This window comes from Lytechinus pictus, chromosome 2, assembly GCF_037042905.1.
Source record: "Lytechinus pictus isolate F3 Inbred chromosome 2, Lp3.0, whole genome shotgun sequence".
In the NCBI taxonomy this organism is placed as follows: Eukaryota; Metazoa; Echinodermata; class Echinoidea; order Temnopleuroida; family Toxopneustidae; genus Lytechinus; species Lytechinus pictus.
In genome coordinates, this window is record NC_087246.1 from 51,990,149 (window position 1) to 52,134,327 (window position 144,179).

Here is a 144,179-nt window from a genome sequence, read left to right on the forward strand (position 1 = left end):
TCATCTTTTTGTACATTTTAAGCATATTTTGCTTTTTCTTGAGTAATCTGATATCAATCAAACCAGCTAATCAGTCAATCAATCAATCAATCAATTTGTCTAATGCATTTATTGAAAGTGATTAAAGACATATAAAAAATACAAGACTTTGTGGGAATTTAAGTGTGGTATGTTGGTGCCCTCATAACCCAGTCCTTCTGATAGGATTTAAAGCTGTTAGTCAAATACATTGTTTTAACATCTATTGCTTTTTAGTTGTCTGATATGAATCAAATCAATCAATCAATCAATCAAATTAAATCCAATCCATAATTCAAGTGTTTAGAGAAATAATTGAAAATACAGGTTATGTGTACGAACTCATGTTAAGTGTTTTTTACCACCAGAACTCAGTCCTTAGGGTACTCAATGCTGTCAGTCATCTGTTGAAGAATTCATTGTTTTCTTCGCAAACCAATTGAAAACCAGTCAGTTCATGAATTATCTACTCATGATTTAAACATTGTAATAGCTGGTAAATGAATCAATGAAAATAGAAGTTATTTGTGTGAATTCAAGTCAGTATGTTTACCCATTGACTATTAAGCATCATACAAGGGGGAATTCAAGACATTTTGCACTGTAATACACACCAACATCGTGATTCAAGTTATTGATGTTTACCTAGTATGTGAGTGGGTAAAATGCATAAAAGCCAGCATGAATGTCATCAGGGCCAGTGATCCACTAATAAGAGTATTGGAGAGAGTGATAATACTGACAATGTATAGGTTTTCTCTGGTCAGCAAATGCATGTGCGTTTGAGAGTATAAGTAAGTGAAAGAGACAGAGACAAGAGAGAGAGAGACAGAGACAGAGAGAGATAGAGAGAGTGAGAGAGGGTTTATTTATGTCTGTGAATTAACAACTGCGCACGATTGAAAGAGAGAGAGAAAGAGAAAATTAGGAGAAGAAGCAAAACAGATGAACACGTGATGGTGTGGGTTTTCAGTTGAATAAACAAATGACTCTGAATATTGGTTTGTGGATTGAGAAGTATTAGGGGCTCAGAAGGTCTTATTTTGGGCATCATCCTCTGGCGAGGGAACCCATCGTGTAAATTGATATATCTCGTGGCTCTTAAATGGGGGCAATTCATTCTTATTTCCATTCTGCCGTTGTATGATAAGAAAATATATTCTCTTATGGCCTCCATAAGGGGATTGTAAGTGGAGAGGATCTCCAGACAGGATAATTATTGAGCGATTTGAGTAGATGGAATCATAATTGCTAACTACCCCCCCCCCCCACACACACACCTAAAATATGAGAATGAACTCCATTTCCTGAATAAATCCCTACTGCTTTTGTATGGCTAGAAATGACGGTGATCTATTTACATATCTCATGCTTTTTAATGGTTTATATCCTAATCTTTTACTTTTTATGGTTTAATTTTGTTAAATTTGGTTTTATTCATATAAAGTAACTTCTATAAATTCAACGCTATTTACCATTTGCAGCTGTTTTACTTTTTCTGAAGTTAGGACTTGATCTTTGCAAACAAATTCAACTTAAAGTAGTTTAGTCCATTTGTCTGTTTCTTCCAGTGATAATTTATTTCCTTTGATGAATCTTTCAGGGTATTGAGCAGCTGAAGAAACAGAAGGCCACGTGGCAGAAGAAGACCCGCTGCATTGCATTCCAGATGGTCTGTGGCAGTAGGCTATCTTTAGGTTGGCTCAACCCTTTCGTCACACCCAACCATAATGTAGGCAAGGAACTCACCTACTTGTACCATGTATAGCCTCCACCGATGACATCGCAGTCATCGCTTTCTCTCAGGGTGCGTGCTTCAGTGGGACAGACCCATTGCCATTATGTTGTGAATTGCAGCCTTGCCCAGCTGATCATTGTGACGGATGTCCAAGGATACCCTGATATGGCGACATTTTACTCCTACACCGATTGAAGTGCCTGTGGTTGTCATGGATGATGAATGAATGAATGACCTACGACATTGAACTTTGACCTCGGTTGGCCCTGTAATGGTCGTTTGAGAATATTGGATAGTGTTTCATATACATGTTTGTAAGTTACTTTCAACTTTGCGCATGACTGGTGACCGTTTCCTCTTATTCCCATCAGCTAAAGTTGAAATCTGGGCCCGTCTTACAAAGAGTTATGATTGATCCTATCAATCTCAACTATGGAAATCCATGGATGTCACAATTTTTCATACATGAAATGAGCACAATGTCCTTTTGTAAACAAAGAGGAACACCCTGTATTGTCAAGCTCTGATGTATGCATGCGTATACATGATATTTAGAAAACATTGTGGACAATTACATGTATTTTAGGTGTTGATGTTGCTGGCTTTCCATAGTTGCGGTTGATAGGAGCAATGGCAACTCTTTGTAGGACAGGGCCCTGGGGCCGTATTCTGAAAATTGTCTTAAGAGAAATATTCTTGTACCTTTAGAGTTACAATAAAATCCGTATTCTGAAAACTCTTGTATCCTTTCTTGTAAATTTTCTTGTAACTTTCACTAAGCGCTTATGACGTCAGAGTTACAATGATCCGTAAAGTTAAAAACGGGGCATATTTCTCTGTGCGCAAGATAACAGATCGAGATAAAAGGTATTCTGAAAATTCTCTTATCTTTGCATTCTGTTAACTTCCTTGCAAAATACAAGAAAATTGAAAAGTTGTAGGGGGCTATTGTAACTTCATGTTGAATGCGATATTTCTCGGTCAACAATAATAATTTCTTGCTGCATCCCGCAAGAAGATCATGTTTTACAAAAGGAGACATTCCAAAGATGTTCTAACGACAGATTGGTAGACTTTTCAGCAATTGAAAATTGGCATTCGAGATGATGAATCTTTTCAGAGAAAATATGACTCTGAGAAAAGCCACATGTATTTTAGCACAGTAGCGTACAAGCATAAGCGTTGGTGGCGCAAAGGAAATCACGCCAAATGTCAACAATGTGCTTAATTATTTTATAGAAGGGACGCTTCTATTGGCTGACCGAAACATATGAAAAGTTTAATGATTGGTTGATGATAAAATATTAGGCATGTCAGAGATAAAATAGGGGACGTCCTTACAGAGATAAGACAATTTTTAAGAATACCGATTGAAGAGAATTTTTGCGAGCTGTATCTTGCTGAGTTACAAGAAAAGTTACAAGAATAGTTAAGACAATTTTCAGAATACCACCCCTGGTCTTTCGAAAATATACTTGTAATCAAGCATATGTATGGACAATTTAAATACTTTCAAAATTTGATGAGGGTTACTGGAAATGCACTTCCTTTATTTTGAAACTAAGAAAGGGTCACTCACCTGTCATTTGTAAAAAAATCCTTTGTAATTTACATAGAGCTTTATGAAACAGCACATGGTTTCATTAAGATGAGATGCACTGCCATGCTTCATAAAATTACCAGTGGCTAGTTAAACGCTTATGTTTCAAGCTACTAAATGATGTTCTAAGTAGTTTGATTGGTCAAGAGATAATTGTAATAGAATTCTAGCATATATTATTGATTACAAGTTTTATGGACTATGGCCCAAGATATACCGTCTTCAAATTGTATCTTACGATTCTCCTGCATCGTAAATGAGTGGTTGACTATTGGAAACAATAACAATTTACAGGTAGAGATGCTCGTTGTTTGAACTCTCAAACGTGATGCAAATTTGTGTGCTTGATATGTAGGATGAGAGAGAAAACCACGATCATATTTTCCACTAATTTTTTGGATGTTATCTAGAACTGAATGATGAAAGATGAGTATAGCCCTCCTCATGTTATGGGAAGTATTGGACGTTGGCAAGTCAATGTTATATTTGCCTGTGAATAGGAATATGAGCAATAATAGATAAATGGTTCTCTCCTCCAGTAAAACAAATCAGAGGCTAGAAATTTGTATGCATGGCCCAAAACTGAAATGCTAAAATTAACTTATATTATTATTATGCGTCGGAGCATTAGTCTCTGGACTTTGAAACGGGGTCGTGGGTTCAAATCCCAGCCATGGCGTAATTTCCTTCAGTAAGGAATTTATCCACTGTGTGCTGCACTCGACCCAGGCGACATAAATGGGTACCGGCAGGAAGAAATTCCTCAAAAAGCTGTGTGCGCTTAATCGGTTGCCTAGCTTAGCCGGGGTAATATTATAGCAGGGCCTTTTTTAAAGCGCCATGAGCACCGAAAGGTGGACCTGTGCGCTATATATAAGTAGCCACCATTATTATTATTATTAATACCAAGGAGGGTTATTTCAGTAATACCTTTGGCTTAAACATAAAATTATGATGGTAATTACCTTGGTAACATGGCTCGGTAACCAATTGAAGTAGGGGATTTAATGGCAATTGCAATTAATGACTTAAGTTATCATGAGGTCAGTTTGTGCAAAGGGCCCTTATCTTTTTTCTATGTAGCAGTGATATGATTGTGCAGTGATGGCAGGGTTATGTACAGTGTGTATGTCATGACTTAACATTCCCTTCCCCTCTTTAGGGGGGAATGATTCCATGGTTGAGATCAGCATGGGGGCATATTTGGAACTTTTTTAATTCTACTGGATTATGCAGGCCATCCACTTTGTTAGAATAATTCATATTAGCAAAGAAGGATAACCTAACTAGTTTAAAAGTTAATCCCATCCCTGACAATACTCTACAAGAATAAAATAAAAGAAAATTTTGATATTTTAAAGTTAAAGTGAAACATGTACCATTTTGATGATACACAAATGAAAGATTTCATAACTCACTATTTCTTTCGGATTAGGCCATTCATTACAGTTTTGAGTTTCATGTAAATTAGGCAACTCATGACATCCCTAGTTTGTGGAATCAGTATCCATTTACATCAAATTTACTAGAAATAAGGATATCAGAAGATTGTATTTTTGTTGTGAAGAGAGTAATTCAAGATTATCTGTTTGTCATGTTTTATGGAAGTTTCTTTTTTATAAACCAAACTTTGAGCTTTGAAACTTTGCATTTTGGTAGAGGGGGAAAAAAGCATGTAGTTTGTGTGTATTTGATTTTGATTAGTGCTTCATGCACAAACTCCTGGTCATGCCCATAACACAAAGCTTAGCAATTGATCATAACGTTGATTTGTACGATTGATTGCACACAATAATGAATGTGATCATTCATAAAATCAGCCCTATGATCGATCACTAAGTTTTGTGTCATGTTGCTATACAATGTATGTAAGTATATGACAAGCTTGAGGTGCAATGGTGATATAGAAATGAAAAAAATGACCAAACATTTTAGAATTTTATAAGGAGAAACTTATTTGAAATAGACCTGATGTCGTCTGTCATTTCAGCTACATGTACATATTTTGTACTAGACATTGAAATAGTAGGCTTTATTATTCATATTGTTATTGAGAGTTATATGGACATCTTCAAAGGGGGTGGAGATACTAGATGAGACTCATTGTACATGTATCTAATAGAACTTGATTGAGAATATATTTTTCTCTATCAAAATTATGCAGTGAAATAATGTGCATTATTTGATTACACGAACAAATAATGTGCCAACAAGAATTTGGAAACTAAATCTATTTTGTGAATAATCCCTTTTGTGGGAATATATAGATATGAATAATGAATCAGCGGTATTTTATATTTGAATACAAATCACCGCATAGATGATTAACAGATCTATGCAGGATTATAATGTGTTTCATCTCAAAATTTACTGAATTATTGGCTGAAGAATGTATTTTCTCTGAATTTTGGTTTCATAGTAATATTTTGGATGGTGATGGGTTTGAAGCATATGTCGGTGTAGTAATTTTCTCTTTCTTTTCTTTTTCTCTCCCCATTTTGCATGTAATATATCTTATGAATTTGTGGTGTGTACATACCTTGTAGCTAATAAGCCAGTTTGGAGTTCCATTCTGCGCATGATCAGAAGATTCTATGCATGATCAGACGAAGGTCATTTGTACTAAAGTGACGTGGTTTAATATTTAATGACATAAGCACCAACTTTGATGTCTTGATTATTCATATATTCCTTTGAATTGTGTATTTTTCTCCACAAAAAACAACAATGTCAACTATCGACTGGTATTTGACAGTTGGCGAAATACATTATTATAACAACATGCTAATGCATTCGAATTAGAAGTGCAACAAATACCTTCATTGGTGTGCTATTCTAGTCACCTGGTCTGAGCAATATCTGCATCCTGCTATGTAAGGCATGCTTACATAATATCTTGCTTTGAAATCTGCCTATCATAATGAAAGAAATAAAAGGTTGTTTGACCAAAATTGCCCATTATGTAACTCCGAACTGGTCTATTATGAAAACATGCAGAGGGTGCGACGCAAAACTTGCAAGTCAATTTTACATTCCCAATTCAACTTCACAATCTTTCATTTCATCTATTTGCAATTACACAGCCTTGGATACTATAAACTAAATACAAGCTAAAAACTTAACGCTTTATTGTAAATTTCCATGATTTTTTTTGTTTATATATTTATTTTTAACAGAAGCCCCTTAAGGAACAGTATTTCACTGATGGGGCAAACCAAAATGTGTCTTGCACATATTCAAACCAATACCAATCAATGCTCAAGAGTAGTTATCATGCAATTGCACTGTCAGTTTTTATAAGGGATTTGGTTACCAGGGGCCCATAACGCAGAGGTTAGCGATTAATCATATGCTTGATTTCTACAATCGATAGTAGATTGTAGCCAATGGAATCAATCGTAGAAAAATGTTATACGATCATTGTTAAGCTTTGTGTTACGGGCCCCTGGACTGAATTGGTTTGAGAAAACCCTTTATTATAGGTATCACTTGAATAGGAAATTTATGGAAGTATACTTCTTTTATGAAAATGGTTGTTTTAAGCATTTGCTCACATTAAAGCAATCACTCAACTTTATTGATATATTAAGCCTTAGTAAAGCATTCGTTAGTATTATCAATATGAGCCATTCATCCTCATGTGCTCTGGCTTGCAAGTTGATTATCTCAAGTTGGTGTAATGATAGAGTTGGCATTGTACAGTAAATATCAGATAGAGCTGTTGCAAACAATTAATGACAATTGGCATGTTAGAAAGACATTAAAGGACAAGTCCACCCCAAAAAGTTGATTTGAATAAAAAGAGAAAATTCAACAAGCATAACACTGAAAATTTCATCAAAATCTGATGGAAAATAAGAAATTTATGACATTTTAAAGTTTTGCTTAATTTCACAAAACAGTTATATACACATCCTGGTCGGTAATAAATGAGGAGACTGATGACATCATCCACTCACTATTTCTTTTGTATTCTATTATATGAAATATGAAATATTCAAATTTTCTCCACATTGTCAAGTGAAACAGCTGTGGTTCAGTCAGGTTAGTCCTTATGGTCAAATCTGTAAAAAATGAAATATCGTATAATTCAAACAATAAAAAACAAAAGAAATAGTGAGTGATGGACATCATCGACTGACTCATTTGCATGTCACTGAGTTGTGCATATAACTGTTTTGTGAAAAATAAGCGAAACTTCAAAGTGTCATAACTTTCCTATTTTACATCCGATTTTGATGAAATTTTCAGCATTATGACAGTTTGATTTTTCTCTATTTATTAAAATCAACATTTTCCTGGGGTGGACTTGACTTTAATGCTGGATAAAGTACCTTGTGAACACATGTCTCAAGTTTTACAATTGGCAACTAAAGAATTCTGTGTTATGACGTACATGTACTTAGACTCTGTATCAAAAATATAGGAAGGATGGGGGGAGGCATTATACAGCATTTATGGAAATGCTTATACCATGAATAGATGTGTTATTATTCTTGCTTTTATTATGATATTATTGTGATAGGTTACCTATCGCCATCAGTCTTTCACGCAAGAGGCATATATATATATATCTGTATATTAATGTGTAGAATGAACTGACTGTACATGTATAACTAAATTGGGAGGAACCCACAATTTGCCTTATCACAAAGTTGACTATATAGAACAATTTAAATATCAGAGTGGTTTGAAAGATGAATTGATAATTGATTCAGAAATTTTCAGATAGTTATATTCTTCACTTCATTTTCATCATGTACAGGTTATGAACCCGTCTAAAGAATTGAAATTATAATGAAACTGGATAATAAATTCAGTTCATATTCTATTATAGTTTTTCTTCCCTTGCAAAGCTATTTCATCATATCCTTGAATCGATCTATTTAAAGGAGAATGAAACCCTTGAAACCAGCTGAATCCATATCAAAGAGAAAAATCAAAGAAACACATTGATGAAAGTTTGAGGAAGATTGAATGAATAATAAGAAAGTTATGAGCATTTGAATATTGAGATCACTAATGCCATGTAGATCCTCCCATTGGCAATGCGTCACTGATGAACAACTCTCCCCTTTTGGACACTGAAAATATACCCCAAAACATCTCTTTTTGCTCATTCTAATCATATGACAAACGATTCATCAATGATATAATGTTGTGAAACCTCTGTACTTGTCCTCTCATAAAGAGAACACCTCACCTTGTGATAGACTCTATAAAAGTGAGAATATAAGTGAAATAAGTACTAAAGTAATGAGGGAGTTGTACGTGTGTGACGTCACAGATCTTGGTCGCATTGCCAATGGGAGGATCTACATGGCATTAGTGATCTCAATATTCAAATGCTCATAACTTTCTTATTATTCATTCAATCTTCCTCAAACTTTCAACAATGTGTTTCTTTGATTTTTCTCTTTGATATGGATTCAGCTGGTTTCAAGGGTTTCATTCTCCTTTAACTATAAAATGTTTTGTTCCCCTGAAACCTTTTATTATTACAATTGGTAAATCTAGTTTTACATGCGGACATTTTATTGTGAGATCTAGCTTTATGGTATATGTTATCATTGTTATGTTTTTAAAAATTCAGGATATGTTTGCATGAAAACGAAAACAGCCAAATACTAATATTTTCATAACACTGACAAAGTAGAAATCATGCCTCAAATTAGAGTAATACATTTGACCTATTTAAGGTGTGAAAATGTGGACTTTTGTCTCTAGGATAGTACTACAATTTGTAAAGGTTATTCAGTGTAGCATAAAAAAACATAATTTTGTAATGAATTCACTACTTTGAAATTTGATTTTTTTTATTCATACTTTTGTGTTCAATATTGATGTGTTTATTTGGCTACTGCCAAGAAAATATTTCCTGTAGGAGGATTCTTGAAATATTTCAGAATCATATATTGAGTTTGTGACATTTCAATAGCTCTAAAGCCATGCTACCAATCTTTGAAAACTACTTATTTTCTTAATTGGGACTCCAAAGAATTGCTACTGCATGCATAGAGAGTGATTGGTAGAAAGTTGACAATGACAATCTGAATAAATTTTTGTTGTTATCTATTTATTTTTGTTAATGCTTTTAAACACAACTTCTTGTGAAATAGGCCTTGAAGAAAAAAAAAAGTATTTTGACAAATTTAATATTTATATGAATCTTTGTTCTATTAGAATTGACTCTATCAACTTTCAAAGGCTTTGTTATTTTCTTAAATGAGGCATAAGCAATATTGTGTCTCACCCACTTGTGAAAATAACTAGAAACATTGCAATTGTACCCAAACCTCATATTTGGTATAGAATGTATAATACCAAATAAAATTTGGGCCATTCTTGGTCAGGTGTGTGACTGAAATTATGGACAAATCATGACTTTAATTAGTTATAAATCTAAAAAATTTAGGGATTTAGTAATTTAAAGGTTATATGACATTAACATCTTTAGTCAGCTATCATTTACTGTCTCCAATATGCAGGTTCTATATGCAGATTTATTATCTAATTAAAGTCCAGATTTGTCATGATTTCGGTCACGCACGTGACCAAGAATGGCCCATTTGAGAAGGGCTATTTCATGAAATGCCTTTCCCTTTCACCTTCCCCTGGGATATGAATAACATATGTGTGAAGGTTTATGTGATTTCACGGTGACACAATTGCTCCTGCGACATTTGCTCCGGTCTTATCTAGGAGGGTATAGGGTTAGAGCTAAGATTGTAATACAGTTTTTGGTTCAGAATAATGTAAAGATTAAGATTAATTTAGTTTTGGAGGTTAGGTCTTATGTTTGGCTTAATGTGCAGATTTTACATCAGAGCAATTGTCGCCGGAGCAAATGTCACGGAACAGATTTCACTTTTAGTCAATCTCAAAAACCATATTTCAAATTTCATATACTAAGTATTCACTCTATATGTTACACGGTTGATTCCAGTAGTAGTATACAGTATGTCACATTTTATTTCAACATTGAAGTAAATACAGTAAATATATGATTTGTATATATTTGATCTTCATATTTACAAGTTCATAACTATGATTGCATCAATACTATTGTAATAAAACAGATTTCTAAGAAATATCAACAACTAGTCTTAGTATTTTTATATGGACTCGTGTTGCACAATGATATACAAAAATGAAAGAATGCAAAATAATGAAATGATCTGCTGCTGCAAAAACGAAACCTTCTGGTTTTAAAGAGGTAAATGCTTTGCGAGGAATAAAAATTTCCCATGGCACTGCATCCAATGAGAATGTCTGCTCTTTGGCGTGGTGTAGGGGCTTCGTTTGTTAAGGTTGAGGGCCAGAATAAAATATGGTGAATCGCCCCAAAACATGAGATCCCAGGTCTTGTTGCCCGAGTGATGATATATAGTATGGGAATTCAGGCATGCAAAAGCATTATGGTATTTCATTCAATTCAGTTCAATTCTGGTTTTATTGTGACGAATGACTAAATGAAAAAAAGTCAGAAGACTCATATCATATTAACAAAGTAAAAAACATACATGTATATCATTATGACCTATGTTTTAAACGCAATACAATGAATAGAAATGACAGTGATAGACTGTTATTACACATGAATTGTATATTCAGTTGCACATAATGATAATCTACTGGGGCCCAAAGCATAAAAGTTTCTGTACATTGGTAACTTTTCCATCTGATAGTAACAACCATGGTTAACAATGCCAATCAAACGCAAGGATTCCAACCGTCTTGCATTGATTTTATGTCACAGTAACTTATAATGCAAAAAGACCATTTAAATGCATACATGGTTGTTCAGAAATGACACAACAAATTACATTATCTACATGTCCTTCGCTCTCAGAAAAATGTCAGAATTCAATGTCCCAAACATCTTTCGACATGTTGCCTTGCAATCTGGCACGATTTCTGTAAGATTTTTTTTTTCAGTGGTAACATGAATGGATGGCCAATGCACCACAGATGTTCTTGGCGGCCAGTGATACTTAAACATGAAATATAAAACAAGTAACGTTTAATATAAATAACATTACTTAGCATCCCTTGTAATTTGTTTCTTGGAGGGAGTTGCTGCTCCCTGAAAGTGGATCCATGTTCCTTCTTGAGTGGGTGTGGGCCAAAAGATGGTCATATAGTGATTTGAATGAAATGTGACATTTTATCGAGAACAAACCATATTGATATATGCAGATAAAAAGACCTATTTAATTGCCAGGCTACAAACACTGGACCAATCAATTTCTTAAGATAGCACAGAATATGTGTACACAAATTGGGATAAAAAAGGTTATGCCTAGCATTTATTGCTCACTATGACATACTGAAATAGATCTTTTACCGTAATCATGCAACATGAAGGTTGACATTCTATACAAGGTATATCTCCTACTCATGCAATTAAACTAATGTGAAAAAAAATGTTTACTTAAGGAAAAAAAAAATCTTCAAAAGGAAAACAGTACTTCAAAAGGTTAAGAAATATTTTTTTTCAAAAGAAGAAATGAATTCTGGATGTGCCTAGCACAGACCTTAGAGAAACTAGCTTTTATAAATTTTATGATTTTTACCACTTTTGGGAATGGGGTTCGAAGAGGTATACACATGCCATGAAAAGGACAAACGACAAACAGATGGAAATTTCTTAATAATAAAACATCCAACCTAGGCCCTGTAACACGAAAGGTTTATTAGCGATTAATCTCTATATAATTTGAAAGAGCAATTCTGATTGGTTCCTCGTCAGTCTACTGAGCAAACTGCGCATGCAACGACAATCTTCATATGCAGTTTCATTTAGTGATCAATTGCAAACATTTGTGAAATGGGACCCAGATATACATGTACTTGGGATGAATGAAAACATTTTATACCTAAAGATGTCTGATGTATGTTTTGATTCATCCAGGAAGAAAAACAAGTTACGAAGAGAAATTAAAATTTGGTCTTAAAAATTGGGCTTGTTATAAAGGGCCTGTGAAATGCTACAGTCACACGGCCATGTTATGGACCTGCGGATGCCTACGTATATTTGGATAGTAAAAATGCATTATTTTACCCCCAATAATAGGAACTTTGGGCAAAACTATATTTGCGGACGATACGGATAAGTTGAGGATGTTACGGGTAAAACCTGCGGATGAGCCCATCCGCTGACACACGTCACGGACGACTTACGGACTATACGGATAAGTTACGCTCCTTTTTGGAGGGAGGAGGGGGGAGCAAGGCTCCTCTGCCCCCTGGATCTATGCCAGGTTTATAAACCAACTGGACAATGGACAAATTTATGCTTTGTTCTTTGAAGGACACCATAGGAAAACTAGCTTCCACTCCACTTTCACGGCTGTTTAATTTTTGCCCACATGGCTCCCTATAGAAATTTACCTGAAATTTATGCGCCACTTACACGGCCTTTTATAACAAGCCCACAAATTGTGCAAGAAAACAAATTATGAAATGTCACAGTGAGCGCTTTTTGAAATGCAAATTAACTTATGTGAAATGTTGAGGGGTGTACACGAAAACATTTGTGCGTTAAAATAAAATTGTAAAGTGTTTTTTAATTCATTCTCAATAAAAAAAAATAGCTTCAATTTGGTTCCATAACTTGGGAAGTGACCACTCATAAGTCCATTTCCTTTCTTACAAAGTGTTATTTCATTTATAGAACATAGTATGAACGCATGAAGAAACTCATAACTACATTCATGAGCGTACCTGCTCAGTGGGGGCTACTGTCCCATACATACTTTTTGTAATAAAATTTACATCACCAAAATATGCCTTATTCTTTTTAATTAAAACTTTTCTGAAATAATGTTCGGTATTCTACCTTACTTTACAGCTAGACAAAAGTTCATCAATAAAATACTTTCAGAAAAATCTTAACTTGAACTTTATTTTTGAAAATCTCATTTTTTTGTGGTCCCATATGTAAGTTGGTACATTTTTGTTCATAAAATATTTAACCCAAGGTCAAATGTCATCTCACTTCAAAACAGTATTCTTTCAATAGGTATCCATCATACTATATTACCAGAGAAAAATCCAAATGCTTTTTGAAAATATTTTTAGAGGTTGAAAATCTCTGGATGTCCCATACGTAAGGTGCACGATACCATGGACTGTTAGATCTACTCACGTCTCTGAGTCCGAGTCTGAGATTGTTCCGCTGCACTGAACTAACAAACGATAGATCTGAACTTACGTAAATCTAGATTAACTTTGGGGACATCATGGACAGGCACAGGGAAGACTTAAGCAGCTCAACATGGCTTAATCATAAAAAACAAAACAACCAAAGCCTGGTGACAAGGTACACATACAAATATCAAGGACAGGAAAGATTTCCCATTCAGCAGAAGAGCCAAACAAACGGCAACGTAGTGGAAAGGAACAGAGGGTTGCTGCCAAGGCTGCACAGAAGGAGAGGTCAGTAAACGCCTATTATGATAACATCGGAGAGACCCCAGAAGATCAAATTCAGCAGGGCAATTTTACAACCTGTCCATCGAAAGAGGTGCTACACAAAGCAGTGGCTGAAGTTGTCGCAACTGAGCTACGACACCGGGACCCAGTGCATGAAATGACCATTCTAAAAAAGTCAAACTTATCCCAAGATAATTTTGGTTTCATGCAGTACATATCAGCTGACCCATTTCAGCATTCACCTTTACTGTAGGGAACAGCTTGAGACATTGTGCTAAAGGTCATCTATATTCATATTTTGATGATACAGGCAGCATTCCGATGGTCATTGAAGATCAGCACATATCTTTAGTATTCGGTGGTAGTCAGAAACGAGGATGACCTGCCGTCCTTTTCTCTCGCGGATTTAGTCACCACAGACCACACCGTTCCAACAATTTACTTCTTTCTGCAGAGAATTGTCAGAACAGGGAATATCATTAGCAGATAGAAATCTAACCAAGGAAAATTGAGACCGATTGGAGCTGGTCGATCGTGCAAGGTGCCCATCATGTCTTCAACAGCTTGGAGTGAAGATGAAGACACCTGATTTGAGCATCTTGTCATCTTGGTTATAGCCTGGCTGCTGGGAATTACATAATCATAACCCAGTTCACCAGGAAAAAGGCAAAGGAATCACTGATGAAAAGTAGTCTGTATAGGGAGTTGCATGATTTTATTTTTTACTTCATTCTTCCTGAAGTGTTGATCCCCACTCAAGCTTATTCATGAATGTATGTCCATTTTTTGTAGGGTGCAAGTATGCAGAAAGAAAACACCAAAGAGAAAAAGGCCTCTAAAAAACTGTCCTCTATGTAAAACTGTAGTACAGCGATTAGACAACCATCTGCACATGCAGCATAGGATTGAGAGGCAGTCAGCGTAAATGACCAAGTACCTACCTGCCAGCAAGCCAGGTAATATTGATCAAAACTTAAGAGAATATCAACATATGAAGATAAGCCTATCATATCTCAATGGTAGCATAATTTAAAAAATCAAGCAGAATGTTCAGGAAAACCAATTGGAATAGGAGAGGCTGAAGCAGTATAAATGAAAGGAAAATGTCAAGATCTGTGGTGTGATAGATGTGGTGAAAGAGAACACAGGTGACGTATTATGAGTGGCAAAAGATGCAGGAGTGAAGATGAAGACACCTGATTTAAGCATCTTGTCATCTTGGTTATGGGGGCTGCAGGAAAATACATAATCATAGCCCAGTTCACCAGGAAAAAGGCCAAGGAATCATTGATGAAAAGTAGTCCATATAGGGAGTTGCATGATAATTGATGTTATGTTTTACTTCATTCCTCCTGAAGTGTTGATCCCCACTCAATCTTATTCATGAATGTATGTCCATTTTTGTAGGGTGCAAGTATGCAGAAAGAAAACACCAAAGAGAAAAAGGCCTCTAAAAAACTGTCCTCTATGTCAAACTGTAGTACAGCGATTAGACAACCATCTGCACATGCAGCATAGGATTGAGAGGCAGTCAGCGTAAATGACCAAGTACCTAACTGCCAGCAAGCCAGATAATATTGATCAAAACTTAAGAGAATATCAACATATGAAGATAAGCCTATCATATCTCAATGGTAGCATAATTTTAAAAATCAAGCAGAATGTTCAGGAAAACCAATTGGAATAGGAGAGGCTGAAGCAGTATAAATGAAAGGAAAATGTCAAGATCTGTGGTGTGATAGATGTGGTGAAAGAGAACACAGGTGACGTATTATGAGTGGAAAAAGATGCAGGAGTGAAGATGAAGACACCTGATTTAAGCATCTTGTCATCTTGGTTATGGGGGCTGCAGGAAAATACATAATCATAGCCCAGTTCACCAGGAAAAAGGCCAAGGAATCATTGATGATAAGTAGTCCATATAGGGAGTTGCATGATAATTGATGTTATGTTTTACTTCATTCCTCCTGAAGTGTTGATCCCCACTCCAGCTTATTCATGATTGCATGTCCATTTTTTGTAGGGTGCCAGTATGCAGAAAGAAAACACCAAACTGTTGTTCAGCGATTAGACAATGATCTGAACATGCAGCATAGGATTGAGAGGCAGTCGGCGGAAATGACCAAGTACCTAAATGCCAACAAGCCAGGTAATATTGAAACTATGGATTTTAACTGTATAGACCTACAATACCATCTGTCAAAACTTAGAATCCTATATAAAGAAGAGACATCAACATATGAAGATAAGCCTATCATATCTTAATGGTAGCATTATCAAATAAGTGGAACTTACTACTTGGATCACAGCTAAGACTATTGGCGAATCTTCTTAAAATCACATTACATATACATGGTGAGTAATAATTAAACCTTATAATCACTTTGGCAGACATTAATTTTTTGTGATTCCTCACCCTATTTAACGTTAACTTCAGTGGGGTTTTCCCCCCCGATTATTTAACCTTAATACTCCGGAACTCCTGTGTTAAGCCTGGTAACACGGTACGCATACAAATATCAAGGACGGGAAAGATTTCCCATTCAGCAGAGGAGCCAAATAGACGGCAACTTAGTGGAAAGGAGCGGAGAGTTGCTGTTGAGGCCGCACAGAAGGAGAGGACAGTAAACGCCTATTATGATAACATTGGAGAGACCCCAGAAGATCAAATTCAGCAAGGCAATTTTACAACCTGTCCATCGAAAGAGGTGCTACACAAAGCGGTGGCTGAACTTGTCGGAACTGAGCTACGACACACGGACCCAGTGCAGGAAATGACCATTCTAAAAAAAGTCAAACTTATCCCAAGATAATTTTGGTTTCGTGCAGTACATACGGTATATCAGCTGACCCATTTCAGCATTCACCTTTACTGTAGGGAACAGCTTGAGACAATGTGCTAAAGGTCAGCTCTATTTATATTTTGATGCTACGGGCAGCATTCTGATGGCCATTGAAGATCAGCACAGATCTCTTTATTATTCGGTGGTAGTCAGAAACGAGGATGACCTGCCATCCTTTTCTCTAGCGGATTTAGTCACCACAGACCACACCGTGCCAACAATTTGCTTCTTTCTGCAGAGAATTGTCAGAACAGGGAATATCATTAGCAGATAGAAATCCAACCAAGGAAAATTGATACCGATTGGAGCTGGTTGATTGTGTAAGGTGCCCATCATGTCTTCAGGAGCTTGATAGAATTGAAGATGAAGACACATGATTTAAGCATCTGTCATCTTGGTTATGGGGGCTGCAGGGAAATACATAATCAATTGGCTCAAGTTTTATTTTATCCTTCTTGAAGTGTTGATCCCAACTCAAGCTTATTCATGAATGCATGTCCATTTTTTGTAGGGTGCCAGTATGCAGAAAGAAAACACAAAAAAAAAGGCCTCTAAAAACTTGTCCTTTATGTCAAACTGTAGTACAGCGATTAGACAATTATCTGCACCTGCATCATAGGATTGAGAGGCAGTCAGCAGAAATTGCCAGCAAGCCAAAAATTGCCAGCTAAAATGTTCTCACACAACTCTTTTTTTTTTGCTAAAACAACCATCACACGCGATGTGGTGTGATGGATGTGGCGAAAGAGAACATGGGTGATGTATTATGAGTGGCAAAAGATACAGGAGTGAAGATGTAGACACCCGATTTAAGCATCTTGTCATCTTGGATATGGCCTGGCTGCTGGGAAATACATATTCATAGCCCAGTTCACTTGGAAAAAGGCCAAGGAATCATTGATGAAACAACCAAAGCCTGGTGACACGGTACACATACAAATATCAAGGACAGGAAAGATTTCCCATTCAGCAGAAGAGCCAAACAGACGGCAACTTAGTTGAAAGGAGCGCAGCGTTGATGCCGAGGCCGCATAGAAGGAGGGGATAGTAAACGCCTATTATGATAACATCGGAGAGACCCCAGAAGATCAAATTCAGCAAGGCAATTTTACAACCTGTCCATCGAAAGAGGTGCTACACAAAGCGGTGGCTGAACTTGTCGGAACTGAGCTACGACACACGGACCCAGTGCAGGAAATGACCATTCTAAAAAAAGTCAAACTTATCCCAAGATAATTTTGGTTTCGTGCAGTACATACGGTATATCAGCTGACCCATTTCAGCATTCACCTTTACTGTAGGGAACAGCTTGAGACAATGTGCTAAAGGTCAGCTCTATTTATATTTTGATGCTACGGGCAGCATTCTGATGGCCATTGAAGATCAGCACAGATCTCTTTATTATTCGGTGGTAGTCAGAAACGAGGATGACCTGCCATCCTTTTCTCTAGCGGATTTAGTCACCACAGACCACACCGTGCCAACAATTTGCTTCTTTCTGCAGAGAATTGTCAGAACAGGGAATATCATTAGCAGATAGAAATCCAACCAAGGAAAATTGATACCGATTGGAGCTGGTTGATTGTGTAAGGTGCCCATCATGTCTTCAGGAGCTTGATAGAATTGAAGATGAAGACACATGATTTAAGCATCTGTCATCTTGGTTATGGGGGCTGCAGGGAAATACATAATCAATTGGCTCAAGTTTTATTTTATCCTTCTTGAAGTGTTGATCCCAACTCAAGCTTATTCATGAATGCATGTCCATTTTTTGTAGGGTGCCAGTATGCAGAAAGAAAACACAAAAAAAAGGCCTCTAAAAACTTGTCCTTTATGTCAAACTGTAGTACAGCGATTAGACAATTATCTGCACCTGCATCATAGGATTGAGAGGCAGTCAGCAGAAATTGCCAGCAAGCCAAAAATTGCCAGCTAAAATGTTCTCACACAACTCTTTTTTTTTTGCTAAAACAACCATCACACGCGATGTGGTGTGATGGATGTGGCGAAAGAGAACATGGGTGATGTATTATGAGTGGCAAAAGATACAGGAGTGAAGATGTAGACACCCGATTTAAGCATCTTGTCATCTTGGATATGGCCTGGCTGCTGGGAAATACATATTCATAGCCCAGTTCACTTGGAAAAAGGCCAAGGAATCATTGATGAAACAACCAAAGCCTGGTGACACGGTACACATACAAATATCAAGGACAGGAAAGATTTCCCATTCAGCAGAAGAGCCAAACAGACGGCAACTTAGTTGAAAGGAGCGCAGCGTTGATGCCGAGGCCGCATAGAAGGAGGGGATAGTAAACGCCTATTATGATAACATCGGAGAGACCCCAGAAGATCAAATTCAGCAAGGCAATTTTACAACCTGTCCATCGAAAGAGGTGCTACACAAAGCGGTGGCTGAACTTGTCGGAACTGAGCTACGACACACGGACCCAGTGCAGGAAATGACCAATTTAAAAAAAGTCAAACTTATCCCAAGATAATTTTGGTTTCGTGCAGTACATACGGTATATCAGCTGACCCATTTCAGCATTCACCTTTACTGTAGGGAACAGCTTGAGACAATGTGCTAAAGGTCAGCTCTATTTATATTTTGATGCTACGGGCAGCATTCTGATGGCCATTGAAGATCAGCACAGATCTCTTTATTATTCGGTGGTAGTCAGAAACGAGGATGACCTGCCATCCTTTTCTCTAGCGGATTTAGTCACCACAGACCACACCGTGCCAACAATTTGCTTCTTTCTGCAGAGAATTGTCAGAACAGGGAATATCATTAGCAGATAGAAATCCAACCAAGGAAAATTGATACCGATTGGAGCTGGTTGATTGTGTAAGGTGCCCATCATGTCTTCAGGAGCTTGATAGAATTGAAGATGAAGACACATGATTTAAGCATCTGTCATCTTGGTTATGGGGGCTGCAGGGAAATACATAATCAATTGGCTCAAGTTTTATTTTATCCTTCTTGAAGTGTTGATCCCAACTCAAGCTTATTCATGAATGCATGTCCATTTTTTGTAGGGTGCCAGTATGCAGAAAGAAAACACAAAAAAAAAGGCCTCTAAAAACTTGTCCTTTATGTCAAACTGTAGTACAGCGATTAGACAATTATCTGCACCTGCATCATAGGATTGAGAGGCAGTCAGCAGAAATTGCCAGCAAGCCAAAAATTGCCAGCTAAAATGTTCTCACACAACTCTTTTTTTTTTGCTAAAACAACCATCACACGCGATGTGGTGTGATGGATGTGGCGAAAGAGAACATGGGTGATGTATTATGAGTGGCAAAAGATACAGGAGTGAAGATGTAGACACCCGATTTAAGCATCTTGTCATCTTGGATATGGCCTGGCTGCTGGGAAATACATATTCATAGCCCAGTTCACTTGGAAAAAGGCCAAGGAATCATTGATGAAACAACCAAAGCCTGGTGACACGGTACACATACAAATATCAAGGACAGGAAAGATTTCCCATTCAGCAGAAGAGCCAAACAGACGGCAACTTAGTTGAAAGGAGCGCAGCGTTGATGCCGAGGCCGCATAGAAGGAGGGGATAGTAAACGCCTATTATGATAACATCGGAGAGACCCCAGAAGATCAAATTCAGCAAGGCAATTTTACAACCTGTCCATCGAAAGAGGTGCTACACAAAGCGGTGGCTGAACTTGTCGGAACTGAGCTACGACACACGGACCCAGTGCAGGAAATGACCATTCTAAAAAAAGTCAAACTTATCCCAAGATAATTTTGGTTTCGTGCAGTACATACGGTATATCAGCTGACCCATTTCAGCATTCACCTTTACTGTAGGGAACAGCTTGAGACAATGTGCTAAAGGTCAGCTCTATTTATATTTTGATGCTACGGGCAGCATTCTGATGGCCATTGAAGATCAGCACAGATCTCTTTATTATTCGGTGGTAGTCAGAAACGAGGATGACCTGCCATCCTTTTCTCTAGCGGATTTAGTCACCACAGACCACACCGTGCCAACAATTTGCTTCTTTCTGCAGAGAATTGTCAGAACAGGGAATATCATTAGCAGATAGAAATATCAAATTCAGCAAGGCAATTTTACAACCTGTCCATCGAAAGAGGTGCTACACAAAGCGGTGGCTGAAGTTGTCGGAACTGAGCTACGACACACGGACCCAGTTCAGGAAATGACCATTCTAAAAAAAGTCAAACTTATCCCAAGATAATTTTGGTTTCGTGCAGTACATACGGTGTGATATTTGTGGGTTCTTGTATACAGGCAGATTACAAAGGAAGCGAGAGACAAGAGGTTTATATTTTAGATGCTGAATCATCAACCCACTTGCTACTGAGAGTTGAGTGAATAAACATCTAAAATATAAACCTCTTGTCTCTCGCTTCCTTTGTAATCTGCCTGTATACAAGAACCCACAAATATCACATGGTGTCAGAATAACTTCATGCAGGCAAGATGCAAGCTTTAAAACCACCAGGAGAGTTGGTCACAGCAAGAAATCCGGCAGAAAACTGGAAAAGTTGGAAGCAACAATTTAAAATATACAAAGTTGCAAGTGGACTTGGTAGCAAGGCTAAGGCAGTGCAAGCGAACACATTTCTGCATGTTGGAGGAACGGAAGGAATTCTCGTTCATAATACTTTCAACTTCGGAGAAAATGAAGACAAAGAGGACATTAAAGTGCTGATAGAAAAATTTGACAAGCATTTCTTGCCCCAAAAGAACATAACATACGAGCGGCATTGTTTCACACGCGTGTGCAGTCAGCAGATGAACGATTTGATGACTTTGTTACAGATCTACAACGATTGGCGGCTACGTGTGAGTTTGAAAATCTGGAAGAAAGTTTGATTCAAGATAGGATCATCATCGGAATAAGAGACATAGCGTTGCGATAAAAACTTTTGGAGAAAAGAGACTTAGACTTATGGGGGCGGCCAGACATACATAATCACAGCCCAGTCCACCAGAAAAAGGCAAAGGAATCATTGATGAAAAGTAGTGTCCATATAGGACGTTGCATAATTTTATATTCAATTGGCTCAAGTTTTACTTCATTCCTCCTGAAGTGTTGATACCGACTTAAGCTTATTTATGCATGCATGTCCATTTTTGTAGGGTGCCAGTATGCAGAAAGAAAAAACCATAGAAAAAAAGACCTCTAAAAACCTGTCCTTTATGTCAAACTGGTTGTCCAGCGATTAGACAATCATCTGCACATGCAGCATAGGATTGAGAAGCAGTCAGCGGAAATGACCAAGTACCTAAATGCCAGCAAGCCAGGTAATATTGATCTTGTCAGATTTTTTTCCCACTGAAATGATTTTTTTTTGGCCCTGGACAAAATCAACCTTTCCTACTTCAAAAATTGCCAGCTAAAACGTTCTCACAACTGTCTTTTTTTGCTATAACAACCATCACAAGTGAAAAAAAACCAATGCTTAAGTAAGGCCGACCTTGGTCTGACCTACAACATTCTTATTGATAGAAAATAAACATTTAGAAAAAGTTGTCAAATAAATTGTTTTGTGATATGAAGATTTCGATAGATGCATGCTCAAATTAAATTTTTTCTTTTAGATGACACCAAGAATACAAATTTTTGCTCCATTTTTCTAAGATTGCTAAGCCCCTGTACAAACTGCTACTAAGGGGAAAGGAGGGTACAGGTCGACCGGACCAAATCTACAGAGGAAACAGCATTAGAAAATACGTTAGGAGTCATATTTTCTAAAAGTATGTCAATTATTTGAAAACTACAGATTTTAACTGTATAGACCTACAATACCATCTGTCAAAAGTTAGAATCCTATATAAAGAAGACAACATATGAAGATAAGCCTATCATATCTTAATGGTAGCATAATTAAATAAGTGGTGTGATGGATGTGGCAAAAGAGAACACAGGTGATGTATTATGAGAGGCAAAAGATATGGGAGCATGCTCAGCAGATCAGATGCTCTCTGCTACATCCAAAATGGAGGAGGCTTGGTGTGTTATAGCTGGAAGGGAAAGAGCCAAGGGAAATTGGCAAACAGCCGAGAGAAACCTCCTCCTTGAGCTAATAACAGAAAGGAAATTCTTCTTTGTAGGAAGACAGATTACCTAAGCAATGTGAAAAAAAAAAAACAGCTGCATGGGATGAGTTGGCAACAAGATTCCACTCAAAATATGGTGCAAAATGGAGCACTCATCAGATCAAGGATCAGTGGAAGAGGATGAGGCTCCATGCCAAGAAAGAACATTCAAATTACATTAAAGAATCTAGAAAGACTGGCGGAGGTCCACCTCCACCTGAGCCCAGTCATTTTAGCATGGTTGTAAAGGAGCTCTGCCCACTGGATTTTGTGCAATATAGAAACCCATTCGACAACGACAAAGACATCGCAGCCGAAAACATCGCATTTAGATTGCTCAGTGCCATGGCAACAGGTCGTGCCACTGACAACCTTCATGAATAAGTCAATTCATGGTTAAAATCAACATTTTCTAGAACTACATGTATAATCAGCTCAAGCAATATGAATGTTTAATAAACATGAAATGCTGTCTGAAATTTTCAAACTACAAGATTGGGTAAATTTAAACTTCAAACTTTGGGCAAATCATGATCGTCTGCTCATCGTCACTCGTCCGAGTTAAGTCCCATCCATTGCAATCCATGTTATGAATGTTAACACCACCGCTAGCGAACGAGCTGGCCGCCCAAAACTTCGGGATGCACTGACTCAGCTTGTCAGACGTTGACGATCACTGCCAAATTAGGGTTTAGTCCCAGGTTCAGTAATCTAATCAATTGGCAAATTTCCTTACAATAATCATAAAATTTCATTTTAGTTGCTAGTACGAAGAATATTCTCAATGAACTACTTACATTAGCAGTGTAGAATCTCGCTCTTTTAAAATATGAAGCCTACAACAAAGTAAGTTAGCAGCCCACCGGCTGCCCAAAGTTGTCAAAGTGAGTCAAGTTTAACAATTAATTTGCATATATATCCATTGCGTAGAATCAAAACGTTGTGTTCGATTCAGAGCGTCATGTTTGTTATAAGCTTGAAGTAAAATTATAAAATCAAAAGTAGATATGAACTTTTCACGAAAGCCTATAATAATGTCCACCAAAATTAAAGAGAGAGATAGTAAAAATAACCAAAAAGGAAAAACACTTTCTCTGTCATAATGAAAGTTATCAACAAACGTCAATTCAACTCCAAAGCATTACTGGAAATAAATCAGGAGGAACGTCTGCACATTACCCATTCCACATTATGATAAGCTGAAGGGATGAATGGTAATATGAATCATCAATAATTCCCTTGGGGGGGGGGGGGGGGGTTATCGACGTTGGTGGAATACGGATGGTGACCGAGTAAAAGTGATTTCATATTCTTAGCTAATTAGTAAATTTGATTTAAGTGTGTACACTGTACTTTTAAAATGAATTTATTATAAGTTTTTAAATGCTCACTCTTTTTAATTCCCCCTGAAACAGCTTCATGACTTTTATTCCATTGAAGAATAAAAAAAGAGATCAATTATTTGAATTCATTCCCTTGGAGAAGAATTAGGGGGGAAAATACAGCTACTCAATCAATAACATACTTTTCCGTAGAGACAGTACATCCCCGTAACTGTCAACTGTGAATATCTACCACATTATACATGTATATATATATATTTTAAATGTTAATCATATTCTAACCACATATGTAAAACTCCTAAGTGTAATTCTGAAGTACTATAAACACATGCAATATTATACCTAATATTATACCTAATTTATATATATGTAAATACTATGTTCGTTCCATCTGATTTCTTTTTTGTAGGCCTGACGAAGGCCGATGATGGCCAAAAGCTTGCAATAAAAAAGGAAACCTGAGAGCTACGTCTCACTCGTCGTTATTTCTGTCTTCCAAGTATAAAATATATGTATATATATATATATATATTATATATATATATATGTATATATATAAACTCCTCAAAAAAAGTTTGGAAATCTGACTTTGATCAATAATCCCTCATTGGTTTTAGAAAATATCAATGTGTAATTAATATCAATGAATAGATCATTTAATTATCTTTAAAATGATACCCTACATGTTATGATTATGGTTCACATGGAGGTGCAGTGCCTTGAAATGTGGGGCAAGGTCAGCTGGACTTGTGAGGAGTGCCGATTTCTACGAACTTCAGGAACTTGGAAAGGAAATGAATGAAAGTAAAAATTCACAGAAGAATGAAATCTGCCTATCCCAAGTGCAAAAGCTGTGATCCTGGTGTGGACATTGACGAGTAGCTTAAGGCTACACGATTTTCATTTTTTTTAATCTGATATTTTAGTTGTACTTTGCATATAGTCTGATCACAATACATCAAATCAATTAGTTGGATCTAATGACATGTCTTTGTGTCTCATAAATTCTTGCAAGATCATGTAGAACACTGGTACGGGGACACAAGCTTGAGAAGTCAGGTAGTTTACATCATGCAGGATAGAAAAGAAAACCCAAATATATCTCTACAGGAAAACAGACATGATGACCAAATAAGCAAAGAGTAATTTAAAAGAAACAAGCCCGTTTTTCCCTACCTTCCTACACTAGATTTGCAAGCTATGCTTTTTACTTTCACTTTGTTGAAATCTATGATCATCCAAATCAATGACATTTATGCATAGAGTCAATATTTTAAATGGGACAACATATACCCTCAAAGAATTTGTTGAATTTTGACAAAGAGCAAATTGAAGATGACTGTAAAGTAAATCATCACTTCACACACTTTTTGGCAAGAAATGACTTTAACTAAAACACACACTGATGATAATCATATTACAAGAATGATATGACACTGATTCCACTAGGGTAATGAACTAGCAGCCTCTAATGTTGATTTGTCAGCCATTCCTGAGGAAATCACCCCCTCTTTCTCCTCAATATTGTTCTTTCCAGACACTAAGATGGGTAACTCCTGTGCATCTTTTAACTTTTGATATGCATCAACATTGTCCTGTCTTACACACAGTGTTATACCAGACTTGTATGCAGCAGGGATGGTCACGTGACTGGTGAAGAGAGAGTCCCTCAGGAGATCATAGGCAGCGGTCTTTGGTAGTGGAATGGCCATGTCTTCATCAATGATCCTGTAAACTTGTTCTGGAAGTAAATAAGTTTGAGAAGATAAGAAGAAACTGCTATGACTCCCACTTTAATATGACCGAGACTCTTTCTTCTCCATTTTAATGGTCTTTTCTGACGGTGAGTAGTAAAAGAATGATCATCAAATGAACTATGAACACTAATTTGCAAACAGGTAGATATAGCTAAAAGATGCAGCATTTATTAATATTTTTACTGGCACTAAACAGCAAACACAGCAAAACCAAACTATCTGATTATAGTAATAAGTGAAAGCAACTCTGTTCCTTATCATATGAATTAATTATCAGGACAATTTCCTGATTACATCAATGAACAACTGCAGTTTGGATTGAGATGAAAAGTTTTAACTGTTATATTGTCACATAAAAAGCATTGCATTTCTTAAACAATTGCTTAAAACAATAACATCCTAAGTATAAAGAAAACTTTGTCAACTTACATGTACATTAGCATAACAAGATAGATGCTTGACTTCAAGCAGTCATTGTCATATCTAAAATACATGTATTTTGCACTCTGAACTCCTAAGATTTTCCAAACTATATGCACTCATGAACCGAGTTCAATTCTAATGTACTTATTGGATTTACACATTAATATGCATACTTGACTTTGCAACCCATAAATAACATTGGATCACTGTCACCCTCAAATAAATGCATGAAGAACAATTTCATATTTGGTCCAACAAACATTTATTTCTTTATCGCAATAAATCAGGGATCCCAGTCTCTTTACTCACTGGGCCTGTAACGAAGCCAGAACATGTTACAGCCCTATTTGTGATGTACATTATATAGAATGAAATGGAAAGTTGTCAGGGTCAGAAATCGGGCAAAAGCCTGGAATCTCTGATAATAACCACTGTGACCCTTGTCCTTGATACTCTAGAGCTAATCAGATCATTGACACTCTTCTATGCATACTGTGACCATGTTTGAAGGTGATTTGGTAAACAATGCTTTACTTATTTTGAGAATAAAAGGTGGATAGAGGAATGGGCAGGCGACCTGGAAAAAAAAAATGCTTCTGGCAACCATTTACATAATTAAGTTAAATACTACTTTCCTGATGACATCACCTTGGGATTCTTACCTGATACTTTCATCTCTCTCCACCTTGTATCAGGATTAACATCAACCTTACGCATGTCTTCATCTGCTGAGAATCTCTTCATGATATCTGAACGACGTATCTGTATAGTATTAAATCAAATAATTCATTTTTAAAATTTCTTTCAATATTTGCTCTCAGATTACACTTCAGAATCCTATGGAGTACCGGCACTGAAAGAATGAAACTCAAATGATCTTTGATAAAATAAATCAAAACTATCATCACTATAATACAAAAAGATTTTTAAAATTCTATATCAAGTGCCCTGCCCCCCCCCCCCCCGACAAAAAAAAGAATGATATCTGAACCAAAGATTTCTTATTTGGATGATCTTTGTGCCACTCAGCAAAACATGAAACTTGGAGAAACCATATAGTCCAGTAGATATGTGAAAAAGATGCTCGAATCTGGCAGAAAGTGTAAAATTTGGCATACAGGGGTATTTTTGGGCGCTGATTTCAAAAATTGCCGGCCCCAAGCGATTTGACCATCGGGTCGGCCGCCATTTTGAAATCCAAGATGGCCGCCATTAAAAATCATTAAATGTCATTTTCTTGAGTTTTTAATGTCATGTGACACTGAAATTTGGCATATAGGGGTATTTTGAGGCACTGATTTCAAATATTGCCGGTCCCCAGCAAATTGACCATTTGGCCGGCAGCAAAATGGCCGCCATCTTGAAATCCAAGATGGCCGCCATGATATATTATTGCAATAGTTTTCTCGAGTTTTAAAACTGCGGTATTGAAATTTGGCATATAGGCTTATTTTGGGGTGCTGATTTCAAAAATTGCCGGCCCCAAGCGATTTGACCATCGGGTCGGCCGCCATTTTGAAATCCAAGATGGCCGCCATTAAAAATCATTAAATGTCATTTTCTTGAGTTTTTAATGTCATGTGACACTGAAATTTGGCATATAGGGGTATTTTGAGGCACTGATTTCAAATATTGCCGGTCCCCAGCAAATTGACCATTTGGCCGGCAGCAAAATGGCCGCCATCTTGAAATCCAAGATGGCCGCCATGATATATTATTGCAATAGTTTTCTCGAGTTTTATATAAACTGCGGTATTGAAATTTGGCATATAGGCTTATTTTGGGGTGCTGATTTCAAAAATTGCCGGCCCCAAGCGATTTGACCATCGGTTCGGCCGCCATTTTGAAATCCAAGATGGCCGCCATTAAAAATCATTAAATGTCATTTTCTTGAGTTTTTAATGTCATGTGACACTGAAATTTGGCATATAGGGGTATTTTGAGGCACTGATTTCAAATATTGCCGGTCCCCAGCAAATTGACCATTTGGCCGGCAGCAAAATGGCCGCCATCTTGAAATCCAAGATGGCCGCCATGATATATTATTGCAATCATTTTCTCGAGTTTTATATAAACTGCGGTATTGAAATTTGGCATATAGGCTTATTTTGGGGTGCTGATTTCAAAAATTGCCGGCCCCAAGCGATTCGACCATCGGGTCGGCCGCCATTTTGAAATCCAAGATGGCCGCCATGGAAAATCATTAAATGTTATTTTCTTGAGTTTTACATGACGTGTGACACTGAAATTTGGCATATAGGGGTATTTTGAGGCACTGATTTCAAATATTGCCGACCCCCAGCAATTTGACAATTTGGTCGGAGGCAAAATGGCCGCCATTTTGAAATCCAAGATGGCCGCCATGGAAAATCATTAAATGTTATTTTCTTGAGTTTTACATGATATGTGACACTGAAATTTGGCATATAGGGGTATTTTGTGGCACTGATGTCAAATATTGCCGGCCCCAGCAATTTGACCATTTGGTCAGAGGCAAAACAATAACAGAATAAATAATGAAAAAAATATTGAAGGTTTGAGGAAATTCCATCTAATATTTCAAAAACTATTGGAATTTCATTTGGTGTATTGGTGACGTCAGATGCAAGCAGTTCCCACATGTTTCTTATAGTACAAAATCAATGAAATGTAGCCTCCTAAAGAAAATGATGTTTTTTATTGAAGCCTCGGTATATCAAACAAATGATTTCACACCTGCTCCAGAAAGAAAAAAAAAATACCCATGATGAACCATTTATGCATTTTATATCACACAACATAATGGGGCAGCTGCTCATTCAGTAGCCTATAATGACGTCACAAATAAAAAAAAAACTTTTCTCTGGGCTGAACTCCCCTTTTTAAGGGATAGATCGAGCAACGTCCGATGTGGCGCTGCTAAGTTGCTGCCGGGCTCACGATCTACAGAGTATGGGCAAAATAAATTTTCGGAGCATTTCTGTTACTGAATTCTATTTTGAACAATATTATGTGTATTATTATCCTCCATCATTAATATTAATTTCATCATCATCATCATACCACTATAACCATCAGTACTTCAAGTCTGGAGCAGTTTTCTTCATGTTGATTTGTAATAAAATATTGCAATTAGTGCAGCAATATTCTGAAAGCAGCAGGCCAAAAACCTGCCTGTATGTCTAAAATGCAGTGCCTCAAATTATTTAAAACCAAGAAAATGATTTTGATGAATTTTCATGACAGTCGATCCTCTCTAGATTTCAAGATGGTGGCCATTTTGCAGCATATCTATTGGACAGATTACTGGGGGCATTTTCAATATCCCTAGATGCCAAACTTTAAAATAATACGTTACGTGATACTAGATAAAGTGATTTTTTCAATGATCTTTTTTCATGGCAGCCATCTTGGATTTCAAGATGGCTGACATTTTGCTTCTGACTCGGGATCAGATCACTGAGGGCCAGCAATATTTGAAATAAGCACCCCACACTCCGTCGATATGTCAAAGTGCAATACTGCAGATCATATGAAGAAATAATTTACAGCCTCTCAACAGAAAAACATTGTTCCGGATGGTTATTATTCAACCAAAGCCACTTCAAATGTGTAACTGCAGAAGAAGCTAGCTGGTTTGTGTATGTATGGTGTTTCATACTTACGTAACATCTATATCAGCAATTAAGGGTGCCAATGTATTGTAACCCTTGCAACGGACTAAGGTGTGGTTGTGTTGGATTTGTTTTTTTAGTGCCTATACAATGGGTTTTACTCACCATTATAATGTTGAACATCATTCAAACTTGGTAACCATATTGGAATTCAAAATAGCATCTATTTATTATGTTCTTTTCATTGATCAAGGATGCAAAGATCAAGTTTTTCTCCAAATCTAAAGTGTTACAGGCCATACGTAAGACTTGAGCAAATTATCTTTCATGGCGGCCATCTTGGATTTTAAGATGGCGGCCGTTTTGCCGCTGACCTGGAGGTCAAATTGCTGGGGGCCGGCAATATTTGACATCAGTGCCACAAAATACCCCTATATGCCAAATTTCAGTGTCACATATCATGTAAAACTCAAGAAAATGATATTTAATGATTTTTCATGGCGGCCATCTTGGATTTTAAAATGGCGGCCATTTTGCCGCCGACCAAATTGTCAAATTGCTGGGGGCCGGCAATATTTGAAATCAGTGCCTCAAAATACCCCTATATGCCAAATTTCAGTGTCACAGGTCATGTAAAACTCAAGAAAATGACATTTAATGATTTTTCATGGCGGCCATCTTGGATTTCAAAATGGCGGCCGACCCGATGGTCGAATCGCTTGGGGCCGGCAATTTTTGAAATCAGCACCCCAAAATAAGCCTATATGCCAAATTTCAATACCGCAGTTCATATAAAACTCGAGAAAATGATTGCAATAATATATCATGGCGGCCATCTTGGATTTCAAGATGGCGGCCATTTTGCCGCCGGCACAATGGTCAAATTGCTGGGGGTCGGCAATATTTGAAATCAGTGCCTCAAAATACCCCTATATGCCAAATTTCAGTGTCACATGACATGAAAAACTCAAGAAAATAACATTTAACGATTTTTCATGGCGGCCATCTTGGATTTCAAAATGGCGGCCGACCCGATGGTCAAATCGCTTGGGGCCGGCAATTTTTGAAATCAGCGCCCAAAAATACCCCTGTATGCCAAATTTCACACTTTCTGCCGGATTCGAGCATCTTGGCCATTTTTTGTCACATAACCGCTCCACTAATAGGTAGGTTTAGACATGCAAACAATTGTTTATTGCTCCTGGGAGGGGGGTGCAGCATAATCCCCCAAAACAAACTTACCAAGAGTACCGATTCACTACAGAGCTGTTCCATGATATCATCAGGAGACTCCGCTACTACAGGATTGCACATATAAATCTTGTTGTCTTCTACACCATAGATCATCTGATGGTGCCATGCATCAGGTATTTGGTACCCCTGTGGCACCGCTCGTTGAAGGTTAAGGGTAGCCAAACCAACAACTCCTGTTCAAATTAAAAACTACACAAATCAGTTTACGGGATCACTAGACGGATGCATAGTTATGTAACTCTTGTCATATTCAACACCATAGATCACCTCATGGTGCCATGCATCGGGTGTCTGGTCCGGTACTGGTACCTTTGTGGTACCGCTCGTTAAAAGTTGTGGGTAGCCAAACCAACATCTTCTGTGCAAACACAGAAAGCATACACATTGTTTTCTTCTGTGCAAACAAAGAAAGCATACACATTGTTTATTTATGCCTGTAGGAACATCATCATTACAGTCATCTTAAAACCATAGATCTGATGGTGCCATGCGTCAGGTACCTGGTACTGCCTGTGGTACCTCTCATTAAAAGTTGAGGGTAGCCGAACCAACTACATGTACTCCAGTGCACATGAAAGAGGACACATTGCACTTTACTTCTTTATATATATGAACATTATTACTCCAGGGTTATTACTCCAGGGTCCAATCAACCACAACAATGGACAGCCAGAAATGTCAACATCTAAAATGCATGTTTGTTAAAAAAACTTTATAGATATGATGTATACTCATAAATCTATTGTTGTCTTGATAATTCAGTGTGCTTTCTCTGTTTACATAGGACATTGCGCTTATTTCTGGTAGGAGAAATTATGACAATGATGGATTTCCATATAGTTGAGGTTGATTGGATAAATTTTGTAAGACAGGACCCTACATTGCCATAAGTCTATGACAAATTTTCTCTTTGCAAGTCAATAACTTATGCCAGTAACGTGGAACTTGGAATTGATACAATTTCAAGTGTTACTCTATGAAAGAGATTCACTTTGTGAATTAGGGAAAATGGAGAAATTACTCTTCCCTATCATATTACCAATTTCCCAAGTATTGCAACTTTAATTTTACATTTTTGTTTATACTTTCATTTCTTTTCTCTTATTTTCATTTCACTTTTCAAGTGGCTTTGATTCCCCTAGACATGTTTGATTAAAATCATTAAACATTTTCCCAACAGAATGTTACAGTAATGATACTTGCTTATATAGTGCTTAACACTTACTTCATCAGAAGTCTCTAAGCGCTCTACAGTAATGCAGCATAATAACCCTGGATTCAGCAGAATGTGAGTAAATTTCTTGCTGAAGGAAAATACACCATGGCTTGGAACTAAACCCACGTCCCTTAGATTGAAAGAAAAGTCATCACCACTAGACTACAATGCCCTCATCTCGAAGATTCCACGAGAGCTTTTCATGAAGTGTCTCGTCAGTAAGTTTCACTGACAATTTCTTTTCTCTCAGCAATCCAATGCTACGATTTCAGTGGCTTATAACCATTGACAGTGAAAATTATGGAAAAGACACTTGCTCCCCAGAACTCCTCACCTTGCCTCATCCAGCCTTTGAGCCAATCAGAAAGATGCACATCTCTCCTGGGATAAAACGAGAAGAATCTGGCAAAGACTTTGGATTGTGAACTCTTCTCCAAACCTTCAATCAAGTCTTCATGGGTGGTCCCCGCAACGCTCCGGGAGTGGAGGTACTGGGTGACAGGGGCATCCTCAGCTCGTAGTCGCGTGTTGATGTGCGGCGCCACCTCCTCTACTGAGCTTGGAAGTTCCAATACTCTCTGGAGATAGAAAATTAGGCATTTGATGACTGACTTTATCACTGAAGATGGCGACTTTACAGGAAGGAATATTACAGTAATATTTGCCCCAGTTCTTCAGTCAAGTGTATCTTTCAATGGACACTACATGAATTTATTATTTGAAAAAATTTGATCATGATTATCAGATGCTTATATTCCACTGAAGCAAATGAATGATTGGAGAATTGTCCTAGAAGCTGTGGCACTGGTGTTTCTACTGGGTAATTAGTCCATCTTTTACCTTAACATCAAATGAATTGGAATAAAAGACTGAAAGAAGAATAAGTAACATCATTTTAATTTGTTGAGGTAGGGTAAAAAATGGTGTTGTTTTGTTTATCAAAAGATGCAGCCAACAATGATTTCATGAGAAAGCTGTTAAAATACGCCTTTTCCTATGGACTTTCCTTTTTTTTTAAAGAACAATGAACTTAATATGACTTTCTTCTAACTGCATATGTGATATGGATTTATAAGCTAAAATCTATATTTTGAATTCGTTTGAATTCATCTCGTAACCACGTTTTCGTTTTTTTTTCATTCATCACCTTAACACCAATCCAACAATTTTAAAATTGATTGTTTTAAGCTGGAGTATTTTTCTTGGTGCTCATAATTATTTCAATGCTTTTGGAGGGAAAGCCTGTTCTCATGGCATGGAAATAAGGATGAGCAAACACAATGGAAATAAGCCGTTTTCCAAATAGGCCTAGTACTTTTTTATAATATTTTTATACTTATTATAAATTATTATAATATAGCTTTCCTATGGACCTAGCGAGTCACTCCCCCCGGGTTCAAGTGAGGAATGGCCAATCTGGCTGTGTCTTAATCGCCTACAGTCTGGGACAGGACGGTGCAAAGTCCTTATGCAGAAATGGGGCTACAACATCGATGGGGACACTGCTTGCGAGTGTGGGGAGGATCAGACGATGCAACACCTTCTGGTCTGCCCCCTCCTACCAGTGCCATGCACTGCCGAAGATCTGGAGTTCTTTAACCCCAAAGCCAGATACTGTACCCTCCACTGGACAGGTCTTGTGTAGTGACCCGACAAGAAGATAAATTATTATTATATACCTTTTCGTTTGAACTGTTTTAACCAGTTTTATAATATCTCCCAAACCTTCACAAGAAAGCGAAGAACATCCTGTGCTACCCCCCTTTATCATACAACCACTCGCTTCTCAAGCTCATAGAGCTTATGATGCTCCACTCATGTATATATATATATATATATATATACACATCATTTCAACATTACATAACATTTATCTTAGTATAATCATTCATATTATATATATATACATGTATATATATGCATACATCCTACGTAAGGGCGAAGTACAGTGCGTCCCACAAAAAACGAAACCGAGATTTATCATAACTTCATCACAAATACAATAGACAAATGACCTACCATTGTAAAGCTTAGAATCTCCTCTTTCATCTGAAATTACTTAGATTATTTCTCATTCACGCATGAGTGAGCCAAAACAATTTGAAGAGGGGATACCAAAAAGTCACTTGGCAGGCTGTATCTGGGTTTCAAAAAGAAAACCACATTTTTTAAAAGTTCAATATCTGCTCTTTAATTTGATACCCCAATTACAGAAAATGGTCAAGAAATAACAAAGTTCTGGTTATTTGAAATAAGGCTTGAATTTCAATAATTTCATAAAATGAAGAGGTTTTACAGGCTAGCGTCCAAACTCACTCGACACTCAGTTTTGTTGACGATCGGCAATGCATTAAGACTTTTGTTAACCGTGCGATAGCTTCTGTGGGAAACCGGTGAAAACACGTTAATTGAATGAAATTATGGAAATACAAGCATTGTTTGAGAAAACATAACTTTTTTACTTCTTGACCATTTTCTGTGATTAAGGTATCAAATAAAAGAGAAGATATTGAACCTTTTATGCATGTGATTCTCTTTTTGAAATTCAGATACCCCCCGCCAAATGAGTTTTTGGTAACCTTTCTTCAAATTGTTTTTGCTCACTCATGCGTGAATGAGGAATAATCTAAGTAATATCAGATGATACAGGAGATTCTAAGCTTTACATTGGTAGATCATTTGTCTATTGTATTTATGATTATGATATCTCATCACTAAATCTCGGTTTCGTTTTTTGTGAGACGCACTGTATATGAATGAGTTTATTCCGTCATAATACACATTTAGACGTTAAGTCAAAGGTAGAGGGCGTTAAGGCGCATTACGAACATTGAAAGAAGACACAAAAATTTGCCTTAAATGCAGATGTAGAAAGACATATATATATATATATACAGGGGCCGCGGAAGCAGGGGGGCTTCAGCCCCCCCCCCCCACTTTTTTCCAAAACCGTGTACAAAAACATAAAAATGACCATAGGATTGTGATTTTTTGCATGGAAAGCCCCCTCCCCCCCACTTTGAAAACCATTCCGCGGCCCCTAATATATATAATCAAAATCAAATAAATAAAAATAAACTAAGAATAAATAAATGATTTAGCATGTTTAGTAACATCTTAATTTTGTATCGCATTTTTTTGTTTTTGTTTGTTGCTAAATGTTATATAAACATGTTTTATTTACCATACATAATTTCTTTTTGAAAAAATTGTTTTTATGTTGTTTATCTAATGAAAAATCATGAGGGGTCAGAGAAATTGCCGCCCATTTCAATATTTCAAGTTTGGTTGAAAAAAAAAATGGAGAAGGGGTAGGGAAAAGAGGGAGAAAATAGAAGAAAACATATACATTTTTTTAATTATATGGGGCCCCTTATTGGCCTAGATTACCCCGGAGAAGTTAAAATGACATCCGTTTTGCCGTGAAATTATTGACAGCCCCCATATAAAAATAGCGCCATCCCAGATAAAATGCATCAGAGTGCAATCGAATGACCCCCAAATATGTTTAATAAAGGTGATATGTCAGTGTGGCTTGCCTTAAACGCATTTTCTCTCAATGCCGACGGTGTGCAAAGAAGATCATGCCTACGTAGGCCATGTCTGGCAGTAGAGGCGCACGGCCAATATTGGAGACTGTCTCCAATGTGGGAGATTATCTCCAATATCAGAGACTTTTGTAAAGAATTTGGGTATCCAATTTCAGAGAGAGTCTCCAGTTTTGGAGACCAATTTCCTTTGTTTACATTTGCTGCAAAAGGATTACCTTGGCGGCAAATAAAAATGTGATAAGGAGATTCCTCATGAAAAATTACCCCTTTTCACAGTCTACTTTAAAAATTCACCGTCTACTTTTGTTTTGAATTTGATAAGGATTTTTGTTGTCAATCACACACTAAACAAATGGGCTTCTGACCTCAGTGAGACAAAATTTTGGGTGGAAAAAATCATGCTTTTGTCCTTTTGCAAAGCAATTAAGTCTCCAATGTGGGAGATTGTCTCCCCTATTGGAGAGAGTCTCCCATATTGGCCGTGCGCCTCTACTGTCTGGAGTGGAGGTGTCTTTCTAAGGACCATTCTTCGTATCGCCCAACTTTGTGAAACAGTTGAGCGATATCTCGTTCTCACGTAGAATGGTTCTACGAAAGACCCTTTCATGCAACAGGCCCCTGGCTACCCCCCGGGAATTTAGCTCGACATTACTCATGTTCAATTCAAATTAAAGAATCAGAGAATCGTGATAAACCCCATTCAAAATGCGTGCATTACGAATCGCATGCGCGAAAGATATAGATGGTCTCCTAAACTGAACATAATCAATGCGGAGTGGGTCATAAATTCACTCATAAATCCAGTCTCCCTATGTCTAAACCTAAACAAACCTTACCAAAACATTTATTACACCGGTGGCACCACATGCTGAGGCACCAATCTGTAATACTTGTTTTTCAGCTGCCTCTTCTGGACTCCAATAGAAAAATTTCGACATTCTTCTCGTTCCAATCCGCCTCGCTCGAATAATTCTTCATTACCGTATTAAGATTGATTCACTTCTGTATGTAGGGATGTACGTTTTTATGTGATAACACAGCTGTCATAATTCAAGAATATTATATCGATAAAATATTTATAAGATTCATCTAATATTTGGTATTTTTCACATATATATTAAATTTAGCTGATAGTTTCAGAAATTTTCTCCAGATTACCTTAGGTGTCAAAAATAGATCTTTCCTTTCCCCCTAAATAGAAATGAAGTAGCCCAAACGGGCCAGCGGTAATTATGATTTTGTCACTTCACGTATTTACTGCCGAATCTTATTCTTACCCATCTTAAGTCAGAATAAAGCCTAACATTCTTCACATTACTCTTATTCATCGAGTATGTTGCAACAATGGTTTCATCGGATATCAAAGGCATACTCAGAAAAGTTTTAGGTGTATTGAAACGCGAGGAGCTTGGAGATGTTGTTCAGAAATGGGGGGTTTTCGGCGAGGAACGCGTTCGAGAGGTTACCCAGCTGGCAAACTCCACCAGGCCGATGGTCCCCCGTAAATCCGTCACTGAAAAGATCGTACAGGAGTGCTTGGTGAGTTGAACCGGCCTGAGGCTCAACAGTGCAGAGCTGAGCCAAAGACTCAGTCTCATCTCTCTCCAATATGGGAGATAATCTCCCGGGGGGGGGGGGGGGGCAGTCAAATATATTGCTGTACACATGCGTAACAAAAAAAAATGCGTTTAAAGGGGCGTTTTTTCAGTTTTGGACGCGGGCCGCGCGCCCGGGGGGGCCACTTCCATTCACGAGTGGATACCATGCGCGACCATGGGGTCTCGAAAAGCACCCTAAACACGTAATTTCCATATTCTGAAAATGCACCCCTTAACAAGTATTGGCGCGTGAAACCCTACCCTTAACAAGTATTGGAAACAAAACGATACTCTTGACTTGGCAAATATTCCCTGAAATGAACCCCTAAACAAGTACAGGAATGTTTTATTGTTACGGGTCCTTCGGTCGTCGGCTTTACCTTATTTGGTTTAGTACGACCCCACTTTCTACACCTCGCGCAAATCGGACTCTAAACACGAATGAAGTGTTGGGGCAAAATGGACATCCTTTATAAAACTTTTTAATTTTGTTTTATCATTCCCGCAAATTCGACCCTAAACATGTAATTTTCCTAGCGAAATAGACACCCTTTTTTCATTATTTTTGTGTTTTTGACACCCTTATCACGTTACGTGCCCTATCGTGAAAAGGACATCCTTTTTACGTGTTTTTTTGGTCGCGCATGGTATCCACTCGTCAATGTAAGTGGCCCCCCCGGGGCCGCGCGTGCACCCATTAATTCGTTAATCAAATTCAAATTTCAAAAACACAGATTTTCAAAGAAAAGGGTGGTTTTGAAAGACTGGTCAATGGTCAATCGCGGGGTCAAACGTATTTGGAGTATGTTCATTTTCCAAAGCTTTTTTTTAAAGACTAGCCAAACGTGTTTAGGCAGTAGAGCTAGAGGGGCACGGCCAATATGGGAGACTCTCTCCAATACGGGGAGACTTATCTCCCATACTGGAGACTTGCTTTGCAAAAGAATTTAGAAACACCAACAAAAGCATATTTTTTCCACCCAAAATTTTGCCTCACTGAGGTCAGAAGGTGAGAAGCCCAGGCATTTGTTTTGTGTGTGGATGACAAGAAAAATCCTTATTAAAACAAAAATAGACAGTGATTTTTTAAAGTGGACGGTGAAAAGGGGTAATTTTTCACGAGGAATCTGCTTAAGCTTATCACATTTTCATTTGCCCCCAAGGTAACCCTTTTCCAGCAAATGTAAACAAAGGAAATTGGTTTCCCAAACTGTAGACTGTCTCTGAAATTCGATACCCAAATTCTTTACAAAAGTCTCTGATATTGGAGATAATCTCCCACAAGGGAGATGGTCTCCTATATTGGCCGTGCGCCTCTACTGTTAGGGTATGTTTTTCCCCCAAGCTTTTTCCCCGGGGCCATTTTCTGGTGACAACTTGTTTAGGGGCCAAAGTGTGTAAATAAAGCCTGCGAAAAACTTGTTAAGAGGGTTGTTTTGCACACAGAAAAACTTGTTTAGGGGATGTTTGGAAATAATTTGGTCACGCATGTATTCAGCAATACATTTGACTATGATAATCTCCCATATTAGAGACTTGCTTTGCAAAAGAACAAAAGAAACTACACCAACAAATGTCTCAAAATTGGTGATTTAAAGCCGGTTCACAGTTCCCCACACATATTAATATGAGGTATTGCCTTTTTTACCAAAAAGTGACACAGTTTGTCTCTGGTGTTTGAGAACGAGTATTTATCGCCGGATGGTTCGGGTAGGTGTAGCGGTAGTGAAGTGTAGTGGAGCCTACACGAACCATCGCCTGAGGTATATTATAATCTACCAAGCAGCCAGGACTCTAACAAAAATGATTTTGTGTAGCCTGTATGGCAGTGAGTCCAAACTTTGCGTGTGTCCATACTTTGCGGACGGTCATTATCTAAAAAACTAGCCAATATCCTTAAAATCTGACATCAACGTGAAAAGCGACCTAAGATTACCCATTGGCATAAGTTTCTTTAGGATGAGTTCAGTATTCATGAAGATATTGATGCATAATGGACATTGACACTTGGTTGAAGTCAAACTCGTTACTTTTGAACCATAGTAAATGTGAGTTTTTAGTTTTTGGCTCAAAGTTTCAACTTAACAAATTCAACATTGATTCCATTTCTATCTCCGGCAATGACATCCCCTTGTCAAAATCATGTCGCAATCCTGGAGTTATTTTTTCTCACATGTCCAACCAGATTACAAGCATTTGCAGATCAGTTTGTTATCAATTGCGCAATTTTGGCTTCATACGAAAATATCTCACTTGCTCAGCAACAGAGAAACTGCTACATTCACTCATTTCTTCACAATTCAATTTTGGTAATAGCCTCCTTTACAACTTACCAGATTCTTAACTTGGGAAATTGCAAAGGTTGAAACAGTTACAACACCCCTATATTGAAAACTCTTCACTGGTTGCCCCTGAAGGAACGCGTAGTCTTTAAAATCCTTCTTTTGATTTTTCATATAATCGATGGAACCTCCCCCAGTTACAATACTGTAGGTCTTTGAAGCGTGGTAATTACCAACCCTCAAGAAATTTATGATCCTCACCACGTTGCTAAGAAATCATGCGGGGATCGGGCTTTTGCTCATGCAGGGCCTAGGCTAGCCTGTGGAATTCTCTCCCACTGAGTTTGAAAACCCAGACTTCAGTGACGACCTTCAAGGGCAACCTGAAAACATACCTGTATAAGAGTGCTTTTTGATAGACATTGACTTTATTGTTCAGACATGTATTATATGTAAATATTTTTGTTGTTCTGCTCTGAAGCGCCCTGAGCATCTAATCAAGATAGAAAGTGCGCTATACAGATCTCATGTATTATTAAAAGATCGGCAAATTTGTCACATTAAGGGCCCACTCCGAAGAAATCTGATATTCTCAACAAGCATCACGATATCAGCTTTTGCAATCAGATATCATAAAAAATGCGAGTTAAAATGTGGTACTGACTGATTCTATAGCATTTTGTCATCAATCTGATATAAATATCTCACCTTTTGAGCTTGAGTTTTTCTTTAAATCTCCACAAAAAATTTTGGTCCGCGAATTTAGGCCACACTTTTTCAGAACAGTTTTCCAGCACAGCGTGCATTCGTCGATCGGAATAGAATTTTGAGATCGCGATACCAGCGAAGCCCCTTGCCCTACTTCACATTTTCGTCAATGATTTTGTACTTTACGTTCTTGCCGTCAATGGGGTAACTATTTCTTGAATTGGTTTTGTACAAATTTTGAATATTTTGTGAACAAATTTAAGCCTGATGAATATTTTTGAAAAGTCCGCGAAGTTTGCACACCCCATCGTACTAGTGTAGGGGCTGCTGTCATCATTCATGGCCATATTGTCAAACTGACTTAAAGACTATGAATGATGATGTAGACTTGTAGTACAGCCATGCGCGTGTGGTTGTACCCAATTCACTTCGGAGTTGATACAGTCACATGTGCACACGCCGCTGTTGAGAACACCCAACTTGTACAATTCGGCGCTTAAAATTCAATAAGAGGACTACGTTTGCAAACTTTTCATGCCTTGCCTACATGTAGGCCCAAGCCGTTCTCAAAATGGCATGCTGATCAGAATTGCACTCATCTCATTCAGGCTCAATTATTTCTCTAAATTGTTTTGGTTTCATTCTCACCATCCTCTCTCCTTCCCTTTTTATTCTTGTTTCAAATGCTATAGAAATATATGCTAGAACTTCTTCAATTTCAGCTTGTAGAGTCTGACTTCCTTCACGACGACTGGTACTTATCTGTGCAAATCAATCACACTTCCGGGAATTGTGTTTGCTTGCGCTTATATATGCATAAGTCCTAGTCGCAAAAGAAGTCAGACTTCGACCAGCTGAAGTTGAAGAATTCAGAATTCAAGTCGATACAGTATTTGAAGATTTAACTTCTTGTCTCTTTCAGAAACAAAAGATCAGCAAGAAGCAGATTACTGAGCTTGATCTCTTATGTAAGTATGAAAATATAGATCTACCCTAGGACAAGGTTGACATCTTTATCTCTTTTTCTTATTTCTGATTTAAAGGTCAAGTCCACCCCAGAAAATGTTAATTTGAATAAATAGAGAACAATCTAACAAGCATAACACTGAAAATTTCATCCAAATCGGATGTAAAATAAGAAAGTTATGACATTTTAAAGTTTCATTTATTTTTCACAAAACTGTTATATACACAACTTGGTGACATGCAAATTCGAGTCGATGTTGTCCCTGAGTCCCTACTCACTATTTCTTTTGTTTTTTTATTGTTCGAATTATACAATTTTTAATTTGTTACAGATTTGACAATAGGGACCAACTTTACTGCACCATAAAATGCTAAAGCAATGGTAATACCGCATGTTCAGGGAGTAATAAAACTTTGCTTCACCTGACAGTGAGGAGAAAGTTAGAATATTTCAATATAATAAATACAAAAGAAATAGTGAGTGGGTGATGTCATCAGTCCCCTCATTTGCATACTGACCAGGATGTGCATATAAAAGTTTTGTGAAATTAAGCGAAACTTTTAAATGTATTAGCTTTCATACTTTACACCTGATTTTGATGAAATTTTAAGTATTATTCTTTTTGGATTTTTCTCTTTTTATTCAAATCAACTTTTTGTTGGGGTGGACTTGTCCTTTAATGATTTATAGGTTTTTGATGAATTATTTTCTTAATTTCAAGAATCAGCATGTACAATAAGCTTAACCAGGTGGTCTCTTTCAAAGTCTGTGAGAATTATGATTTACAGGGAAATCAACAGGCCATGTAGTGTAGAGTGTTATAAACATTGAGCAGTATGTTGGTATGAATACACCATTGAAGGTTCAGTGAAACTAAACAGAGAGTTCGTTATGACATCACATGCAAGGTGCCATATTTCTTCAAGCTATTTACATGTACTAGAGATGTTAGAATGTGCAGATATATATTAATCATATTGTAATGAACTTCAAAAAAAAAAAGTTTTGAAATAGAGCTATTTGAAAAAAATAGGTAATAGGAGCTGACCCATACCCCACTCCAATATGTTGTGAATTTGTCCAAATATGCAAAGGGTGTTTGATTCAGAAGAAAAATAGAAGGAAATATTGAAAAGGGTTTCAAATATCCTGTACTGCAATTGATATTCAGTGTCATCAAAATGAGCAACTTGATTTGAAAAAAAAAGTAAGAGTAAAGTACTTAATATCTGACATCCACTGGAAGGACAGGAGGATATTTATTTTAGAGGATCAGGTAACATTGTGATCTTACTGAATATATTTCCTTTCTTGAAATTACTTGGAAGCTTCTGTTCCATTTCCAACCTTTAAGAAGAAAAATTTATCAAGTGCAATGAGTTTTTCTTTTTCAATTCCAGGTAACATGCGGCATCCTGAAAAGAAAAAATGGTCTGTTTATGAACTCAAGGGACTCGGTGAAGGTAGCTACATTGAATAATAATATCTGTCCATTGACAACAGTGGTTTCTTTTGTAGTGGGCCCTAGGAGTAGAAAGAGATTCATGCATTTAAACACAACTTAAAAATGAAGTGCAACTACAAAATATGCACATCTGATTTGTTTGAAATCAAGTTGCGTTTGATTCTTAGAGTTATGTTTGACTGGAACTCTTTCAGCAATAAGACGGGGGAGGGGGGGGGGGGTGGGTGTAGAAAGAGTTGCATTGTGCATTTTAAGTTGAGGGCCCATTCCTGAAAAAACCCAAATTGATCAATGTTACCAATCGACTATTGTCAATGATGTCCTCAATAATTAGAGCGGTGTAACATGTTTTTTAAATGCGCGAATGTAAAATATGTTTATAATTGGCTATTGACATATAATGTATTTTTACATCACTGTTGATACAAATTAACATTGCCTGTTGTAGATTGGAGGTGTACATGTACATATGTAACCCACAACTTATATCAGATTTCATCATGTTTACTATATTTTGTAATGTTAATACTGTCTTTGTCAACTTTCATCCAATTCATTTTCTTCTTCAGATCATAGCAAGAAGGCTTTTGACCCTCAAGTATACTTTGACAAATTGACAAAACACCTTTCTGTTTACTTTAAACATGTAAGTATGGCTCTGTTTCTGGAAAATGTACAAAAGAGATAAGACTAGAAATGTAAAAAACAGATTACAAATCATCTTACTTTTTTATTGTTAGAAAGGGAAAATATATTCATTATTTTCTTTTATAAATCATGTTCCTTTCTATTCCTTTCCCTATTTACTTTGCATGTTTTATTTTTTTCTATTTCTCTTTCTACCTTACAATAAACCAAAAAAAACTATTGATAGTTTCCTGTGAGGTAAAATCTGTAATTTTGTGTTTGAGTCATTGGATTGTGCCATTTGTACACATAGATTTCTAGGATTCTTATACATTTTTCGTCATGCATAGGCCTAATAGACATAGAATTTTTTGTAATGGGAGTTTTACAAAAGATGTAAACTTGTAAAATGTAAACTTGTAAAGTATTTTAAAGGAAACTCCAGATTCCTTTGGATTATTGGTAAATCCTTTTGTAATTTTCCTGATTCAGGATGCATTCATTGTAGGTACTTGCCAGTCACAGATCTGTATAATATCAATGTTCCAATGATATGATTGTTATATCTTTCTTTCTTTCTCATTCTACTACTTTGGAGCACTAAGACTAAGAGACTCCATTGTGATTTAACTGAGTATTAGTATTATTTATTGGGAACACCATATACATGTATGTTTGAATTATATTTCACACTAGGATTTATGTATGGACAAACGAGGAGAGGCTATTTGGCTTCGCATCGGAGTCTATGATAGCGGGAAAGATACTGCAAACACTTTCAGCTCTAATGCCATCTATGTAGTCTACCATCCACATTCTCGTCATCTTATCTTGTCTGTCGTGAAAAAAAGTCTTGTGCAGTTTGTTATGCAGGTACATGTAAATAAAGCTTAAAGATCATAGACTATTGTAAGATGGTGTCATAAACATAAGCCTCATTTCATGAAGGTTGCCGTCATTAATGCATCATCATTCACTGACAGTCACTATATTACCAGTGCCTATCAAGGAATTAAAATGAATGATTTCACTGAAATTGTTGTTGAAGAGATTACAAATGTTCATGAAATTGACAAAGACATAGACAATTCATTTAGGGTCAACGAACTTTGTTGTGGTATTTGTGGAATTATCATAACTTTAAAAGTTTATGGATCTAGTTCATGAAACTTGGACATAGAGCGACCATGTATCCCTGAATATCATGTGTGCGTTGCAGGTCACATGACCAAGATCAAAGGTAATTTCAGGTCAATGAACTATGGCTGTGTTGGCCTGTTGGGGGTATTTGTTGAATTGGCATCAGAACTTAAAAAGTTTATGAATCTAGTTCAAGAAACATAGACATAACGGTAATCAAGTATGAATGATTGTTTTGCACACGTCTTAGGTCACATGATCATGGTCAAAGGTCATTTTGGGTCAATGGACATAGTATTTTATTATAATATGAATGTTTTCTTTTGTGAATAATTATTCAATTATAGTAGCTGTTTTCAAAGTCAGCACTGCTGCTATATCAAATCGCGTGATGCAGGCTAGACTGCCAGAGGTGCTCCACTTTTTTATTATATCAATAGTGTTTTTTTATTAATAATTATTCTATAGCATTTTCAAAGTCAGATCTGCTGCTATATTGAATAGCGTAATGCAGGCGAGACTGCCAGAGGCGCTCCACTTGTTATGTGAAGTTGTTTAGATAAAAGAACTCCAGGCAGAAAAGGCAAAGTGCAAAAATGTATCTAAATTTGGATTAGATCCTTTCGATTGTCCTTTCTATGTCGACAAGTAGTCATGTACCGATCAGTCAATTTTAACATTTTTACAGAAGGAGGCCTCTCCTGGTCCTAGTAACTTCAGACATGTTCAACGACTTAATATAATATGTACATTTATTTTCTTCCAATCCTTAACAGGCTTTAATCTTATCGCTTGGCTGTACCAGTTGTAAAGAAACTAAGCTCACTGGATATCATCTAGATTCCCTGGCGGACCTTACCCTGAACTCTGCCTCCCAGGGCTGGTTCTCAAAGTTCAGACACAACCAAGTTGACACCAATCCTTTGGTCAAGACACAGACAAGGAAGAGAAGAGGTATGGTTGTACATCATGTTAGTTTCAAGAATGTGAACTTGCATATAGCATATAAGTTCATTATTAAACATAACGTAAAGTCTGCAAAATATTTTTAGATAGTTTATATAGTATATACATGTATATTAAAAATGCAAGTCCCAAGTTTTAAAAACATGCCATATTGATAAAATGAGACCAATTTAATTACTTGATCCAATGTAGAAGATGATATGTGAATATTGTGCAAGATCTACATGTATTCAAACTCTCTTCATTCCCGAAAAAGGGATTCTTAAAGAGTATGGTAGATTTCATGACTTCAGGGGGGGGGGGGGGCATAATGGCCCCCCTCGACATTACACAACATTATGTAAGTGCATGTCAGACCCAAAATTACTCTTAAACGTGATTTCATGTACAAATCCAATGCAAATTGTGTATTTAGCCAAAATTCATAAATGTATCATTATTTCTACTTTTACTGATTAAACTTAATTAATTTTGCCTTGTTTATGATCAGAATTAAGTCTGGAACGATTTCCATCGAAAAAACAATAACAAAAATAAAAGTAAAAAAACAAGGAAATACATAAGAAATTAAAAAACAATAAAATACATAAGAAATCGGTCTTGGTACCAGAATTTTTTTCATTCACAATTGTTAGGAATGCTATAAAGAATATTTTCACCAAAAAATAGCATTCTAGGAGCTTTATTTAGTGAATCAGAGCAAAAAGAATGATTTTATGAATAAATTAGCATAATTAATTCATATAAAATAAAAATATATGAATTCAGTGATATTTACCAATGCAACTGCGTAGATTACGTCATTCTCTACCATCATGCAAATTTTCGTTGTGATCGCGCAATTTGCGGCCGAGATCTTGAGGGAATGACAAGAATCAAAATACCCCGGGAGATTTAGAGTTAAGTGCACATTGTTGAATAACATAACACAGTGCACGTGATTTGAAAATAAAGAATTACATGTGCATCATTCAAGTCTTATACCATGGTGGGAATGTAGTCCTCATATGTACTGTTGTGAAAAATTTTATCTTGATTATATAAAATGTTGATTATTTTTCTAAGAATTTGTCTTATAATCGATATGAAACAGGTGTTGCCAGTAATAATCGATATACAGATACTGAGAAAAATGCAATTTAATGTAGAGATGAAAAATATCAAAGTTACTAGTAAATGAATTTTCTCAATTGGTGATGGGTACATACAGTATCACAGTCTGTCATTTCTGCTATACACAGTTTTATATAACCTGTGTAGTTTCATCTTTTTATGTACACAGGAGATTCTCTCGACTTGGAAGACAAATCCCTCATCTCTGAGAATGTGGAAGATGAGGAAAACCGAACAAAAGACCTGGACAGTTCGTTTGGACCAAACAAACAGCCTAAATTGGAAAGGATTTGCTACGAGGTAGTTATGCAAAGCTGTGCAATCTAGTGACAAATTAGTCAATAGGTGTACAATAAGATTGAATTAACTAGAGACCTTGTTACACATTCACACACAATTAAAAAAATGCCTTTGCTCAAGGTCTGTATCTTAATGTAGCTAGATGTCTGTTTGAAGATTGATATCAGATCGCAATAATACAATATGATCACACTGGGACTTGTATGCCCAACTTTATGCAATTATAGAAATGGGTTTTCTATCTAACTGCTGAGCGAAACGTTGGGGGCGGGGTAATCTACATTACCTGTAATGACTGTCATCCTCCAGGGGCTTGTTTCTAGAAGCCAACATAAGTCATACCTTATCCACCAATCTTCCTGAACCTGTCTCCTGACAGGCTTCTTAGCGAGACATCTCTTGATATTGATGCTAATGACAGAAAGAGTATACGAGATGTAGCCATAGTCCCCCCCCCCCCAAAAAAAAGAGGAACACTGAGATAAACTGGTTGAAAGTTTTGTGTAAAGTGGATTTTATAGGTTAGTGAACTGACTCAGACCATTGATCCTCAACTCCTTCACATCTGTACTTCCTACAATCAGATTGTTGGCTCAGCAAAACTGCATAATTCACATGTGAAAATCCAACTTGTATTCTTTCCAAAGTGACATCATTGTGCATTCTTTTTCTCTCTTTTCCCAGATGGAGAACAAGTTCAGGGGTATGCGCGCTGCTCCAAGGATGGCAACCCGTCAGGAGCCATTCCGCTGCACTGTCAAGTTTGAAGGTCCCGATGTCCTGGAAGGCCTTAGACAGCTCCATCCATCAGGGATCAGTTCTTCTGCCTTACCGTACCTCTTTGAACAGGTTCTATCCACTGGCAAGAACCACTTTCGCATCTATGACAAGTCTTCCAGAGACCGGAAAGGCTCATGAAAATTGATTTTTGTAGATGAGGAACCATGTAGTTTCCTTTGGATTTCAGGGGAAGCACTGTATGCATTGATGACACTACAATAGAAGACTGTGAGATGGATCTTAACAACAATCTTCAACCAGGTTTGTTTTAGACCTGTGCCAAACAGTTAGATATATTTTGGATATACATGGTGAAAGAGATCTGATATAAATATGTTTCTGATATAGAGAAAATCCCTATGATATCTAATCCTCTTTCTTCACATTCTTCAGGAGCTTTTTTACCTTAATAGCAGGGCCCGCTGGGAGAACAGTTTTCGGAACTGAAGTGGCTACCCTGGGTAAATATACCTTTATTATTATTATTATTACCTTGATGAAATGTGATTCAAGATATACCATCATAATTTGGATGGTCCCTAGGTCTGGATAACCTAATTACACAGAGATGGCATTGTATCTTTGCTCTTTATTTTCAGTTCTAGCAAACTTCCACTTACCCACAGCCATAATTTCATTTTTCATTGTGATTGAACTTTGTACAATTACAAATTATTCTGATCACATCTCTAATAAACACAGACCTTTGAATTGATTTTAATTTACTTTCAACATACACCATGTTCCATCAGATTAGAGCTCTGTTTAGTCTTCTATGAAGCTAATTTGAATTTGACTGAGCTTTGTACAATAATGACATTCATGCTTTAGTTTTGCACCTGTGGTTACTATTTAATTTGATTTATAGATTTGTTTTCTTTTCTTAGAAGAGTTTTCTTCATTAATTCCTCTTGGAATGGACACGAGTCCCACCATTGTGTCATTGACCTGCTACACAATAAAGATTATGCAATAAATATGCATTGTGATATTTATATCACACCTGGGTGTAGAGTGGTAAATGTAGATCATCATCTTGGCAAAGGGAAATAAATGTCTTGGGCTCTTGGCAGAGTCCATATCATATATATTTGGTCAAATACGGTCCAAGACAACCCTTTAAATGGTACTTTGATAATAAGAAATGGGTTGCAATCATGATGAAAAATACAGACACATGTAAATACAGATAATGCCATTTATATTTATTTACCAGAAAGGGATTGTGGGCGGGAGGGGAGCTGCTGAAATGGATGTCAATAATATGAAGCAAGATTCAAACACCTACTTGTTCATATAACTTTTAGTCAGACATGTCGTAAGAGCAACATGAAAATGACCATTCATTATGACTTCCTACATTTTTTTTTGCCAGGTTTCATTATCCACAGTTGTTCATGGATTGTGGATTATTGACGAACAGCTGTTTAGAAACACCCTGGTTGTTTTATTCAGCTGTTTGTAAGTCCTACATGACTTTACACATGTTCTTGTGCTTAATTTTATACATTATAAAGTTTCGTGATTTACCCAAGTGGGGTTGCATCCTTTAAACCCTAATGAAAATTTGACAAGTGATAAACTTTGCATTCAGATGCTTGTTTAATCTTCAAAGACTGGATTTCAACCGAAGCTGATGGGAATAAAAAATAGACCGAGAATATGCGAAACTGACTAATAGCTCCATTAAATGCCCCTATTCCCCCCTATTCTGTGAACTTGGGGTGGAATAGACAATTTTAGACAAATATTTATCAGAATTTTTTTTTGGGGGGAGGGGGGGAGTTATGACTTTTTGTATTATATGTAGTGTACATACTTATCTGAAATGCTTATACTTGTAAATACTATTATTGTTTTTATGCTAGACTTTGTAATTGAAATAAAATCAGTGAGTCTTACAAGTTTATTCATTTGTTTGTTTATTATAGTCAAGTGTTAGATTTTTAGATAAGGCTACTTTTCTGTATTGGGCACATTTTTATATTACAGCACGAAAGGGAAAAAACAATGGAAAAATAATGTCCAAGGCCAGTGAAAGGGGCGTAGATGGGCGATGAGGCCAGTCAATGGAGCATCCAAGACCATGGCAGTGGATGGTCTTTCATAATAAGCACTGCATACTCTATTCATTAATTATATAATTCTCAAGTCACAAGATGCTGGAGTTGTCAGTTGAAATCACATTAATATATAGATGTAAACTTATCCTAACTTTGCCATTTATATGACGTTAATACTGTAGTTAATTACTTTTCATACTTAAATTTTACAGGAATTCTGAAATAGCCTTGTCTTTACAAAATTTCAGACAGATTCATGGATGTAAATATTATCAGAGTCTTGGGTAGTCTGTATAATCAAGCAATACTTGAACATGGAACACAATATTATTTGATCATTCTGTCATCACACATTGGTCATCTTCTTTGGACAATCTTTTGTATTTTTTCCTAGCATAAAGATATGTTAATCTTTTCTGTCCCATATCTTTCTCAATTTATCTTTCATCTTTGAATTTATGTCTTCCCTGTTCCTTTGTAAAGTTGCATTAGGGTAATTTGTACTGTATTATAGTAACCTTTCCAGATTAACTGTCCGACACTTATATGACACGCATGTGTTGATAGTGTCTTTGATTTTTTATCAATCAATCAATCCAGTCCTTGTCTTCCTTATTCAACTTTCAAAACTGTATTTCTTTTTATTTCCTTCTTTTCTCCACTGGAATCTTTCTTTCTATCTTTGTTTTTTTCTCCTTTCCTCTCCCCCTCTCCTTTCTCTTGCCCACATTTTTAATTGCATAAATTTCTAATCTCTTATAATTTTTCTATTGAGCTTGCTACTTGGTCTTCATCCTGTAGTTTTTAACTTATCTTTCATGTATCCCATTTCCTCGGTCACACTACAATCTTCTATTTCTCTTTCATCTGCCTCAATTCCACTTCCTTATCCCCATATCAAACTCTACTCACTGTCTCAAGCTCTGAAAACATTACTTGCACAAGTACCAATAAATAAAAAGCAAGGATAAACACGCACATCTCCAGTCAATTGCACTTTTGAAATGTTTAGTAGAGGTCATGACAACAGTTATATAAAAATATATGTGAATTTTAAAAATAGTAATAAAAGAGTTTAACAGGTACATGTACACGTATGTTGCACCTGATTATAAGAAAGGTTTAAAATATTGGCGTATCAATTTAAAATGCTACACATAGTCTAATGATGCACAGCCCATCAGCCACCCAATAATGTTATAACAGATTAAATTTACTGGGTATTACCAATGTCCTACTGGCAGTGAACTTCTTTACCAGGGAAGATGATATATTGTGTCGTTACCCCCTCCCCCTATACTGAAAAAGAGTGCATCACTTAACCATGCCCATGCAATGTACAAATCTTTGGGGTCAAGAGACCACAGTGGGATATAACAAGAGTGGTAAAAATTGGTGGGAATTTCAGAAGCCACATTCAGGGAAACAAAATTAACATGGGTCATTTGTTGTAATGGAGAGAATCTGCACCAGCACAGAATGTGTTTGTCAGAGATGAGAATTTCATACACAGAGGGAGAATTTCACAAAACAAATAGTGATTTTCACTGACTATTGTTATTTAATAATCTAGCAACTGAAATCCTTGCATTTGATTGGATCATAGCAAATTTGTTAATGAAATTAGTTGTTTATTTCATGAAAACAATCCCCAGAAAACTTTTGTATTTACAAGATCAAATTCCCCCAGCAAGCCTTCATTACATGTATCCCATACAATTTCATGAAGTTTTCAGTGTCATTCCCCAACAGTTGCTGTAAAACAGTCCAAGATCAAGGATTTTCAACCAATCTAAACCCAGAATTTCAGCAAAATTATCAGAGCTGACAATTCAGTCTGTGCCAACAAATTTCATGGAATGGTCCCCTAAATTTTACATATATGTTTGGATGCATTAATATTGGGTATATTTTCAAACAAGATAAAATCTTGTGTAAGAATACATGTATATTGCTACCGGTAGATTACAGAAAAAAAATATGCCTTTGAATTTCAGTAGACAAAAGACTTTGATTTTGGTGCAGAGATCACTCTCATTAAATTTATCTTAATGGCATTTACTAACATCAAACAAATTCCTGAAACCACAAATAAATCTTTATACTTTGGATGTACATTTTACATTTATTCCAAATTTGGTTTACCTTGTAATAATTGTTCTGTTGTGAATTTCCCTACAATCTCTGAAAAAAAAATTGCATAAAAAACTAGAGTAGTTCAAAGAGTATCGGTCTAAAATAGAAAGCTTCCTCGTTTATGGCTTGAGCAGTAGCAACTTGATTTCAAGGCATCCTCAAACTCTTGTGTAACCCTTGACCTCCAGTCATCTCCCACAATGCATTGGTTAAAAACAGTTAGTCTTGGTGCACCAGTCTTTAGAATGTTGTAGAGGCAATGCACTCTCAAGGCTTCTCTAGACAAGAATGGACCAGTCCAACGATTCCTGTGAGCAAAATATAGAAAGCACAAAGAAAATAAGTTTAAGTGAGGCGAATGTTAAATAATAATGATGGCTACATATAGATGATGAAGCTACTGGTAGAATTAATGTCATCATTGCAGTAAAGTGTTGGTGGTGACAATGATCGTTACATGATCGATGATGTTGATAATCATGATGATGAAAGTAGTCATGATGATGAGTCATCATGGTGATTGTAGTGATGCTGATTATAATCTGTGGAGCAGAAAAACTTTTGAATAAATATGTGTATTGATTAACAAAATTCAAAATCTTTGGAATGCTTCCATCTCCAGATTTTGATTTGCTCTAAAATGTGTTTAATTATTGCAATTAAAGGCGAATCCCGTCTACTGAAAATGGTAATTTGTTCTTAAAAACAGTTCAGTATCCTTTTGACCTTATGGGGGCAGGCAATATATATTCAACATAAAATATCCCTGACTGATTAACATAAAAATACAAGAAATATGTTCTTTTATCCCATTTATTTTAGGGTATGGCCCATCAAAACTAATTTACAAATTCTCTTAGGAAGACTAGTTACTCTACAACATTACTTTGAATTATGAAACATTCTTACAAAATATAAGATTGCAAATGGTCATTAAAAAAATCTGTCCTGTTGGATTCCTTTCCGTTCTTTTATTCATTCTTGCACTTGCTCATGAGAAGTACATCCCCCCCAAAAATCATCATTTTGAAATCCGAATGATTTTTCAATAAAGCCTAGTAGTACCTTGAGGTGGATAGCGATGTTAAAGCTGGTAGATGTACACTCCTTAGAAAGAAACAAGTACTGTTAGAGATGTCCAGCACCTCCAGTGATTCTGACCTCATGATGTATTGTGGAAAAGACATCATTCCGATTAATGGCACACTCACACTCAGCTTGAGCCTCTTCAGACACGGCAAGCTCTCCAGCAAGTAATTCAGGTTCTCCTCTCTCAGGACAGAAAATACCCAGTACTTATCCAGCTCCAATGTGTGTAGCTGCTTGAAGGTTGAGAGTGATTTGACTGAAGAAAAAGACCAATCAAAAGGGGTATGGATTTCTTCAATGGAAGGGCACATCTCACCGAGGGTCATCAGCAGGCACAAGAATGATTTGACCCTGTCTGATTTCCAGGTAATCTCCGGTGCCTGAAATGGCATGAATTCTGGAGAGGCTGTCCACTCTGCATGGACCACCTTGAGTTCATGCGAGTTGGTCATTTTGAGGAGATAGATCAGGAACTTGAGCCATATTTCCTCGCCCTCGATGATATCCAGCTGGAAGAACAAGTGACGCAGCAGGGCTCCTCTTGACACAAAGTGATAGATGTAGTTTGTGGCCCTATCCTTGATACATTTGATGGCTTCGCACTTATCCTTTGGGAGATGTCCTTGAGCCAAAGCAAAGGTGAAATCAGCCACTTGCCACAGACGTGGTGTTCTCATTACCCCAGCCCATTCTGAACACACTTTGGCAGCCTCACATTTATCAGTGTCACTTAGAAAGGAAAATATTCTTACTTTGCATTCCAAAGGCAATCTGGAGAACAAGGCTCCAAAATTTTGATCTGGCATATCATAAGATGTACCACACTGTTCCTTCAGGTGTGGCTTTGAATCCCGTTTACTTCTTGCTTTTCTATGACTGATGTAAGGCTGTCCGCAATTTAATTTTCGCTTTTTTCTCATACAATACGACATAACTGGTTTGGTTGCAGCTGGTCTTGATTTCAAGCACTTTCATTTGTCATGTGAATTTTTCTCTGCATTCGCATATTGGAGAAAGAAATCTTGATCCTTGTCCTAAACACATGGAGAGCTTCCTGATGAAAATATAGACTTCATCCATTTACCTACATAAAGGCAAACAAAAATTAATCATTGTGGGTTTTTTAGTTTGTTTTGAAGAGTTTTGCCGATATCACATGTTGTAGTATACTATGGATGTTAAGTAGATTCTAGTCTAGATACACACATATAACTCAGTTTTCGGCACTTTGGCATGATGAGGTGTAAGGCTTAAGCTCTGCCTAAATATTAAAGGGGAATTTATGTGAATTCCATTTGCATTTACTCAATATTTTAATGGCCATCAATTTTTATTTTCAGCTCTTGGTTCTTTGTGAAAATTTGAAATTTATATTATTTTGAATGCCCTCTCTCAAATTTTTTAAAGGGGAGGTTCAACCTAATCGGTTTAAAGGAAAACAGATAAAATAAAGAAAAATATTAGAGAAGGAAATGAAAATCCATTAAATAAGAGGCTCAAGATTTTTTAAGATTTGAATTTGTAAGTTCATATGCGAGCAGCATCCCCATCCCTAACCCAGAGAGCTCCCGCCCGCTACGCGGGCGGGAGCCCAGAAGCTTACCGTGTATTTGACCATATTCACCGGACTAGGGTGATTTATGGTCTAAATATTTCTCCAAATGAATTGTGAAAACAGAAAGTATACAATTACCACGATTATATGGATGAAGGTCTAACGAGTGGCAGTTTCCTGACATCTGGGCACAGACTGGAACCTCAAAAAAACGAAAAGTTCTCTCCTCTACCCCAGTCTCGATCGGCCATTTTGTTACGATTTTTAACAAAAATGGCCGATCGAAACGGGGGTAGAAGGAGAGAACTTTTCGTTTTTTTGAGGTTCCAGTCTGTTCCCAGATGTCAGGAAACTGCCACTCGTTAGACCTTCATCCATATAATCGTGGTAATTGTATACTTTCTGTTTTCACAATTCATTTGGAGAAATATTTAGACCATAAATCACCCTAGTCCGGTGAATATGGTCAAATATACGGTAAGCTTCTGGGCTCCCGCCCGCTGCGCGGGCGGGAGCTCTCTGGGTTACCCCATCCCATAAATTCAATTTGTTAACTGGAAAGGATATTTTCTTATAGCCTTGGACTCCAAGGCTATAAGAAAATATCCTAAGAAAATATCCTTTCCAGTAAACAAACTGAATTTAGATAAAAAAATGTGTCTGCTGTTGGGCAAGAACAATTTTTTAGAGTAGAGATATGCCCGTGGTCCGAGTTGTCCCTGATTCACACTGTACCCTCATGAATTGAATGCACAAAGCCTCAAAGGCAAAGCTGAGCTTCGTCTTCGAATTAAATCGCCGCTTTCGTTTTCTACTGTCTCATGTCTTCGTAACCCGGCCCAGGGAGCTCCGGCCATTCGCGCTTCGCGGGCTGGAGCTCCCTGGGTTAGGACCAAAGACCTTATAATATATTACTAGACCGAAAGCTGCGTGCGCGTTCAGCACAAAACAAATAAGATTAGGCTCCGCCTACCGCGATCATTTGAAGACAAAAATAAGCCCTCATTGACATTCATGAGCATGAAGATATTCATAATCCGGCCTTTTCATTGGCGAAGAGCGCATTAATACGCAATTTCCCCGATTCTTTGTCATCGATACTAGTGGTATCGTGTTACAGAATTAATTATTCATTTGACCTCATTACGTCATCTAATTTATTCATTCTGAAACTTTTCTTTCCACACACAAAATGGACCTACGAACACTCCGGTGAGTACGTATTAATTGATATAAACACATGAATTCAGTGGACTATTTACACATTTCACACTGTATTTTGTGATCTTAGGTTATTTCTTTAACAAATTAGAACGTTTGTATCATTCTTCTGTTAAAGGAAAGCAGAATTTGGTCTTTGAAATTGAAGTTGGATTGTCATCGTCGCCCAGTGTAGCCTGTATGTTGCTTGCAGTGTTGTGGTTATGCCGTTATCCCGCTATGCTAACCACGTATTTTGTACGGGCTCCTAGCCGGCTGGGAATCGAGAGATAATCGGGCTGGTTTGGTTCACCTCCAACAAGGACCAACCCACGATTGATTAAAACAAGAAGAATGAGGCTTCTTTTTGTACACTGTAACGTTAGATCAAGAGTGAGATCTGCATCTATCTTCAGTAGATCGAGACTCAGTCAGGAATAAACTGCGGAGTGTGGATGAAGATACGCCTGTCATTGTGTCAATCCTCAGTCCTCACTTTGTTTCAGATATCAAATTTATTTTGCATAACTTCAGGCTTCTGCATTTAGCCCCCACCCATTTTAACTCTTATTGTTATTTATAAATATAGTTAGACTCGGTCTTAGAAATAACATGCTGCTCTGCATGTTTGTCTTATTATCAATAGATCTAGGACCTAGATCTTCTTAATCCTAGGCCCTACTTTATATACACTTAGAATTAGATCTAGGCTACTTTACTTCAAGTTTTATTTATTCATCGATGCTGTCAAGAGCTAGGCCTACCTAATTCAAATCTAGTCTAACTTATACTTTCCAACCCTCGACACTTACCCCCAGAGCTTATGATAGGTCTGTAATTTAGGCCTAGATCTAGGTCTGGGCCGAAACGACTCCGTTTACATGTACGAGTATGACTGTCAGTGGACCAAGGACTAGATCTAGATCTACTCTCGGTCAATAATGGCAATGAAGTCTTAGCCAGGAATAAAAGTCAGAGTCAGACATCAAAAATTTCTAAACCGATATAGGGTCTAGATCTCGGTTTAGAACCGAAGCTTTACTTTCTAGTTCTAGATAGATCGAGAGTCCATCGTTAGTCTAGATCTAGACCTAATTTAGATACATGAATGTTGTCGCACAGCACTGAGTCTCGTTGGACTAGATCTATACTTTCTTACAAATAGATCTAGACCTAGTGCATGAGATTATGGAATTATGTTAAAATCAAATGAAATAAGATTCGGAAATAAAAAGATCCAGATTTTTTTTTTTTGGGGGGGGGGGGCAGACATGTGAAAAATTTAGAGAAACCTAAAATTCAGAAGGCGAGGGACAGATGCGACCAATATTACCTATATAGGGCCGTTTTGTGCATTTTCTAAAGTAAAATTGAAGGATGTCATGCAATTCTCTTTTTGATGAAGGTTTCACATTTCAGCTCTTGCCCAAACCCCTCCCCCTATACATACGGCCATGAAAAATATCACTTCTTATTATTGTTCTCTCTTTTCTTTCACAAACAGGTTGAGTTTGAATAACAAGAAAAACAGTAGAGGTCTACCCATAATGGTTCAAGATGATGATCATAAGTGCATGCATCATTTTGCAGATTCTCATCCAGGTATAAAACTTAAACTAACCCATACAAAATTACAGATACATTACATGCATTGAATGTTAACCATGTTTACATTAAATAAAAATTATCCGAGCCACAAAGAGGTAGGATCTGTAATGAATATACACTTCTTAAATATACAGGCTCTCGAGTCTAAAATAGAACCAATGCCAAAAGTTATGTACCTTGGGCAAATTTATAAAATACCGGTAAGGTCATGTCCTTGATCTACTAGTAATTAAATGGCCTTTTTATTTCCTATTTGTTTATAAACAAAGCAATATTTATTTTTCATATTTTACAAAATTCATTTTATTCATTCTTTAGTGTGATATTCATATTTCATATTTGTAGATTTACGATTTTTTTAAAATCTTATTATTTTACATTTTGTCCAATAGGATGATGCAGTTTTACAATTTCCATGGAGGTGATTGATGATGATAAATAATTGGTGAAGTAGGCCTAATAGAACAGCGACTAGACCACAAAGAGAAATACAACCTACATCAGTTATATGAGTGAGTTAATTAGTGAATATTTTTAATAATGGAGGTTGTTCACATTTTTTTTTGGCAACAAATAAACCTGCCTTTGAAAAACCCATTTCAATTTTGTTTTTAGATTATAGTTAGTGTCGTTTTTAATCACAGATCAAAATATTCTGTGCAACAAAACATATCAACTTTAATTCTGACTATTTATATAATTTACATATGTTGATTCATATATTCATATTTATGAGAAATCTCTGACATTTTTTCATAGAGTACATGTAGTTATAATGGAGAGTGGTATGTAAACTGCATAAAACAGGTTTAAGTGATATGCTTTATAGAAGTACAAGTTTATAATTAGTAGAAGTAAGATTTCCTGTTATGTGTTGAAGAAACATATATATGTATAGTCTCACTCTTCTTAAAACATTTATGTTTTATAATTCACGACAATTTTAATTTAAATTCATTGATTTTCTTTCTCTATTTTTTCAATCTGCAGGACTGGTGTAACAGATGTTTTCATTCAAGAAATCCAACAAATCAAGAGTCTGACTTAGGAACCACTTGATGAAGATGGAAAAGGTTTTTTTTTTTCCAAGTCCAATTTTTCAAAAAAAAACATTTCTTGTTGATTTTCATTAAAACTGGTTGCAAAAGGAGAAGCTATAAACATACAAATAGGAGCGGCGGAGTGAAGTTGAAAGTGGGGGGGGGGCATAGGGAAAATGCTGTATTACGTGAAATTTTTAAGAAGTTGCAAAATTTTGACATTTTAAAAAAGAAAATCTAAAGTATTCAGAATGATATATTTCACTTTTTTTTTTTTTTTTTTTTTTTTTTTTTGGGGGGGGGGCAAGAGTCCTTCAAGCCCCCCCCCCCTCCATCTGTACAAACCTGATTATATACCCCCACTCATGAATTATTAAACTTAATGCACAAAGGATTTCCTTCATAAGTATATTATCGAAATGAGAATATTGTTTTCTTGTTTCAAAGGGCAATCGTCATGGTGACCATAAAACGGGTCCTTCTCAGGTGGAAGGGGCACAGAACAAGTTCTTTAGGAGCACTTTTCTTGGGTAAAAGGGGGCAGTGATTCGAGAAAGGGCACTTACAAGAAGGCGAGGGGGCACTCTTTAACACATGAAACGGGCCCTCAGATGAAAGGGCACAGAACACGTTCCGGGGGGGGGGGGGGCATTTATGGGTAAAAAAAATGCATACAAGGAAGAGCACTTGGTAACACCTAAAACAGGTTCTCGTCAGGTGAAAGGGACACAGTACACGTTCGTGAGGGGGCATTTTTCTTGCATAAAAAGGCACTTTTCAGTGCTTCAAGAAGTAGGGGGAACTGTGCCCCCCTCCCGAGGATCGCTGCCCCAGCATACAAAAAAAAATTATTTTGGTTCAAAGTATTAACATATATGCTTAATAAAAAGGCAAAGCTTAATCCTCTGATAATGTGATATTTTTTATGGCTAATTAATAAAATTCATCCCTAACCAGAGAATTCCTTTATGTCTTTCATTTGTGTTCATATAGTATTTGTACAGAGCTAAAATGAAAGGGATTTGGAATTGGCAAAATTCAAAATGAGATGAAGATCGAGAGAGGGAAAGAGTGATGAGAAGTGGGTTGAAAAGAGATGAGAAAGAAATGGAGGGGCACATATGAAGAGATAATTTAGAGGGGGGTGGTAAGAGAGCTAGAATGTGGGAAGTAGGAACAAACGGGGTGGAAGAGAAATAAGACAAGATTTATGGAAACCAGGAGACAGATAACAAGTGGGAAAAGAAGAAGGAAATATATGAAGAGTTTAGTTGCAAAAGGGGTTAGGGCCACTTTGGACCATTCCGAGAAAAACCATGTTTTTATTCTCACTTATTGCAATATTCTTATGAGAAACTAAATTGTCATGATGTACTACTTTACCATGTGAACATAAAATTGGGTATAAAAGAAATCTACCTGTCTTCAATTTTTTTCTATATACTTATAAAAAAATATCATTGTGTACCTAACCCCTTTTGCAAGTAAATTGAAGTGAATCCAATCTCTTTTGATTAAAAAAGTGATTTTTTTTTGCCACTTCCATTCACGTTTTCATTTGAATTTCAAATTTTCTTTGGTATCATCAGAGTGACTGAAAATTTAGAGGTTTAGAGACAGAAAACAATAAAATATATGAAAAATGGACCTAACCCCTTTTGACAAATGAGTTCTTCAGAAAAGTTTAGTTGCAAAAGGGGTTAGGTCCACTCCTAGAAAATAATTATTTTTGAATTCTCCCATATTGCAATATTCTTATGCGAAACTGAATTTTCATGGTACCCTACCATGAGAACATAAAATTGGGTATAAAATATATTTACTTTTTTTTAAGATATTATTTTCCAAAAAAAACCCTTTTGCAACTAAACTGAAATGGACCTAACCCCTTTTGAAAAAAAGGTGATTTTTCTTTGCCATATTAGTTCACTTTTTAATAGGAATTTCAACTTTTATATGGTATCATCTTATATAGCTACTAAAAATCTATACATTAAGACATAAAAATCAAGTTTGATGAAAAATGGACCTAGCCCCTTTTGAAAATGTGCTCTACATATGTAGGAGAAAGGCGGCACAAAAGAATTTTGAGTGAGAAAATGATTAAATGGAAAAAAAAACAGAGTAAGAAATGCTGGAGAATAAAGGGGACAGGAAACGTATTAAACATGATAAATTGGGGCCCGTTTCATCATGAGTTACAAGTATGGTAGCCACGATTTAGGGATAGCAAAAGCTGTAGAGACCTCTTTACCTAATCACGACTTGATCTACTCTTTTCATCTTCCCTTTTTGAATTAGCAAAGGCCTATAAGACGCAATACAAACAATGCTTTGTTTTTAAGTGATATCGCTTGTGATATCGATACTTTATATAGCGCAACGTATCGTCTCAGATTTGCGCTTGCTTGATTCGCTGAATCCTTCGCGTCACGAGCGCGTAACAAAATGAATACATTAATGAATTTGCCAAGTTGACCTTTGTCATTACGCTGATGTGCGTATTGTCTAATACACGTACAAAACCACAGTTGACGAGGGAGCATCGTACGAAATTAATATTAATGAGGGCTTATTTTAGCTTCTAATGGATTAAACAAAATGGCGGTAGCTTCGGGGGCTTGGTTAGGACCACTTTGTCTTCGGCATCGCCCGGCTACAGTGCCTCCCGGTCGCGCGGTCGCCCGCATCTGAGCCTGCGCCTGCGGTTCTCCTATAAAGCGGCGATTGAATTCGAAGTTTTGCCTTTGCGCATTCAATTCATGAGGGTAACCCACCTCCCCATTTATTCAAACCTCACCTCTTTATTAGTTACAATGCTAAAATGTAGACCTAGTACCATCAATCAAGCAAAGTATGACACAGTTCAGTTGGACTGTAAACATGGCCTGGTAAAGTCAGGAAATGTTGTTATGATCTCTCACTCGTTTCAGTTTCTCCGCTGTTCGTGTGCTGCAGTTTGCGACCATTATCGAGATAACAGTTCTGTATGGTGTGCAAAAAGAGCCAAATGCAATAAAAGGAAAATTATTTTTCAAGTAACCCCCTCCATCCCCTCCGCCAGGTTTTAGCTCCGGATCACGTGATTTGAGGTTTCATCTTTTATTTGTTACCTTTGAATGATCGACGATAAGTCTAAATATATGCATTATCGCATTTACTGATGATTAATTAATTATACAATATCTATACTATAGGCTACAGTATATATTGGTAGCCAAGGAAGGAATTTATCTTCCCCTTTTATTATGTCGTGTACAAATCGTATCCTGTTAACACTGCAGGTCTATATATAGTGCCGTTTTGAACATATACATTTACAAAAAACACGGGAAATTTGGGGGGAAATTACCAATAATGACTTTTCAGTCAAAGACCCGCTTGAATTAAACTTCTTATTAAACCCGTTGATACGAAGATAAGACTGTATATGCCTATGTCTCAATACTCGTAATATGATAAACAAATCTAGTGAAGTTTTGTCAATCATAATATTATGTTTATTAAAAGCCTCAAATTTTCGACGATCCTTCGTCTTCTTCAGGAGTAAATGGCACTTCATGTTACGTCTCAAGATGTATATTATATTCTGATTATACATCCGAATGAAATTTCATTTTTTTGCTTGCAGGAATGCGATTTTCTCTTTTATTCAATTCAACTTGTTGGTATTGGTGGACCTTTAAATCAAGTAAAAACTTGTATAGTATAGTATAGCTGAAAAGGAAGGGGCATATGCAGACGGGCCCACCAGTAGTAAATAGACGTCGCTTTGTTCTGAGTCGCTTTATAATAACCATTATTTTTGTGCTATAGCATTAAAGACACGTGCATGGCATGCACAGGGGCCGCGGAACGGTTTTCAAAGTGGGGGGGGGGGGGGGGGGGCTGAGCCAAAAGTGGGGGGCTGAAAAATCACAATCATATGGTTTTGGAAAAAAGTGGGGGGCTGAACCCCAAGCCCCCCCCCCCCCCGCTTCCGCGGCCCCTGATGCAGAACTCCATTTCAGAATCAGATTCTATAACTTATTCTGCAAAAACATTGTCAGATACAGGATTCCTTAATTAGGAGAAGAGTTTTGAAGACAAGGAAAACCCAAATGTTTAAATGGAATTTTTTTAAAAATAATTTTTTTAGTAAGAAAAAAAAGGATGATCACCCTCGTCCCCCCCCCCATGCATTTACGCGAACTTCGGGGATGGAACCCACAAAATCATTACACACTTTTCTGTTGGTTTTAAGAATTAATATATTTTGCTTGCAGGCTCCCCACCCAGCTCCGCCATCATGTGCAAAAAGTGGTAAGAAAGCCGTTATATAGGCCGGGCCCAAAGGAAGTACCGTAGGCCCCCATTTCACAGAAGGGAGACCTTCGATCCAAGGGTGACCTTTGATTGGCATCTCTGACGGTGGAATGGCTCAGAAAGACCCCCAACATGCCCAAACGGAACTCAAAGGACTGATTGATACTTCTTGTCCGGTATGGATTTTAAGATTTTATTGACTCTATCGAGCCCCTCTCGGGAAATGATAGTAAGAAATTATTTACAATACATGAAAATAAAAACATAAGTGATAATATATACATGTACCACCTGCACATAAGAAAATAACAGATTAAAAAATTATTTAAAAGTCAATGCTGTATAGTATATAGGACTTTTGACTACTCTATACCACTACGTGTACACATCTCATCCCATTCTCATCTACTTTACTTTCTATAAAAAATACTGTTTGTCTTCTTTGGTTTTGAAGAACAATAATTATTCTGTCAAATTTTGCACTTTTTTTCAAGTGGCAAGCATTACCTTAGCTTGGCCATGTGCAATAGGCATTTGGTCTACTGGCCGTTAGAGTACTGGGTTTGGGTATACAAAAGTCTCTCTTTGTGAAAAAAGGGACAAACATATTGTAATGTAATTCATCTCCTATGTCTGCATGAACACAGAGCAATGCAATTCATCTGTCATTTGTTCGACCATAATGGTTAGTTGCAAGCGTTTGAGTGTCCGAAAGTCCACACACACAGCTTCAACAGAGGGAACAGTGGTTTTCATGACGGGTTTCATGAACGTATAATATTGCAGAAATCCGGGCATATCTTTATAACTATTAATAATCTCACACCAGATTGATAATAGTGTGACAATTTTATCCAATTCCATTAATTTGATGTAAACATTACAATTAATTCAATATTAACGTCTCGCTGTTCATTTGAAAGTGTCCATGCAACTCTTGCTATGGCAAACGGTCTGAAATTACCCCAATTACCCATATTTTCGAAACACTGGCACCTTTGTTTTCCCACTGGAATACCCCTAAGGTTAAAAAAGGTCGAGATTGATTGTCATCTCAATGCTAAATAGATTACCTACAGTTTGATGTATAATACTTTATGACTGGTATAATGGTTGTAATGGTTACATCTCATTTTCCCCCAAACTTAATTGAGATCGAGCAGGCAGAACATGGCATAATTCTGTATACAACGTCACGTGACTAACGTATGATAGTTTCCGTTACTAGAACCTTTTCATTTGAAACAATTAATACAGTCCAAACAAACTTAATTAACGCATTCAAATGTTAAAAGTAACAATATTCTTGTACTATGAAGCTTTTCTTACTGATATTTATACTATAGCTACAGTTTGAGGAAGCAATTATCGAGTCCGGAATTTATTTTGGTTTGCAATAGGGTCTGCGTAAGTATACTGTATACTAGCAGGCTAGCATCGTCTGCTACGTAAACCAAATGAGCGAACATGACCGAAACTAACCATTATGTGTTTCTGAATTAAAGTAATTAAAGTATATAACATAGTCTTATTTCTTACACAGGATCTGTAAATACTTTTCAAACTTCAAAGTATCCTTAAACATTCTATTTGACCATGTGACTGCCCTCCAGTGAGTTAACATATCCAAAAGTCTAACTTTAGCAGTGTGTGAAATCCATGCAGCACTAAGTCCACCCCTGTGGTATTTTTTTTGTTCTAAATCTGCTGCATATACAGAGTTCAGACGATATTATGAGACACCATCAAACATTGTGACATCTTGTTGTTCACACCAAATAGTCGATAACTTCAGTTGCAATCAGCTGCGACATCCGCGGATCGAAGTAAACAAAGCAAAGAAAGCGGTGATCTTTTTTTTTCATGGTGGATCTTTGCCTTGGAAAACGACATTGCATCATGGCATCTTCTTCGAGTTCGAATCCAGTCGAAGCATGCAAGTGCTCAATATGCCTGGATTTTTTCTTAAAACCGACGAGGATACCCTGCAATCATGTGTGAGTATAGCGCTTGTTAATTTTTATGCACGTACCGGTACCCACATCACAAAGAATCAGGGACAACTCGGACCACGGGACATCTCGGACCGTGGGCCGAGTTGTCCCACCCGTTTCGTGATTTTTTTTCCACAAATTTGCGTCTATTTTTCCGTCATTTCGAAATTTCTTGTAAAGATTTTCTAGAGATATGGTCTGATGGTAATGTTCTTCACTTTCTATTACTTTTTTTTCGCTGAAATAAATTAAAAAGTGTAATTTTAGGCGTTTTTCGACAGCTCGCGATTCCCATAGGCGCGCGTGTATTAATTGTGTAGGTGCTCGGCTCGGCCCCGCTCAACAACTGACTTGATTTTGTGATCATTTCTCCTCAAGTTACCACTTTTATCGCAGAAGATGGACTTTCTTGTATTCCATTAACTCCATTTTCTCATCAAAAGGATAAAATTTGGAGTATTTGCACGATTTTCTTAAAGTTTTTCACCTTTTCTCTCTGGTCGTAAGAAGCGAACAACCGATGAACGGTCCGCTGCTCTTCATCGCAATTCTACGTAGCTCGGCCGCCTAAACTGGCGGGGTGGGATTCAGCCCGAATCCCCAATGGAAGTGGGCGTGCACAGTCAAAGAGCTGAGCTTGACTGAGTGAGAGAGTGAACTACAGCTTGAAGCTTGGCAGTGTCGTATAGGCTCTGCCTTTTTTTGTGTAAATAGATATATATATATTTTTATTTTTTCTATATTGATTTTCCCTGGTACTATGGTGTAGAGCTTTTTAAGATTGTAATAATTTAATATGCTTTAATTTCTTTGACTGAGTGTGACTGTGGTGTGGATGTTTGAGTCGCACAAAAAATACTTTTACGTGGGTGGGGGCTCGGGGCAATTTCACTCCTGCCCCCGAAATGTGAAAAAATATTCGTGGTGTAGCTGTGTGGTCATGCTGGGATGAGGGTAGCCATCAATAAAAAATGTTCATTTGGGGGCTTAACTTTTTATTAAATTAATTATTTTTAGGTCTATTTTTTATATCCTTTTTTTTTATACTGAGTTTCGCTGGTGTAGAGCTGAGATTTAAGTTGCAATAATTATGCTTCAATTTGGTGGCATACGCAGGGGGTGGTTACAGGCGTTCAATCACCCTAAAAAAATTTTCATACCCATTCCCCGGCCCCCCTAATTTTTTTTTTGGGGGGGTTTGTTTGTTTGCTTGTCAATATTTTGGGAGGAAACGACCTAAAATTGGTGGTAAAGAACTTTTTTTTATTTTGTTGATCAACATTTCATTCAGCTTGAACCCCCTCCCTTTCAAAAAATCCTGCGTATGCTCCTGCTTCAATTTCTTTGACTTTGTGGTGTGGAAATTTGAGTCACGGAAAAAATACCTATGTGGGGCTCGGAGCATTTTCATTCCTGCCCCCGAAATGTGAAAATGTTCTAGGTGTATCTGTGTGGCAGGATTTGAAATAAATTGATGTAATTCATTGTGCCATACCTTGTTTTTCCCTGATTTACTTTCTTTAATTTTATTTCTTGGTAAGGGTGGATGTCAGGCTGCCAGGGTGGAATTCAGCCGGAATTGCCAATGGAAGTGGATGTACTTGCACAGTCGTGAGCTTGGAGACTGAAGCCTTGCCCTGCAGTTGTGAATATTTTTTTCAATCAAGTTTTAGGGCCACTCGGTCTTATTCCCATTTGAAATGTAATCAAGGGCGGATCCAAAATTTCCCTACAGGGCCGGAGGGCATTTTGTATAGGAATTTTTTGACAAAAGGTCTTCACTACCAAATCATAATTTTTTCCCAGGAAAAATTTGACAAGCAGTTGCCTTTTGAGTACCTCTCAAGGGGGGGGGGGGGCGGAATGTGCCCCCCCTCCCCGATTTGCCATGGAACTAATGTCCATTTCATATAGTTTGTAATTTTTTACAGGAGGAAAGAATAGAGTTAGAAGTTTTGTGTTTTGTATTTTTACCAATTATTGTTTATTCAATATAAAATGTATTTAATTTAGTATTGTTCCAAAATGCATCACTTAATCACTTAATTAACTTGTTTAAATTTTAAATGTAAACCTGAATAAAAATGAATTGTGAACTTTGAATAAATAGAAATATACATGTATATGTTATATTCTGTAAATTGTAATATTTTATCTCCATTCTTATCTTATCATTGTCTCCCTTTCTCATTATGTTCATCACTCTCATTTCAATTAAATTTATATTCTATTACTGGTATAAAAAAGACAACAATACTAAACACTGATACATCGATCAATAGAAAAAACAAAGAAAAGAGGGAAAATACAAAGAAATGACAGGTACATGGAAGGGGGGGTAGCAACAAATCATACTTGTCTGGGTTTTAAAAACAGGAGAAGGGTGGTCAATACGATATTGCAAAGAGCAACTATGAAGAGGGTTTTGTTTTTATCAAATAATTTTTGCAGTTCCTTTGGAGTGATGTTGTTTTTGTTTTTCTTTGAATAGAATATCACCCATTCTACACTGAAAACCAAAATTGGTCGCCAGACTAGCTTAAAGTTAGTCCAAATGGTGCCCACCTGGACTAGCTTTAAGTTAGTCTGCTTTGCTGGACTAGCATGATGGACTAGTTTTGCTTAGTCCATCTTGCTAGACTAGCCTTTCATTAGTCGGTTGACTAGCATGTTCCTAGTCAAGCGACCAGTTTAACGTTAGTCATGCAAGCCTGACTAGTTTGATGCTAGTCCAGCGACTAGTTATTGGTTAGTCCAGTGAGCTGGACTAACATATAGCTAGTCGCTCGACTAGTTATTGACTAGTTTTAAGTTGGTCCAAATGCCCACTTGGACTAACTTCAAGTTAGTCTTGCTGCTGGACTAACATGATGTTAGTCCACCAAGCTGGACTAGGTTGCTGAACTAGCATGTTTCGGTACGTCAAGCTGGACTAGGTTGCATTACTAGCATGACAGACTAACTTGACGGACTAGCCATGAATGATCCAGAAAACCTAGCCGTGCCTTCAGACGTTCCGACCACGTTGCTAGACATCGCTAAGTTAAGAAGGAAAATATTTTCGAGGAACAAAATATGAAATCAAGAAAATTTGTAATTTCATTTACAGTAATAATACAGTTTTATTATCCAAATATCATATATTTCCAAGACATGAAAAGTAATATCACATCATCAAAATAATGGCATCCAGATGGGCTAGAGCATTTACCACATTCTAGACAAATTATTTTTCACTTAAGTAGAAAAAATACCTCCTTGACAGTATTAATCAATGCATTCTTTAAAATAATTTTTTTTTTTCATTATTTCATACTTGTGTGAATAATATGTCTCCCTTATAATGAAATAAGTTGCAGCAATAAATATCTAATGCACTAAATCAGTTGTCAATCCAATTTTTCTAGTTCTTGGATGAAAACATTTGAATAAACCTTAATTTCATATAATAAAATACAAAAGAACAAGTGGGGATGTGACATCATCAGCCCACCTAATGAATATTCATGACGACTGTTTTCACAAAATATTGTTTAACTTTAAAATTCAATAACTTTGTTAATTGTTATCCGATTTTGATGAAATTTTCGGCATTTTGCTCAGTGCATACTACTCTATTTATTTAGCTATAAATACTTTCAGCCCGGACCATCCCTTTAAGATTTGATGTTGACGCTGCCGTCGGAAAAGCGGCGCCTATATAGTCTCACTCTGCTATCCAGGTGAGACAAAAATCATGATGTAGTGATAGGGAAATTTTGGATCCGCCCTTGATTATATTTCAAATGGGAATAAGACCGAGTGGCCCTAAAACTTGATTGAAAAAAATATTCACAACTGCAGGGCAAGGCTTCAGTCTCCAAGCTCACGACTGTGCAAGTACATCCACTTCCATTGGCAATTCCGGCTGAATTCCACCCTGGCAGCCTGACATCCACCCTTACCAAGAAATAAAATTAAAGAAAGTAAATCAGGGAAAAACAAGGAATGGCACAATGAATTACATCAATTTATTTCAAATCCTGTAAAAAATAAAAATAAGTAATAATTAATTTAATTAAAAATTAAGCCCCCAAATAAAACATTTTTTTATTGATGGCTCCCCTCAGCCTGGCATGCCCACACAGATACACCTAGAACATTTTCACATTTCGGGGGCAGGAGTGAAAATGCTCCGAGCCCCACATAAGTATTTTTTCCGTGACTCAAATTTCCACACCACAAAGTCAAAGAAATTGAAGCAGGAGCATACGCAGGATTTTTTGAAAGGGAGGGGGTTCAAGCTGAATGAAATGTTGATCAACAAAAGAATAAAAAGTTCTTTACCACCAATTTTAGGTCGTTTCCTCATCCCTCATCCCAGCATGCCCACACAGCTACACCACGAATATTTTTTCACATTTCGGGGGCAGGAGTGAAATCGCCCCGAGCCCCCACCCACGTTAAAGTATATTTTGTGCGACTCAAACATCCATACCACAGTCACACTCAGTGTCAAAGAAATTGAAGCATATTAATTATTGCAACTTAAACTCAATATAAAAAAATTTAAAAAAAATTAAAAGAAAAATATAAAGGCCTAAAAGTAATCAATTTGATTAAAAATTAAGCCCCCCCCCTCAAAAAAAAATGTTATGGCTACCCTCAGCCCGGCATGCCAACACAGCTACACCACGAATATTTTTTCACATTTCGGGGCAGGAGTGAAATCGCCCCGAGCCCCCACCCACGTTAAAGTATATTTTGTGCGACTCAAACATCCATACCACAGTCACACTCAGAGTCAAAGAAATTGAAGCATATTAATTATTGTAATCAATATAAAAAAACAAAAATAAAATGTAAAAAAAATAAATAGGCCTAAAATTAATCAATTTGATAAAAAAATTAAGCCCCCAAAATACTTTTTTTTATTGATGGCTACCCTCAGCCCGGCATGCCAACACATTTACAACACGAATATTTTTTCACATTTCGGGGGCAGGAGTGAAATTGCCCCGAGCCCCCACCCACGTAAAAGTATATTTTGTGCGACTCAAACATCCACACCACAGTCACACTCAGTCAAAGAAATTAAAGCATATTAAATTATTACAATCTTAAAAAGCTCTACACCATAGTACCAGGGAAAATCAATATAGAAAAAATAAAAAAATATATATATCTATTTACACAAAAAAAGGCAGAGCCTATACGACACTGCCAAGCTTCAAGCTGTAGTTCACTCTCTCACTCAGTCAAGCTCAGCTCTTTGACTGTGCACGCCCACTTCCATTGGTGATTCGGGCTGAATCCCACCCCGCCAGTTTAGGCGGCCGAGCTACGTAGAATTGCGATGAAGAGCAGCGGACCGTTCATCGGTTGTTCGCTTCTTACGACCAGAGAGAAAAGGTGAAAAACTTTAAGAAAATCGTGCAAATACTCCAAATTTTATCCTTTTGATGAGAAAATGGAGTTAATGGAATACAAGAAAGTCCATCTTCTGCGATAAAAGTGGTAACTTGAGGAGAAATGATCACAAAATCAAGTCAGTTGTTGAGCGGGGCCGAGCCGAGCACCTACACAATTAATACACGCGCGCCTATGGGAATCGCGAGCTGTCGAAAAACGCCTAAAATTACACTTTTTAATTTATTTCAGCGAAAAAAAAGTAATAGAAAGTGAAGAACATTACCATCAGACCATATCTCTAGAAAATCTTTACAAGAAATTTCGAAATGACGGAAAAATAGACGCAAATTTGTGGAAAAAAAATATCGTAATGGGTGGGACAACTCGGCCCGCGGTCCGAGATGTCCCGTGGTCCGAGTTGTCCCGACCCCATCACAAACACGTCGCCACACACTGCACTCACATCATGCACTCAGCTGCAGACACACAAAAATGCGATGAGCTCATTATGAGCTCAATGTTGTTGTTGTTATCTTGGGTTTTCAGATACGAATCTTCAAAGATGGATTTCGGAGGGAAATCCATCTTTGTTGACAAGTAAGTCTCGCTTATATGGCAAGGGTTTCATGTTTTAACTAACTTACTAAGGCTTCGTGATGATGTCAAAATATTATAAAATATCATCACAAAGTCAAGGCTAGGTCTAGGACCTACTCACTACTGTAGGCTTGGCTCAGGACGAGTTTTATGTCATGATCTTATTATGCAAAGTTTTTCAAACATTTAATATTTTCAGGACATTTCCTTTTCATTACATAAAGTTAAACAAAAAAATAACCCAATGCCATGGACTGCCTTTTATTTTCAACAAGGTCCAGGCCAATCATATCCAGATCGGCAGATGAACATGATAAATTATAATATGCTTGATGATGATAAAGATAAACCTGAATTATTATGATAATAGTAATGGTAATACCATGTAATAAAGTAACCCAGGGAGCTCTGGCTCGCGAAGCGGGCCGGAGCCCAGGACTCGTCCGTGTAATACTAGTCAAACATTAGACAGGAATAACCGTCGTTTCTGGGGATTTATTCAACAATTTCTGACATTTTACTGTAATCCCCATTAACCGACGGTAGGGTATACGTGTGGGCTCGCATGTTTTCTCATTCCCACCCTTTTGTCAATTCACAGTCCAAAGTTTGATGTAATTTTACACATCGAATTTACAATCTAAGGATGTATAGCCATCAAACTTTTAAACCATGATATTTAGTGAAGACAATATTTTAAACATATAGATTAAAAGGCATGAAAAATTATACTTTACCGATGTTTAATTGGGTTGAACACGATCAAAATAGTCAATATGGCAGCCAAACTGTGAAATATTTACAAACGAACGGAGAGGGCGTCAACAATCACGAATGTGATATCGATATTGCTTTCGATATTATACGATCTGCTCCTTATGCGAGCGAAACCGCTACGATCACAAGTAGCAGACGACAATCAAACGATCACTTTAGTTCAAGCAGCATAAACGAAAGGCCTGCATGATGGATGCTGTAGCCAAGGGGATATTCGGGGAACACTTCACTCTCAAGCCTGACCAGCGGGAAGCGCTACAGTGTTTGGAGGACGGGAGAGACCTGTGGGTCCAGCTCCCCACTGGACATGGAAAGTCGGCGATTTTCACCGTCTTTCCGATATGGAAATCAAAGGTTATTAATTTTTTAATAGGCCTACTTTATTATAAAATATTGGGAAAATGATAACTACCGTAGTATTAACTTTGACATTCAAAATGCAGCTTTCATCGTTTAGACCCAGATCTAGGTTTGTGGATCACTTAAATTCAAGCAGTATAAACATATGGCCTATTTATACTACATAATCGTTTCAATTAAATATCAAATGGCACTAAAACACTTATATGATGCTATATCTGCATACTAGTCTAACACTGAACATAAAATGAGTGAAAAAATGATTTTAACAGAAAATATTTTTATAGGTTAGAAGTTCCCATAGACCACTACTCCAACTGACCAGACATACAGTCCCAGTTAAATCAAATACACAATTTATTACGTTTATTTACACCTTATTCTTTCTATTCTTCTTTCATTTTACACTATTTATTTTGTGTTGGGCTATTCTGATGACTGGCCACATTGAATGCATTTGTTTATTTCAATGTTTTTAAATCTTTTCTATGTGAACACTGACTGAAATTAAGCCATAACGTCGATTATTGCAATCCACACAGTCAAGTCCTGGATCTTCTCGTATAGGCCTATACGTTCAAATCGCTGTACAGAGTTGCTATGATTGTCGTCTCAGGGGGATATGAGTCAATTTTGAAAAGACATTTCCAACATCTTTATACCTATCATATTTAAATGTCTGATTAAGAAACCTTCAAACACCCCCCCCCCCAAAAAAAAGGGGGGAACAAACTCTAAGAAATGATGTTAAAATTCTGCAATAGCTATCTATTCAAAGTGTTATTTGAGGGCTCCAATTATAGACTTTATCATCGAACCATTCAAATTTGAAGGAAAGGGGAGTGTCTCCTTTGCGTCGCTATTATCACCACAATAGAGGCTATACTGCTTGTTTAAGACGACTCGTAATATTAGATCCATATTGACCTTTATACTCTCATGTAGGACCTTTAGGTCTAACTATTCTAAAAACGCAAAACTTTAAAGACAATCAGACCAATTAATGCTACACAGAGTGAACGTCAATTCAGATCCACCCAATCGGCTGGCAAGAAAAAAAAGGAGAGAAAGAGAAAGGAAGAAAGAAAGTGGGGTTAAAGAAGAATTATTGTCGACCTATGTTATAATGATAATAATAATGGATGTGTAATGCGCCAAATCCACTCGGCAGGGTGCCCGAGGCGCAGTGAAAGAAAGAAAAACACAGAGAGAAAAATACAAAGTATGTTATAATATATGAAATTATATTACGTGTATTTTTATTTCAGAACTATTTATGAAACATAATTTGCTTAAATGTTAGTCCCTACTGGTGCTTGCGTTGTCTGTTTGATGAGATAAATAATCCTGTTTAAGGAGATTAAATGGTTCTAAATCATCCCGTTTCCAAGTCCATAAATATACACCAAATATATTTCCTTGTATTCGGATTTTTCAAAATTATTGTATGTAGTGACATTGATTTTTTTTAATGACTACTACATTTGCCGCATTTAAGGTCTAAATATAAAACATTTCCAGTCCGTGCTTACGTTGACATTAGTGCATTGGCCATACAGTGGCGTACCGTGTGTCACGGCATGGGGGGACCAGCAAAAAAAATGAGTATACTAATAGAGGCATTTTAAGGGCAGTGCCATTAAACGGATATGTATATTACTGATAAAAAATAATGCGAGCGCCAAGCGCGAGCTGAAAATCTTTGATATTCAGACCTAAAAAGGGACACAAGCATTTTTTTGTAATTATGATACGTGCCCGTCTCGCTAAACAATGCAAAACTGCTGAAATGTTTGTATTTATTGACCCCAAACAGGGACATTTTAAGGACAATAGGCCTATTTTAGGAATCCATATCCATGTACATATCTCAAAAGCTACGTTTCTCTTCCCTTCTCCCTCTTTTTCTCCTTTTCCCGTTTTTTAAATATTTTTGCCAGCCGAGGGGGGGGGGGGTGCCCCCATGTCCCCCGTAGTCACTCCACTGATTGGTGAGATATGTCTACTCTTCATGACACGAGCGTAAATCCAGAGGGGGGTGGGGGTATGCATCCCCTCCCCCCACACTTTTCAACACAGAAAAAAAATATTCTTTAATTATCAAATGGTCAATAACTTTTAGTATGTGGATTTATCTTTAAATGCAGTCAAGGTGCTTAAATTGGCCAAGTTTTTCCATTTTAAAGATGAAAAATTTCTCACTCGGCCGCTCTGCCCCGCGCTTAATCTAATTTGGCCTTGACAATCACTACGTTTAGCTTATTGCAGAGGTTAATTTATATCCACTGCGTAATGGGAATATGTTTATAATAATTCAATTTTTTAATATAAGATTCCAATGACTTTTAAATATGATGATAACTATGGACCTTAAACGAATCAAACATCCTTTAAATATACACTTTCGTGAATATGGGGGAGGGGCTGTCATAACTTGGAATCTCTGTGGAAGCGCAGGAATTTTTCACCAAAATATAGGCTCAGTCTTCTTCGTTTCTTCCGAAGAAATGGCGAAGCATAGCTGGTCACTTTCACTTTCCTCCCCAGGTAAACATTGATTCTACTAATTTTCTTTAATTTGGATTTATTTTCAATTACATTTGAATTGCTTTCAGATAATTTTGAAATTATTCTGCAACATCTGTCGCAAATGAATTTTTTTGATTTTTGATCTGGTGTCACTTTAATTCCCAATGATTCGACAGCGTCAGCAGTGGTGTAATCACGGTGATCCAATTTTGCATTCAAAGATCTTCTTTTATTAGGATGATTATTCAAATTACGGTCACAATTACAACACCAGTAGTCAGCCATAATTACTAAAATGAATTAATGAATCAAATAAAATTACCACCAGCAATCAGCACACCTAACGTTATACATGGCAATATACGAATAAAATAATACGATACGATACACTACACGAAGATAAACGATACTAGTTATAATCGCGATAAATCGAGACATGAAAAAGTTAATAACGATAATGACGTCATTCAAGATGGCAACTTGCAAGAAAAACCGTCAGGTCAGGTGAAAATGTCTTAGATGACAGATTTCTCAATCATCCAGAGGATTTTTTTCAATAACTCCGGCCCAAGGTATGCAATTAGCTTAAGTTATCTATATTACACTGATAATGGAAACCATGAAAATGTCAATTTTGCCTAAAAAAAGTTTTAAATCGCGATCTATAAAACGCTAGTTCACTATATAGTATACGTTGGCTGTAGCCAGGGGCCCCCTCCGCTTCAGTCTATGTATGGTGAGTGAGCCAACGCAGTTCAGCGGAACAACCAAAATACAGAGACTGAAGCTTTTGGTCTAGTCAAACATATACTCTCCAAATGGGGTAGAATCAGTGGCGTACCTGGGATTTTTCACAGGGGGGGCAAAACCGTCCGCCAAAAAATTTGACAAAAAAAAAAAAAAAAAAAAAAAAGGTCTTCAATCACAAATGAAGGATTTCGTACCAGAAAAAAATTTGACAAGCAAAAAAAAAAAAGGGTCTTCAAGCTCGTCAGGGGGGGCAATAAAGGTCTTCAAACTTGTCAGGGGGGCAGGGATACGTCCTTTGCATGGGTTGTGGCTCGTCAGGGGGGCAGACTGCCCCCCCCCCGTAGGTACGCTAGTGGGTAGAATGTGGTCGCAATAGCACTCCAAATAAACGGGGATAAAATGAATTATGCACTTACCTCGATTATATCGATAAGGTCTATTGTGACACTAATCCTGACATCGAGGCACAAACTGGACCCTCAAAAAAAGGAAAAGTTATGTCAAAATTGAAAACAAATTGGCCGATCGATACCAAAATGAATGCAACATAGACGTCTAACTTTTCCTTTTTTTGAGGGTCCAGTTTGTGACTCGATGTCAGAATTAGTGTGTCACGATAGACCTTCATCCATATAATCGAGGTAAGTGCATAATTTATTTTTTCCCCTTTTATTTGGAGTGCTATTGCGACCACATTCTACCCCATTTTGGAGAGTAGGCCTATATATTTGACTAGTATTACACTGACAAGTCCTGGGCTAGTAACATTGATTAGTATAATAATAAGCAGATTAAATATTAAAATATAATGATAATAATAAAAATAGAGATCTAATAGCCAATAGGGGCTATTATTCTTCCATTGTTCCAAATTCTCCCCAACATCAATTTGATCCCCTTAATGTCACCTGCCCAGCTACCCTATTGATGGAATAAACCTCTTTATTTCCTGGGATTCTCCCTAACGAGTAGGTCCCCTAACACTAATGAAATTCTGTTTCGTCTTGTAAAACGTTCAAGAACATGGAAAATGTATTGTCAAATGCCCTTCACATGCTTCATGAGAATTGTGACAATGAGCCTTTGTCCGAATTGGTGAATCAAATCAGCAACATCGTCCTGGACTCTGGACAATAACATATTTGCCATTTTTTGTCAGCTCTGAAACTAAAGGATGAACTGCTGTTCTAGTTCACCAATTTTCAACTACTGACCTCCCAGCTGTCCATTGTCATTTTACTGTGTTCTTGAATTTGTCTTGCATGGCGGTGCAAAAACTTGCTGCTAACTTTACTACTGCGCTGTAAAGACTTGTACTTTCGTTTTTTTTGTTTCTATTATGAGTAACTGTGCTTTGCTCTTCAGATTCTGTGAAGAGTGCCTTGCTCCCTTCCTCTCCGTGGTTTCACCCAGCTGCCCTTTATGCCGTGTGACCTTTAAACCCAAGGAGAGAAGCAGGGCAAAGGATCTGGAGAAACAGATGGCATCCATCAAAGATTCTTGTATAGGTTGCAAAAAGAAGGTACAGTACATTGCATTGCAGGGCATCATTGGCTTTCCATTGAGGTTCTTCTAAAATTGGATGTGGAACAAGATTTTAGTGACTGTATTAAAATATTGAATTATTTCTTGAGCTCTGTGATATTTCCTTTTTGGTTTTGCCTGTTTTTTTCAACGTGTAGTTTGTTGTTCGAATATTTTGCTTCAGTACATAAATGTCTACAATGTGTTTATTTCATAATTCTCAGAGCTCAAGGGGACTTGTTCAGTTACTGTTCCAAAAAGTTGTAACAGCTCTAGGCTTTTAAGCACATTGTTTACATTAAGTTATTTATAGTATGTTTAGGGCAAATGGCATTAAAGAAAGAGAAAATTATATAGGTTCTCTAAAAATATTGTTTTTATTAAACAAGGTATCTATTACTGGTACTTAATATGAAATAGAGTTGAAATTATGACTGGAATGCAATGCATGACCATATTGATTGATGGAGAATGATATTTGTTCAATAATTGTAGATTTACACTTACAAAGGCATCATCTACAGGTATGTATGTCTTTAACTCCTTATTCCTCTTGGACTTAGGAAGATTTTGTGGTTTGCTTTTTTTATAATCCATTCAGATGAATTTATCAAAGTTGAGACAGCACACCGTGTCATGTAGACATGTGGATGATGCGGATAAACCTAAATCAAGTTTCCAACCTGTCGGTAATACTTCACAGAAACCACCAAGGTAAGTTACCTGCTAGCATATATCGCTAGTCATTATACACTGTACGTGATGTAATGTAAATGTCCAATGAAACCTGTGTATAAAGACTACCCAAAAGAGATTTTAAAAATGGTCATTATGGACAGGTTTCTATCTAGCATTTCTTATGAGAACAATATGGGAAGCTGACTATACAGTGCGTCCCACAAAAAACGAAACTGAGATTTACCGATGATTTATCACAACTTCATCATAAATACAATAGACAAATGACCTACCAATGGAAAGCTTAGAATCTCCTTTTTCATCTGAAATTACTTAGATTATTCCTCATTCACGCATGAGTGAGCAAAAACAATTTGAAGAAAGGATACCAAAAACTCATTTGGCAGGGGGTATCTGAATTTCAAAAAGAAATTCACATGCCTGAAAAGTTCAATATCTGCTCTTTCATTTGATACCTTAATCACAGAAAATGGTCAAAAAGTGAAAAAGTTCTGTTGCCTCGAAACAATGCTGGTATTTCCATAATTTCATGAAATAAACGTGTTTTCATCGGTTTCCCACAGAAGCTATCGCACGCTTAACAAAAGACTTAATGCATGGCTGATCGTCAACAAAACAAAGTGTCAAGTGAGTTTGGACGCAAGCCTGTAAAACCTCTTCATTTTATGAAATTGTTGAAATTCAAGCCTTACTGGTACTTCAAATAACCAGAACTTTGTTATTTATTGACCATTTTCTGTAATTGAGGTATCAAATTAAAGAGCAGATATTGAACTTTATAAAAATGTGGTTTTCTTTTTGAAACCCAGATACAGCCCGCCAAGTGACTTTTTGGTATCCCCTCTTCAAATTGTTTTTGCTCACTCATGCGTGAATGAGAATTTATCTAAGTAATTTTAAATGAAAGAGGAGATTCTATAAAGCTTTACAATGGTAGGTCATTTGTCTATTGTATTTGTGATTAAGTTACGATAAATCATTGATAAATGTCGGTTTCGTTTTTTTGTGGGACGCACTGTATGTCCTCTATTGGCATGTTATTTAAAAGTGAGATAGTTCCTTTTCGAGAAAACCAGTTTACACACCTTATTAAAATCCTTGAGACAAAGTGATGAGGTTTAATTACTCTTCACTCAATGATTCCATCTGTGAGCAGCAGAATACTTTATGAGATCGATGCCGCATTATAAAATGTATTTACAGATAGCATACTGAAGGTCATTATGTTTTGCAGTCTTCATGCAAGCTTCCATTTAAAGCACCTTGGTTCATAAATTATCAAGTTCAAGCTGGATGTTTAGACCCGTCTATTGGTGGTAGTAACTATACACAACAAAAAAAGTAAGTCCCCCCTTGAACAAACATCAATAATTTCCGAACCAATGCGAGTTTTTGATATATTTTTACATGAGCGTGTAGGTAATTTTATAAGCTACCTTCTGAGTAAATGTTATGAACGTATTTTACGTCATGCTTCAGTGAGCACAGTCGGAAAGCAAAAATATCACTTTTCAAAAGTCACAAGCCAAATGTCATGACTTTGATTCCATTTTATAGGAACTGATTCCACATTCTCATCATGAAAAATAGTCAGAAGGCTTGTAAAGGTACTTTCTAAAAGACGGTATAACTTTTTTGGCTAAATTTCACGGTTGAATAAACACAAGTCCAAATTTGCTATAATTTGATTTTTTACACATTTTTATCAATAAAAATGATCGAATATGAAGTATTTTTGGGAAGAGTGTCTTCAACAATATGCATCGTTTCACGGTTCAATGAACATTTATTGAAAACAAAAAATACGATTTTCAAATACCATAGGCAAGTATTGTGTCATTTTGGTAACTGAAACTGATCTTTTATCAATTTTTTCGTTATGTTCATGAGCAATTAACATGCTTCAATAATTCAAAGGCGTTTAATTAAACATTCACGCTTGAATGAACACGTGGAATGTGATTAGCTCTTTTTTACATTATTGGAAAAAAATGCAATTTGTAACTATGGATATCTGTCACAAACCTCCTTGCATGGTTCATTTGATTTGATTTTTATGAAAATCCCGATGCTTAATGCATCAGTGAGCACACAATATTCGAAAATTATGCAAATGGGAAGAAAGTTCAAGGCCTTGGCCCCACTCTGTGCCGTATCGAATTGTTATTTTGGTTTGCGCGCCTTTTGGATAGTGTCACCCTGAAGCCATGTGCGAAGTTTCATGAAATAACTGTTGGCAAAAGTAACAAAAACCGTCCATGAAACAAACCCTTATTTCATATTTGTTCAAATTTTGACTTCCTCTCTCATAGACTTGTGTACATAAGGGTGCATATGTTTAAGAATAAGTAACCCCTTATTAAATATGGTGGAACTTTTTTTCAAGGCTGTCTTTAGCAATGTCATTTGGCAGTAATGTTTATCAACCTATGGGCAGAATTCTGTGCAAAAATGAAATGGATTTGTTTATTCATGGATGAGTGAGCACGCATCAAAGTGGGAAAATGTGTATTTTCAATGTCACAGACTCATTTTAAAGGGTAATAAGTTGAATATTGGGGGCAAATTCGGTTTCAAATGTGACTTTAATTGCTGTTGTTTTTATCAACCATCATTTCTATCACCACACACTTTCCGAACTTTTAAAATTTTCATGGTTGAACGAGCACATTCGAAAACTTAGGAATGAATACTCTTTATACTGCATAAATGTATTCTTTTCCTAACAATTTCTCATGATCAGTTTAATTCATGGACAAATCAGGGGGGTATCCAGAATTTAAAAATGGGGGAGGGGTCTATAATCGGGGTAGCCACCAACATTTTCAAATTTTAATAAGACCTAACAAGTTGTAGAGGATACTACCAAAAACCCCTATGATGATACGTCACAATACAGGGGCCGCGGAACGGTTTTCAAAGTGTGGGGGAGGGGCTGAGCAAAAAGTGGGGGGGGGGGCGATCATGCAAAAAATCACAATCGTATGGTCAATTTTACATATTTGTACATGCTTTTGGAAAAAAGTGGGGGCCCCCAGCCCACCCCCCCCCCCACTCCGCTTCTGCGGCCCCTAAAATATTGTGCTCACTCAACCATGAACATACGATATCAAAATTGTGTGTTGAGTGGCTAAATGATGGATAGTAATACAGCATTAACACCATAAAATTCACCTAAAAACAACTTTTGCCCAACTTTGTATTTGCACAATCTGAAAAACGACTCTTGTGACTTTAAAAAATTGTCATTTTTTATTCAATTTTTGATTATTCATGCATTATTCAACCGATCAATCTAATTTTTCTCCAGGAGTTGCTTAATAAGTGTAAAAAACTACCTACGAAATATCATATCTCAAAATAATTCCGTTCAAAAGTTACAGCAATTTGATTTAGGGGGGACTTACTTTTTTTGTTGTGTATATATCATGCATTGATATGACTTTCAATCCTTTCTTCAGCAACCTACCGAACCGATCCACCTTCCAGTGTCCTATCTGTGGTGCAAAGAACCTCGACTGTGATGCTCTAAGAAGACACTGCAACAAGGAACATAAGTACAATGACACACCAGTGGTATGTCCCGTATGTGCCTCTATGCCGTGGGGAGACCCCAATTATGAAAGCACTAACTTTCTACACCATATGAACCTCAGGCATCAGTTCGAGTATGATACTTATGTGGTAAGTGGTTCTCTTGTTTAAACGCTAATACTTGTTTGTTATATTACTGATCCTTGTAATAAATATAACAAATGTTTATAAGCAAGATGAGCATCTAGCCAGAGCACATGTTTGAAAGCATGAAATGCTATGAAATGGAAACATATAAAATGTTTATTCAGTAGAAGAATAATAATTGATGGATTTCTTTTATGAACATATATGCCATGGTTGCGTGCTTACAAGCATTCATGCTTTCTTAGCAATCAGGTAAATAATCACCACAACCAATATGTATGCCATATATGTAGGGCTTCAATATGTGCATGACTATCCATGATCATTTTGCACAAGTTCAGGTCACATGATCAAGGTCAAAAGTCATTTAGGGTCAATAACTTGGTATTTTGTTATCATATGAATGGTGTTTCTTGTGAATGATTTATTCATCTTCATTGTTTTCAAAGTCAGCACTGCTGCTATATTGAATTGCGTTGTACAGGCGAGATTGCCAGAGGCGTTCCACTTGTATGTAAAAAAAACCACCCATATAATTTATTTCAATTGGGCACACAATCAAAATAAAATTGTTATGTAAAATCACAAAATCGATCTATTAGAACACATATTTATTCCATATCCTTCACATCACAGCTGTTTCAGGGTATAAACCTTCATGTAATCTAGTAATGAATTGGAATAATGACCTTCACTTTTGGAGGGATTTGCCAAAACCAAATATAAGCTTTAAGTTTTCATAAACAGACAAATAAAATAGAAGCTTGGTTACATGTATTTTGATCAGGATTCATAGAATTCATTTGATAATTTTCAAAGTTATTATTTCTATGCAAGATTGGATTGTTTTTATATCATTGTTTGAGAGCTGTGCAGTCGGTTACTGTTAGTATACTTGTGTGTGTAACTCTGCAGTTATAGCATTTATTTTCAGCAGCTACTACTCTCACTATATCTTTCTTTTTTAATGAGATAGTAAAGTTTCCGAAAATACATATCCTACAGTTTTTCATGCATTCGGATCAAGATATTTGTAGTACCTGCAATTGTATAAATTTGCTGTGCTTTATTTCTGTAGGATTACAATAAACAAGAAGATGAAGTTCTAAAACAAGTGCTTGCAGCATCAATGGCAGACAAGTAGCTACAGTACATGTAAAAGACAGACAGATTGACAAGGACAGGTATAAAACATTGAAAGACGGAGAAGGTCAGAGAAAGAGAGATAGAGGCATACAGACAGACAGATCGGGGTTAAAAGAGAAAGACAGAGAAGCGTACTCATCCGCAGGTCAAATGAGAAAGAAGACAGGATGAATGAATGTCGGATTTAATGTTCAAAAGCATCATAGAGTTCTTGTGCAGGACTGGACACCTTTGACATTAGTGATGTCGTTGAAGGATTCATCAAGCATTTCTCGACCACTGCAGGAGAGTGATTGTTTTGTGCAGCAGCACGGGTGTGATGCGCCAGCTTGTAGAAATAGCCTGTGCATGGGCTTGAGATGACAGTCTATACATGGAGAGATACACCTCATTTCAAATTAACAGAAATGAATGCTGGATATATGCGCTCATTGATGCCATCTTATACCAGTCCATTCAATGGTCAGCAGGTGAAGTTTTTCTTATCAAGAGGCAAGAGAGCACATGAATATTCTATGGTTCTCAATAGTTTTCTGGTCGTTATGTAATGAAAGTCATCACTCGTGTCGACATTTGATATAAGACAATATATTTATTAGAACGAAAGGAGAAATAAGACATATTGGAAATTTTGCTACTGGTTGTATACAATGGAGTTTTGAGATCAACAAACTCCTCATTTTGGACCAGGTGAGGGTGTGCTGTTGAAGCTCATTGGTGGTGTCGCATCAGTGGATGTGAATTTTTTTTTTTTTTAAGAGAGAGATTATAGATATTTATTATAACAAATGGTTTGATAATCTTGTGTATACATGTATTAAGGGTGGTGCATGTGCTCCTAATTGAGAGCAGTGTGTGTAATACGATCAAGCAATGCACAGTCTTGGGGAGATGATGGCTTGTATTCTCAAAAGATGTTTAAATTGAACCATGGTACAAGACAGTGGAGGACAATGCCGATTTCTAATTTAACCACGCATGAATTTAACCCTCTTTGCCTAAAGCAGGCATTTATAATTGGAGTTTTCTTAGTGTACATCATGAAATAAGAGTAATAACATGCACAAAATCTGCATCGTCCATGGTTTTGTACGAATTGTACCATGGTACACTTGAAACCTCTTTTGAAAATGAAGAGCTCACTTGCAAAAGGGGTTAGGTCCATTTTTCATCAAATTTGATTTTTTTGGTCTCAATGTATAGATTTTTAGTAGCTCTATAAGATGATACCAAAGAAAAGTTGAAATTCCTATTAAAAAGTGATCAAAAATGGTAAAGAAAAATCACTTTTTTTTCAAAAGGGGTTAGGTCCATTTCAGTTTAGTTGCAAAAGGGATTAGGTCCACACCAAATTTTTTTGGAAAAGAATATTTTAAAAAGTATGAATAAAGGTAGATTTCTTTTATACCCAATTTTATGTTATCATGGTAGGAATTCTTGAAAATTTAGTTTCACATAAGAATATGCAATATAGGAGAATTAAAAAAAATGATTTTCTTGGAGTGGACCTAACCCCTTTTGCAAACAAACTCTTCTAAAGAGCTCATTTGTCAAAAGGGGTTAGGTCCATTGTTCATAAATTTTATTGTTTTCTGTCTCAAAACCTCTAAATTTTTAGTCGCTTTGATGAAAACAAAGAAAATTTGAAATTTACATGAAAACGTGAAAAAAAGTGGCAAAGAAAAATCACTTTTTTAATCAAAATAGATTAGATTCATTTCAGTTTACTTGCAAAAGGGCTTAGGTCCACAATGATAATTTTTTAAAGAATTTATAGAAAAAAATTGAAGACGGGTAGATTTCTTTTATACCCAATTTTATGTTCACATGATAGGGTAAGTACATCATGACAATTTAGTTTCTCATAAGAATATTGCAGTAAGTGAGAATAAAAAACATGGTTTTTCTCAGAATGGTCCAAAGTGGACCTAAGCCCTTTTGCAACTAAACTCTTCAAATATAGGTTAACATATCTACAATAGGTGATTTCCGAACCATTGCTTACGTTACATATCCAGAGCATTGAATAAACCCTTTTGTAATGTGTATGCAATCCGGACACTTGGCATTTTTGTGAAGTGTGTACATGTAAATACAATCATTCCATCCACAATGTACGTTTAATTAAAGTCTTGTACTTCGTAAGTAAGAATACAAACTGTATCGCATCTGTTATGCATCAATAGGTCAGGCAAGGCAAAATTTTGTGTTGACCCAGCTATTCCAATTCACCTTCATAACTTGTAGACTATACAGTATTGTGATTTATATTGGGTGAATTAAAACTTCAAAAAGTCAGTTGTATCCAGGGATGTATCATAAAGCTTTCAGTAAAGATAGATATTACTTTATGTATCAGCACAAAAGAGTTCTAAAGCTGAAAATATATAGTGACATTTTTCACATTTTTTTTACAACACAACACTTCTCATGCAAATTAGATTTTTTTATCACCACAATTCAATTGACGTCATTGGACGTACATTTGAATTTTCTTTCTGTGTTAGGAGATAGTGTGGGAGTGTAATTTGGATGTTGCAGGTCTTATTGAATGTCGTGTATGAATTCACACTTAACATTTTGAAATATTCTCGGGTACTAGTAATCTACAAAGACATTTGCATTCAATCTGGATTGCATACATGTACGGAACTGAGCGAGGTAATATTTATTTCCTGATGAACTAGAAATCATGAAGAAGGTATCTACTGTATTTTTGTATACAAAATCAACTCGTATTTGAATCATGTCATTTAATATATTGCTGTAAATGTATAAGATGACATCATGAAGTTATATGTGTTTCTTTTTATGATAAGGTAGTATATTTATTGACCAACTATTACATGTACGTGTACACTGCATAAAACTTGCAAGGAACAGTACTTTTACATCTCTGTTTTTTGACATGTGCATGTAAAGTACATTTAAGGATTACTACATTCATGAACTATTTAAAAACAACACACTTATAAATGTACACAAACATGTACAAAGGTGTACATGCAGATGGTATTCATTATGATGTTGAAAATAACTGGAGGCTTGTGAAAGACGTATTACTTATTACGGTGGTCATGCCATTATTCACTGGGAATAAGAGAAAACTGTTCTGTAGAAGATGCAATTAGAGGATTTTTTTTCAATGCCAGTACATTTTGTCATTTTTATCTGTCCTAATCAGAAACCCGGGGGGTGTTTCACAAAGATTCAAGTATGACTTAGAGACTTGCGTATGCTATGAAAGGCTTGACCGCATTGGTCAGATCGTGTCATGAGGAAGCACACTACTGCGTATCTATCAATAAGATCGTGCGTTGCATATCATGTACATGTACGTGTCGGCTTTTAAGTGGGACTTAAGTCATACTTAAATCTTTGTGAAACACCTCCCTGGTGATAGTCCTTGCCACATATATAATGACTTGTATTAAAAGGACAGACAACAGTTGCAATTGAATTAATCTAGGGTGAGAGAGGGTGATAGTGCAATCAACACGTTAACATATAATCTCATGTAATCAGATACCAAGACAATTGTATCATTTTCCCATTCCTTGAAAAAGTAGAGTCAAAGTCTAGACTCTCCTTTCCTTTGGTAAGCAACAAAAATATAAATTTGCCATATTTTTAGAGCTTACCACGGACAAGAGATTGTTTTATTGTGTTTATAAAAAAGCAATATGTTTGAAAATACACATAGTTTTTAGAGTCTTGCCAGTCATCATTTTATATTTCATAATATATTTTCTTTTAATTTATCATTGTATTATTCTTTTTTAGATTTTGTGATACATGTAGCTGATATATCATTTGCATGTCTCAGTATCATTGCTACGGTTTCTTATCTGTATTTTAAGGCAATACATGTTATAAATAGTACTGGGCATTGCTATTTGAATATTCAAATCTATAATAAGTCAATAACCATTTCATAAATCCATTCGTAAGATAGACATGCTACCTTGCATGACTCAACACACCACTGATTATATTTTCTTTTGGTATATAATAACAACAAGTTCTTGGGTATTTGTAACAAGCTGAGAATGCATTTCCTACAACTCTAATAATATTTTATCAGATTGTATAATTTTTATTTTACTTCAATTGTAAGGAATTCAATTTACAAGGAGTGGATTTCAACTTTTGTTGGTCAAATTAAAATAATGGAGAATCTGATTTAGTTACTAAGAATATCTTCCAAAATATCATGTAATTTTCCAAACAGAATGTGTAATGGAATCTGCAGTTCTTGGATCCAGTGTATCTAAGTCTTTTTAACATTTATAAGTCAGAGTTGCATCATTTTCTGCAAAAATCCCTTGAGCAAATTTGTATCGCTTTATAGCCAGACTTCTGCTAGGACAGTCTCGTGTTAAGGTGCCTAAGCTAAATGGGTGATTTCAGCCAATTTTCTTAAGATTCCATATATTTACAAAGTGAATAATTATCATATTTGAAGGTCTAGCTACATGTACGGGTAGCCAAATACGACACAATTCCCCTACAGTGGATTTTAATTCAATCAGCTTTTTTGAGATACTGGTAATAAATGCCAGTACTGGCTGAGAAGGATAAAGTTCAGTAGTTTTTTTGACCATTTAAGTAGGAGACCTAAACACTTTAGCACAAAATTTAAGCAGCCAATCAAAAATTTCACACAGTATTTTTCATTCGTTTTCTGTAGGTATGTTGAACAAAATGTGCATGCAACCGGTAATTTGATTGGACACTAAGTTTTGTGATTGGTTGCTTGTTTGATGTGTGATGGAGCCAGAAGTTATAAGGAACATAACAGCTATGTTGTAACATTTGACCACCAATCATTAAGCAACCGATTCTAAATCATGAATAAGTCAGTATTTCTTTGTAAATCAGGGCCCACATACATGTGCTTCAGTACAGATACAAAAGCCCATCTGGCTTTGACCAGGCTGTATGGTATATAAAACATGTAAATTTCAGAAAATGATTAATTGTATTTCTTCAGTTGGTATGAGTCGAGTATTTGACCACACAAATACAAATAAAATTATTCAACCACAAGTTTGTTTTTCCTTTATTTTAAACTTTTTATGTTATTATATTTCACATTCTAAATATGTTGATGTACAATTTTTAAAAAGTGAATAGAGTGACCAAAAACGAGGGCCTATTCTATGACACTTAATACCAATCTTTTTTTCTTCTTCAAAATCAGGTAAAAAAACAGAGACTCAGTTTAGCACACTTTTAACAGAAGGTAAAGAGTTTCAAGAGTTTTCTCCTGGGAAAGATTTTATACATCAACCCCAAGAAGATGGTCTGTATTTTTCTGACCTTACAATTGGAAACCTTCAATATATAGAAACACAATGAGGAAAATCATTATTTATCTTGAGTATGATTTTTGTTATCAAAAAACGAAAAACAAATAATTTTCAGCAATTGAAAATATAAAACAATTTTTTTCAAAGAGAAAGGGTTAAGGCTGGTGAGGAATGTGGGAGAGTGAGAGGGATAAAGATAAAGAGGAGTGGGATAAAGGAAGAAGGTGGTGAAGGAGGGAATGAGTGTGAGAGAGAGAGTGAGTGAGAGACTGACAGAAAGATTGATATATATACCCTTTTATTCCTGTCTAGCATTTCAATCTGAATGTTTTATACATGTACTTTGGTATATCTTATACTCTGTTTCTTTGTTATGGCCTCTCTCCCTCCATCTTTTTCTTCCCTCCCTCTCTTCCTCCTTTTCTCTTATCCTTTCTCTGTTTCTATCTTTCTCTCTTCTATTTCCAGACAGTTTTCAATCTGCTCCTACCAAAGGTATATTTAGGTATTTTTAATTTGTATATCGCCCTCACTTGCCAAGAATTTTTTATTTTCATCGCCCCCCCCCCTTTCTAATCTGGATCTTTCGTCTATATTCCTCTCTCCCATGGGTGTCGATCACGGGGGGGGGGGGGATGGGGGGGGGGATATACCCCCCCAATATTTCAAGTGGGGGGGATGGCCTGTATTATCATCCCCCCCCCCCCAATAATTTAGGGTAGAAAATTTATAATAATGATGATGAAAAAATGTAAAGGTTTGATCATGATGATTATAGTGATGATTATAGTATGCCATCAATCAGTTTGTTTCCCTCGCAATTTGTGTATATTGTTATTAAATAAAAACATTCTTTTCCAGGACTTTTAAACAGATGGGTGGAGGTTCAAGATGAAAAAGAATGAAATGTTTACGTATATGATATTTTTTAACACATGACATAAAAGGACCCCGACGAAAAACAACTTTTGTTGATAGGGTGTTCCATCCCACCAGTGGTAATATGATCATATTTTTACAATTTTTAATAAGTGAAATCAATTAATGGTTTTAGAAAGAATAATCATTCATTTCTCTCTAAAGCGTATCTTCGGATATGAACATCGGATTTTTTCCCCATGTTATTCTTGTTATTGTTATGGACTTGAATAACTAAACTTGATTGGCTCTTTGTTATTTTGGCAAAAAGAAATCTCTTTTGAGTTTGGAAAGGGATGACAGTTTTGCATTCTATATGAGCACACTCATGCGGTACGTAAATTTCATTTTAACACATAATTAGCTGATATTACACACTGATGGTTCAAGAAAATGTTGGAGAAATATCAAAACATGACAGTTGAGTTTCGATTGTTTTTGTTTGTTTTTGTTTTATGCACTTATAAAGCATTTAAAACATGTTAAAATCTTCTAAGGAATGACGGTAAGCCCGATGGCGCACGAGAAGCCACACAGTTTGTAATTTGTGCTAGTCTTAATTTGTCCAAATCTGCATTTTATCATCATGCATTAAGAAGAAAAAAAGATATCGCCAGTCGGGTTAGATTTTAAGAGAGAAGTTGTATACATCATGCTCAATAAACAGATCACTTTGTACATGGTCCAGACAATTTTTGTCATTTTTTCTTTCGTATGAGTTTAGAATAGGCTTACCTGTAACACAAATTGAATTTTCAAAAAAAATTATAAATACAGTACACTGCAATAATGAAAGAATTTCCTAGAACACAGTGGCGTAACTACGGGGGGGGGGCATGGGGGCACGTGCCCCCCAATCGGCTGGCCAAAAAAAATAAACGGGGAAGAGGAGAAAGGAAGAGAAACGTAGTGGGAATGAAGAAATTATTGTTCATTATAATGTTATATTATAATAATGTTATGTTATAATACATAAGAAACATTTTTTCATAACTTTATTTTGCTCAGGCCTAGATTTCTTCATTGTTCCCGGTACTCGGATTGTCTGTTTAACGTTTTTAAGTCAATATACACCAAATATATTTCCTCGCACTTCGACTTATTATTGTTTTATGTAGTGACATATGGTTCTTTTTCATTACTACTTAAAGTGATTGCCCCATTTTAAGGTGTTAATATAAAACATTTCCTGTCCGTGCTTACGTTCGCACTAGTAGATTGGTGAGATATGACTGCTCTTCATGAATTCCTAAAAATCAGTCCTTAAAATGTCCCTTTTTCTGATCTGAATATCAACATTTTTCGATCGCATCATTTGTTTAGTGAAATACGTATCGTATGGTCTTAGTGAATTCTTACAAACATGCCTTAGAATGCCTCTCTTCAGGTCTGAATATCCTAAATTTTCAGCTCGCGCTTCGCGCTCGCAATATTTGATGAGTGAGATGCGTATTATCATGATTACATTGACTACAAAAAGTGCTTTATGTGTTTAGATGTAGCAAAATTAGCAAGCGCTTTGCACTCGCATTAGATGACTATGGTGAGATATGTATACTCTTAATGGATTCCTAAAATATAGTCCTTAACATGTCCTTGTTTGGGGTAAATATTTACAAAAATTTCAGCGGTTTGTTTAGCGAGACAGGTATGTATCATGATTACAAAAATGTGCTTATAATGTCCTTTTTTGGTCTGCATATCAAAAATTTTCAGATCGCGCTTCGCGCTCGCATTATTTGAGCAGTGAGATACATATCCGTTTAATGGCACTGTCCTTAAAATGTCCCTATATTAGGTCAGTATACCTGGCAACTGAGCGCGCTTCGCGCGCTCCTAAGTGACTCAAAAATTTTGCTGGTACCCCCCCATGCCGTGACTCACGGTACGCCACTGCAAGAACACCATGCATATCAACCACTCCCAAATGTCCTAACTTGTGATTTTAGTGGGGGTAATGTTGAAAGATCCCCATCCACAAGAACATTTGTGTCAATCATCCCCCCCAACCAAGAATACCGATCGACACCCATGCTCTCTCCCTCTATTGTTTCTCTCCTTTTTTTTTCCACACCCGTTGTCCCACATTCCCACTTTCTCTAACTGCAATTATATCATTCATTTGATCTAAATTTATATATTGTCCTGAATGTATTATTTGTTTGTAAAATGGTTTTTTAACCGAATGCAATTCAGCCTATGGGCTGCCATGATAAGTTATTAAATTAACAATATACTTTCACTGAGCTGTTAAAGTCACAGAAGCATTAGGGGAGGGGGCAGAGTGCCACTCCGACAAATTTTTCATCACTTTTTTTTTCACGCAGTTGTCAGAAAATGTGTGCCTCTCCTTACGAAATTCGGGTACGCCACTACCTAGAAGACCTCGCTTTAGTAAAATAATGTTCCGGGTAAATGTTGTACCTTTTATTTAGAGTGGTGATATTTTCAATGATTTGAAGTGGGTCTGCAGCATCAAACTACAGGATATTACTCAATTAAGTTGCTCCAATTAATAGCAGATGTTGAGAGACAGAAAGCGGTCGTGGATTTCTTGATGGATGTTCTTGGCATTTAAGGGTGTTTCTGGTGCAGCTCGAGAAATGTGAAATAATATGTTCCCACCCGAGAAAGTGATTTGCGTTAGGTGTGCCGAGATTCTGGGATTCTTACCCAAGGCTATTAATTGCTTTTTTTCGAGCACGGTTTAACATTGGAAAAACCATTATAAACGGACCTATATTGATATGTTTTGCTTTATAAACGAGTTTTCACTGTAATATTTTCATCATCATCATCATCGTCACTTCCACAAATTTCATTTTCATTATCACCTATATATACCATGGTTCAATTAAGTATATATCATCATCAATCATAATCAACAGCATTAGTACGATAATCGCCTTCGTCTTCGCCACCACCACCACCACCACCACCATCATCATCATCATTATCATCATCATCAATCATCATCATAATCATCATCATCAATCATCATCATAACCATCATCATTATCATCATTATCATCATCGTCGTCGTCGTCACCGTCCCAATTATCCGATTTTCATGATGACTAATATACCCTGGTTCTATTAAACTCTAGTACATATTATCATCAATAATTATAATCAACAGCGTTAGTATGAAACTTGCCTTCGTCTTCGCCATCATCATCATCATCACCATCATCATCACCATCATCATCACCACCACCTCTGCCTCCACCATGCACCACCATCGTTATCATCATCACCACCTCCATGACGATAGTAGATGGATTGATGGTGTGTAGTTAAAACGAAATGAATAGTTATCAAGAACTAAATAACTGTTTTCGTAATTCAATTTAATGTACCGAAATTGTGTATATATGATACATAATTATAATTATCATAAAGAAGTGAAATATACATTGATTATGCACTGCAGTCTAATATACTAGCTATCATACATCATTCATACTATACAGTAAGCTAAATATTTAAACCATTCAAAATAAAACAAACAAAGAAAGAAAAAACAATTGGCCCACTTAACGTAATGCAAAAACAGGCTGTTGATTTACCAATTTTTTTAATGACATATCCGCACGAAGGAATGTGCATAGAACAAAATGAAACAATACTTTTGTATCAATATTTCAATTACATGATTTCATCTGCTTGAATTTATATACTTTTATATGCACAGACAAGGCGCTTGTCAGTAATATATTATAATAAATACTTTCTTCATAAATTATTTGATTCACGATAAAAATAAACGAATGGCTGATTCTATTTTCCATGTAATAAGGAAAATAGATACATAGATAAACAAATAAATTGATAAATTCATCGTTTCGCTTTATTAATTCAATATATCAACAAAAAAAGATAAAGAAAAGCTGCTGGGGGTAATTATTTAAGCACAAATTAAGTCTACAACCATCCCAAATAAAACAAATTTATAAATTTTAATTCTTATACTCATTGGAAACATTTCCAAGCAGTCACCGACTAATCTTAGGTGATCAGTAAATGTTTCACCAAGTGAACCAAATGACCTCAATTTATACACGGATATAAAGTATCCTTGAGGGAGGCTAGACTCAAAGATTCAATAAGAAATAATAATAATAATAATAATAATAACAATAATAATAACAATGATGATAATAATAATAATGATGATAATAATGATAATAATAATAATAACACTTCTTTTATATCGTAGGCCTATATCACATTATGATTATACCATCTCTATATGTAATTCCAAAGGTCTTGGATACTAATTCTCTCGGCTTTACATGTAGCATGTAAGTTGTAAAAAAAAAAAAAAAAAAAAAGACAATGAATAGGACTCTTACAATTATGGGGTTGACAAAAAGAATCGCACACACACCTTATAACAAGAGTAATAGCTATCTAATTGACACATTAACTATTGTATTATTATAAGATGCATAGTACAGTTTCTTCGAAACCTTACGTTTCACGAGAGGAGAATGCGTGGTTATAAAAATTCTTAATATAAGTTTCAAGAACATTTGTAATTCATGACTTAATCTATTCTGACTATGCAGTCAAGATATAAAGAAGTCTTACAAAATAAAAACTCATAAAATACAATATCATGCCTATATTTCTATTATAAGAGGTATATTGGTTTAGAATATATTGTTACAAAAACTTGAATGTTTATGCGGTTTATGGAGTAAACGATTTGAATAAACGTGATTCCTTGCATTTGTATTACATTTATAAAATTAACAAAAAATTATTGACAATAAATTATAATTAATAAATGCACTGCAGAGCAGCATGCTTTCAGTGAGTATAAAATTTAAATAAATGTTAAATACAGTCTACAAATTCAAATGATGAAGCATTGAGCTGCGCGGGCTGTTTTACCACAGTACTTTTTAGCAGTGTCACAAGCAAGAAGATATAAACTCATCTAAGTTGTTGGAATACTTTTGAAAATACCATCAAGTATGGCAAATTCGTACAATGGTTGTCTCTTGTCTTTCTTAAGATACATATCGAATTAAAGAAAACGAGTGAGTATACATTACGTTCATTGATTGAATTTAGAAGAAAACCGAATTTAGATTAGAGTGATATTGTTTTGGAGTATGTGCATAATACTAACGAATCCGTGAAAATTTTCGATGTATAGTTATGTTTTCATCCTAATTCTTTTTTTTTACTCCGAAATCACTCTTAAAAGATTGAAATTTTCAATTATTTTGGGAGGTTATGATTCTTCTCCAATAATTTGAATAAAACGATATGAAGTAAAATTGGAAAAGAAAATGAAAATAGTTCTGGGCGCATGGTGGTGACTTGAAAAATTTTCTATCTACATTTTGTGTTCTTAGTAAATATATAGAAGTGAAATATTTAACCGACTTTTCCTTCGAGTGAGTGATAAACCTATATAAAATCATGAAATTGAACATGAATGCAGTTGCAAGATGTTGTTGCTCGCTCTAATGCATATCACTCTCTTTGTCCATGCAATGGAAGATACGACCTTTAAACCCGGTCTCTTGTATTTTTCGCTTCCCTTTTTTCTTCTTTCCTTTCTCTCTTTCTTCTTCTTCTTTCTCTTCTTCTCCTTCTTCTTCTTTCTCCTATTCAACTTCTTCTTCTTCTTTCTCTTCTTCTTCTTCTTCTTCTTTTCTCCTTCTTCTTCTTTCTCCTATATTAAACTTCTTCTTCTTCTCCTTATTCTTCTTTCTCCTCTTCTTCTTCTTCTTCTTTCTCTTCTTCTTCTTCTTCTAATGCTCTGAATCTCCTTTTCCAAGTCAACATCACTATCATCATCATCATCATCTCCATCACCACCACCATGCAGCACCACCACACCAAAACAATCAGCATAAATATAGAGCATCTCCGTCATCATTATCAACATCCTATCAAGCATCGGATTTCTGTTAGCTCCATCATTCCTCCCCTTAATAATCTCTTTTCTTTTGTTGTCATTTTGTAATTACCATCTTTATAATCATATTTTCCCTCTAATTTCATCTTCTAACTCAGACATTTGCAATCAAATTCGTTCAAGGTACACTTGAAAAAAGTTTATGCTATAAGATAAGAATTCCTTTTCAAAAAAAGGCAACATAGTGCGTCGGTTTTACGCCTTTATCCATTCAAGATGAATTTTCCCAACAACCTTTCCAAAATATTTATGCTTTCGTTTGCTCTAATTGTTTTCACATTCATTCTACCGACCATTTAAGAATATAAATTTCATTTTTCCTGACAAACTTTTTGAGAAAACAGACTTGATAAGTTCGATAAAGAATACATCGAATTTTCTTATTGTGATGGATCGATAAATAGAATTGGGCTATAATAATTATTATCTACCGTATAAAACACGATTATCATCAGTAGAAAACAAAATCTCAATCTACGAATGCACCATCGATGTCGATAACGATGACCGTCGTCATACGGTGGTTTCGTACTGCAGTCGACATCGCCGTGCTGGGCGATCCGTTTCGTCCTGACCGGAGTGGTTATAGGTACCGGAAGGCCAGCCTTTGACACAGGAAGGTCCCAGCGAGGTGGAGAGGGTCATACTGATTGGGATGTGATCGGTCAAGGTGGCCAGCTGGGTCACAAAGGCATAGTCCTCATATTCCTGATAAACGTAAAAAAAAGGATGGATCGGTAAAGAGGAGGGGAAAAGAAAAAAAGGAGACGGCAAAAAGTGTTGAAATTTCTCATTACTTTAGAAATGGAAGCGGAACGCTATTAGACAAGCTCAATCGAACCGTCGGAAAGACGGGGAAGTGGGGGAGGGGCTATGATACAAATTCAATTTAACTGGGACGTATAACCTTCCTCACCAAAGAGAGAACTAGGTATCTCACCCATTCACCGAATCAGTATATCCGTCCTTTGATGCTTCTTTTTTATGTGGGTTTTTTTTTTCTTTCTTTCTTTTTATGTAAAAATGTTTACAAACCTGCATCATGTGAGTGTTGTAGTTACTGCATAGGACATAATCAACCCTCCTCTTTCCGTTGCCTTGGTAATTCCTTAAATCGAAGGTGCTCCAAGGAAGCTGTCCTTCCGTTCCTTCCCATACCTTCACGTCCTCTACGTATGTACTCCGTTTCTGACTATTCTCCAGAACCCTGTTCCATCGGAAAAGAAACGTAAGGAAAACTTAAATTCAAAATATTGATATGGCATTATTTCAATCGGGAATGCAGGATGGAAAGAAATTTCTACATTCAAGTAAATTATTTCCAAGTCGAAAACAGAATTTATTCATCCTCATATCTCGAGCTGCATTAAACACATTTGAATCATGATTATAATGCCATTATTACAAAATCTGATGTGACTGACAAGAAATTCGTAAAATTCCTAAAAGCGTGTGAATATATTAAATTTGGTTAATCCTCTGTGTTTAGTCTTGAAATAAATGTCAAAAAGGTCGACATTAATGGGTACTTAATGGCTGTACCCCCAAATCATTGGTAAATTAACATTTTTTTTTACTACTGTCTTAATGGAGTAACGTAAAATTGGTAACCAGCTATTTTAATTTGAGCACTGACACAATACTATCAAATTCACAAGACTTAAAACGAAAGCAGAGTTGGATATACTGAATAAAACGGTTGAATGGAAATGAAAACTCCCTTCTCCACGTTAGAAAGGATAGAGACCGTTAAATTATTTCGATAGATGAAATAACTGGGCGGGGTGGTCATTAGTGCACTTTCTTTTCTTAAATCGATAAGTTTCTGTAATACCAGACTGGCAGATAGAAATGCTATCTCAGACGTTAAGTCTGAGAGCCAAAAGTCTGAAGGAGATTGATTGCAAGAAGTCCGCATCCCACTGAACAAATTTACTTTGTATGAAATCAAGCTACTATGGAACCAAAGGATATCGAGTTACCTTGTTTTGAAAAAAAAAGTATGCCTGAGCTTTGTTAGGGTTAGGGTTAGGGTTAGGGTTATTTTAAAGATTCCAGAGCGGTTTCTTGCATTCTGCAAATAGCATTTCGAGCGTTAGAAGAACAAATATTAAGACCTAACCCCCACAAGAGTTGCCTCTACAATCGACAAAAATAGAAATTAAGTTAACTTTATAAAATATCTTCTCCCCATTTGAAATGGATATTAGGAAAATACATTTTTTTCAGGAGAAATATGAAAATCATTAAAAATCAAAGAAATCTCTGTCAATCACCCCGGGCACATCATTAACTTGATTATTTCGATCGCATATTTATTTTTTGTTTAACTTTGTAAAACACGCGCGGCTCTATAAATGCCTGAACATGAAAAAAGTACAGTAACAGCATTATAGCTCCGTAAAGGCCATAGGTCTAATTGGACCCATTGATGACTCATGAGTGAGCCGCTCCAGGCAAAATCACTCTCCAAAATGATAAATCTATATGTTTGTTTTTTCAGACAATTGGTTCATAATCAGACATTGCCAATCGTGCTCGCAGACAGCTCTATATAAGCGTGTCTAAACAGGGAGATGTAATGAGACTGTCAGTCAAACGAGACAACCCCTATCTCTTAATTTGCATAATAAAGAACACCTGAGAGGTGATTCAAATATAAGTATTGTTTTTATTTCTGCCTTTTAAAATGGCTACGCTCTCACTCCATGACACAATATTGACTCTTTATTTCCCACGGGGTACTTTCGAAACAGATGCGTACACCTTCGGTTTACGCCTTATAATGCCACCGCACACCTTAAGAATGGTCTGCAACCCAATTTGGAATAAAGCGTAGTAGAATTTGATGCTTATATTAAGACATGGAATATCTTAATGTGTAATGTTCTAAATCATTATACGAATACCTATGTTCAAATATATGACTATGCTATCTTCCTTAGTAGAATCAATCAAAGCGAATTTAATATTTAGTCGTAATGATGTCATATCAATCGTAAGATTGGCTACGATTTGAAACTAATGTGTCTTTTACTAAAAAATAAAGGCATTAAATCATCAAAATTTGTTATATTAGTATTCTTAAAGGCCACCAAACACCTTACGACTGCATTGTCCACAATCCGAATTTGGAACAAATCGCATTTTGCTCACTTTCTGAGAATGTGAAAGAAAAGTATCTTTTTATTTGAGGTTCAAATCAACTGGAAGAATACTGATATAACAAATTTTGATCATTGCAAACCTTTATTTTTTGAGTAAAGGACAAATAAGTTTCCAATCGTAGCTAATCGTACGATTGCTATGACGTCATTACGATTAGATATTAAGTCCGCTTTTATTCTAAGGATGATGGCATGGTCACAGATTTGAACATAGGTTTTCGTACGATGATTTAAAACATTACACAGTAAGAAACGCATGTCTCATATGTCTCAATATTAGCATCAAATTCTACTACTTTTTTTTCCAAAATCGGGTCGCAGACCAATCGTAAGTCGTGTCAGAACTATACGGTAGAATAAAGCTACTACGCTAATGGTTTTTTTTTGTGGTACATTTCTATATGGCAGCTTAAAAGTGCCACCCAGATGTTCATATAATCATCTCGTCATGTCTACATCTCTGAAGGGGGCTTTCACAATTGTTCGTGCGATCGTTTTTGCAATCATTTGGTCACAATACATGTTGCACAGAATCGCAACGGTTGTAAGCAGTCGCACCAAAAATTGTGAAAGGGGCTTAAGGGAAAGGGATGAGATGACGAGATCCAAACGAGATCTTGGATCTCGTCATGTCTACATCTTATAGAAGAGATGATCAGATGACAGGATCTTTGATCTCGTCATGTCTACATCTTACAGAAGAGAATTGATGATGACGAGATCCAAGATCTTGTCATCTCATCATGTCTCCCACAGGATGTAGACATGACGAGATCCGAGATCTTGTCATCTGATCATCTCTCCCACCGGGGATATAGACATGACGAGATCTAAGATCTTGACATCTGAACATCTCTCACACGGAATGTAGACATGACGAGATCCAAGATCTTGTCCTCTCATCATGTCTCCCACAGGATGTAGACATGACGAGATCTAAGATCTTGTCATCTCATCATCTCTCCCACAGGATGTAGACACGATGAGATCCGAGATCTCGTCATCTCATCCTTTTCCCTTAGAGATGTATATAGACATGACGAGATGATGAACATCTGGGTGGCACTTTTAAGCTTCCATACATTTCAGATATGATCGCATGTACATACTTCTGAAGATTTTCTGGAGTAGCCACTTCTTGATCGTGTAGCCGTTGAGAGCGCATGAGTGTCCCTACTGTCCAGTGTTTATCAAGACCAGGCTTCAGTCGACATGGGTCGTGGTAGATGAGAAATAATGGATGACTCCAGTCTGTCATATCACCTGCAAGGGTATACCAGAGAATATTAGGTTTGGTGATGGAAAGTGGTTATAATACAGATAAATAGCAAGATACACATGAATGTTCATATCTCAACAGAAAGAATGGTGTGAATAATTGACTTTCATACTTATGACGTAGTATTAATATTATTATTACTATAGTAGTAGTAGTAGTAGTAGTAGTAGTAGTAGTAGTAGTAGTAGCAGCAGCAACAGCAGCAGTAGTAGTAGTAGAAGTAGTAGTAGTAGTAGTAGTAGTAGTAGTAGAAGTAGAAGTAGTAGTAGTAGTTGTAGTAGTAGAAGGAGTAGTAGTAGTAGTAGTAGTAGTAGTATAGTAGTAGTAGTAGTAGTAGTAGTAGTAGTAGTAGTAGTAGTAGTATAGTAGTAGTAGTAGTAGTAGTAGTAGTAGTAGTAGTAGTAGCAGCAGCAGCAGCAGCAGCAGTAGTAGTAGTAGTAGAAGTAGTAGTAGTAGTAGTAGTAGTAGTAGTAGTAGTAGTAGTAGTAGTAGTATAGTAGTAGTAGTAGCGGTAGTAGCAGCAGCAGCAGCAGTAGTAGTAGTAGTAGTAGTAGTAGTAGTAGTAGTAGTAGTAGTAGTAGTAGTAGTAGTAGTAGTATTAGTAGTAGTAATAGTAGTAGTAGTAGTAGTAATACTAGAAAGAAGAAGAAGAAGAAAGAGTTGTAGCAGTTGTAGAGACTAAGGCCCGTATTCTGAAGTCAGGTTTATTTAGACCACGGTCTAACTCTGTACCAAAATTATGGGAAGCCAAGGAATCAAAAATTAAGTTTATACTTTATATTTCTTATGTGTAGTATTTTGTTTCCTTTTGCTTTCATAATGAAGAAAATACTTCAGTTATCATTCAAAAACAATTATGAACAATTTGGGTGTGATATGAGTTAATAAACTGAATGTTTACCGTTAGGAATTTATGCTCCAGTTGGCTTTCCATACTTAAACCACAACTTTAAACCAGGGTTTAATTTAAACCCGACTTCAGAATACGGGCCTAAGAGTGGTCGGAGGTAGAAAGAGTGAGAGGATGAATGAGGAGAGAGGGACGGGAAAGAGGGAGAGAGAATGAATGAGATAGAAAGGGAAAGGATAGAAAAATTAGGAATGTATATAACCAGGAAACAGAGACTGGATGCCACGTTTCGCAAAATAGTGGGTAGTCATTGAAAGCCTACATGGGACAGTGTAGACTTCAAAATAAACATAAAGTGCGTTACAACCGAAGACTTATATTTTTTTTCATAAAAATATGACCAGGAAGCGATCGATTGTACTCGTGAATTATGGGCGCAAAATAACATTATTCTAGAACCACCGTCTAAAATTGGCATCACATACCATTGGCTTATCTAAATACAACATGTCTGGGGCTATTTCTTTAAGCAAATTTGATCAATATTTTCAAGCAGCGTTTCCCCCTAACAAAATTGTTCGGGTTCCGTCAAGAACCGCTCGGATATATACACAGGAACATGATATCGGAATGCAATTCAAAATGAGCGAATAAAACTTGATTAAATCTATATGATGTAAAAGAGAGACGGTATGGTAATTCTTTAAGTATAATTGCAATCAGTATTTGTTATCGTTGTTCTAGTGTTGTTGTCATCATCATTGTACAGTATTGTAAAGTTTTGTAAATTTTTCTGGTTCCGTTGATAGTCATCAATATCCAGCTATGAACTAATTTAAGACCCACTGGCTGAACTAATAAAATATATTATGTATTTTCCTTGTATCTCTTTTATAGATAATACTGCGTTGGTTTTGAAATTATCTTTCCTCGCTCACCCCCTCTCTCTCTCTCTTATTTTTATCATTTCTCCACTTTCCCTCTCATTCTTTACCCCGTGATTTCTTTACGCTTATCTTTGGCTCTTCCAATGTGTATCTCCATGATTGCCAATTTCATAATCATTTTAAAGGAACCTGTAGACTTCAGAAGCTCTGCTTTTTCAGCAGGTTTCATCACACATGTATTTCACTTTCATTTATTGCCATTGTCATAATATGTTGTATTCTGTATTACAATCAAATGCACTTCTCATATTGTGTTGATATTTGGTTATATTTTGAGAAGTATGAGAATAAATTTAAAATCAAACCAAATATTTGTGTATATGCTGCCATACTGTCCTCGTCAATGATAAGTAAAAACATATAAACAGAACTGGCGAGTGGGGTACTTATATTTCAAGCCTAAACTACAACAAAAACAAACAGAACATTTTCATGAATAAACCGGGCTTCGGGACGAGGCGTACGGCAGGACAAACATACTTTCAATTATTCTTTGCATTCGGCATGACAGCAATAACAGAGTGTCGTGACTCGCCTCGAGTAAAGTAGTACCGGCCTCTCTGACCGTAGAGACGCCTCGAAGAAACACGAGCAGGGATGAACCTTGTCATCCTATTCCCACTCCTGGAATCAATTGGCCTAGCTTTTCATTCTAAAAAAAACTTTAAAGCCTTCCACTAGCAAGCAGAAGAGTATTCCCTCTCTTGAATTCTTGCTAGTTTTTGGGGTTTGTTCGTTTGTGCCTTTGCTCAATGGTCAGTGCTTGTTTAGGCCTACATCAACTTCCATCCTGAACTTTCCAATGTGACGTAATAATCCTGGCTTAATTCTTTTTAAATAGGGCTTGATTAACCAATCACCGCTCTTGCCTCTGTCATGTGACATGTTAATACATTTTGTTCTTATTTCCAGATCACAGATTATGTGAAATGTACTTTCACTGATATACTTGGCACACATTTCAACGGTGAAGAGCATAGTCCATTTCTCGGAAACCTGAGAAATTTTGTGGAATCTCGGGTAAAGCGTGAGAGATAATTCTTGAAAATAATCAACACGTTTCCCCAGTGCTAACGAGAGCTTACATACTTTCCCAATCAATCTTCCACATGTCATGTGGGATTAGTGATCCAGCTGCACTTGCTCTTTCCTCTCAAAACGTATCGCCAAATGCGAGCCAATAAGGTATCCCTGTGAATACGACTAATTATCATAAAAGCAGGTCCAAGAGGCAATCTTCTTCAACGATTGATCTGATCTTCAATTGTTAATTACAACCAAAAGGGAAAAAACAAATATTGAGTGATTTATCCTTTATTGTACATCATTATCTATGGGCCATGGATTTCTCCCTTGGTATTTTGGCACGGTTGGTATAACTAGTAGAGGTAGACTTGGGAAGGTTGCTGTAAAAATAATGTATTTGAAATACAAGGCGATAAAATAGCCGCAGATATTAAGAATTATGTTTCCTTAAAGTCTACGCAATCGTATTGATTTATTGATAAAATAATTAAGAATTGAAGAAAAAAATTGAATAAGAATACATAGAGGGGGGAGCGATACCAGATCGACACAGGTATACATAGAAACAAATGCTACATAAAATTTAAAGAAATAATTACAGACTTAATAAACACCTTGCTATATTGCAGGTTTGAGAAGGGTAAACAAAACTTCTATATAGGCCTATGTCTTAACAGTTCTTCAAATTCAGTCGCTATCCCAGATGACAACTTATTTCAAAGCCACCCGGTGTTATACTCGCAAACGTGTAGCCAATTATATTCGGAAGGTCATACGATTTTCATCCACCGGGTTATTAACTTTTATAAAACTTTCGATACTGAACAAATATAAAACATTGGACAGGACTCAAATTGAATCGTTTGTTTGTATCATGTTCAGAGTTAATAGAAAACACGGACTTGGAATTTCTTGGACACTGAAAAAAAAACCAGCAAAACAACAACAACCACCAGTAATAATACTGCAGACGTGGTGTCTCAAATCTTCTACATTTGATTTATTTTTTTAATTAATCTATAAATATTGTCGAATTCGCATTTACATTTACTCTTTATTACATTCTCAATGATTGAAAGACAAATTATGAATTCAACATTTTGTTCTATATATTGGTTCATTTCTACGTCTATTTTACTCATATTTTTCATTCGTCTCTTCTACATCCTCTTTACGTTGTACCACTTTTTACCGAGTTAAAAATTAGTTATTTCTGTTGATTCGAATTGCGCAAAAATCATTGAAACAATAAAACGTAAGAAAAATTAACCTATTTCTAAATGCCACTGTCTTATATTGGTACGCTGTGTTCACATCTACCGAAGATATGGGGAGTTCATTGAGAAATTTGCTTTGATCCAACCAGATGCAAGGATATTGGTAGCTTCTAACAATACTATAACAGATTATGGAATTTTTTCCTCATGAAATCCTCCCAAAAAGTAGCTCTCTGACGAAATATCGTTCACACGTTATCAAATCGTAATACGGGATTAAACTAACTAGGGAACAAAGTAAAAGCGGAATCTTTTCCCTACATAAATTAAGACTGCATTATAATTTTACTGATGTTATTCTTTTCGAAAATAACACTATAGGCGGTGCTGCACCATCTTTGTGGGTTAGTGGATATGGTATTGGTATTGCTATTTCCTACTCCGATATACATATGATTGTTTTTCCATCCCCTCAAAATCCTATTTAAAAAGATAAAGTTCATTAAAGTTTACTACGCATCATTTGTTTTCCCACTGTCTATCTTGGTTTCATCATTGGTATCGCTGTACCTGCCAACGGGAAGATTCTATCACCGTGCATAAGGAATCTCATGGGCTTTGTGTCTCATCAAGATTCAAGCATAACTCTACCATTTTCATCAAAAACTCATGGGGAATTTACTAATTTAAATACTCATTACATTATGATTAATTATGTAAGAGCTAATCTACCTAACTGCTTGTCGACTAATGATTAATCTAATACGAGAAGAGTGCTTTAACATATAGTATCCATGGTATCAGAGTCCCGGTGTAGGAATAAGGTGACCGGGTTTAAACACCGTGACACCTACTTGGCCCACTTATCTTCTTTTAGGTCTCTCGATCAAATGTGACGGGTCCAAAACGTGTATATTCCACACACAAAATCTCATTTTTGGTGGTAAAGCTTATTTTAATTTTTAACATCGTTTCAGAAGTTTCTTTTTAACCTATGGTGTAACACTAAAAAAGATCCCAAAGATCTGACATAATCATTCGATATTATGTACAACGTTAATAGGTATTATTGACATTCAATACTGAAAAAAGGCCCCAAATCAGGAGAAACAGAAAAGTGAAATTAGAATATATCTATTAGATTTGCTGATCCCCTGACTTTGTATATTTATGATTAAATGGTTTTTGATGCATGTTCAGCGCCCTATTTCAATTCAACACAGTTCGAGTGACAACAATGCCACAAGTTACTGAAGGCAATGAATGATTATTACTATATTGTTCATCAGAAATAGAAATAGACTAGCAGGATAATGACTGAAAGCAAGGCTCGACATTTCATTATATCGATAGATATTGTTCTCTTACACAGCGTTGATAATCAACGACTGATAATACCAACAACTGACATAATAGTGACAATGTATATATTTCCATTCTCAATGTATATAGACATTTTTAAGGGTTCATACAAACAATCAATTGTTGTAAATCAATATTGGTGTATAACAAATTTATTACATTGATTTTCATAATCAAGAACGAAATTTACAAAACAATTATGAAACTATGACAATAGCCGTAATTTTAACCTATTACGCTAAGTGACCCTACATTGTAAAGTAAAATAATCTATAATTCAGAACTAAGAAAAATAAATAAAAAAAGTTTGCCTTTCAGTTTCTTGACAAAGTATATCTCAATCTGTTGTTCATTCAATTTAAAAGTTGTTTACATCCTACATCCACTTTCCCCACCCCTCGCCATTTATACCGCCATATTTTGACTGGCTTATTATACGATAATGAACACCAGAAATAAATGTGATGAATATGATTTGGGTGTTCAAATTAATGACTCATTCTCCGACTTCCATAAGCGGCGCCACGGAAAGGGGGATGGCGGAGCAGTTACAATTGCGACGCAGTCGAGGTGAAAATTGCTTTAATTGGGAGTTAATGAAACGTGTGCGAGGGGGCACTCCTCTGGTATTAGCGGTGCTATGAAATTGCGATAGACACGATAGTCTGAGACTGTACACCTTATCTATATTATCAAATATTCAAGGTACATTATTTATAAATCATCTCCCTTTTCTAAAGTATCAGGTAGTTTAAAAAAAAACACATTCTACCAGCCCCCGCATGACTACACGGAGTTTATCAAGTTACAAAAAAGCTGTTTATTTGCAGATTTGTCTGTCTAAAGATTCTGCTCTCTCGGCGTTCCTCAGTATACCTGCTACTTTTTCATCTTTATGTAACATCAGGGATTTCATGGAAGAAGGTTAATCTTACTTGTTCTCGATTTCCAACAAGACAAGTACTGAAAAAAAAATGGATATACGATTTAAACCATGTATTATTTAATCCATAGTTTGAAATGTTTGTATTGTCTTTATTCTGTCTAGGACTACATTTGTTGCAGTATGACCTATTTCAACATCATAACTATTAAGATATATACAAATCTAGATTCAAGTTTTATAACATAGAAAGTATGAAAAAGTTTTCAAACAAAAAATACTTTTCCCTGGTGAAGATTTATTTCCACTCAGTATTGCTATGATTGTATGTCTAGAATTTACCATGATCACGAAAGGCAGTAATATACAATAAAAATGACAAAGCGTAAACAGTGTCGTTAACAGAGTCCATTTTCCGAACACGATATGCATTTGAGAAAATAGTTCTTTCTGAACTATTACACTGAACGTAAGGACCATCATTCACAAACTCCAATCACGTAAAATAGGAGGATAGACAAGGGGTGACGACATACACTGCCGTGGGCGCCATATAGGATTAAGATTGAAAGGTGAGGCAAGAGGCGGCCTGGAGTAATTTGGAAGTGGTGATAGGCTCAACATCGTCTTCCTCGTATCAAATCGCTTACACGGATTTCCAATCAGCATTGGAACACAAGTCATTATACAAGTACACATTCTTAGGATATGTATATTACTGTTCAAGAAGTTTAAGTAAAATGTAACTATCCTTCGAAGATGATGACCACTGGAAGACAATTTTTTAAATTTCACACTCGTTTTGTCGATGATTCTATGTTTCTTACATAATTATGAATTGTGTTAAGGCAATCTGCTCAAGCAAAAAGATAAAATGCTACATAATACGCCCATAAATCTCTCATGTCGAGGCTTATTAAAGTATTGCGAGATCTGATACACAAAACTAGACCACTGTCACGCTACCATTTAGCATTAATCTAGGGCAAGAATAGTGAGGTACCCTTTTCACCTATAAATCTTTAGTTTGACCTTTGATATTTTAATGAACCAGCTTCCTATATTTATCATCTCCAAGGCGTGCAGACACTTCATTTTCCTCAGTCTTTACCCTCCCGATACCCTAGGGAGAGAGAGAGAGAGAGAGATAGAAGAAAGAAGTAGGGAAAGAGGGGGGGGGGGCACGTATTGGCGAATGGATTGGTAAATGGGCCGATGTATTGAGGGGAGTTGATGATAAGGAAACTCCTTGACTTACGAACTCCCCTCCGACCACGAGTCTTTATCAATTACTTGTCGTTGCCGACCTTTGAGTGAAACCTAGACAGAACTCAGGCCAAAGAAAGGTCCAAATAGTCTTCGGGTACTTGCGTTTTTTCTTCTCTGAACTTGTTTTCCTCTTTCAATCTCCCTCCTTTGAAATTTGTGTCTCCTCAAGGTTAATATCATCAGAGTGGTTCAGTATCACTCTATAGAGTCAATTTTGGCACTAGGAAATTCTTCATTCATTCTTTCATACACTTATTCGTCCGTTCTCACTTTCTTTCTTCTTTTTTTACATTCATTCATTAATGTATTCATTTATTCATTCTTTCTATCTTTCTTTCATTCTTTCTTTCTTTCTTTCCTTCTTTTTTTCTTTAATTGATTCATTCTTTCGTCCATTCATTCATACTTCATTTATCCATTCATAATATTTTCACAAAGTTATACTTTCTCAACTTAAATTGTTTTGATAAAAGCATTTTAACTTATATGGTGCCTACCAATGGCTTACCCCTAGGTCTAAGGTGCTTAGTAATCTGCAAGAAATTCATAGTTATCCAATTCTGTTTGAATTATTGTCCGCATATGTAAGCTTTTTTCAATATTCATTTTTACATAAACACTCAATTTTCCTCTATAACCTTATCGTCGATAAGGAATATGTTGCACTAAAAATGCATTGGGTGCTAATTTTGAAAATTCAGGCAAATAGAGCTAACTCTAAAAATTAATTTGAATTGGTCGATAAATATTACCACAATTTATCATCATAACCTTGAGGAAATTATGAAATTTTGATCTTTTCTTATCTTTAGCCAGGCACAAGCATTTTCCAACCAGAATGGCACCAAAGCCTGTTTTATAAGACTAGCAGATACGTTTTACTAAGATGGATCATGGATTACGACGAAAGGGCACAAATCACGCTGATCAAGATTTGATTAAATTCTGAATACCAACATGTCAAGTCCTATTTCGGGACCCACTGTTGCATGAGAGGCGACATTTTTTTTCGTCTCTCCTACACTCCACCTGTTTCTGGGATTATTGACTGCTTTGTAATGTATTCATCCTAACCATTTTCAAGTTTGCAACCTGGGATGGCTTTTATATCATTCTAAGCTATATACGTGCATCAATATTTACAGTTTGCGTAGATTTTTTTTAAATTTAGGAAAGTAATAAAAAATATCTGCAAGCTTAGAAAACAGTTTTCTAAAAAGGAAGATATGTTTCGCGTACAGAACAAAATATAACACGTTGTATAAGATAAGAGATTATTGAAATAGATAGAAACTTGACTACGTAAAGTATATATACAGTATTAAAACATGTATGTACATGGGAGATTAAGAGAACCTTGAATTCATGGCTCATAATGTTATTTCCATTATGCATTGAGATGCAAAAAAGAAGTAGTCTCAAATGCAGTTTAACATAATTCTTACTGTGTTCCACAAAATAAATATGATTAAGAATTTTCCTGATTGGACTATATTATGTTTGTCACCAAAGTTCTGAGTATAAAAGTAGTTCATTTTATTACAGACATCTTTATGATTACATCAAAACTATATTTAAAAAAAAATCTTTCTATTCGACTATCGAATTACCTCTATCATGATCTTTATAACAAAGACTAAATTCAATTAGCTTCCACAATTTACCAATTTTTTTCCACCGGAAAACGGGATTTTATGATTCTTGAGATATGAATAATTACTGATCTCCCCATTACTTCCTATCGAATCTTGAAAATGTATAAGTATTTTCATATTAATATAAGATAATTAGTAATATATTATTTCATAAACATCATTAGTGAACTAAATTGATACTGGTGGGACTGCCCTGGGATAATGGTCGTAGAATGACCATTGATTATTTTCTTTTAGACAGAAATACTAGAAACCCATTATAAACAGGAAACTGCGGTCTCAAGGAAGATTTGATGCAAATTCGGCAAAGAAATGCAATGAATCGAGAGAAAATGAAATAATGCTCAGTTTGAAAATTGTAATATTGCAATTTTCTCCTCCATTTATTGCTATGATAACCCTATTCATCTCAAATCGATACTAAATTTTACCGAATCAAATCGAGATTTCACGCAATATGAATCATCAAATAATTTGAGATTGATATTTCTAAATGACTAACATTAAATGTACCTCTTTCTCGCTATCTCTCTTTGCAGGATGTACAGTTTCATGAAAAACACTAGGACAAAAGGAATGGTTTGTTGTATTCAGGAGTTGATTTCTTCTGGGAAATTAGCAATAATTTTTTTCATGAACATCATCCCGATTCACTCTTATGTTATAAATGAAAATAATATGCGGTGTAGATTTAATTCAATAATTATTATATAAAAACAAATATAATCCAATAAATTATATCATCAGAAACTGAATCTTGCCAAAAGTCGCGAACATGATATGGCAATGAATGTAATAACAGAACATTTTCATTGATTTGTAAGGTGGTTTGAAATGCTGTCGGCTCAAAAGAATAATAAAAGAAAATATTAAAAGATGGAATTCTTATCTTGTGGGCATTGTGCTATACTGTCGCATTGATAAATGCGAACTTATTGCTTATTTTTAAATAGTAGTGGAAGAAGTGTAATACGGCAGTCGAATTCGATTAAAAAACACTGAAAATGAATGTAATCACAAAGGCAAAATTCTATAAATATTCCAAAGTTTGTCATGTATAGTGAGACGATATGAGTAGGCGTGTATAAAATGCTGGAATTATTTTTTGAATCGGCCTCTGGCCATTGGACAACGTTCTAGATTTGGAATGATCAATTGAAAAACGATTTGGCATTGGATGGCAAGATAAGACACGAGTGATATGCATCGATCAGACACTAATCGATGATACATCACGAGCTTTGCGACGAAAAGGAGGAGGGGAGAGGAAAACAAAATGCGAGGGAGAGAGAGGGAGAAAAGGAGAAAGAGTGAGAGTGAGTGCTTGTGTGTGTGTGTGTGCGAGCGAGAGAGAGAGAGGGTAGATTATAGAGATATGTGTGTATGGAGGATGATGGAGTATTGTGTTTATATGCTTGTACGGTTGTGTGAGTGTGGGTGCATGTGAGGGTGTGCGTGATTGTTGTCAAAGACAGCAGAAAGAAAGAGAAACTAAGGAAATGTTGAGTATAAAGTGTGTAAGGGAAGGAAAGACATAAAAATGCACTCTGTATACCTCTCAACACACACGTATGCACACAATACACACATCCTCACAAACAACATACAAACACGCACACCACCAACATGTCTAGTTCTTTATGGAACTACAAAGCCGTATGTGGGTTGTAAGGGGAGTAATAATATAATTCGCCATGGAAAGAAATGGGGAGAGACACGAATAAAAAAAGAATACAAGAAACTATCTCTGAAACGTAAATGATAGTATGGATGATTATTCAAGCAAGATCAGTAAATATAGAGTTCTTACATGAAGAAATATTTATGCAATTACTTATAATCCGGCAATAAAGGGAAATGGACACAAGGATTAAAACGATTAAATCGAAAGGGCTAAGGAAATAAGAATAATCAATTAAATCAAACAAGAAGAAAGATTTACATTTAGTAAACACCTGCCAAGTCTGACCTGCAGCGGCCTCTGATTTGAAATATGCATTATAGAATATAAAACCACCTGCCAAAAACTTTCAAGATACGAAATAATTTTTTTTTGAGAGAAACTGTATCTCACTTCCTTTTAGTAAGCGAGGGCAGAGATAAAGTAAAGGAGGGCAAGGCAGACTCTTGTCTAGACAGATATTTTAGCACAGAATGTTTTAAAATATACAAGAAAAAAAGTGTACTGTTATCTTCTTCATTTCTTAATTAATTAATTCATTCATTAATCATTCAACTGGATTTTGACACTTTGAAAAAGTGATAGCGTTAGTAAAGGGTGATTAAAAAACCATTCCAAAACATGAAAAAAAAGCAGATTATCATTGCTGATTGCGGTCTCATGACTGTAACACTGTAACACAGCCAAGGAAGTGAAGAGCAAATCAAGCCTCATCTATGTCTCCTGCCATTATTCCAATTTAATAAAGAACACAATACAGTTCACAAACTGAATGGCAGAGGAAGTATCTCAAAATACTTTATTATTGCTCAATTTTGAACCAAGATCAAAGAACCCATGCTCAATCGCACTCTCATCTATCTCTAAACAAACACGCAGGGGATGTGTCAATAACACATCAATAAGAAGCTAATGATTCGAATAATCGAATAATATAAAGTATGATCAAGCATGAATGACATGTTTTACATTATAATCATATATAGCCCGTAATTACCTTGACATGCTACAAGCTGTCGATGTCATCATGGATATTTTTAAACGATAATAATATTCATTGTGATTACCAAGGAGGCAGTGTTTGCCTGTTAATGCGATCAGAGTGATTTTAAGTGTAAACGAACTTGACCAAATCTGATTCGTTCATTCATTCATGTTAATGATTAAAGTATTTTCCGGAGGAAGAGCTATACATTGACTGCAATTACAGTAACTATATACTAAAAGAAAAAAGGTTTACCCAATATTTGGTAATATGGGAGCATGCATGTTGGTTGGGTAAAATGTTACTAAATATGTTGTAAATTGTACGCAATGTTGCGTTAAAATAGCCCAATATAGGATAAAATAAAATACCAAGCAAACATGTATGTTCCATTTCTACCCAACATTGGGTAAAATTTAACTTACTCTTTTTATAGTGTAGTTCATTGATATTAATTGAGTATTATTCTAACACGAGATACTACCTCATAACATTTGCCATTTATGTATTTCCTGCAGTAATTCTACTGAACTAAACTTCAAACAAGAACATGAATTGTTCATATCATAAGTTCACCTTCAGAAATAAGCATCACGAGTGAATGCTGATAAAACAATATAATGCTTAGTCTGAAATGGGAGATATACTTATATTTTTGGCTTGTGTGCATGGATAAATTATGTCACAGGATATTCATGTAATCTTCGCCTGGGGATGTAAATATCATGTTCAAGCAAACTACATAAGACCAATTCGAGATCTTGAAATAAGAGAAGATGAATGACGTTTCTCCCTTTCTCTCCCGCTGGCATAAAACTCCATTTGTGCAAATCACATTAGTTAATCAGAAAAGAATTACACAAAACTCGTGGCATAATAATATTTTCATTCCGGAAGGAGAAATGTGGAAGGAAATAATAACATTATCCTTAGTGTATCCCTATTGTCGAATTATGTTCAGAGTTGGGGCAGGACATTAATTTTAATTCATGTTAGCATAACAAGTAGAAACTAATTCTAGCAAGCTTGATTGTTCTGTACAGACAATTTTGTAGCTAATCCAGTAAAATGACCAAAATATCAATACAAAATATAAATCAAGTGAGAAATGTGACACAGATAGATAAGAGTGTAAAAAAATATATCCTTGAGATGAAGTGAAAGAGAGAGAGAGAGGGGGGGGGAGAAGATCGAGTAGAAGTAGCAGCAGGAAACACACTGCACTTTTCCAAAAGATAAGTATCAGTAAAATTAATCTAAGAAACGAATGACACGAAATACATCTCCTAGATAAATTGGATACCACAATCAGGTTCCTCACAGGCGAATAGATATTAGATTGTTGATAAGAAATAAATTGAAATGGAAGAAATATCGCTTGTCTTCATTACAATACTTTGCAATATCGTCTCCCGTTGGGCGGACTTGCTCCTCCCGCACAACATCCGTATATTATTTTGTCACCAATCCATCACGTGACCATATTTATATATCTTTGCAGCAGACGACTACTCGAATTCAAAGCTTGACCTCCTTAAGTGTTTTACCTTTGTGGAATCGAATTTTTAATTCGTTCTTTCGAATGAAGCTTACTAGAAAATGCGAACATTAATATTGATCATACGGTTGAATAAACAACATAACCGATATAAACATAGAAATACATCAACCATTCAGCCTATATTAGTTGTAACCATAGCATTAAAGGTCAAGTTCACCCCAACAAAATGTTGATTTGAATAAATAGAGAAAAATCAGACAAGCATAATGCTGAAAATTTCATCAAAATCGGATGTAAAATAAGAAAGTTATGATATTTTTAAGTTTCGCTTATTTTTCACAAAACAGTGATATGCATAATTCTGTGACATGCAAATGAGACAGTCGATGATGTCCCTCACTCACTATTTCTTTTGTTTTTTATTGTTTTAATTATACAATATTTCATTTTTTACAGATTTGACAACAAGAAACAGCTTGACTGAACCATATAGTATTAAACAATGCTAATTCCACATGTTCAGGGAGGAATTAATCGTTGTTTCACTTGACAATGTGGAGAAAATCAGAATATTTCATATTTCATATAATAAAATACAAAAGAAATAGTGAGTGGATGACGTCATCAGTCTCCTCATTTGCATACCAACCAGGACGTGCATATAACTGTTTTGTGAAATTAAGTGAAACTTTAAAATGTCATAACTTTCTTATTTTACATCCGATTTTTATGAAATTTTCAGTGTTGTGCTTGTTGGATTTTCTCTTTTTATTCAAACCAACTATTAGTTGGGGTGGACTTGTCCTTTAGGGAGACTCTGACACTTCTTTAGATTGCAAAGAAGGGCCAATCAAAAAATTAGATTGAAATCTCAATTGAATCGATTTAGAAGGAAAGTACTTTTTAATCTGATTTTAGATTAGACCCTCATCATAATTTTATAGAATGATTTTTAAACTAAGGAATTAAGTGAGAAAATAAGAACAAAAATCTTGTCTTATCTAAAATAGATGTTACTACGTTACAATTCCAATGGAGTCATCAATGTATAATGTGCATGTTTCCTTACTTTTACTGACCCTTACTCTGAATCCAGGTTTGAACAGTCTTAAACTGTTCTTATATCTATCTATCGGTGGCAAAACGTGGCATAAATCTCGAAAGTATAGATGTTCCATTTATCAACATATTTTGGTAATTAAATAATTCAAATGGTTGCAATACTATCTTTGACATGCATTACAGAATTATTAAAGAGCCCAGTATATAATACAGAAAGAATATATCATCTTAATGTAAAGAAAAGTTTTGATATTTATTTTACCGATAATTATAGCAGAGACTTGGACCGTGTCCGAAGTTAATATGGGGGCTTTGTCCTCTGTCTTATCATCCATGGCTTCTCTTTCTCATCCGACAACCCTCTACCATCCCTCCATTGATTCCACATCACTTAACTCTTTCAAACCGTGCTGTTCTCTGGTTAAGTAATCAATGGATCGGAATATTTCTTCATGGAATATGCAGGTTAATGATGATACTGTCACATCAAGACATAAATTAGTCATTTCCATCACGCCTGTGACGTAACAGATGATGGGTTTTGCTAGACATCATGGTAACACCTTTTCAAACGCCGAACAACGACACATCCATCAACAGTTTGTACCCCCATAATAACAACTCACGTATATAAAAACGCATCAAAGGTTCGGGTCCTCGCGTAAAGCGGAGGAAAAGCCACAAAATGAATATTTTGAGACCTTAAAAGCGAAACAGAAGACAGCTTAAATCAGCAGTCGGCTATTTACAAGCTTTGGCCCCACTTACCCGCCAGTTATTGCCCTTGCCAAAGGCCGCTTCAAAGTGTTATTACGAGGCAAGAACATTAGGACATTACTCCCATTCTGTACATCCATGGGACTCATTTAATAAGCAAAGCAAGGTCGGTAAAAAGCCGCGTGTCATTCTCCATACCCCTGCCTATTTGTTAGAGAATGTAAAGGACAAAAACGTGCATTAACGTCTGAAAGGACTGCACAACAGAGAGGAAAGGAAAGCGTGAAGGACGTACTTAAAATAGATTTATGAAGAGGATGTCTTTTCTGAATAGAAACACAAGAGTTTTTTTCATGTGCGATTCATGTCGTGATTTTGGCGCCGGCGATCTATCAGGGCCCGTGCATGTATTACGAAGGTGGCGCCGAATAGGTGAGAAATCGACTGCATTTAAGCCGTGTTTTTGCAAGAGTCCACCGCCATTCACATTCTTATTGCGCTGCACTCACTGATATGAAGAGACAGAAAGAGAAATCCCTCAAGGAAAACACAATATCACTATCCGAGAGAGGTATCATCGAATCCTCTCTGTCTAACTCTCGATTATATCATTCACTATCTCTCTCTCTCTCTCTTCCATTTTTACCCACACTATTATCCTCTCTTTCCCAATCCATGTATATTAATCAATCTCCTTCTTTCTCCCCCTGCTCTCCTTTTTATCTCATCTTTTTCAATACCCCTCTTTGCCTCTCTTCCTTATTTCCCAGAGCGTGTTCGACCCCGACCACCTTCTCTTTCCTTCTGTTTCCGTTTCTGTCTCTGTCTCTCACTCACTATCTCTGTCGCTGTGTCCCCCCCCATCTATATTGCATATTAACGAAATAGGGTGACCAAAGATATACAAGCAGGAGGGAGTATGAAACGGATAAGATGAACAATTGAGATAATAAACAAATATGAAGGCAACTAAACGAATGTGGGGGGGGGGCAAATAATGAGAAAGAAAGTTGTATTATATGTCTAGAAAGGGTATCAATTCCCTAACTATTCGTCCATCACAACCTGTACGTGAAAGAACAACGTCTCGAACCCAGGTTCTTGAAAAGGTAGGCCTATAGACGTCATGTGTACAGACAACCAAAGAGGCAAGTGGGGGGATTCGAATCAATATTTACCCAAAAAATTTATGGAGATTTTTATAATTATAAATACAGACTTAAAATTCAATTTTCTGAACTAACAAAGTGATCACATTGCGATTGGGGCACAAAAAAGCAAAATATCCTTTGTTGTGTGCTTGGCAGCAGGGCAGAGCGCGTTTATTTATGTGCGCGGGTGTGCGTGTGGGGGGTGCGTGTGTGTGGATGGATGAGGGGAGGAGGATGGATAAGGTGCATTCATCATTCTTCTTCTTCTAAGCTACAAATTTACAAAACCCAATTAGGTTTGTCATCGGATTTTCTCTTATGTTTACACAACCTAATATGAAAATGTCTATTCCTAAAGACAATATCCCACCTTTTTTTGAAATAGCGTTGTAGTTGGCAGTCAGAATTGTATTCAAATATTGGTTTGTTCAACTTCATGATGAATGTTTGTGTAGTGTGTCAAGGAGTTTTTTTCATTTGATAATCACCACGATACGCTGTAGCAGTGTTCATGTTGTCGCTTAGAGACAGCTTCGTAAGCTTGAACATTATACGTAGAATAATAACATTGAAACAATGCATTCTAAAAACCAATCTACATATTTGATTATAGACATGATAGACATGGAACATGCACGGGGATTCATCTGGCATGAAGATCATCTGGCTTGAAGAATGTATGAATTAATGCCTAGAATTTATGGCCGGAAATGACTACATTGAAAATAAATTACTATTATCGAATCAATTCGATAAAGTGAATTCAACATTTTAAGAAAAGAATTGTATATCGATCAGAAGTAGTTGGTCTGTCAATCAATCTCAGATCTCCTATTTCACCGGTGTGTGCTTTGTGCTCAAGTGAATGTGCATCTACTCACTTGGGAGTCAGCGAAAACAGTGTCAGTTGGAAAAATAATACCCCCTTCAAAGAGATCAATCAGAGAATATCCAGGCAGAAAATCTATATGCGCTATATATCGATAATATATTATTGATATCAAATTGACAAAAACCAAACAAACATGGTGTTAAAATCCATAAACTATCCCGGCATTATGGCGCGGAAAGGCTGTAATATGCAGTTAGACCTTTGAATCAAAGGCGGTCGGTATTTTCTCCTACACCGTCATGTTGTCTTGTAGATCTCCATTTTTACGGCGGACGCTGGAATGCATGTGTACCCAATGTGACCAAAACCCCGAAATGACGTCTTTTTGCTAGACCAAAAGGATTGGGTTACCTTTTAGCGTCCATGGAAAGGGGGAACCTTATTGAGTTGAACATCATGAAGAAATTCGGATAAAGTAGGCTTAGAGAAGACGACAAGGCAAACAAGAATTGGTGATCGCTGAGTACCAGTGCCAGCTGGATCCAGAGGCGCAGACACCTCGATGAAACTCGACCACGTCTCTCTTGTGATCTCGTCTACTTGGAATGTAAAGGGTAAGACGTCCCCATGGCACAATGGCAAGATCATAATGATTGAATATAATATGAAGTTATACAATTTTTACAATTACAATTACATTTGCACTAAAAAAATAGTCAAAATAATGATCAGTGCCCCCCCCCAATTATTTTCAATATTCCATACAGCTTACGACTGCATACATTTTCAATGGAGAAAACAAATACGCCACACTCCCGTGTTGCCCCAAAGGTAAGTACTAATAATGATATCTTGATGACTCTCCGGAATGTGTATTTCAATTGTTTTATTGCTGATGGTCCTTGGAAACAGGCTATGAATGAGTGACTCTGAAGGTGACAGATAGTATATTATTGATGCCCGCAGGAAATGGATGCTAATTTTATTCTAACCAAACCCTCACAGGAATCCTTCCTCAGTCTTGGAGATCAAGGGCTAATAAGAAAAAGAGATACATTGCAACTCAGAACAGTGCGGTTACAGTCACATCAAATAATAAAACAGATCCTGACAGACCGATTCTGCATACGCAAATGTTACGCACATGCTTTGTTTGGTCTGATGTCTATTTAGTGTGATGTGACTGAGGTGGTAGAAACAGCTGGTAAGTAATCACAAAATCCCGTTCCTAGGTTCACATTCTTCTATTTTATAGTAAATGTAGATACAATGTTCCTAACTCCGCCTGGAGGCTCAACATGCTATCCATCCACAAGCTTTCATCTTTTTTCATGACGGGAAATCCACCTGCAATATTATTCCATGTCCTCGATGAAGGAAAAAAATCATCGCCTAAGCTCATGTGAGATGAAAATTACAATTTTATTTTTTTCATGAATCATTTAATCAATACATGATGGGCTTACTTGGAGACATGTTGTCGAAGTTGAAGTTTCCGCAGAGGACGTCAAAGGCCACTACTTCTTGAAGTCCTTCAAGTCGATGACTGTACACATGGAAATTGTTAAGCCACTTCAAAATAGCATCCATCTGAGCCGAGCGCAAATCATCTTCTGAAAAAAAAAAGCAGAACAATTTTCATGTTGTAAATGAGTTTTTATTATATTTACATAATTTACGTAGATATATAGTCAAACTTCTATTTATACCAAATAGATCAACACCAAACCGTTCCTCTTCGAGAAGGATAATCTTTATTTAACGATTTTTAGAATAATTTAGAGGGGAAAAGGCAAGTGGACATGGTGCTTGGATAAAAAAAAAAGGAAATCGACTGTATAAGTTGAAGTCTTCTAGCTGCATTTAATTGGTAATTTCTTACATGGTGTTCTATAAAAAATTTAAACAAAGCTCATTCAATTAATTTGAAGTTGAAAAAAATGTAAGTATCACAGTCTCAACCCCTGTGACAATAATTATAAGCGATATTAATCTAGTCAAAATTGGTTAAAGAGTAGCCATATAAGGTTGGACGTACTTTATACTAGTGGGGTACTTTATTTCAGTAAAGGAAGATCACGATAAGGATTCTATTTGATAGATTAACATTACGTTAATCATTTGCAAAAAATAGACACCATCAGGTGATATTAAGTGAAATTTTAACCAGGGGGAGCCTATTTCAGTTGGATGTATACCAGCGAATTTCAAATGTTTTATTCATGAAAGGTAAGAGTGAAACCAAATACCGTTTCATTTCAAGTACAAATTGCGATATTCAATCTTTTGATAGTATTTCATATTTTAAAAAAAGTAATGATTTGCTCTACTTTAAAATTCTCTCCCACTGCACTTCCGTGCACACATCCCTCTCATGGTTACAATTTACGAGTTTGTTCACAATATGCGTTTCTTTTCTTTTAGTTTTTTCTGAGGCTGCCATCGTTATCAATCAATCGGCTCACAATGACAGTCTCTTGATGTCATAAGTATGTTCATTTCTGTATCACTATGTACCATGTTGATTTGTTTGTAATTTGTCTACTTTTTTATGCCAACTCAACCTAATGGTTTGTAAATGTTTGTACTTTTCATTTATTTGCAAATATTTATGTGAACAAAGATGTGATTTCAGCAATAAATAAATTCACATTAAAAAAATGTGCAACCAGAACTCATCAATTTAAAAAAAAAATATTATTATATAAATGATCTGTCAAATGTTTTCATTCTTCTTCATTCTTTACAGTTATCGCTCCTGGAAATCCTCAGTTTTCTAAAGCAACAATTGCAATCTATCGGAGCAACTCTATAGAGCTGAGAAACAGAATTTATCATTACAATCCCTGAAGGTGTGTAGCTTTTGAGACTGTACGTTTGGAAGTGGGGAAAAATATGCACGGCACAACAACGTCGATAGGCTTTGCCCTTTCTCTATTCCTTGTTATTTGTTTCCTTTTATGGGCATTGGCTGTCCGTGTGGTTGCGATGAAAATACGTTCACCTCTAAGACCTAATACGAGGGATTACATTCCATACTTCGTCCGAGAGTATTCATGAATACAACACCCAAGATTTACAGAAGATGATTTTCATAACCAGTCAAGATACCGTGTGAATATTTGTCTTAGCCCAGTGGTTTGCATTTCTTGTAACAGGACCTCCACAGCCTCTTCTTTGAACACTCAAAAGCAATCACCTAAACACAAGTGCCCGATGCAGACCGCATTTCTCTTTAACCCGACTCTATACCGAGTTAGTGTCCTCTCAATTTAAGGCAAAAGCTACGGTATCTCTTGAAAGCTATACGAAGCAAGAAATATAGGGCATACAGCATCTATGAATAACGTTAAGGAAAATGGCGGTGTCTCAAGGGATAAGGCGGGGTAACTACCCAGCATATCCCCATCACCTCCTCCTATTCGGGTCTAAGCTTAATGATTTTCAGCCGTTCTGATTCATACTAAATCTCATAGCATGGCGGTTATGCTTTAGGAGGGGTCTTGTGGCTTATCTATGTTACCAGAATTTATCCGATCCCCTTCCCCTTCAACACCTTTGGCAGTACCATGTTTAACCCAGGTGTAATGGGAGTGACGTATATACATCTACCGGGTCAACAAGGGTAGATGCCAAGAAAGCCTAATAAATATTTAATGACCTCAAAGGGCATCTTTCAAGGGTGTTGAGATGAGAAAGCTGTATCAGAATAGTCTCTATAGCTAGTCATGCTTTATATAAATGAAAATAACCACTCTATTCCATCACTCTATTCTGACCACCTCTTTCTCATCGTATCCCTTAGAAAAAGATAAAAAGAAGTCTTACTTTTTTTCTTTCGATTGTCTAAACTCTGTAGGCCCAATATTCATTCGTCTTTTGAATAAACCTTCCATGCTGGGAAGAACTCAGTGTCACGTGATGGTCACAGTGTGTTCACATTGTGAACTGTGTGAACATTAACTTTGATTCACACTGTTTAAATACAAAAGTTTGACAGTGTGAAGATGAATTCACACTGTGCGAAGATAATTTCACACTGTGGACACCTCGACATTATGAATGTTTACAGTGTGTTCAGTTTCACTGAGTGTACTATGTAACTATGCACAATGGTGATCCATACTGTTAACATGCTGAAGTTTAAGTGTGAACATTATTTCAAATTGTGTTCCACACTGTGAACACACTGTCGTACACTGTATTTTTCCCCAGCAGTTTTCATCATTCGTAAGTCATGAATTTGATGTACTTATTCTAGGCCATGTTTCTAAAACGGTTTACTTTTTACGCACAAAGAATTAATAGATTTCCCCAATATCAGAAGTAGATATGAAGTTATTTCATTTCTAAAACAATGTTATTGGTCATAAAGGGCGTGGGATTATCTTTTTCTTCATCACTATACTTTTTCATCTATTCAAATAACATTCTATACGAAGATTAATCCGTTGTTGGGTTGGGACTGGGAGTGATTTACGTCAGTATCTTTTTATCTATTTATGACAAACGCCCTTTTCCATCCCCTCACTGCATATATTTCTCCCATTCACCTATCTTTGTTTCTCTCTACCAATTCCTCTCTCTCTCTCACTCTCTTCTGTCATGTGCTCTATCAATCCTTTCATACTGCGAGTCCGTACATGTTTCTCTCCCTCTCTTGCTTTCTCTCTCTCTCTCTCTCTCTCTCTCACTGTATGTTTCTCTCTCAAATTTCTTTCTTTGTCTCCCAGTGTATATGTGTGTATTTCCTTTACCCTGACAATCCCTCCCCTTCTGCCCTTTGCATTATCGATATTATTGGGACCCATCGATTTTTTTTATCATCTAATTCATGACAACAACCTCTCGAAAGTTTTATATTGTTCGTATAGGACACCTGAACAAGACCGGAATATATTGTTATTGCCATTCTGTTAGATTGCAGGCCCGAACACCATGAGGGGCAAAATTATGATTGGAAACACCTTCATGAGATGTTGTAACTGAACAGGTTTACGTAATTATCATTAATTATCTGGCTACATAAAGGTCGAGTGACGGACATATAAATATGCGAGATACGTACATGAGTGTTCGAAGTCATTAAAATCAGAAAGCAAATAACGACCGTGAACTTTAGAATGCACTTTCCAGAATTCTCTTTATGAGAGCTTTTTGCCGACCCGTTTCCTAGGCAACACCCGAGAGGAAACCCTATCCTACGACATTAGGTATAAAAAGCGGCTACTCTCAATTTTCTCTCGCCGTAAACCGTAACGTGTCACCCCTCTGGTCGGACTAACAGCGGAAGCGATCGCATTTCTCGCGGGCCAGCCAATATAAGAGAGAACCCCTAGAGAATACACGTACGAGAGGCGACTACGACACTTTGAGGGAGATGAAAACAGACCGCGCGAAATGGCGCAATAAAAGACCCAAATCTACCTGCTGTGAAAAGCACCCGCCAATCTTCATTCCCCTACCAACGATCTTCGAACTTCAATATCACTTTCACTTTGTAATCAACGTTTTGAGACTCGAGGCTAAAGCAAAAAAAAAGAGGAGTAAACAACCTCCTTTTATTTATTACCAGTGATTCGTGCTGCTGAATGAGAGGTGGGGTGTATAGGGGCGCCAATGTTTGACTTGGCCTGGCTCGTTGATATCATCACCTACACTCGACCTACATAGATACGGATAGGTGGGACAGTTAGTTCAGAGTTTGCTTGCTGTGTCCGTATACACGTGTGAATCTTGGCTTGCCTTTAGGTGTGAGCTATCCTCGTGAGACTACCTGCATGTGTTGCTGATGTATACCCGAGCAGTTTGATTTGTTCCACGTATCTCTGTCGGGATCGACAGCTTTTGGGAGGCCACCTGCCCTTCGCTCTGATTACAATTGTTCCAAGATACATGAACCTTGATTAAACAAATCTGTAGTTACGCACCGACACAGGTACTTCATTTAATTTTATCAACCTTACCTCAATAAGGTCTACAGAGGCTCTAAACAAGAAGGATTGATTGACAATTTCATCTCCCTCGTCTCAAAGAAAGGCCATACCCTTTCTTCTTGTTCCCACTTGTGTAAGCTATAAACCTAACATGTGGTTATATAGCTAATGGATCGGTACCATAAAAAATTAAAAATGGTACGACATTATTACGCAGACTTTCGTCAATTACATAAGTTATTTTGACTGAAGATATTGAATATTTTCCCACTTAAGCTAACAGTCAGATTTTACTAATTTCTTTAATCCAAGACATGTAGTTGCTCCTTAATTCGTATAGAATAAAGATCAAATCTCAATCTGTCTAAGGAGGGAGCATCCCTTACACGCACAAACAGGTTTTTGAGGGAAGAGTATACACGATATAGCGGTTCCATGACATTTGCTCTGGCGACAATTGCTCAGCTGTAAATTCCTCGCACTAACGGAATGACCAACTTCAACCTTTGATTTATTAAACACTGTAATACTTTAACTTAACCTAACATAAAACCCAATTGCTACCCTAACCCTATATCTTAGACGAAATAAAACCCGGAGCAAATGTCGTGTCACCGATATAACCTACACACAAAAAAAATATCATGAATTTCTATGGTAATAGGCAGGGGCCGCGGAAGGTAACAAAAACGTAAAAATGACCATATGATTGTGATTTTTTGCATGGTCAGCCCCCCACTTTTGGCTCAGCCCCCCCCCCCCCCTCTTTGAAAACCGTTCCGCGGCCCCTGATATGGATCTGTTCAGTTTTGGGCCAACATTCTGAGGGTAATATCTAGTGACCAAATCTTCCAATATTACTCATAAGAATGCCCCACAGTTAAAAGAAGTCCACTTCAATATTTCCCGTTCAATTTTTTCAAGGAGGCAAAATATGTGTAATTAATGTAATAGTTCATGTGCTTATTTCTGTGGACTTTGGGGTTAACTTCACTCAACCGGTATATTCGACATGTACAGCACAATTCAACGATAGTAGTGAGATAAGAGTTAATATCTTACTTTGAGCGGCTTGTAATTGTGTAATGGCCACATAGCCTACAACTGGATGACCCTCCTCGCTTCGACCTAGATGAACCTATAATAAAAAGAACATAAATATGTACATTAATCAAGATGCAAGCACTCGTTCAACTCAATAATAAGATTTGCAAGTATCAAAATGTCTTTTAAGAACAAATTACTTTTAAGTTGTATCGATAGACTTATAAATACAATGAATATGCTTCTTTTTCCAACCTTTATCATAATATATGAGCTTACATATTGTTACACAAAAACGACAAGCAAATAGATCGAAGAATCATAGTGAATTATTATAATTAGGCAAAGATAAACAACGGAGGAAGATGTGCTGTGCTAAATGAACCAAAACAAATGTAAATTAATTATTTACCGGTTCGTTTTTGTACATGTAGGTTAAATGTTGCATGAAAGCTTTTATGTCATTAAGTGGAAAAGTCACAACGTAACTTTGATTAGTTCGATCAAGGTACGGTGGAGGCAAAGAGCAAACCGAAGTGAGCATCTCTATTCTATCAAGGCCTGCTTGGCGACATTCAATCCATATGTTTCAATTGGTTGTTGGCCTGTACACCAGGAGGGCTTTATGGATTCTGCTTTAATTAAATGACAGTATGAAGATCTACCAAAAGTACTGATTAACACAACATACGTCCTCACACGTTGCTCCCTAAAACCAATCTTTATCTGACTTTTATTCTACTGAAATATATTTGCCAAAAATGTGACAATTTCAAACATTGACAAGTATATAATTCATGCATCTCTTCATGTATTGTTTTCTGTATACTCTTTAATTGTTTAATAATGTTGAATGTTGATAAACAATTTTGAAATAGATTTCTTGTTACTTTAATTAAGAATTGTTGTTGACTTAAGTCCTGCTTTTCATAGATCTATTTAGAATTTTCAGCATACATTTCCAGATTATTTGGAGTGTATTGATCATGATAAACTTTGATTTTAATTGATAAAGATATACATATGGCAGCAGTGACAAAAATCTAACGAATCTAGGGACATTTATTTTAGTCCTGCTTTAATAATTGCTCTTTAAACACGGCGCTTTTCTCATCTCCACATCAAACTCAAATAATATGATTGTGTCTGTTTTGATGGCATTACGAGGAGAAGGGATTGAACCTAAGAAAGATTTCTTTCCAAGACACTTACTTAGAAACTCAATTTTAATGGAAATATATATTGGATATCTGATCTTTAAAAAAGAGCAATACGATGATATCATGCATCAATGATTTCACCATATGTCTCATAGAGAAAATGTATCATCAAAAGATGTACGTAACAAGTAAAGAAATAATTCTTTCAAAAAAAGTGAAACCACTGTATTATGAGCACGAGCTAAACACATTAATCTATGTACACCATACGACCGAATACCGATGAGAGAACCACGGATTCTTGATAAAAATAAACGAAAGGAGAGGAATCTAAAATTGGTATTCACTCGAGACCCCATGAAATATGACTACAAATGACGTCATTACTAGGTACTCAATAACAGATGGAACGTTTGCTAAATACTATGCAACCCAATAACGGGTGGTTAGTGGTCTAAACTATGTGTTATTTGACCTATACCGATTTAAAACAGAAATATCCATTGGAAATAAGACAAAAAATATGTCTACGTCGATTGTAAACAATCTTTACTTAATCATGCAAAGCTTTCAGCCACTTCTCCCATCATTTTCATTCATTTATGAGTCCGACATGTTTTGTCCAGATTAGAGATATCGATTTCTTTTTAACATTTTAAATGCACGGAATAATCAAGATATGATCACAATGTATAAAACAAAATACAGCGACATTCCAGTTTCCCTAGGAAATATAGCCTTCTCAACAACTTGTAGAATCTTAAGTAGTTTGGCCATCCCTCTTCGTTTGGCAGGCGAATAGAGCTGGTTAATTGGGAGTATTCGGTCGTTGAGATTGGATCTATCCGACCGAATAAAACAATTACATCCCAGAAATTAATCGAATCAGGAAATCTCCTACAACCAGCCATGTTTTCCCCGGTTGCATGCATCCCAAGAGCATTGACCAGCCTATACCTGACCTTCTTTCAAGACCTCAAAATATTTTCTGATATCATGAACTTGATTTTTTTATATACTTTTAAGGTGCCATTTAGAGAAAAAAAAATCACACAAAATGTACAAATGGAATTTTGGATTTTTGGGGATTTTTTTTAAATACTTATTTATAAACATTAAAGGCGTAAACACGATTGACTAAAACAAGTTATGTATTTGTTATTATAGGTATAAAAATTCAATTTTCAGTAGTTTCATAGCACATCATAAACACAGTGGGGACGAAAAACGAAACATTCATTCATTTCATCCGGTGGAAAAGTTTAGAAATATCATTGAAATGCTAATTCATTCGGCAGAATTTGTATTTGAATACGAAGGTATCTCATGAGATATGAAATGAAATATACTTTTCAGACCTTTTGCTAAATTTTAGTGGAAGTTTATGACAACAGCCCCTCAAAAATAAATAAAGGACTTTTAATTTATTTTATAAATTTAAGTTTATTGCATCGGGTGGAAGTGTAAGGAAACAAAGGTGGAAAATGGTGTCTATGTTTCTAAGTGAACACGTTCATCAGGATCCAAACACTTATATTAGACCTAAACACTTTAGACACTAAAATGGAAGGTGAGTAAGATGCGGAGAGTGTGTATACATTATAAATGGTTCTGGGTGTGTTCAATGTACGTGTGTGGGCGTGAACACTGTGTGTGCGTGTTGAATAACAAAGTGATGGAGGGTGTGCTTAGGTGTGTGTGGAGGTCGGATGGATGCACACATTTTTGCGTCAAGAAGAAGATTGAAAAATGAAAAATATGTATGTATGTACAGATGAGATTAGATTAAAGAGGAGGAAATAATGGAAATGAACAAACAGTAAGAAGATAGAAAATAAGATATGGAAGGAAATGGAGAAGAATAAGAGAGGGGGAGAGAGAGAGACCGAGACGGGTGATAGATGAAGAGCGGGAGAAATGAAGAGAGGGAGTGAGAAAGGGGAAGAGAGAATGATAGGAGATTGTTCTTTTACTTGATGAAACCAAAATTCATGAAGAATAGATATGTTCAATCAATTTGCCTCGCTGTATTTCAATTTGAAATTTCATTCATATATAGACATATGGAAATGCTATTTGAACCGCTTGATTGGAATTTCGTCTGCAGGAAGACATGCTCCATGAAGTAAAAAGACACTATTGATTCAAGATGCATACTACCTTGAAGAAGAAACGAAAAATAAGAAAAGTGATGTCTAAATAAGAAGAAATGCATTGACTGCCAAGAAAATTAAGTTACAATGCTTACTTGGTCGTCAGATGTTTCTGATTTTTTTAAATAATATATTTAAATATCATGAATTCAGGAACACAATTACATCCAGGTTGATATATACGAGGGTAAATTATTTGTAGCACAGGTTGATTAAAATGTATGATATCTGAGATCTAGAAGAGTTTGTCGATATGAAAAATGATTGAATTATCAATTATTATATTCTTTGAATAGAAATAATCATACATAAAGTATGTTCGTGGTGGTAATAAATGCGATGTTGGTTCTACTGCTGCTGCTGCTGCTACTTCTGTTAACGGAAGAAAAGAAAAAAACAACCGATATCACTTTATTCTTTATGTTTACAAATACTGTGAGTCTCAATTTACGCCAATATATCTTTCTTTTAAAAGTTTTGTGTCCATACTTCCATTACCCTTTATATTTTCTAAGTCGTAACAGCCAACGAGGCTTGATCACAACCGGCAGCCATAATCAAAACAATAACCTTCCAATCCAAATAGAATTATAATCATGCTGATTTCATTTTCATAGTGCCACGTGTTTGCATTGGAATTAATCTCCTTATCCCGCCTGTTCTATTTATGTCATAAAGGTTCAATCACTGTTTGATTAAATTGCTCGCGTTAAACCCCGTTTTGACACGCCAGTCAGTCATTCGTTCCAAATCTAACGCTGACTTTGTTAAAGATGCAAACCACCTATCTCAATTTTTAGGAAGTTTATCGTTTTCATCACAGACTACATGGTATGATTCGTGAGGGATTGGGACAAGGTTAAAAACATGATAATCTGTGGTCGGAAATAATTGAATCAACGTATTTTAATGAATTTTATATCGGTATACATTGTGTTCATCATAATGTTATTTTTGGCCAATTGACAAACCACTTTTGAGTCTGCTACACAAAATACCAATATTCATCATATTATGACAGTATTCCTAAACGTCGAAACGGAGCATTGCTATGTTCGCTTTTAATTTGAGTTTTATTGAGTGATCGTGAGTTGGAGACAGGGTAAAATATTATTGAATGTTAGGCCAACCACAGAAAATGACACGACGTGTGCTGAAAAAAAAAACCCGCGGATTACTTTCACCTTTTTATCTAGTAATATGCACGAAGCTCTCGGGACCAGTATGGTCATTAAAATCCACTTAATCCAATGAGATTTTGTGTCCATGGACAAACTGTATGATAAAGATTATGAATTATTGATGAAAATGGGAGATACCAAATGATGCTTTGCAATTATACAGGGATATATATTTTATAATGAAGTATTATTTATGCACCACGCCTTTGAAAGGATGAATAGTGCTTAGAAATTAACCGCGTATCATTTTGATTGGATTTTGCATTGTTTGGATTGTATTTAATACATAACGAGGTTACAGCATTAAGGCACTGCTATGAAAATAGGTTCTTAAAACTGTCACCAGTCGCTATTAACTAAGAAATTCTGTTTGTTCATTTTTTCTGATATGTATATATATATATTATGTATGTAAACATATAGCCCAGACTACCAGAATTCGCAAGATCTGTCGAATTTAGACGAGCATTACGAAAAATGCAACATAAATCGAATTCGTGTAACTATATATATATTGGAAAGCTGATATTAAGCTAAAATTCCTTTCAAATTCATAACTACATCTTTAATTTCATTTTAATATCATTACAGGAAATATCATTGTCATCTTTAGAAATCGTTTTTGATAATTGCATAGAAAAAAGTCTAACACTCTTCTCAAAACAAGACCAGTTAAAATAAACAAGGGTCAAAATAGTAATTTAGGATGAATGCACATGGCAGATGTGACGCTTTCAATATTACACGATATTTTAAAGACAAAAGGACGTCTTAAACATAACATTGAAAGTGACTTATCAAATCCATTGTGCAGTTTCAGCTGGAAATGCTTTATTTTACCAATTAGAGTCGCCGGATCAACCTCTTCAAGTATACCACGTGTCATTGACGACAAAGAGTGACGTGTTTTGTTAATTAACAATTCTTACCGTCTCACATGAAAGAAACATGATTAACAAAGACGTAAGCTGACTGACTACATCAGACAGTGGGATTACCTCCAGCCGATATTACAGGTAGTACTGTCACACCAACGAAACCGACTTCAGACCCACCAAAGCTATTTTAATGTGACTGCAGCATAACAGTAATAAACAGGAGGGATATATAGGCCAACAGGGGTAAAGTTATGCACTTTGACCAGGTTCCCGTAACACAAAAGTTAGCGATTAATCGTACGCTTGATTTTCACGATTAATTAATAGTAAATTGCAGTCAATGCAATCAATCATAAAAAAGGGTTCTACGATGATTGGTAAGCTTTATGTTAAGCCCCTTTCACAATTGGTGGTGCGACTGCTTACAATCGTTGCGATTCTGTGCAACATAAATTGTGGCCAAATGACGAGCAATCGTGAAAGCCCCTTTACGGGCAACAGGTTGTGCCCATGTGATCATTCTACAACCACGTGATATATGGAGAAGTGGGGTATCCGGTAGGAGGCAAAAGCCAATACAGTATGCCCAGCAATTAGAGTTTGGCAGCTCTTGGTGGAATACTCCCCAGCGAGTGGAGAAAGGGCATTCATCGTCAACGGGGTAAAGATATATCTGTAAAACAGTGAGAAACATCTTCCCACTATACCAATATTGATACACTCCCAGGTTACTTGCCTTTGTCTAAAATCTATTTGAATTGACCAAAAAGGGTAAGTTCAGTGATATGGAGAAGATAGTAAGCCATATGCAAGTAAAGAAATGCAAGATGTGCAACTACAAGAAGCTTTCTTATCGCGATGATCATGAGGAGCTATGGTCTGATTTCCAAAATCCTTACATAAATCAAAGATTTGTAAATTGAATGCATTCAAAGACGTATTTTTCTTCCTGTTTTAATCTTAAGCTTAAAACTCTGACTATCGATAATGCAGTGATTCTTAATTTGTAGCTCAGTGAACAGAAATTGACCCTGTGACTTGCGACACCACTGTATAATGAAAGAAATTCACACGGCCATATATCTAAAAACAAATATATTCAATATCTCGCTCCAGTCTATCTCACTTTGTCTACATACCCATAATGTGGGTGGAAACACCCCAAAATAAACAAATAAAATATAATAGAATTAGGGATGTTATGGAATCAAATATGTTGTTATTTTCGATTGTGTAGATTTCAGTAATGACAATAGTGTGTATGCCAGGTTTATGCATCATGGATTGACGAACGAAAAAAAAAAATCCTTTTTTGGTGGGTTGGCTGATTATGATGATTATATACTACTACTACTACTACTACTACTACTACTACAACTACTATACTAATAATTGTAATCGTTATTAATAGATCTAATAACAGTTTGAAAAAATGATGACAACGATAATAACTGGATTTATAACGTCTTTTAGCGGAGGAAACATCATCTTATTACAATATTTTACCGTATAAAAGCCAATCAATTCAAGCCAGCATAAGGTTTGAAACATAATAATAGTAAAGCCTATACGTTTCCATTTTATGTTAATTATGTTTATATTGTTTACGTTGGTAAAAGTAACATTATACGGGATGATTACTACATCACAATATCAGTAGCATATGGTTTTCTTTGGCAAAATGTGATCTTCATTTAATGATGCTGTCTGATTCCATTCATTTGACAGCTCTGCGACCCCGAATACATGAAATCGCAGCAAATAATGTGAAAATTTAAATCGTACCCCGTAGCCAACTACGATGCCACCCCCACACCTCAAGAAAATCGTAGGGTAATCAATCCTACGATTACGGAAGCAAATGTAAACTAGACATGGCACAAAAAATGGGAAAGTCACAAGAGATATGCATCATCGAATTCATTTTCCTTCATAAATCCACATGTACCACTTCATAAGGTGTTCATGTAATTCCTCTTCCCGTAGGATGATTTCGAGAACGCTTGATTAAAACGAAATGGGATAAAAGTCTACCGACAACGCTCGCAATCATTAAGACGAGTTTTGCTCCCCTGACTCTCTTTCTCTCTCCCTCTCTCATGTCTTTGGGGCTCCAACATTTCTTTTAAGGAGATACGACGTACCCATTCAAAGCTACCATCAATCTAATTTTGAAAGATGAATCCTCGGGCAAATTTAACCTCTTTCCCAGTCTTGGGGATCATAATCCCTTTAAATACATTAAATACACCCTTCTCCTTATCCTTCCCACCAGTCGTCCTAGTTCAGTGACCATGGTGACTGCTCGTGTGAGCTCTAGTGAGACATGATCATATCGACAGAATCATTCTATTCTCATTTTCGGGTAAGTAATGTAAAAGACACCACATACACACGGATCATCATTTCTTTCAAAATGTCAAAAACCTAAAAGATAAAAGGTCACCATGGCCGAATTTAGATTTCAATTAATTCCAAACCAAAGCAGCTAATTATTATGTGGCTCTCAGAGAGAAGCAGATTGATTACTTTGACATTTTCTGCTACAAGTCGGACTACTGATTTAATGCCTTTCTAATTTAATCTTCGTTAGAACTTATTAACATCGTGAATGTTACCTGGAAACAAGGTCTGTGTAATACATTTAATTCTCCAAAATACACGTCCTTTCACTTCAAAGAAAATGAGGCCTTTGGTTTTATATTTATTATTATTTGCTTCATGGTTGGTTCTTTAGATAAATTGATTCTAGGTATACAGCATTATTCAAATTGAATTACGCTCAGGATATTCAAAGTTAATTCCATAGAGACTCGCTGCGCAGATATCAACTGTATTTGTTCAGTATATACCTTATATTTTTTTTTTAACCAAGGACGTGAGAGGGCACGTCCCTGTTTCAACAAAGCAGATTTGCATAATTATGTTAAGAACAAAATTTTATAATGACTCAAACAATCCAGCATCTAACTGGCCCCGGGTTGACACCAATATCTTACACTCTTTTAATTCCATTTGATTTACATCAATTTAACGTAATACTTATAATTCATCCTAGATGTATTTTTATTTAGTAACCGTATTTTTTTTAAGTGGTCTTTTTGCCCTTTATGCATCACCTTCAATGGTAAAAACTGCTTTAATAATTCATAAAATTTGAAGTCTCCTCCGCTGGCACAGGAGGTTCGCTTCCTTCGAAGATATTGGAATGACTAACTTCCATAAACATGAGCCAAATCGATAACTCATACGTCGATCCCGTGTGTAGTATCAAATCATCTGGCATGGAAGGATAGTTAACATTGGTTGTTTGGAATATAAACAAAAACTAGGAGAACGACGTTCGCAAGATTGTCATTGCCATCGATTTACGGCCCAACAGCTTGCCAAAGAGGGTATAGGGGGAAATTGAGCCCTGCAACCTGCCTGTAACGAATACACACGCGCACACCCGCACACATCCACGTGCACCCACGCACGCCCGCCCGCACACACCCTCCCACACACACACACACACACTCTCTCTCTCTTCTTGTTTCCGATCAAAGAGCTTCGATCTAACAGTCTTGTTTCCAAATCGAGCCAAAAAGAAAGAGCAACATATAGGCCTACAAAATATACAAGTTCAAAAAATTAGCCATCTACAAGGGAATCCCACTGGCTAAAAGTGATAAAATTTAACGAGCAAAACGCTGAGATGTCTTTATAATCTGATGAAAAATAATGAAGGTATTACATTTAAACATTAAGAAATATTATGCGAATTCATTTATATACATGACGTCATGAATAATAGGTGGGCTGATAATGTCATGTTGCCTCTTTTTTTCAAAATTTTTATTTCATGATATCACAAGTAGGCTTTTTCGTTTACGTCTTCCGTGTAACGAGTTCCAACAGTGATTACAAAATAAATCAGTAGTCTGGGCTATATGTTTACATACATAATATATATATACATATCAGAAAAAATGAACAAACATAATTTCTTAATTAATAGCGACTGGTGACAGTTTTAAGAACCTATTTTCATAGCAGGTGAAACGTAACTAATATAACGCTGTCGTCTTTGAAAAAAAATATTCTTTTCTCATACACGCCACATAACAAAAAACAGCTTCTCATACTAGATAATACGATCATACGATATTCATATTTGATATAAAGGGTGTGGTGCCCTATATGAAATTAAGAATTAAAGCTTTGTCAAAAAGATGGAACAAAAAAAACCTGACTTAGTACTGATTCGATTACACACAACACTGTATGCTTTCAATTATTTATAGATGAAATAAAAAAAATAAAAAAATCACTGAAACAGCTTTACATTTAAGAACTGTGCGAGAGCGTATGCCTGTGGGCGGTTTATGGCAATGAGTTCAATAACCGCACGAACATAATCACCCTCGCTTCAATTCATTCACCGTGATTCAAGACACTTCATCCATGATTCAGAACGAACGAGTAGCCATCATAATCATTTTAATGCGATAAAATCAAGAAGTGTTCTTAATGGATTGATCGCCAGAACCACAGTGAGGGTTTCGTTGATGAGAGGAAGGGGAAACATTATCCGAGCACACTACCTATGAAGCTGTCACTTGGTCGAAGGATTTCCCTTTAAAAGTCGAATTCGATATCTCCTGTCTTTGAGCAGGGACACTACTAGGTTAACTTTTGGTAACCTACCTGTCCACGGTTTAAGCAGTGGAGACGGGTGTCTAGCCGCAAGAGAGGGCGTCTAGGGGTTAGTATGCCGTGTAGCATCTCTGACGCGTCACATGTCGCATTCACACATAGTTAGTGGCGTCAATTGCAAAACCACATGATCAACACCAAGGAACAGTCGGTGGCGCCACTCACTGAACGCTAAGTATCCTTGGAATATATCTTAGTCAGACCAAACTGGTTTTAGTTTCCATGTTCATGGGATATGGGGATTCAGCCAGAATATGAATGAATTCTTCATCCGCCTATAGATTTCATTTAACTCTGAACACACACCTGACAAAATGAAGTCCGACATATTCATGCTGAATTTATTCCCCCCCCCCCAATGAACTATAGATTAAGTTGGTACTCCTCCCCCTCCCCCCAAAAAAAACCCAACACTACAACACTACAATGATCATCCCTGTGATACATCGTTGAGACATGCACGTTTGCATGGGTTGTATATTCCTTCTCTGGAATTCTTGTCTTCAAAATCAGATATGCTAAAGGAAGATAGTTCGAGTGAAACAAAACTGCTGTAGTGAAGTGATGTAAACCTTAAACCTTTTGTCGAACTACGAAAGGCAAATGGCCTCTGGGAGAGGGATTGGGGTGGTGACTTCACCAATCTATCCTCCCATGTATACAAAAGAATATGTACATTTACATTACAACTTGTACAACAATGGCCCATCAACGTAATTTAATCCACTAATGCATTTACGTCCTTGTTTAAAGCATTATTTGTAATTGCAATCATTTCATGGTTCAGAATATACCTATCGTAAGGGTAATATGCACATAAACCATAGCTGCAGGCCAAAGGTGGCACGACCTTCTTCGCCTTTCTTAGAAATTAGCTTTGATAAAAGAGCTCTACCAGGAGACGGGGTTAGCGATTATTGAGGATTCCTGGTAATTACGATGCCTGGCGCTATCCTGAGACAAAAGAGCTTTAAATACTATTAGTAAAAAGAAGTAGAATAATTCATTCTTTGTCGAGCTAGAATACCTAATGAACAACTGATAAGTCGAAAGAAAATAAAAAAGAATATGCAATAAAAAGGTCGTTATGGGCTCTGTATGTCTGGTGAATGTCTCGTTGATGAATCGCCTTACAATGGAACATATCAACTTTCAAACATTATCGTCTCGAGATAATGTTTCTGGCATGTTCCTGAGCTCCTTCGAAAATGAATAATGCAAGACTGGCGATAAAATAGTTGTAAGATATGAGAGGATATTCAAATCTCAAGGTGAAGGGGTGAATCATATATATCCACCAATCCCCAAAAGACAGTGTTATGTCAAAGGCCAGCGTCTTTCCTTATATTACACTCTTTCAAAGATTCAGTTAGAAATTACAATCCGTATGGTCTATTAAGTCACACATGGATTTTATATGAATAAAACTGTGAAAAGCAAAAATGACATTCTCAATGTTTTTTTCCTCATCACATTACAGCATAATGAGAATGCATTTTAAATGATTTCCCCAAGAGTAATTATAAAATATAATATATAATTTTAAATCACACTGGCAATAATTTTTACTTCTTTTAAACAGCCTATGCTATTACAGAATCAGTGAAGCTATGCGTTCTTTATATCGAAGTTTTTCGCAATGCCATGTGTATTTCGATACCCAGATTTCCACGACATCAATTAATAAATGACATTGTACATGTTGTAATGATACCAATGAAAAACTTCTGCTATTAGCAATAATCACAAAACAGAATTATGGAACTTTTTTTTCTTGAAGACAATAATTATATTCGTGTAATTTGGGAAACCGCCATTTTAAGCAGAGTGCTTAATATCAATACAGGGCCCTGTTGCAAAAAAGTTTATGTATTGATTTATGTCATGATTTATGTCACGATTTATGTCATACAGCATAAATCATGACATAAACACAAATATTGACATAAATCCGTTGCATAAAGCTTTATGTCATAAATCACGACATAACATCATGACATAAATCCATTTGAATGACATAAATTTATGTCGTGATTAAAATCAAGACATAACCTGCGGCTTTCTGCAATAAGTGACTTAAGGGTAATTTTAGGATTATTTTTTATAATTATGCCCTTTGTAATTTTGATGATATATTGAGTTTTACTTGGAGTTTCGAAATAATTTTTGTGTCATTGGATAGCCCAAGATGTATTCTTTCAATATTAAAAAATATAATTATCGTAAATATTTCCCTTATTTTTATAAGCAAAGCTAGGCCTAAGCATAAAAGTTATTGTGCTTATTTTTTTAGGATAGGACATTTTCCTTAGAATAATATTATAATTTAATATATCAACGTCTCATGTTTTTCAAGCACCACCCCTCCCTTCCGAAATAATGATAATAACTTTGACTTTCGGTCTAGAATCGCCCCTTTTGTGCTTAATTCAGATGTGATTAAACAAGAAATTTGGTACACACATTGGATGACTTCAAGTCCGGTGTTGGCGTTGGTGTTGGAATTGCGATTGCTTCCCCTAGCTCCAAAACCTATTTTGTGTGTTAGAAATCATGTTGCCATGGTAACGGCATATTATATGACAAAAAATTGGTAAAATACTTTCAGTTTTAATTTCTTCATAAATTTTCAACCAATTCTCTTGGAATTTGGTTCACACATTGAGTGAGAGGTAAAGGTGTGAGAGACACATATTTTGTGTGTGTTGGAAGTTGTGTTGCCATGGTTACAACATATTATAAGCCCCAAATTGGGTAAAAATATATTGGTTCCAACTACTTGATTAGTTTTCAACCAATTCTCATGAAATTTGGCTCACACATTGGTCTCGAGGTAAAGACAAATACAGGACATTTTTTTACATGTGTCGGAAATCGTGTTGCCATGGTAACATTATATAATATGTCAATACCACTGTCACCCATCATTTATATTTTTTCATCTTTGAGCACCTGGCCATTTTCTGTCTATCTCTCTCTCATCAAATGTAATCCCCCCCCCCAAAAAAAAAAAAATGCTTTATCCTCTTTCCCCCTTTCATTATCATCCTCCCTCCGAGATTGGCCCACTATCATTCTCGGAACTTATCTCTTCAATTCTCAATACATCTATCTCTGTTAATGACTCCTTCACATTTATAGTACTTTTTCTTTCCCTTTCCCATTCTACTTCACCTCGCCCCCCCCCTCTCATTATTCCCTATATATATATATATATCTTTGCATCTCTGGATCTTTCTCACTTTTATATGAATTTCCTTTTAATTTCTCGCCCTTCCTACTTCAAATCTTCATCTCAATCAATTATTTTCCTAATTTGACAATTTATGGGACAATATTCAGAGTTCATAAAAAAACAATCATACAATTTTCTACAAATATTAATTACTATTTTTAGGAGGGAATCAAGTGTGTTCTGAGGGGCAAATCATATTTTTACCACACCCCACCCCCTCCCGATTCAATAAAAAAAAACGAACAAAGAGATGAAGCAAAAAGAATGACATTTTATGTAAATTTTATTACTTTTAAAATAAAATCACACTAAAATTTGTAAAACAATGTAATCTTGTTACCTGTCCCATGTCCTTTAATCATGACTGTATAAATATGATTCAAAGGTCAAATCCACCCCAGAAAATGTTGATTTAAATAAAAAGAGAAAAATCAAACTAGCAAAACGCTGAAAATTTCATCAAAATCGGATGTAAAATAAGAAAATTATGACATTTTAAAGTTTTGCTTATTTTTCACAAAACATTGTATGCACAACTCAAACGAGACAGTCGATGATGTCCCTAACTCACTATTTCTTTTGTTTTTCATTGTTTGAATTATACTATATTTCTTCTTTTTTTATAGATTTGACAATAAGGAACAACTTGACTGATCATATAGTATTAAACAATGCTCATTCCACATGTTCAGGGAGGAATTAATCGTTCTTTCACTTGACAATGAGGAGAAAAATTGAATATTCCATATTTCATATTATAAAATACCAAAGAAATAGTGAGTGGATGACGTCATCAGTCACCTCATTTGCATACCCACCAGAATGTGCATATAACTGTTTTGTGAAATTAAGCAAAACTTTAAAATGTCATTACTTTCTTATTTTACATCCGATTTTGATGAAATTTTCAGTGTTATGCTTGTTGGATTTTTCTCTTTTTATTCAAATCAACTTTTTGTTGGGGTGGACTTGTCCTTTAAAGAGGTACATGGATTCAAATAAAACATATTATTTATATCCTAAATGAATACAATACATGTACCTCAATCAAGTGTACAACTACAAACATGATACATAATAATACATCTTAAAAAACAAGAATAACTAAATCCTATTTTTATGCTTAATAAATATTTTCATTTAAAAGAGACAAATATTTATGTAATATCATGAAGAGGAACTCACAGTGATGTTATTTATTCTTCTCCTTTTCTCCTCTTCCACCCCTCCTCTTCTTTTTCTTCTTCATCTTCTTCTTTTCCTCCTCATTTTTGGTTGTCTTCTTTTCTACTTATAATTCATTTGTATTATTATGACCTATCATCATTAACATTATAATAATTTTATGATAACAATCATAAAAAGATATCCACAATGTCAATATAATGATTATTATCTCTGAAAAAATGAAAATTAGTACTTTTGCTAATTTTCAAATCTTAAAGCGAATACTTCAGGGTACAACCAGATAGTTCCCTTGCCATGTGCAACCAGGTCCATGTCGTCACGTCTTCAACAGTCTTGACTCTTGAATAATCTGAAATTATAAGAATAATAAGTGAAAACAACTTTAGCAACTCAACTTTATAATAGTAGAGTGTTCACATACATGTGCATGTATGATGTATCTCTTCAAGATTATGAAAGAGCCTTTTGAGATTGCAATCACAGGCTTAAATAAAAAAAATGTATATAATGTAAAATAAAAAATGGGTTAATAGTCTCCGAATATTATTTTGTATACCCTTATATGGTTGTAAGAATATATTTCATTTCAATCAAGTCATTGGAGAAAATGTTCATATTTGGCGAAAAAATACAACAACACAAAATTGAGGTCAAGGTCATGTTTATGTTATCAACTTGCGACCTCTCCCTTCTACTCCTACCACTATTTTATTCCTAAATGCACTTATATTGTGTTTATGCTTGTAAGCTCACATTGTTAGTCTCTTTGTTGAGATGAATTGTATGAGATGAATTGTAAAAGAGATTCATATTTGAAAATGAATGATATATAACAGTACATCACATTTACAACCGCTCTTAAAAACAATAAAATAAATTAGAATAAATATTACCGTATAGTATACTTGTATTTACAAGTAGAATATTCAATAAACACAACTTTATATAAAAACTTACCTTCATACTAAAAGAGATTTCTTGTTCAATGGCACACAGTGGCAGAGTGTCTGGACTTCCATCTCCTTCCAGTTGCAATCCCCCTCTTTATTTCTACCTCTTCTCACCGTTTGTGTGGTTCAACTGTTAGGAAAGTGAATACAAAATTTTTAATAGTGACATATGAGAATGAATTCATATTTACATTTTGAATAAACAACTGAAGTTCCTTCTTTAAAAAAAATATTTTAATCATTACAGATTTTGTCAAATATATTTGACAGGGGTGTTGGGACAGTTTCACTGGCTATTTTCAGAACTGTGTAAAAATGAATTCTATCCATGAGTGCATTGAGAATACTAATCAAAGGCAAATAAGGTCTAGTCATTCAACCTTGAAATGGTTTGATGAAAACACTAAGAAGGTTCAAATTTGAACCTTAGGGGTTGGTACAATAAGGAGTGCCAATGAGCGCAATTATGCTCATTTGTGCACCTTTATGGGTGTAGCAGATTTGAACCATGTAATAAAGGTTAAAAGATTTGAACATTTTTAATGTTTAAGTAATACTATCATGCACCTTAAAAGGTAAAATGTTGCCCCTTTTATTGTGCAAACGAACATTTCTGGGTGCAAACAATAATGACAAGGTCAATTTTTGCACCTTTATCACATATTGCAAGGAGAGTACAAGTGTTTCATTAAGGCTTCAAATTCCTTTTTTCTTGTAGAAAAATATGTTAGAAAAATGATTTACACACGCAATATGTGAATACTTCTAATGAAGATAGGTTTTGATAGGTAAGAAAATTGTAGGCCTTATAATTCTATTATTTATACAAAAATTTGGGATTTAAAAAAATTCAAATTGCCAAGGTTTTTTTTTTCTAAAAAAAAGCACCCCTTTAATAATTTATCTGAAAAATCCTTTAGAGTAAATAGGTAAAGGAAATAGAAAATAGTATAAAAAATTCTTGATAACAGTCACCAAGAGAATTTCAATTATCATGGTTATTTTTATTCACAGATCAGAAACCAAATCTTGTAGTTACCGGTAATGGAAATGCCTTTTCTCCAAACATATTACTTGTGCATTGGTTTAAAATTAATAGAAAAGGCATTTGATAAGGTTTTTAACCTGTTAAACAAATCAAAGAACTAAAATGTGCACTATATCCTCAGAAGTGTATTAAACTTAGCAAACAGGTAGCTTGTCTACAGGCCAGCAGCCAGCTTGCAGAGAATATATTCAAATCAGAAAACACAGAGGATACATACATGTAGATCTCTTTTTTTTTGACTGCATGTTCAACTCATTGCTTTTGTTAAAAATTGGAAGAGTCTAAAATATAAATCGAAGATGTACATTAATATCTATATTAGATATCAACATACAAGTTTTTTGTGAAATTACATGTCTTTTCAGTTCAGTGTTTAAATTAATTAGTTCAGTGCATAATTCTTCTCCCCCCCCCTTCTTTCCCATCCTGTTCAGTAGTCTCCAGTCTTTGTTAACACAGAGGGTGTCCCAGGGTTTTTTATATTATTTTATCACAATACACACCAATCATTTCATTTTTTTTTTGCTTAACAGAGAGGGACCCCCCCCCCCAACTCGCTCCTAGGGCTAGGGTCTAATACTCTACATGTTATTGTAGTGCACATCTTCCAACTGATGAATCTTGACTAGATCTAGGCCTCTACCCCTGTCATTAGAAAACAATATTAGAGCTAGACTACCCTATTCCATAGCTCTATCATAAACCCAGGGGGCTCCACCACCGTAGCGTAGGCAGCAGAGGCCCCGCCTTCCAAAGGTCTAAGTTAGAACCTACAGTACTAGACTCAATTTGAATTTTAATGTCAGAGTTAAGAAGCCAGGCTAAAGATTAGACATAGAATGGATCTAGAGTAACATTTGTAGTTCTAGTAGATCCATAGTGTTAGATAATCTATGATAGATAGGCCCTACAAATGATTAGCTTACTAATGATGCAAAGACAGTTTCAATTTTGGGCCCTAGAATATACAAATAAATTACAAGCAATCGCTCGTTCTGCCTGAGCTACATCTATTTCAGATCTCTTGTATTGCTAAACTAGATTGGGTCCCGAATTAGGTCTCGATTTTGATCTATAATAAAAGCATGAATGGAAGGAACCCAAGCCAGACCCGGTCCAGGGGCAGGGCTGCACCACCTCATTCCCTGACCAGAACCAAGGCCCAAACCGGGGTAGGCCTACATGTAGATCTAGTAAAGCAGTAATACAATGGTAGAGCCAGCTCGGCTAACCAAGACAAATTAAAATTTCTTAGATCTATATCTAGACCTGGGAGGTCTACATCGGCGGATCCAGGGGGGTGGCGCAGGGGGCGCGCGCCCCCCCTAATATTTGAGCGGCGCCGCTAAAAAAAAAAAAAAAAAAAAAGTAAAAGAAAGAAAAGGCGCCGCTTGAAAAAATAAATATAAAGGAAAGAAAAGAAAACTACCTTTTTTCCAACAACTTCGCCGGTAGCAGTGCGCTGCCTGCATATAACTGGTGCCAATTAAGAATAATCAGCGCCACCTAAATCTAAATCGGCGCCGGACAAGAATAATCAGCGCTATTTGGTTATGAATCGGCGCAAGTCAAGAAAAAATGACACTACCAGAGTCTTAACCGGCGCCAATTAAGGATAATCAGCGCCACCTAAATCTAAATCGGCGCCGGACAAGAATAATCGGCGCCATCTGGTTATAAATCGGTGCAAGTCAAGAAAAATCGACACTGCCAGAACCGGCGTCAATCAAGGATAATCAGCGCCACTTAAATCTAAATCGGCGCTGGACAAGAATAATCGGCGCCATTCGGTTATAAATCGGCGCTGCTAGAGGCTTAACCGGCGCAGATCAAGAACAATCAGCTCCACATCTAAATCGGCGCCGGGCAAGAATAATCAGCGCTATTTGGTTATAAATCGGCGCCAGTCAAGAAAAAAATCGGCACTGCCAGAGTCTTAACCGGCGCCAATCCGGGCGCCAATCAAGGATATTCAGCGCCACCTAAATCTAAATCGGCGCCATCTGGTAATAAATCGGCGCCGGTAAAGAAAAATCGACGCTGCCTGAGTTCTTAACCGGCGCCGATCAAGAATAATCAGCTCCACCTAAATCCAAATCGGCGCCAGTCAAGCATAATCGGCGCCTCCTGGTTCTAAATCGGCGCCAGTCGATTATGAATTGCCGCTACCTGAATCTTACGTGACGTCTGTAAAAATAATCAGCACTACTTGTTTGAATCGGTGCCGGTCAAGACAAATCGGCGCTGCCTTTGTCTTAACCGGCGCCACCTAAATTTAAAGAATGATCAGCGTCCCCTGTTTCCAATAAATAGGCGCCGGTAGAATAATGAAGAATGGCCTATTGCCAACCAAATCTAGATCGTCGCCGGTCAGGAATGATCAGCGGCACCTAGCTGGTTATACATTTTATTGTTGAATGGTCATAATGAATAACAAAGCTTATCGCATGCCCTTACAGAGTGGACTAGGGCAGTTGCCCACAGATGTCATGAAATCTTTAATTTGTTATTTTAAGAAATCCAAGAATCATACAAAAGTGTAGAGCAAATCCTTTAATTTTGATCTTATTTTCCAACGCTTTAGTAAAAAAAGGTCAGGTCAGTCACTTTTCTTCTTTACACATTCCACATTGTGCCACCTCTATAGCCTTTAGTGTAAGACAGCTACTCTAATGTTTTATGAAGATGATTCGATATTTTATTCCAAAACGTTGCTTATACCGGGAGTGTATAATTACGCAACCATGCAGACGTATATTCGTTAGACCTTAAACCACTAAATATCATTTTCAATGTGTAAATACAGTTTGTCATTACCTTTGTTTTAACGTTTAAATGTTTACGCCACAAAATTTGATTTATTTTCATCTTCCATTAAGTTAAATTTTATTCATCTGATCACTCAGGAAGAAGTTTAAAACAAAGATAACGATACCTATAAAACTGGTGAACTTTTTCCAAAGCTCTGTCTTGAAAGATCTCTTTCTGAATTCAACTCATAAGCATTATATCCAGTTTCATTAGATTTAGTGAAAAGCATCACAATATATAATTCTGTATATAGGCCTAAACATCATGTACATGAAAATTGAATGAAATTATATAAACCTGGGTTGGTGATGTATTACAAATGATTCACGATGACTTGTAGTATCATTGTATATGCAGTGGCGTCGATCCGGGGGGGGGGGCAGGGGGCGATCGCCCCACCAATGAAAATATTTGGTTTGGGAGGCAAACATATCGTTTTGCCCTCCCCCAATAGTTCCGCATGTGCAAAAATAAAATAAGATGGTAATGTTACACAGAAATCTGCAAGTGAGATAGAGCTACACAACTCGTTCTTTATTTAAAATCGTGCAAATTGTCCGCTTTACAGATTGGAATATAAACATTTTCAGCTCGCGCTTCGCGCTCGCATCATTTCTGTAGCAAAACCCCATACTTTTCATGATTAAATATATGTGAATAGAATGTCCCGTTTTCAGTTCTAATCAAAAGAACTCCCGCTTCGATTTGCAATAATCTTTTATTTGATATAATCTTGTTCTCTATTAAAAACGTCCATTAAACTGTCATTTTTTCAGATCGAAATATCAAAATTTTATGCTCACGCTTCGCGCTCGCATCTATTTTTTTTTAGATACCCATCTTAATCATTGCTACCAAAATGCATAGAATATAAACCTTTCTGGTCAGAATATAAAGAAATTTTAGCCCGCCCTCGGCACTCGCATTATCTGTGTAGTGAGATATGTATCCTTCTCATGAGTTACTACAAACAGTCATAAACAGGCACCTTTTTCCTTTTTAAAGGTCAGTATACTATAAAAATTTCAGCTCGCGCTTCGCGCTCGCATTAATTTGTTGGTGAGATGTGTGTCTCTATCTCATGAGTCATACAGATATATATGTATGTATATATATATATATATATATATATATGAATATATATATATATATATATATATATATATATACCTTTTTCAACATTTTCTTTTATGGCGCCGGTGAAGTGCAAAAATTTTTGCGCCGCTGGGCAGTGCGCCCCCCCTTTCGCAAAAAGCTGGATCCGCCTATGGTCTTGTGACTAGTCTAAGTCTAACTAAGACCCTAGATAGAAAACTAGATCAGAATATATCTACTGACTACTGCAGATCTAGACTAGAACTTAAAAGGGGCCAAGCTAATATAGCTAATATAGGCTTTGGGCCTGGCCCTGTCTACCTCAGGCGAGGGCTCGTATACTATAGGCTCCAATACACTTCACTACCGCTACCCTCCACTCAACATATCTCATTTGTATCTGATAGTGGAGCGGACGGTAGCGGTAGTGAAGTACGTACTATCTATAGTGGAGCCTATACATGTACGAACCCTCGCTTGAGGTAGGCCATACCTAGGCTCTACTCTCTAGCCTAATTCTTTTTTATCTACTAACATAGGCTCTGTTATAACTTATTATAGGTCTGGCCTGGCTAGGCCCTAACTTATTCTTACTTAGTTTGTCTTAGACTTTACTGAGGGCTAGAAAGTCTAGGGCCTGGCTCTGACGCGACGGTCAGTGAGTGACAGAGCTGGATAGACTCTAGTCTAGGCCCTAACTAGAGGGTCTAGACTAGTCTAGTCGAATCTAACATTAGGCCTAGACTAGATCTAACTTGTTAACGTTAGAATTTAGACTCTAGAAAGACTACCAAT

General features: G+C 36.2%; 5 protein-coding genes and 1 long non-coding RNA gene across 10 annotated transcripts in view; 2 read left to right on the forward strand and 4 right to left on the reverse strand.

The window, feature by feature from the left end:
• Positions 1-24,663: 24,663 nt before the first annotated feature.
• On the reverse strand, positions 24,664-36,852 carry LOC129270801 (uncharacterized). Its single transcript, XM_054908131.2, has 5 exons — positions 36,702-36,852; positions 32,649-32,892; positions 31,087-31,271; positions 26,914-27,013; positions 24,664-25,812 (listed from the first exon to the last, which is right to left on the reverse strand). The coding sequence occupies exons 1-5, from the start codon at positions 36,801-36,803 to the stop codon at positions 25,517-25,519; spliced, it is 927 nt and encodes a 308-aa protein (XP_054764106.1). The 5' UTR covers positions 36,804-36,852; the 3' UTR covers positions 24,664-25,516.
• A 226-nt stretch (positions 36,853-37,078) lies between these two features.
• Positions 37,079-49,715, forward strand: LOC129254014 (centromere protein N-like). Its single transcript, XM_054892460.2, has 8 exons — positions 37,079-37,404; positions 41,376-41,421; positions 42,821-42,883; positions 43,455-43,531; positions 44,209-44,385; positions 45,429-45,606; positions 46,901-47,031; positions 47,716-49,715. The coding sequence occupies exons 1-8, from the start codon at positions 37,210-37,212 to the stop codon at positions 47,947-47,949; spliced, it is 1,101 nt and encodes a 366-aa protein (XP_054748435.2). The 5' UTR covers positions 37,079-37,209; the 3' UTR covers positions 47,950-49,715.
• A 1,141-nt stretch (positions 49,716-50,856) lies between these two features.
• On the reverse strand, positions 50,857-61,493 carry LOC129254013 (uncharacterized). 2 transcript variants are annotated; one of them, XM_064095120.1, is made up of 4 exons: positions 61,138-61,420; positions 55,183-55,554; positions 53,076-54,651; positions 50,857-52,318 (listed from the first exon to the last, which is right to left on the reverse strand). In XM_064095120.1, exons 3-4 carry the CDS (start codon positions 54,029-54,031, stop codon positions 52,108-52,110), a joined length of 1,167 nt encoding a protein of 388 aa, XP_063951190.1. In that variant the 5' UTR covers positions 54,032-54,651; positions 55,183-55,554; positions 61,138-61,420; the 3' UTR covers positions 50,857-52,107. The 2 variants fall into 2 exon arrangements, with proteins under 2 accessions (XP_063951190.1, XP_054748434.2); XM_054892459.2 differs by lacking the exon at positions 55,183-55,554 and having other exon boundaries at positions 53,076-54,183; positions 61,303-61,493.
• A 3,094-nt stretch (positions 61,494-64,587) lies between these two features.
• Positions 64,588-84,142, forward strand: LOC129254012 (E3 ubiquitin-protein ligase RNF166-like). Of its 3 annotated transcripts, XR_010292649.1 has the most exons (6): positions 64,592-64,804; positions 76,571-76,727; positions 77,331-77,443; positions 80,890-81,112; positions 82,188-83,563; positions 83,820-84,017. XR_010292649.1 is itself a non-coding variant. In XM_054892458.2 (5 exons), the coding sequence occupies exons 1-5, from the start codon at positions 64,671-64,673 to the stop codon at positions 82,251-82,253; spliced, it is 693 nt and encodes a 230-aa protein (XP_054748433.2). In that variant the 5' UTR covers positions 64,588-64,670; the 3' UTR covers positions 82,254-84,017. The 3 variants fall into 3 exon arrangements, 2 of the variants coding, with proteins under 2 accessions (XP_054748433.2, XP_063951191.1); XM_054892458.2 differs by having other exon boundaries at positions 64,588-64,804; positions 82,188-84,017; XM_064095121.1 differs by lacking the exon at positions 64,592-64,804 and adding an exon at positions 74,879-75,027 and having other exon boundaries at positions 82,188-84,142.
• A 9,582-nt stretch (positions 84,143-93,724) lies between these two features.
• On the reverse strand, positions 93,725-98,854 carry LOC129270789 (sphingomyelin phosphodiesterase 3-like). Of its 2 annotated transcripts, XR_010292771.1 has the most exons (4): positions 98,700-98,854; positions 95,459-95,630; positions 94,294-95,131; positions 94,091-94,232 (listed from the first exon to the last, which is right to left on the reverse strand). XR_010292771.1 is itself a non-coding variant. In XM_054908121.2 (3 exons), exons 1-3 carry the CDS (start codon positions 98,846-98,848, stop codon positions 94,937-94,939), a joined length of 516 nt encoding a protein of 171 aa, XP_054764096.2. In that variant the 5' UTR covers positions 98,849-98,854; the 3' UTR covers positions 93,725-94,936. The 2 variants fall into 2 exon arrangements, 1 of the variants encoding a protein (XP_054764096.2); XM_054908121.2 differs by having other exon boundaries at positions 93,725-95,131.
• Positions 98,855-136,557: 37,703 nt separating this feature from the next.
• LOC135153143 (uncharacterized) overlaps positions 136,558-144,179 on the reverse strand; it is an 8,184-nt gene continuing 562 nt past the window's right edge. Inside the window, exons 2-3 of the long non-coding RNA XR_010292650.1 lie at positions 138,438-138,560; positions 136,558-137,829 (exon numbers count right to left, since the gene is read on the reverse strand). This is a non-coding gene — a long non-coding RNA (uncharacterized LOC135153143). The remainder of the gene's footprint in view (positions 137,830-138,437; positions 138,561-144,179) is intronic.

What these genes read in the sequence shown, in the direction of transcription:
- LOC129270801 (XM_054908131.2), bottom strand. Translation starts at nt 36,803, where the DNA reads ATGTCGAAATTTTTCTATTGGAGTCCAGAAGAGGCAGCTGAAAAACAA. An exon ending in GTAGTGAATCGGTACTCTTG is followed by an intron (nt 27,014 to 31,086) that starts GTAAGTTTGTTT and finishes AATACTATACAG; the next exon opens with ATACGTCGTTCAGATATCAT. An exon ending in GAGAGAGATGAAAGTATCAG is followed by an intron (nt 25,813 to 26,913) that starts GTAAGAATCCCA and finishes ATTTACTTCCAG; the next exon opens with AACAAGTTTACAGGATCATT.
- LOC129254013 (XM_054892459.2), bottom strand. Translation starts at nt 54,031, where the DNA reads ATGTCGTATTGTATGAGAAAAAAGCGAAAATTAAATTGCGGACAGCCT. An exon ending in ACATCGCTATCCACCTCAAG is followed by an intron (nt 52,319 to 53,075) that starts GTACTACTAGGC and finishes TTTTGCTCACAG; the next exon opens with GAATCGTTGGACTGGTCCAT.
- LOC129254012 (XM_054892458.2), top strand. Translation starts at nt 64,671, where the DNA reads ATGGTGGATCTTTGCCTTGGAAAACGACATTGCATCATGGCATCTTCT. An exon ending in GTATAGGTTGCAAAAAGAAG is followed by an intron (nt 76,728 to 77,330) that starts GTACAGTACATT and finishes TAATCCATTCAG; the next exon opens with ATGAATTTATCAAAGTTGAG. An exon ending in TCGAGTATGATACTTATGTG is followed by an intron (nt 81,113 to 82,187) that starts GTAAGTGGTTCT and finishes TTATTTCTGTAG; the next exon opens with GATTACAATAAACAAGAAGA.
- LOC129254014 (XM_054892460.2), top strand. Translation starts at nt 37,210, where the DNA reads ATGGTTTCATCGGATATCAAAGGCATACTCAGAAAAGTTTTAGGTGTA. An exon ending in ACTCAAGGGACTCGGTGAAG is followed by an intron (nt 42,884 to 43,454) that starts GTAGCTACATTG and finishes TTTCTTCTTCAG; the next exon opens with ATCATAGCAAGAAGGCTTTT. An exon ending in TTTCTGTTTACTTTAAACAT is followed by an intron (nt 43,532 to 44,208) that starts GTAAGTATGGCT and finishes ATTTCACACTAG; the next exon opens with GATTTATGTATGGACAAACG.
- LOC129270789 (XM_054908121.2), bottom strand. Translation starts at nt 98,848, where the DNA reads ATGACAGACTGGAGTCATCCATTATTTCTCATCTACCACGACCCATGT. An exon ending in ACTCCAGAAAATCTTCAGAA is followed by an intron (nt 95,631 to 98,699) that starts GTATGTACATGC and finishes CCGATGGAACAG; the next exon opens with GGTTCTGGAGAATAGTCAGA. An exon ending in ACAACACTCACATGATGCAG is followed by an intron (nt 95,132 to 95,458) that starts GTTTGTAAACAT and finishes TACGTTTATCAG; the next exon opens with GAATATGAGGACTATGCCTT.